This window comes from Bombina bombina, chromosome 4, assembly GCF_027579735.1.
Source record: "Bombina bombina isolate aBomBom1 chromosome 4, aBomBom1.pri, whole genome shotgun sequence".
Classification (NCBI taxonomy): Eukaryota; Metazoa; Chordata; class Amphibia; order Anura; family Bombinatoridae; genus Bombina; species Bombina bombina.
Genome location: NC_069502.1, coordinates 347,732,758 through 347,876,936, shown reverse-complemented (window position 1 = coordinate 347,876,936; position 144,179 = coordinate 347,732,758). Strand labels below are relative to the sequence as shown.

General features: G+C 37.6%; 1 protein-coding gene across 1 annotated transcript; it reads right to left on the bottom strand.

The window, feature by feature from the left end:
- Positions 1-63,951: 63,951 nt before the first annotated feature.
- LOC128657450 (complement C1q and tumor necrosis factor-related protein 9-like) lies at positions 63,952-143,690 on the bottom strand. The gene is made up of 5 exons (XM_053711804.1): positions 143,604-143,690; positions 141,215-141,293; positions 95,919-96,044; positions 72,592-73,182; positions 63,952-64,817 (listed from the first exon to the last, which is right to left on the bottom strand). The coding sequence occupies exons 1-5, from the start codon at positions 143,688-143,690 to the stop codon at positions 63,952-63,954; spliced, it is 1,749 nt and encodes a 582-aa protein (XP_053567779.1).
- Positions 143,691-144,179: the final 489 nt, after the last annotated feature.

The window sequence follows — 144,179 nt, the reverse complement described above, 5'->3', positions numbered from 1 at the left end:
CCTGTGGTAAACTGTACTGTATTACAATCCATATAAACAAGTTTTATTTATGTATATACAGGTTAAACAAGCTTAATTTACAGTGGCTTCAGTATTCCTTAACTCGTGGAACACAGCGCAATCTAAGTGTGACCATATGGCATATAGACATTCCTTATTTATTTGCACGTTTAATACTAAGCGTATACAATTCACAGTGGGTGTGAGAGGCCTCTCTATACGAGTCTTGCTGTTCGGAGTTTCTGTTACTGCTGTAATAAATAAATTGCATATCCTGCACATACCTGCCTTATGGCGAGCTTTAGTGTTAAGCCTATGGGCACACTAACAAGTAATTTGTATAAGCCTCCTCGCTAAGTATTACACTCCTTTGGAGTTTGCGGAAAATCTTATAACAAAAGTATACGATATGTAACTTTTTAATTAATCAATAGCAACCGATACAAAGTTAGTTGCGAGTCATTAGTTGCACTGTAATTTAACGTTTTAATACACGGTAACTCCTGTGGTTTCATTTATACACACGCTTCATTTCAGATATTGGGCTGTACATATGACGGCGGAGATATACCTCTAGTCTTTGGAGCAATGAATATTCTAATTGTGACCCACTGGCACACTAACAAGTAATCTGTATGAGCCTCCTCGCTAAGTATTACACTGGTTTCATTTCTATACATACGCTCCATTTTAGATATTGGGCTGTACATATGACAGTGGAGATATACCTCTAATCTAATCTGTGGAGCAATGAATATTCTAACTGTGACCCATGGTCACACTAACAAGTAATTTGTATAAGCCTCCTCGCTAAGTATTACACTCCTTTGAAGGTTGCTGAAAATTATATAATAAAAGTATACAATATGTAACTTTATAATTAATCAATAGCAACTGATACAAAGCTAGTTGCGAGTCATTGGTTACACTGTAACTTAAAGGGATACAAAACCCAATTTTCTTTCTTTCATTATTCATATAGAGCATGCAATTTTAACAACTTTCTAATTTATTCCTATTATCTATTTTTCTTCGTTCTCTTGCTATCTCTATTTGAAAAAGCAGGAATGGAAGGTTAAGAGCCAGCCCATTTTTGCTTCAGCACCTTGGTAGAGCTTGCTGATTGGTTTGCTACATTTAGTAACCAATCAGCAAGAGCTACCTAGGTGCTAAAATAAAAATGGGCCGCCTCTTAAGCTTACATTCTTGCTTGTTCAAATAAAATAGCATGAGAATGAAGAAAAATTAATAATAGGAGTAAATTAGAAAGTTGCTTAAAATTGCATGCTCTATCTGAATCATGAAAGAAAAAAAATTGGGTTTAGTATCCCTTTAACGTTTGAATACACGGTAATTCCTGTGGTTTTATTTATATACACACGCTCCATTCTAGATATTGGGCTGTACAAAGGACGGCGTAGATATACCGCTAATCTGTGGAGCAACTAATATTTTAATCATGACCCACGGGCACACTATCAAGTAATTTGTATATATAAGTGCAAACTACACGTAACTTACAAGGTATGAATACCTAGCCATACTACTACTGTGGCAGTACTCTACCACAGAGTACATATGGGTAGAATTTATTTTAGTATTCACATAACACTCAGTGAGGTACACACTTTGACTGATTAGTGGCCCCTAACAGGTTGGCCTCAAATTTGCAGGTATGTTAGCCCACAGCAGATTATAACCATACCTTTACCATTAAGGTTTACCACAAATCTTCTTTAGGTTGCAGTTACTATCCATGATATCAATTCAGGATAAGAATTTGTAACTATTCACCATTTTCACTACATTAGTTTGAAAACCACTTTTACTTGCTGCAACTGTTTTTATTGTGTGTAACCCTTTTTAAATAAAACTAATATAGTTGATATATTTTAAAACCTATATACACTAAGCCCATACATTTGAGGGCAGAGTGCTTTTCTGGTTAGTATCCTGTCCAGCTCTCTTGATGGAATTGTTCTTGTATAAGCCTTTTGGAGGAGTCTGCATAAACGCATCAAAGATTAAATCACTTATCATGAAATTCCCTCTTTTTACAACTTTATAACACTTTGCATCAATCTAGACTCTCGCTTTCAGGAGAGACAAGCTGAGAGAGACAGAACTCGGAGAGTCCTTCCCTCCTGTCTTTCTATTCATCCGGTTTCTGCAGTATCTTCTACCCCTTCAACTTCTCCAGCCACCCCAGTAGAGGAACCCATGGATCTTTCCTCCTTCAAACCCTCAGAGCTTGAAAGAAGAAGGAGATTGAGACTATGCTTTTTTTGCAGTTCTAACTCCCCCCAACTAAAGAACTGTGACATTCATCCGGGAAAAGCCAATGCTTAGGGGATAACACTGGGGTATCTTTAAGCATGATCTCTACTAAATCCCCTCACTCCTCTCAGATTCTGGTACCTGTTACCCTCACCTTACTTCAGAATACTGTCCACACTCAAGCCTTCATTGATTCAGGGGCAGCAGGAAACTTTCTGTATCATCGTTTTATGATTCAAGTTGGCTTACCTATTCTGCAGAAGAAACATTGTTTCAAAATAACTACTCTGGATGGCACCCCCCCTTGGTTCAGGGTTGATCCACTTTGAGTCCGCACCCCTGACCCTGACTGTGGAAGTCCTTCATACCGAACAGCTGCAGTTCAAGGTCATTCATTCCCCAGTACAGCCTGTCTTCCTTGCTTCGTATACACAACCCACAGTTCGACTTGGCTGAAGGACCACTGGCCTCCTGGGGTACCTCCTTTTTCCACTCCAGCCTTGCTAAAGTCACTCCTCTGCTCCGCATCCCCATAGCCAGTATACAGACTCCTCCAAACCTTCCCTCAGTATATGCGGACTTGTTTGAGAAAAAAGCAGCCAACGTGCTTCCACCCCACCGTTCTTATGACTGCAAGATCGACCTCTTTCCCAGAGTCCCACTTCCTAAAGGGAGGAATTATCCACTCTCCAAAGCTGAAACCAAATCCATGGAGGAGTACATCCAAGAGAACCTAGCTAAAGGTTTAATTTGCCCTTTCTCCTCTCTTTTTTTTCGTCAGTAAGAAGGATGGTGGGCTCAGAACCTGCATCGACTACAGGGCCTTGAACAATATAAGTATCAAGAATCACTATCCCATTCCTTTGATCATTGAACTGTATGACTCACTCCAAGATGCTCGCTTCTTCACCAAGCTGGACTTACGTGGGGCATACAACCTGATTCGTATCTTCCAAAGCCACAAATGGAAGACCACCTTTAACATAAGATCAGGGCATTACGAATACCTCGTAATGCCCTTTGGGCTGTGTTATGCCCCTGCAGTCTTCCAGGCATTTGTCAACGATGTCTTCCATGACCTCCTCAACCGCACTGTCATCATCTATCTGGACAACATCCTTGTTTTCTCTTCCACTTTGGAAGAACATCATAAACACGTGAGACAGGTACTTCTTCATCTCAGAGAGAATTCTTTGCTAGCCCAGCTAGAAAAATGTGAGTTTGATCAAGTTCAGATCCAATTCCTTGGTTATGTCATCTCGAAGGATGGTTTTGCCATGGATCCTGCTAAACTCACCTCAGTTCTAGAATGGCCTCAAACTACTTCATTAAAGTAATTACAAAAGTTCTTGGGGTTCTCCAATTATTACCGCAAGTTTATAAAGAACTTTTCTCAAACAGTCACTCCAATCCACTGAATTGTCAAAACGGAACAAAGACTGTAAACATTGGCCTCCTGAAGCCATAAATACCTTCTCTTGTCTGAAAAAGGCTTTCGGTTCTTCCCCTGTGCTCCATCATCCTGATCCTGACCTACATTTCACTTTAGAGGTTGATGCCTCCGAGATAGGGGCAGGAGCAGTTCTAACCCAAAGGGATCCTTTGACTTCCAAGTCACACCCTGCAGCCTTTTTCTCTAAATGTTTTACTCCTGTGGAGAGGAATTACGATGTGGGTAATCGTGAACTCTAAGCCATTAAGATGGCTTTGACTGAATGGCTTCATTGGTTAGAGGGCACCACAAATCCCATTCAGATTTTCACTGACCACAAGAATCTGACTTACCTAGAAACTGCTCATTGACTCAGCCTTTTCCCGTTTTAACTTTATGGTCTCTTATCTTCCTGGGACTAAAAACAAGAAGGCGGACGCCCTTTCCCATCAGTTCCCTCACTCAAGTGATTCCTCTGAAGCTCCTATTGAACACATCATACCTCCCTCCTGTGTGGTTGCTTAACTAAATACCAGCCTTCTGCAAAGACTGCAATGTGCCCAGTCCAGTAAACCTCCTGGAGCCCCTGTGGCCCCCGATATCCTCTTTGTGCCTCTGAACCTACGCACCCCTGTGCTATCCTGGGCTCATGATAGTAAACTCTCAGGACATCCTGGTTTGACTAGGACTTTTATGCTTCTTTCCCAACATGTATGGTGGCCTACTATGAAGTCTGATGCTCAGGATTATGTGAAAGCCTGCATAACATGTGCTGCCAACAAAACTCTCCAATCCTTGCCTCCTGGCTTGCTCCAACCATTGTCCATTCCCAAACAACCATGGACAAACATAACTATGGACTTCATTGTAGACCTCTCACCTTCTGACCACCATACTGTTATTTGGGTTGTGATGGATCGGTTCTCCAGACTGGCTCATTTTGTACCCTTAACGAAACTGCCATCGGCCCAGGAATTATTGTCTCTTTTTCTCTTGCATGTGGTACTACTTCATGGCATTCCCATGAATATTGTTTCCTACAGAGGTCCACAATTCATCTCTACCTTTTGGAGTGCCTTTTGCAAATTGATTGGAAGCACTGTTTCCTTGTATTCTGGCTACCATCCTCATACCAATGGACTAACTGAGAGAGTAAACCAGGATCTTGAGGCCTACCTTAGAGACTTTGTCAATTCTCTCCATACCATTTGGTCTGACTTGCTGCCCTTAGCCGAGCTGGCAAGAAACACTCATTGGCACTCTTCTCTACGATGTTCTCCATTCCAAGCCGCAGCAGGGTATCAACCTTGTGTCTTCCCTCTTTCTGCTCAGTCCACTGGAGTTCCTGTTGCAGATCGTCTTGTTACTGAACTCACCACTCATTGGTGATGTATTCACTCTCAGCTACGTTCATCTATCTCTAGATACAAGAAGTTTGCTGATCTTCATAGAGCCTCTGTATGTGCCTTCTCAGTAGGTGAACGTGTTTGGGTCTCTACTCGACATATTCGTCTACGTCAACCCTGTCACAAATTAGGCCTAGGTTTATCGGTCCTTACAAAATCCTGAAGACAGTATCTCCTGTTGCCTACAAAGTGCCTTGCCCAAAACCCTACGCATACACCCAGTCTTCCACATCTCTCTACCCAAGCTTTACATCAGGAATAGATATACCCGACTCAGAACTCCTCCTCCTCCATTCCTGGTCCATGGCGACCCTGAATATGAGGTTGCTAAGATCCTGGACTCCAGATTCAGGCACAGATAACTGCATTATCTTGTACATTGGAAGGGTTATTTTGTGGCAGATTGTTCCTGGGTTCCTGCCCGTGACGTACATGCTCCATCTTTGGTCTCCAGATTCCTTGTTACTCATCCTTTGAAGCCGACTCTGGTTCCCGGAGGGAACCCTTGAGTGGAGGGCTATGTCACTCCATGCCACTCTAGCCGTTGCTAGGGGCACGGCGTCTCCTTCCCTGCTCATTGTCAGGGGCTGTGTCTGGTCAGGATGCGTGCGGTGCTGACATCATCACCTCACGCTCCTCTATCCATGCAGGTCCGGATTCCTGTGGCGCGAATCCTGCACCTATGTAAGTTCTTCAGTAACGATGTATCACTGGCCAAGTATAGGTGTTGCTTTGTGTGCTCCTGGGTGTGATCGATCATTACTGCTATTTGCCTTATCGTTGATGATCCCTGCCTGTCTGACTACTCTGCCTGTTAAAACCCCTGAATTGTTGGATTGATATGCTGCTACTGAACTCTGCTTGCCTGACTACTCTGCCTGTTAACCCCTAAATTGCTGAATTGATATAATGCTGCTGAACTCTGCTTGCCTGACTACTCTGCCTGTTAACCCTTATTGTTCTGGATTGCCTCTCTGCTGCCAAACCCTGCCTGCCTGACCATTCTAGTGGTTTACCCTTGGACTGCTTTACTGTTGCAAAACCCTGCCTGCCTGACCATTCTTGTGGTGCACCCTTGGACTGCTTTACCGTTGCCAAACCCTGCCTGCCTGACCATTCTAGTGGTTTACCTTTGGACTGCTTTGCCGTTGCTGCTGAATACTACCCTGCCTGTGGTGAGTGCTACTTATCTCATCTTACGAACTTTCTCTGCTCTGGGATATTCCCTATCATTACAGCTCGATGCCGGGATACGAAGACTACTAGCCGAGTTTGGTCTGATAGTGTTATATACCTTTTCCACAGCAGTCATTTTGAAATGAAATAGTAGGACAAATACAGGTGTTAGCAATAGCATTAACTAGGGTTCCATTCCATTTAGGTTTACGAGAACCAGGTTACTGCTATTGCTCAAGTGTAAGGGGAGGTCACACTAAATACTTGCCACTTTAGCCTATAGATGCAGTTTTTACTCGGGGGGGGTAATATTGCATACAATATATACTGTATGTACTGTATTTCCTGTTTGTATTCTAATAAAGAGATTGATATATATATATATATATATATATATATAAAATTATATATGTTCATTATACCATTGCTATAACAACTAATCTAATGGTGGCCTAAGACTTTTACATAGTACTGTATATGTCTATATATATATATATATACTGCATATACATATGTATTTATGCATTTATATGTGTATGTATGTATATACAGACATATAAACACATAAAAACATATGTATACATATAAACATATATAAACATATATATATATATATATATGCACTGGAGCTCTTTGCATTTAAATAGAAGAAAACATGTAAATTTATATTTATGCAATATTCATATTTAATAAAGTGTTATACTGTGTATTTACTGTAAATATTACACATCCCAATTTTCTGCACATAGCAGAATATGTTCATTGTATTTAGAAATACAGTAGATATTCCTATATATACCTATATATAACTATATATAATCATCAGATATATGTATAAATATGTATTTATGAATAAATAGTACATATTCTTGTATGTGAAGAACATTGGAATGTGAAATATAAAAATTGTCATGTCATGTTAGCGCACATAAGAATATTTGATCAGGTTTGTGTGCGAGTTGGGTGTTTTTTCAATCTTTTTTTCTCCATTGACTTGACTATAGGGGAATAGGTTTTCATGGGCGTGATATTCTAAGTTCGGCTTTTTGTGCATGTCTGGTTACGCAAGAGCGATAACCTTTTACTTTCAACTTATAATACAAGTGCAACCCAATGCGCGCAATAAGTTTACTTCTAGCGCAATTAGCACTCTAGCAAAAGTGCTAAATAGTGCTCCACTCGTAATCTGGCCCTATGTGTTGTGTATATGTATATATATATATATATATATGAAAAAAAAGTCTTATGTTCTGCGCCAATTTTCTTATGGACAATGATAATATATATTTGCAGGGATAAGAAATCCCCTATATCTAAACACTTACTTTAAAATACCTCAATAGATATGAGGTAAGTAATCACCCGTTAGAAAAGAATCCTTATAGGCATCTGCAGCTCCGTTGTCCTGATTCGTTAGACTGGCAACCTGAAGCTGTATTCACAAAGTGCTGTATATTGAGGCAGCATAAATGATCCTCACTGGAACAGTTGTTGGCTCATAATATGTGAAAGGAGACAAAAGCAAAAACAAGGGTCCCAGAATAGTGAAGTATGTCTTTTTTTAATATCCCCACATAACAGGACCCCCAAAGTTAGCCCACTCACACATAAAAACCTCAATCGATATGAGGTAAGTAAAAGCACATAAACAACAACAGTGACAAAGGATCATATAAACCGGCCTCTGTAACCCAGAATGTTTTCCGCACAGCGTCCCTGACGCGTTTCAAAGTCTCCTTCTTCCTCAGAGGTATAGAAGTACGGTATAACTTACTTGAGTATAACTCCAATATTTAAAACCGGCGTTTTGCTTGTGGATCGTAATACTCGCCTTCTGATTAGGCAAGTGTCTCAACCGGTCATTGGATATTCATTCTATTTTTTTATTGGCCCAAAGCGTCACATGTAATGGACATGTGACTGCATTACGAGTATTACTAAAACATTTAAGGTGGACGGGTTACGCAATGGATGAAAATACAGCACAGAAGTGAAAATAAAAAATATATAAATATATCAGGGTGATTACATAAAATCCTAAAACTAAACTACTATACACAAATAAATACTTATAGTATTAGTGACTGCATAAATACCTAAAAACCAATACAAGTATTATATTAAAAAGCAAGTGTATATATTGTTAAAAACACAGTTATAAAATTGAATGTTAAAATTCCATATACATATACATATTTTAAAAAGAACAGTAAGATATAAAAATATATCATTACAAAATATTAAATAAGATTAAAAGCATACATGTATTAATAAAAAGAATATATGTTAATACATACTAATACATACTAAAATTAGAAATTTATCTATCTCAGAAGAGCAATTAACTCTACAGGGAAATCTAGCTCTAACTGATCCTAAAAGACTTTTTGAGAAATTAGAAAAACTTAGCAAGAAGCAGTTACTTAATTGGCATGATAGCAATAACTTAGAGAGATATAAGAAATATCTTTTAATACCAAAAGGCCTTAAGATGGACAAAACTCCCATATTTGAAGAGTCAGAGATTGAACTACTTACTGAATGGGAAGCGGCTCTTGAAACATGTTCTTTAACTTTTATTGATATTTTAATTAAATATAGAAACAAAAAAGTAGAAACTCTAACTGATCAAATCAAAGATATAAGGGAAAAATTAAACATGTTTAAAGGAGACGTTTACTATAGGGAGTTGGATAATAATAATAAACGTAAAATTGATATATTTGAGAAGTCAGTGGAAATTAAAAAGAGGAATAAATTCCTGAAGGATTATCAGTTTAAGAAGAATCAGGAACCAAGTAAGAACAATAGTGAATCTATGGAACAAGGAGCAGAACTGAATAATGAGGATTTATGGTTAGAAGAGCCAGATCTAAGAACCCAGAAAGCTATTGTTGATGAACAAGAGCTGGATGAATGTATCTATTCCCCAGATTTTGCATCAAATAAGGATTTTAGTAACTTCATCAAATTTAATGAAAAACAGATAAGGATGAAAGTTAATCAACCTTATGAAAATTCAAGAACTACTACTAACAATAGAAATATGAAGGGAGGTAGTAGTAATAATAATCCTGCTAATAGCAATTTTCATAAAATGAAATCCAACAATAGAAATTATTACCAACATCCAAATGCTGGGGCTATACCCAAAAGAGGTAATTATTATACCCATGGTAATGGTAGAAAGCAACAGAGATTAAACAGTTATATCAAAGAAGGAGAGGAATATAGCCAAAAAAGTTTCCAATCTGCAAACAGATTCAAACCTTTATCTCATGATTTAACCCCGGAGGATCAATACTATAAACAATCAAATAAAAATGGTAACCAATATAATCATCATCATTTTTTAGGGGGGAACCAGAGAAAAAACTCATTCCGAACGTCCCCAAAAAAAGGAAGATTAGAAAAAGATTACCCAAAACAAGATTCTCCAGAAATGCCTCAATGGAGAAGGGTGGCACCGAAACAACAAAAAAGAAGGTGGGAAGAAAAGGAAGAGGCTGTAGGTCAGGAAAGAGAATACAACTCCAAAAGAACAAAGTCAATAACATACTGACCAAAGACAAAGAGGAGTTTGTAAAGATCTTTAATCTGTCTGATCGGGTCTTTTCTAATAGGGAATTAGAGATTTTAAAAAAAGGTCTGTCGTTTGTACCCACTAAGGGCCCTAATTCTTTCAATTTATTTATAGACCTTCATAAGTACATCCGAAAATTGACTTTAAAGCGCCATTTTGAGAAATCAAAAAAAGATAGATTAATGCATCTAAATCAATTGGATCCGGTTCAATTAAATGACCAGGATCTAGATGCTATTTTGGCACTAGAGGAATTAGCGGATGCAGGGGTATCAATAGAGGTTAGAAATTTGAACTCTACTCCTGATAGTATTACCACGGATCCACTTGTATATGGAAAACATACAGATTTTAAACCAATCTCTACTTACTTTCCAGTCCAATCTAAGGGAAACTTTATCCCAGTCTTCGCAAATATGGTAGAAGAAGATTTAACAAATCTATGCAAAAATTACAAAATTAAAAAGGATAATCTATCACTCAAAGATAAACAGATTCTTGAAACTCTAAATAAAGATAGGGAAATAGTTATAAGAGAGGCAGACAAGGGAGGCAGTATTGTAATTCAAAATAGGTCGGACTATATGGCTGAAGCGTATAGGCTTCTAAACGATACGGTCACCTATAGAAAGATACAATCTGACCCTACGGAGATATTCCTGAGAGAATATAAATCACTGCTGGATACTGCCAAGTATCATAACGTTCTAAATGAAAACGAGTGATCAAAAATATCCGAAAATGGCAGTATTCTACCATCTGCCTAAGATTCACAAGCATTATACATGTCCACCGGGTAGACCAATCGTCTCTGGTATTGGTTCAATGACCACAAAATTATCCGAATTTGTAGACACTTACCTACAACCACTTGTACCTCTTTTAAAATCATTTCTGAAGGATACGCCCCATACCATTCAAAGAGTTTCGAACATCGATTGGAAACCCGATTTTAAGTGGGTCTCACTCGATGTGAGTGCATTGTATACTAATATCCCACATAATCTGGGTTTAAGGGCTATCAATTTTTGGCTTGATCTAAAAACGACTTTAGAGAATTTCTTCTGGAATCCATTAAATTTATCTTAGAAAGAAATTATTTCTGTTTTAATGAAGAGTTCTTCCTACAGGTCAGCGGAACTGCGATGGGCACAAAATTTGCCCCCAGTTTCGCTAACCTATATATGGGTTTTTGGGAAGAACTACAGATTTGGACAAATAACCCATTCTCTGAAAACATAGTAACATGGATGAGATTTATAGATGATATTTTACTCATCTGGAAAGGTGACAATGAATCTCTCCATGAATTTATAAATCATATTAATTCCAATGATTACAACCTTAAATTTACATATAAGGTAAGTTGTGATGAGATTGAATTTTTAGATCTCATTTTATATCATCAAAACAACAAAGTCCTTAGTAAGCTGTACAAAAAAACAACCGACAGTAATGGCTACCTGCACGCTAAAAGTTGTCATAATCCTAGTTGGATTAAGAATATCCCCTACGGTCAATTTCAGCGTGTCAGGAGAAATTGCAGCAAAATAGAGGACTTTGAAAAAGAAGCACTAATTCTGAGAAATAAATTCAAGTCTAAAGGATACTCTAATAAAACAATTGATTTGGCTTATAATAGAGCAAGAGATCTAAATAGAGAAGTATTACTTTCAGGGGTTAATCAAACTTCACTTTTTGAAGAGTCAGAATCGGCTATAAGATTGGAAAACAAAAAGAAAAAGAATTTTGGAGTAAGTATGATTACAACCTATAGCGAGGGAGCAATAGATATTAAAAATATATTCAAGAAACATTGGCATATTCTGAAAAAAGATAGTCTTCTTGATGAGGTTACAAACAATGGACCAAATGTGATTTTTAGGAAGAATAAAAACTTAAAGGCAATACTAGCTCCAAGCAAATTGAAGAAAACGATTAGCAAGCAAAATTGGCTAGATAAAAGATCTATTGGTTTCTTCAAATGTAATAGGGCAAATTGTATGTCATGTAGCCACCACTACTCAGGAAATAGAGTGACTAAAAAAGTCATCTCTAATTCGAATAACAAAGAAGTGGAGATAAATGCACTTGTAAATTGCAGGTCAGAATTTGTCGTGTATCTACTTCAATGTGGGTGTGGCCTACAATATATAGGCCGCACGACACGCCCCTATAAAAAGCGTTTATTGGAACATATAACTAACATCAAGAATGGTGAAAAATCACACAATCTCTCTGTCCATTATATGTATTATCATAATAAAGATCCCTCTTGTCTAAAAGGTACAATTATTGAATTTGTTACCTCTGTACCTAATGAAGATAGGGAATTGGCCCTAAGAAAACGTGAAACATATTGGATACATACATTGGATACAAAGATACCAAGGGGTCTAAACAAAGACATTGATTTGGCTGCCTTTTTAGTCTAATCTCATGCTACTTTTTAATTTCCACCTTAAATTAACTGCTCCTTGTTCTTAAATAGTAAAATATGTGTATTAACATATATTCTTTTTATTAATACATGTATGCTTTTACTCTTATTTAATATTTTGTAATGATATATTTTTATATCTTACTGTTCTTTTTAAAATATGTATATGTATATGGAATTTTAACATTCAATTTTATAACTGTGTTTTTAACAATATATACACTTGCTTTTTAATATAATACTTGTATTGGTTTTTAGGTATTTATGCAGTCACTAATACTATAAGTATTTATTTGTGTATAGTAGTTTAGTTTTAGGATTTTATGTAATCACCCTGATATATTTATATATTTTTTATTTTCACTTCTGTGCTGTATTTTCATCCATTGCGTGACCCGTCCACCTTAAATGTTTTAGTAATACTCGTAATGCAGTCACATGTCCATTACATGTGACGCTTTGGGCCAATCACGCAATAGAATGAATATCCAATGACCGGTTGAGACACTTGCCCAATCAGAAGGCGAGTATTACGATCCACAAGCAAAACGCCGGTTTTAAATATTGGAGTTATACTCAAGTAAGTTATACCGTACTTCTATCCCTCTGAGGAAGAAGGAGACTTTGAAACGCGTCAGGGACGCTGTGCGGAAAACATTCTGGGTTACAGAGGCCGGTTTATATGATCCTTTGTCACTGTTGTTGTTTATGTGCTTTTACTTACCTCATATCGATTGAGGTTTTTATGTGTGAGTGGGCTAACTTTGGGGGTCCTGTTATGTGGGGATATTAATAAAAGACATACTTCACTATTCTGGGACCCTTGTTTTTGCTTTTGTCTCCTTTCACATATTATGAGCCAACAACTGTTCCAGTGAGGATCATTTATGCTGCCTCAATATACAGCACTTTGTGAATACAGCTTCAGGTTGCCAGTCTAACGAATCAGGACAATGGAGCTGCAGATGCCTATAAGGATTCTTTTCTAAAGGGTGATTACTTACCTCATATCGATTGAGGTATTTTAAAGTAGGTGTTTAGATATAGGGGATTTCTTATCCCTGCAAATATATATTATCATTGTCCATAAGAAAATTGGCGCAGAACATAAGACTTTTTTTCCCTATATTCATCTAGTGAAGACACTGTGGGAGTCTTTACGCAACCATTCAGTTCAGCTGCCTTTCTTCTGAACTTAATTGTTCCATGGACTTGAAAACTTTTGTTTTTATTATAATACTTTAAATTTGCAGCTTATTCTTTTTACCTGTCATTTATTATTATAATTATAATAATAGTAGTAGTATTTATACTATTCTTATATTCATTTTTTTTTTTATATATATACATCAGGGTAGCGCAGTAATCATATCTTTTTTGTTTATATATATATATATATATATATATATATATATATATATATACACACACACACACACATGCAAACATCTTGTCATATACTATCTATATCCCTTTTTAAAACATATTTATCAATATAAATGTTATTTTTTTAATAAAAATATGTATATATGAGTTTAATACTTTATATTATATATATATATTGATTTATCTTTAAATAAGTTCAGCTCTGACTTTGATACATTTATTTATTTATTAATTCACTGTTCTATTATTTCTTATTTATTAATTCAATATCATGTATCACATTAAGTTCTTATAGTCTTTGTATCATCTATCCATTATGCAATTGTGTATTGGTACTTTAAGAGAGAGAAAGGTGTGAATCTGTATTAGCCAATTAGGTTTTGTCTTATCGTTTTAAAAGGACTCACAGATGTTAGTAACTATTAGGCTATGATTACAGCCATGTACGGCCTAAACGCATAAGCCTGTTGCTTACACTTCTCTCCTTTGTGATTGCCCCCCTTGTATATATCTCCTTTTTATATTTGCTGTCAATTTATTAAAAGTTCATTTTTAATGGGGGCGGAGCCTGACCGTGCAGGAGAATGGTTGCACTTGCCTAAACATGTTAATCTGACCAAAAGGCTGTAACAATCACTGATCTGCACCACAATACCGAGGGGAACAGTCAATAGATTGATGACAAGTATCGCCAACAAACGGGAGCTACGGATATCATCATAGGCCTCATCCTGCCTAGAGTAACTAACAGCCGCACCGGAACGCCGCAATAAGCCTAAGAGGTGACTCACACTGTAATCACTACGAAGGTAACACAGGGAGAATACCGCACAGGTCGCCCTGCATACAGTATATATCGAGCTCCACAACATAAGAGACACAGGTCGAATACGGCACCGATAGGCCTTTAACATATGACAGTGGGGAAGTCACAGATCACAAACAGCAGATACCAAGGTACAAATAAGACCGAAAGGCTTTATTCTTGTTTGACATTTGGTCCTGGGGCATATAACAGTATATGAAGTCCTCCCTCAAAAGAGGCTGGAGAATATTACAATTTTATAGATTAGCCTTTACTCGTAGCACATCTTCATTACACCACACAGGCCTCACTTTGCCGTAATACAGCACGAGAGAGCTGGAGGATTACAAAAAAAAAAAAACAATATTAGAGAGTGTAAGGGAAATAAATAAAGACTCCTGAGTGTCTCTAAAGAGGGCTTAAGAAAACTACATTGTAACAGGGATAGCAGAACAAAACTGTGTCATAACTGTTTAATCAACCCTATACATCACATAGCTGGCTTACAATAAAGGACAGTGTGTATGTTGTACTACTTGATAACTTGTACTCCTATAGTGTGACTGGGTTACAGTATGGCACAGAGGAAGACAGGCTCACAGGAGAAAGGTTCTAAAACAAGAAATATGAACCACTATTTAAAGAATATTGAACCACAGATAGAGGATGAGAGTAACGTATCACAACAACCAACAATGGGTGAGCCCACACAAACAACCTCAATGCCTCTTAATATTCCACAATATGTAAAAAAAGAGGACTTGAAAACTCTCTCCTCCAAGGATGATAATAAAGGAAGTGGTTTCAGAAATAAAGAACTTATTCAGTGAACTGCGCAGAGACTTAACAGGAGGTCACACAAAGAGTAGCCATGGTGGAGCAGTCACAATCCACAATACAAGGACAAACTAAATGAAACCACCTCACAAACTCAACATAATAAAAAACATGATTCACAGCCTACTTGAACCGGATAGAGGACCTGGATAATCGCAACTGGCGGAATAACCTCACATAAGGGGTTATTCCAGAGTCGGTTAACCCTAATGCATTACAAGGCTACCTGCAAGATCTCTTCAGGATGCCTAAAGGGCTCGCCTATGGCTCCGGAGGTTGAAATAGAAAGGGCACATAGGGCGCTACGCCCAAAACTGTCAGCCAAAGCCCCTCCAAGGGATGTCATTTTGAGGTTGTTGAACTTTAAAGCTTAAAGAAGAAACTACTAAAATATAACAGAATTAAATATCCTATACAGCATGCTGGAATCCCCATTGCAGGTATTCTCGGGACCTGTAGCCCGGCAATGCTACAAAAGCATAGAGACCTGAAATTCCTTACCTCTGCACTGCAAAATCATAAGATACCATACAGGTGGGGATTTCCCACATGCATCATTGCCTCAAATGGAGAGAAGAACTACCCTGTACAGGACACTGGCCGATCTGGAGGCTTTTTGCGCCCTCTCTAAATATGGCAACCCGAGACCCGAAGACTCATTCTCTCAGAGAGTCGCAGAAGGGGAGAGTTCAACACAGAACTGATAGGCCCAGCTAACACTGATCCATCCATTACTCCTGGACATTAGAATACTACTGTGAGTTTTTCCTTAACATGGTATCATAAGGTTAGTGGGGAGTACCATGTGCCATCAGGTTTATAATGATTTATCTATACCTCTATATAGGAATTGTTCTAACTAATGCAGGTAATTGTGTAGTATCTGTTGACTGTTGAAAGAACTATACTACCCCCACATGATCACTGTAACCTTTTTCCCCTCGGTTCTCCTATATAGAAATGTCTTGATGATGTTTTTCTGTTTGCAGATCCAGTTCCAAAAAGTGTTTGAATTGTTATGTCTGTTCAGACTTACCTTTCTGTTTTTATCTAGGCTGGACTGCTGGCACATTCCCTCCTGAGTGAACTTTCTAAGGAAAGAGCTTGATTTGGTGCGCCCGCCGGGCTATCCAGATTCATCTTATCTTTTTTTTTCTTCTCTCCTTTTTCTCTTTTACTTTTCTTTTTCTTGTTTTTCTTTTTTTTCATTCTTTCTCTCTTACGGCTAGATTTAGAGTTTTGTCGGTAACGAACCGAAAAGCTAACGCCTGCCTTTTTTCTGGCCGCACCATAAAAATAACTCTGGTATAGAGAGTCCACATAAAGGCTGCGTTAGGCTCCAAAAAAGGAGAGTAGAGCATATTTAACGCAGCTTCAACTCTCGATACCAGAGTTGCTTACGGACGCGGCCAGCCTCAAAAAACGGTGCCTCGTGCACGATTCCCCCATAGGAAACAATGGTGCTGTTTGAGCTGAAAAAAAACCTAACACCTGCAAAAAAGCCGCGTTCAGCCTCCTAACGCCAGCCCCATTGTTTGCTATGCGGAAACACTTTCCTACGTCTGCACCTAACACTCTAACATGTACCCCCGAGTCTAAACACCCCTAACCTTACACTTATTAACCACCTAATCTGCTGCCCCGCTATCGCTGGACACCTGCATACTATTATTAACCCCTAATCTGCCGCTCCGTAAACCAGCCGCTTAACCTTACATTATCCCATATGTACCCCTAATCTGCTGTCCTAACATCGCCGACCCCTATATTATATTTATTAACCCCTAATCTGCCCCCCACAATGTCGCTCCACCTGCCTACATTATTAACCCCTAATCTGCCAACGGACCTGAGCGGCTACTATAATAAAGTTTATTAACCCTTAATCCCGCCCTCACTAAACCCTATAATAAATAGTATTAACCCCTAATCTGCCCTCCCTAACATCGCCGACACCTAACTTCCAATTATTTAACCCTAATCTGCCCGACTGGAGCTCACGCTATTCTAATAAATGTATTAACCACTAAAGCTAAGTCTAACCCTAACACCCCCCTAAGTTAAATATAATTTAATCTAACGAAATAAATTAACTCTTATTAAATAAATTATTCCTATTTAAAGCTAATACTTACCTGTAAAATAAACCCTAATATAGCTACAATATAAATTATAATTATATTATAGCTATTTTAGGATTAATATTTATTTTACAGGTAACTTTGTATTTATTTTAACCAGGTACAATAGCTATTAAATAGTTAAGAACTATTTAATAGCTAAAATAGTTAAAATAATTACAAAATTACCTGTAAAATAAATTCTAACTTAAGTTACAATTAAACCTAACACTACACTATCAATAAATTAATTAAATAAATACCCTATAATTATCTACAATTAAACCTAACACTACACTATCAATAATAATAATTAAATACAATACCTACAAAATAACTACAATGAAATAAACTATCTAAAGTACAAAAAATAAAAAAGAACTAAGTTACAAAAAATAAAAAAATATTTACAAATCATAAGAAAAATATTACAACAATTTTAAACTAATTACACCTACTCTAAGCCCCCTAATAAAATAACAAATGCCCCCCAAAATAAAAAATTGCCCTACCCTATTCTAAATTACTAAAGTTCAATAGCTCTTTTACCTTACCAGCCCTGAACAGGGCCCTTTGTGGGGCATGCCCCAAGAGGTTCAGCTCTTTTGCCTGTAAAAAAAAAACATACAATACCCCCCCCCAACATTACAACCCACCACCCACATACCCCTAATCTAACCCAAACCCCCCCTTAAATAAACCTAACACTAAGCCTGAAGATTCTCCTACCTTATCTTCACCATACCAGGTTCACCGATCGATCCAGAAGAGCTCCTCCGATGTCCTGATCCAAGCCCAAGCGGGGGGCTGAAGAGGTCCATGATCCGGCTGAAGTCTTCATCCAAGCGGGGCAGAAGAGGTCTTCCATCCGATTGAGGTCTTCATCCAAGCGGGATCTTCTATGGTCATCCATCCGGAGCGGAGCGGCAGGATCCTGAAGACCTCCGACGCGGAACATCCATCCTGGCCGACGACTGAACGAAGAATGACGGTTCCTTTAAATGACGTCATCCAAGATGGCGTCCCTCGAATTCCGATTGGCTGATAGGATTCTATCAGCCAATCGGAATTAAGGTAGGAATATTCTGATTGGCTGATTCCATCAGCCAATCAGAATCAAGTTCAATCCGATTGGCTGATCCAATCAGCCAATCGGATTGAACTTGATTCTGATTGGCTGATTCCATCAGCCAATCAGAATATTCCTACCTTATTCCGATTGGCTGATAGAATCCTATCAGCCAAACGGAATTCGAGGGACGCCATCTTGGATGACGTCATTTAAAGGAACCGTCATTCGTCGTTCAGTCGTCGGCCAGTATGGATGTTCCGCGTCGGAGGGTCTTCAGGATCCTGCCGCTCCGCTCCGGATGGATGACCATAGAAGATCCCGCTTGGATGAAGACTTCAATCGGATGGAAGACCTCTTCTGCCCCGCTTGGATGAAGACTTCAGCCGGATCATGGACCTCTTCAGCCCCCCGCTTGGGCTTGGATCAGGACATCGGAGGAGCTCTTCTGGATCGATCGGTGAACCTGGTATGGTGAAGATAAGGTAGGAAGATCTTCAGGGGCTTAGTGTTAGGTTTATTTAAGGGGGGTTTGGGTTAGATTAGGGGTATGTGGGTGGTGGGTTGTAATGTTTGGGGGGGGTATTGTATGTTTTTTTTTACAGGCAAAAGAGCTGAACTTCTTGGGGCATGCCCCCGCAAAGGGCCCTGTTTCAGGGCTGGTAAGGTAAAAGAGCTTTGAACTTTAGTAATTTAGAATAGGGTAGGGCATTTTTTTATTTTGGGGGGCTTTGTTATTTTATTAGGGGGCTTAGAGTAGGTGTAATTAGTTTAAAATTGTTGTAATATTTTTCTTATGTTTGTAAATATTTTTTTATTTTTTGTAACTTAGTTCTTTTTATTTTTTATACTTTAGATAGTTTATTTCAGTGTAGTTATTTGTAGGTATTGTATTTAATTTATTTATTGATAGTGTAGTGTTAGGTTTAATTGTAGATAATTATAGGTATTTTATTTAATTAATTTATTGATAGTGTAGTGTTAGGTTTAATTGTAACTTAGGTTAGGATTTATTTTACAGGTAATTTTGTAATTATTTTAACTATTTTAGCTATTAAATAGTTCTTAACTATTTAATAGCTATTGTAACTGGTTAAAATAAATACAAAGTTACCTGTAAAATAAATATTAATCCTAAAATAGCTATAATATAATTATAATTTATATTGTAGCTATATTAGGATTTATTTTACAGGTAAGTATTTAGCTTTAAATAGGAATTATGTATTTAATAAGAGTTAATTTATTTCGTTAGATTTAAATTATATTTAACTTAGGGGGGTGTTAGGGTTAGGGTTAGACTTAGCTTTAGGGGTTAATACATTTATTAGAATAGCGGTGAGCTCCGGTCGGCAGATTAGGGTTAATAATTGAAGTTAGGTGTCGGCGATGTTAGGGAGGGCAGATTAGGGGTTAATACTATTTATTATAGGGTTAGTGAGTCGGATTAGGGGTTAATAACTTTATAATAATAGCGGTGCGGTCCGATCGGCAGATTAGGGGTTAATAAGTGTAGGCAGGTGGAGGCGACGTTGAGGGGGGCAGATTAGGGGTTAATAAATATAGTGGTCGGCGGTGTTAGGGGCAGCAGATTAGGGGTACATAAGTATAATGTAGGTGGCGGCGCTTTGCGGTCGGCAGATTAGAGGTTAATTATTGTAGGTAGCTGCTGCGACGTTGTGGGGGGCAGGTTAGGGGTTAATAAATATAATATAGGGGTCGGCGGTGTTAGGGGCAGCAGATTAGGGGTACATAAGTATAACGTAGGTGGCGGTCGGCAGATTAGGGGTTAAAAAAATTTAATCGAGTGGCGGCGATGTGGGTGGACCTCGGTTTAGGGGTACATAGGTAGTTTATGGGTGTTAGTGTACTTTAGAGTACAGTAGTTAAGAGCTTTATGAACCGGCGTTAGCCCAGAAAGCTCTTAACTACTGACTTTTTTCCTGCGGCTGGAGTTTTGTCGTTAGATGTCTAACGCTCACTTCAGACACGACTCTAAACACCGGAGTTAGAAAAATCCCATTGAAAAGATAGGATACGCAATTTACGTAAGGGGATCTGCGGTATGGAAAAGTCGCGGCTGAAAAGTGAGCGTTAGACCCTTTTTTTAATGACTCCAAATACCGGAGGTAGCCTAAAACCAGCGTTAGGAGCCTCTAACGCTGGTTTTCACGGCTACCGCCCAACTCTAAATCTAGGCCTTAATTAATAACATAGTATAACTTTGGTACTATAAACATTGTTCCCACACGGCTGGCAGACCTGATATAAGTCGAAGCTCGGGGCCCCTGGGGCAAAACCACCCTAGAGGACCTGACCTTATAAAAACCAAAAGGTTACCTCCCCCTCCCTAATCTCCCCTCCTTTTTTTTTTTTTTCTTTCCCTTCCGTTTTGTACTTTCCTTTCCCCTCCGTCTCCCTCTTCATACGCATTTGCTCCTTCCCAAACCCACCTATACAATGATTCCCTTACAGCATAAGCCCAAAAAAACACCCGCTCACATTCCTAACAGTCAATGTGAAGGGTTTGAATAATCCTGACAAGGTCCATAGTCATGCGGGATTTGCAGAGGATGCAGGGAGATGTTATTTTTATACAAGAGTCACATTTTATAAAGAATAAAGAACCCAAATTTCATAACCATAAATACCCCCCGGCCTTCTTCTCATCAGGCCCGCACAAGAAAAATGGAGTGGGCATATTGATACACCACAAAATCCCTTTTCAACCACACACAATAGAAAGAGACAAATAAGGCAGATATGTTATAGTTGTAGGTTTGTTGTATGGCAGACCAATAACAATTGCGAACATCTATGCACCTAACACTGCGCAGCATGTCATTTTTAGAAATATTTCGGGCAAGTTACTCGAGATAGCTAAGGGGATATTACTCCTAGGCGGGGACTTTAATGTCCCACTACACCCAAAACTAGACACTTCTAACGGGATCTCAAGTGTACCCCACCATACATTGAAACACATGAATTCAGTACTCAAAGACCATCTGCCTCTATGATCTCAGAATACTTCAACTTGAATATGACAGAAGATCTGTCTTTACCCATCATTTGGGAAACACACAAAAGTGTAATTAGAGGACATTTCTTATTAAGGGAATAGAAATGGGAGGCAGGGAAAATAAACTAGCCATGTATGCGGACGCCTTGCTGCTTACTATCACTGACATAGAAACAACAATACCGGCTCTGCTGAAATAGAAAGGGCACATAGGGCGCTACGCCCAAAACTGTCAGCCAAAGCCCCTCCAAGGGATGTCATTTTGAGGTTGTTGAACTTTAAAGCTAAAGAAGAAATACTCAAAAATAACAGAAATAAATATCCTATACAGCATGCTGGAATCCCATTGCAGGTATTCTCGGACCTTAGCCCGGCAATGCTACAAAAGCATAGAGACCTGAAATTCCTTACCTCTGCACTGCAAAATCATAAGATACCATACAGGTGGGGATTTCCCACATGCATCATTGCCTCAAATGGAGAGAAGACTACCCTGTACAGGACACTGGCCGATCTGGAGGCTTTTTTGCGCCTCTCTAAATATGGCAACCCCGAGACCCGAAGACTCATCTCTTCAGAGAGTCGCAGAAGGGGAGAGTTCAACACAGAACTGATAGGCCCAGCTAACACTGATCCATCCATTACTCCTGGACATTAGAATACTACTGTGAGTTTTTCCTTAACATGGTATCATAAGGTTAGTGGGAGTACCATGTGCCATCCAGGTTTATAATGATTTATCTATACCTATATAGGAATTGTTCTAACTAATGCAGGTAATTGTGTAGTATCTGTTGACTGTTGAAAGAACTATACTACCCCCACACTGATCACTGTAACCTTTTTCCCCTCGGTTCTCATATATAGAAATGTTTGATGATGTTTTTCTGTTTGCAGATCCAGTTCCAAAAAGTGTTTGAATTGTTATGTCTGTTCAGCCTTACCTTTCTGTTTTTATCTAGGCTGACTGCTGGCACATTCCCTCCTGAGTGAACTTTCTAAGGAAAGAGCTTGATTTGGTGCGCCCGCCGGCTATCCAGATTCATCTTATCTTTTTTTTTTCTTCTCTCCTTTTTCTCTTTTACTTTTCTTTTTCTTGTTTTTTCTTTTTTTCATTCTTTCTCTCTTACGGCTAGATTTAGAGTTTTGTCGGTAACGACCCGAAAAGCTAACGCCTGCTTTTTTCTGGCCGCACCATAAAAATAACTCTGGTATTGAGAGTCCACATAAAGGCTGCGTTAGGCTCCAAAAAAGGAGCGTAGAGCATATTTAACGCAGCTTCAACTCTCGATACCAGAGTTGCTTACGGACGCGGCCAGCCTCAAAAACGTGCTCGTGCACGATTCCCCCATAGGAAACAATGGTGCTGTTTGAGCTGAAAAAAAACCTAACACCTGCAAAAAAGCCGCGTTCAGCTCCTAACGCAGCCCCATTGTTTGCTATGCGGAAACACTTCCTACGTCTGCACCTAACACTCTAACATGTACCCCGAGTCTAAACACCCCTAACCTTACACTTATTAACCCCTAATCTGCCGCCCCGCTATCGCTGACACCTGCATACTATTATTAACCCCTAATCTGCCGCTCCGTAAACAGCCGCTACTTACATTATCCCTATGTACCCCTAATCTGCTGTCCTAACATCGCCGACCCCTATATTATATTTATTAACCCCTAATCTGCCCCCCACAATGTCGCCTCCACCTGCCTACATTTATTAACCCCTAATCTGCCAACCGGACCTGAGCGCTACTATAATAAAGTTATTAACCCCTAATCCGCCTCACTAACCCTATAATAAATAGTATTAACCCCTAATCTGCCCTCCCTAACATCGCCGACACCTAACTTCAATTATTAACCCCTAATCTGCCGACTGGAGCTCACCGCTATTCTAATAAATGTATTAACCCCTAAAGCTAAGTCTAACCCTAACACCCCCCTAAGTTAAATATAATTTAAATCTAACGAAATAAATTAACTCTTATTAAATAAATTATTCCTATTTAAAGCTAAATACTTACCTGTAAAATAAACCCTAATATAGCTACAATATAAATTATAATTATATTATAGCTATTTTAGGATTAATATTTATTTTACAGGTAACTTTGTATTTATTTTAACCAGGTACAATAGCTATTAAATAGTTAAGAACTATTTAATAGCTAAAATAGTTAAAATAATTACAAAATTACCTGTAAAATAAATTCTAACTTAAGTTACAATTAACCTAACACTACACTATCAATAAATTAATTAAATAAAATACCTATAATTATCTACAATTAAACCTAACACTACACTATCAATAAATAAATTAAATACAATACCTACAAATAACTACAATGAAATAAACTATCTAAAGTACAAAAAATAAAAAAGAACTAAGTTACAAAAAATAAAAAAATATTTACAAACATAAGAAAAATATTACAACAATTTTAAACTAATTACACCTACTCTAAGCCCCCTAATAAAATAACAAAGCCCCCCAAAATAAAAAAATGCCCTACCCTATTCTAAATTACTAAAGTTCAAAGCTCTTTTACCTTACCAGCCCTGAACAGGGCCCTTTGTGGGGCATGCCCCAAGAGGTTCAGCTCTTTTGCCTGTAAAAAAAAAACATACAATACCCCCCCCCAACATTACAACCCACCACCCACATACCCCTAATCTAACCCAAACCCCCCTTAAATAAACCTAACACTAAGCCCTGAAGATCTTCCTACCTTATCTTCACCATACCAGGTTCACCGATCGATCCAGAAGAGCTCCTCCGATGTCCTGATCCAAGCCCAAGCGGGGGGCTGAAGAGGTCCATGATCCGGCTGAAGTCTTCATCCAAGCGGGGCAGAAGAGGTCTTCCATCCGATTGAAGTCTTCATCCAAGCGGGATCTTCTATGGTCATCCATCCGGAGCGGAGCGGCAGGATCCTGAAGACCTCCGACGTGGAACATCCATCCTGGCCGACGACTGAACGAAGAATGACGGTTCCTTTAAATGACGTCATCCAAGATGGCGTCCCTTGAATTCCGATTGGCTGATAGGATTCTATCAGCCAATCGGAAATAAGGTAGGAATATTCTGATTGGCTGATTCCATCAGCCAATCAGAATCAAGTTCAATCCGATTGGCTGATCCAATCAGCCAATCAGATTGAACTTGATTCTGATTGGCTGATTCCATCAGCCAATCAGAATATTCCTACCTTAATTCCGATTGGCTGATAGAATCCTATCAGCCAATCGGAATTCGAGGGACACCATCTTGGATGACGTCATTTAAAGGAACCGTCATTCGTCGTTCAGTCGTCGGCCAGTATGGATGTTCCGCGTCGGAGGTCTTCAGGATCCTGCCGCTCCGCTCCGGATGGATGACCATAGAAGATCCCGCTTGGATGAAGACTTCAATCGGATGGAAGACCTCTTCTGCCCCGCTTGGATGAAGACTTCAGCCGGATCATGGACCTCTTCAGCCCCCCGCTTGGGCTTGGATCAGGACATCGGAGGAGCTCTTCTAGATCGATCGGTGAACCTGGTATGGTGAAGATAAGGTAGGAAGATCTTCAGGGGCTTAGTGTTAGGTTTATTTAAGGGGGGTTTGGGTTAGATTAGGGGTATGTGGGTGGTGGGTTGTAATGTTGGGGGGGGGTATTGTATGTTTTTTTTTTACAGGCAAAAGAGCTGAACTTCTTGGGGCATGCCCCGCAAAGGGCCCTGTTCAGGGCTGGTAAGGTAAAAGAGCTTTGAACTTTAGTAATTTAGAATAGGGTAGGGCATTTTTTTATTTTGGGGGGCTTTGTTATTTTATTAGGGGGCTTAGAGTAGGTGTAATTAGTTTATACTTTAGATAGTTTATTTCAGTGTAGTTATTTGTAGGTATTGTATTTAATTTATTTATTGATAGTGTAGTGTTAGGTTTAATTGTAGATAATTATAGGTATTTTATTTAATTAATTTATTGATAGTGTAGTGTTAGGTTTAATTGTAACTTAGGTTAGGATTTATTTTACAGGTAATTTTGTAATTATTTTAACTATTTTAGCTATTAAATAGTTCTTAACTATTTAATAGCTATTGTAACTGGTTAAAATAAATACAAAGTTACCTGTAAAATAAATATTAATCCTAAAATAGCTATAATATAATTATAATTTATATTGTAGCTATATTAGGATTTATTTTACAGGTAAGTATTTAGCTTTAAATAGGAATAATGTATTTAATAAGAGTTAATTTATTTCGTTAGATTTAAATTATATTTAACTTAGGGGGGTGTTAGGGTTAGGGTTAGACTTAGCTTTAGGGGTTAATACATTTATTAGAATAGCGGTGAGCTCCGGTCGGCAGATTAGGGGTTAATAATTGAAGTTAGGTGTCGGCGATGTTAGGGAGGGCAGATTAGGGGTTAATACTATTTATTATAGGGTTAGTGAGTCGGATTAGGGGTTAATAACTTTATAATAATAGCGGTGCGGTCCGATCGGCAGATTAGGGGTTAATAAGTGTAGGCAGGTGGAGGCGACGTTGAGGGGGGCAGATTAGGGGTTAATAAATATAATATAGTGGTCGGCGGTGTTAGGGGCAGCAGATTAGGGGTACATAAGTATAATGTAGGTGGCGGCGCTTTGCGGTCGGCAGATTAGAGGTTAATTATTGTAGGTAGCTGGCTGCGACGTTGTGGGGGGCAGGTTAGGGGTTAATAAATATAATATAGGGGTCGGCGGTGTTAGGGGCAGCAGATTAGGGGTACATAAGTATAACGTAGGTGGCGGTCGGCAGATTAGGGGTTAAAAAAAATTAATCGAGTGGCGGCGATGTGGGGGGACCTCGGTTTAGGGGTACATAGGTAGTTTATGGGTGTTAGTGTACTTTAGAGTACAGTAGTTAAGAGCTTTATGAACCGGCGTTAGCCCAGAAAGCTCTTAACTACTGACTTTTTTCCTGCGGCTGGAGTTTTGTCGTTAGATGTCTAACGCTCACTTCAGACACGAATCTAAACACCGGAGTTAGAAAAATCCCATTGAAAAGATAGGATACGCAATTTACGTAAGGGGATCTGCGGTATGGAAAAGTCGCGGCTGAAAAGTGAGCGTTAGACCCTTTTTTTAATGACTCCAAATACCGGAGGTAGCCTAAAACCAGCGTTAGGAGCCTCTAACGCTGGTTTTCACGGCTACCGCCCAACTCTAAATCTAGGCCTTAATTAATAACATAGTATAACTTTGGTACTATAAACATTGTTCCCACACGGCTGGCAGACCTGATATAAGTCGAAGCTCGGGGCCCCTGGGGCAAAACCACCCTAGAGGACCTGACCTTATAAAAACCAAAAGGTTACCTCCCCCTCCCTAATCTCCCCTCCTTTTTTTTTTTTTTCTTTCCCTTCCGTTTTGTACTTTCCTTTCCCCTCCGTCTCCCTCTTCATACGCATTTGCTCCTTCCCAAACCCACCTATACAATGATTCCCTTACAGCATAAGCCCAAAAAACACCCGCTCACATTCCTAACAGTCAATGTGAAGGGTTTGAATAATCCTGACAAGGTCCATAGTCATGCGGGATTTGCAGAGGATGCAGGGAGATGTTATTTTTATACAAGAGTCACATTTTATAAAGAATAAAGAACCCAAATTTCATAACCATAAATACCCCCCGGCCTTCTTCTCATCAGGCCCGCACAAGAAAAATGGAGTGGGCATATTGATACACCACAAAATCCCTTTTCAACCACACACAATAGAAAGAGACAAATAAGGCAGATATGTTATAGTTGTAGGTTTGTTGTATGGCAGACCAATAACAATTGCGAACATCTATGCACCTAACACTGCGCAGCATGTCATTTTTAGAAATATTTCGGGCAAGTTACTCGAGATAGCTAAGGGGATATTACTCCTAGGCGGGGACTTTAATGTCCCACTACACCCAAAACTAGACACTTCTAACGGGATCTCAAGTGTACCCCACCATACATTGAAACACATGAATTCAGTACTCAAAGACCATCTGCCTCTATGATCTCAGAATACTTCAACTTGAATATGACAGAAGATCTGTCTTTACCCATCATTTGGGAAACACACAAAAGTGTAATTAGAGGACATTTCTTATTAAGGGGATAGAAATGGGAGGCAGGGAAAATAAACTAGCCATGTATGCGGACGCCTTGCTGCTTACTATCACTGACATAGAAACAACAATACCGGCTCTGCTGGAAGAATTTCAAAAATATGGGAAAGTCCCACTTTCAACTTAACAATACTAAGTCAGAGCTCCTAAGCATCTCCTTGTTACCTACCACCTTAGCCTGGCTTAGAATACAGAGCCCCTTTATACTAAAGGACACATTTTTAAAATACTTGGGCATTTTTATAGCTGCCAAGATGACAGACATGTTTAATGCAAACTACGTAGCCCTTAAAATAGTGATTTCGGCTGATCGTTCCTTCTGGAGACATAAATTGATCTCCTGGCTGGGAAGAATACATGTAATTAAAATGAATGTCCTCCCACAAATACTATACTTATTTCAGACTGCCCCAATCCCTCTTCTTTCCACGTTCCTCCCATCCTTGCAGAGACTAATTGAGGAATATATATGGCAGGGATTAAGACCAAGAGTGAACAAGAGAACCATGTATCTACCTAGGGAGGAGGGAGGATTAGGGTTACCCAATCTCATGTTATATCGAAGGGCCATTCTCCTCCAAAGAGTTGTGGAATGGTGCCAGGATAGCGACCAAAAAAGCTGGATACATTTGGATAAAAGTGCTCTGTATACCAGGGACCTCGCCTCCCTCCTATGGAGACAAAAAATACACAGATTGACAGATACTACACACTTCCCCTTGTTGACAGAACTGTTTAATGAGTGGGTTAGGACAATGCAGATTGACCCCCACATTTCAACCATATACTCCCCGCTAACGCTGCTTTATGGAAATCCTGATCTCCCTCTACAAACTAAAACAACACCAATACAGACCTCTTTGTCCAACAACCATGTAGGGACCTACATAATAGATGGGAGGGTAAAAACACGAGAGAAGATGGTAAGAGACTTTTCTGATTTTCCTGGATTGTTTATCTGCAAATATGTCATTACATTGCCACACACAAGCACAAACAACAACTGTTAAGAAATCTCACACCATTTGAACAGTTATGTATCAAACGCTCGATAACCAGACATTTGATCTCTCTGATATACACTCTCCTTCTTATCCCCAAAGACTGCACACTACCGGTCTTTACTAGAGTATGGCATAAGGAATTGGGGACAGAATTTACAATAGAAGATTGGCATAGGATGTTCCGAGCCATTAAGAGTACTTTGGTTTCGGCTCAAATACAAGAGTCCCAATACAAACACATGAGTCGATGGTACCTCACACCCGCACGTCTCAAGAAAATATACCCAAACACGTCCGCCAGATGTTGGAGGGGATGTGGTGAACTGGGTTCAATGGTTCATATTGGGTGGGATCGCCCATTATTAGACAGCTACTGGTCCTCAGTTTGGGCGTAGATGCGGGAAATCTTAGATATAGAGATTCCAAAAACACCTGAAACTCTGCTCTTCCACCTACTCATTAAGCTACGAGATCCAATTAAAAAATCCCTCCTGTTTCTGATGTTGGCGGGCACAAAAAAATTGGTCCTGCTGCATTGAAAATGGCACAGATTCCTACATTGGCAGACTGGAAACAAAAAGTACTGAAACTCCTAATGCTGGAAAGATATCACTACATTAAAATATCTAAACTAGGCGATTATGAACTTATGCTCCAGATGTGGAGGAAGAGCTAGATGTTGAGATAAGTTGTCCTGGATGAGTTGAGACTCTGTGTGTGGGGACCGATGAGGGATCTGCCGCTTACACCTGCCCCTCTTATGTGCCCCTCCCACTTCCTCCCTGCACTTTCCCTCTCCCCCCTCCCCCCCCCCTTTTTTTTCTTCTCCCCTTCCTTCTAATTGTGTGTGAATAAATGACAATTGGCAAACTGTATCCATGCCATCACCTTATTATTATACCATATACTAATGTTATGTTATACTATTGCTTCATCCTCTATCTTAGAGGAAATGTGTGAATTTTTTATCACGCTTATATTACTGTTGTTCTTTATTGAGATATTTGTTACCAAGAAATTAATGTACTACGACAGGACAATACGAAAAATGTCTTGAAAAATGTAGAGCTATTAAGCACGAGCAAAGACAGTTGAGTATAAGGAGGTGGTTAGTCCTCCTCTAAAAAGGTTACTTTCTCAGACAGTGAAGTTGAGTCTGATGATACGGTCAATTCTAGTGGTGAGGACCAGGGTGCTGCCATGTCTCTTAATAGTAATCCTCCAGTACAGGTTACAAGTATATTGGTTACCCAAGCACCTAGTGTTAGACCTAAGACCAAATATCTAGCCCCACCAGTAGCAACTATACCTAATACTGAGGATACCATGACATTAGACAGAAGTGTTATTGATCAGGTTTTCCCCAGGACAGAAACCCACCCAAGGGAGGGGTCCAGTATTACAACAAACACAGGACAGATACTTACTGAGGGAAAACAGGGGCCATACCAAGTACAGACCCACCCAGTGATTAATCTCTCTAGTGTTACTTTGACTCCAACACAATATAAAGTTCTGGGATTGGGGCTCACTTTTTCACCAACCTTGAATTTCAATTTGTTTCAGACAGTTATTGATGTCAATAGACTTATAAGAGGTATTACTTTGCAAAAACATTTTTCAGGGTCACCTATTGTATCAGATAATATGCTTAAATCTTAGGCCTTGGTTACTTATTCAAATGTTTGTGATTTTAACTTCTCCGAACACTGTCACCTTATGTCTCTTGAAACTCTGGCACAGGAGAGTAATTCCCCACTTACCACCAATTGTATGTTTCCAAAGTTCAAGAGAAAATCTGAATTTTATCCTATGCAGAGTAGGGGTCCCATTATTGAAACATTTTTCAAGAGGGTGGAAAAGGATCTTAAGAGTCTGAAATATACACAAGACAACACTCACTTTAATCTTACTTTAAAGGAAAGAGAGACACTCAATGAGTTACGGTCAAACACCCAGTTGGTCATTAAGGCTGCGGACAAGGGAGGGTCAGTTGTAGTTATGAACAGGGCTGATTATGTGAAGGAAGCCCATCGTCAATTTGACAATTGTACTAACTACACCACCTTCTCTTGTGACCCTACCATTAGATTTCAGAAGGAGTTGAAGAACCTGGTAGATGATGGATTAGAAAGGAGATTTTTGGATTCAGAGACTGCTCAGTTTCTTATTATTGAGTTTCCGCATGTCCCCCTCTTCCATCATCTTCCTAAGGTTCATAAGATGCTACAGAATGTGGTAGGTCGCCCAATTGTTAGTGGGATTAACTTGATTATGGAGAATCTTTCATGTTGGTTAGACTGCATTCTCCAACCTCTTGTCAGTTCTTTACCCAGCTACATCCATGACACTAAACATTTTCTGAGCATTTTGAGTAAGATCACATGGACACCTACATCTAGCTGGTTAATGGTTGATGTAGTGGCTCTATACACATTGATACCACACGATGCTGGTTTAAGAGCCATTGAGTATTTCCTAAAACATCATACTGATTATAGTACCTCTTTTCGGAAATATGTCAATAGGATTACTCTTTTCTTACTGACTCACAACTATTTTCGCTTTGAGGATAATTTCTATCTCCAGAGATGTGGGACCGCTATGGGGGCTAAATTTGCCCCCTCCTATGCCAACCTTTTTTTGGGTTGGTGGGAGCGGTCCCACATCTTTGGAGATATGAATCCTTATAGGTCTCACATTTTTCTTTTCCAAAGCTACATTGATGACCTTTTGATTGTATGGGGTGGCTCTTTTGATCAGGCCCAAGCATTTATTTGCTATTTAAATGATAATCAGATTGGCTTGCGTTTTACTTTTGAATTTCAAAAGGAATGTATTCATTTTTTAGATGTTCAGTTAAGAGCTACTGTGGATGGCTCTATACCAGGGTTTAACGCAAGCCAATCACTGGTAACACTCTTCTTCATGCTTCCAGTTGCCATCCCTCTCATGTTCCCTATGCCGTGGCTAAAGGCCAGTTTGTCAGACTTAGGCGGAATTGCTCTGTGCAAGATGAGTATGCACAGGAAGCCAAGGAACTAAGCACTAGATTACGAGCTAGAGGCTATCAGATCCAAGTGATCAATAGAGCTAGAGGGGAAGTGGACAAACTGGATAGGAGTTCCCTTTTGGTGGACAGGAAGCCTGTCAATAAAGATTGTCATAGAGGGGTCACTTTCGTGACTGAATATAGTGCCCAGTACAATGATATCTGCAAAATTGTCAGAAAACATTTCTCTCTGCTATCAGCAGATGACAAGTTGCAGAATACTGTTATACATGGTCTTAGATGTTCTTATCGTAAATGTAAGACCATTGGTAATTATGTGTCACCAACTAAACTGATTGATACTACTCCTGGTAATAGCTCCTGGCTCCTACATAATGGCATGTTTAGATGTGGACACAGAAAATGTAAGCGGTGTGATCATACCCAGATTTCTGACACTTTCACTTCTATTACTACCAGTGAGTCTTTTTGAATTTATGGCTGTCACAATTGCACTAGCACTTTTGTCATATATTTGATTACATGTGAACTTTGCCATCTTCAATATATAGGGCTCACTACTAGGGAAGTATCCTCCAGAATTAGGGAACATTTTTCCACGATCAATTTGGGCAAATTTACCACTCGAATTGTACAACATTTTGTGCACAAACATCAGAAAGATCTCAGTTATTTTAAATGTTGTGTAATTGACAGGGTCCCTGCTTCAAAATCAGGAGTTAACAGACTGAACCTTCTAAACAAACGTGAAATGTTCTGGGTTTTCAAATTAAACACCCAGTACCCTCAGGGTTTAAACTCAAATTATGATCTTATTAACTATTGGGAATAAATTATATCAGAGATTTTTTTTATTTTTTTATTTTATATACTTCACTACAGTGGAATTATTTAACATCATATTTTGAATGAGATAATTATTATTAATTCTATTTAATATATTGATTTATCTTTAAATAAGTTGAGCTCTAACTTTGATACATTTATTTAATTATTTATTAATTTACTGTTCTATTATTTCTTATTTATTAATTCAATATCATATATCACATCAAGTTCTTATAGTCTTTGTATCGTCTATTCATTATGCCATTGTGAATCTGAGAGAAAGGTGTGAATCTGTATTAGCCAATTAGGTTTTGTCTTATCGTTTTAAAAGGACTCTCAGATGTTAGTAACTATTAGGCTATGATTACGGCCATGTACGGCCGATACGCGTAAGCCTGTTGCTTACACTTCTCTCCTTTGTGATTGTCCCCGTTGTATATATCTCCTTTTTATATTTGCTGTCAATTTATTAAAAGTTAATTTTTAACATATCCTTGGGGGTCCTTTGCTTTTCTGTTGCTGTACCCGCCCTACGCTTCAAGGATTACCTCCGTGTACCTGCATTGGATTCCGGACCCTCCCCCCTCTCTGTGACGATCCTCTCTCAGCTGCGTATGGTAGCAAGGCAAGTCTTCAGGTGTTTTCAGTATTCTGCTTTTCAGCAGTTCACCGCAGCGTCCTTTTGACCGAATTGGGATTTGAGCCAAGTTGTCAAAATTACAGGCCCGGAATAGGGTAAGAGGTGACGGTTAAATCCTCCCCTGTCCGGAGCAACGCTGTTTTTTTTGCCTTGTAAGAGTTGTATATGTGCACATCGTATTTGGGGAAGTAGTGCTTGGTCACTGTATTTCAGGCAGTTTCACAGTCTGTTAACCCACTCTCCAGCGTTTTTAACTCTTTTGTTCTCCATATACAAATATATAGACATATATAAATATATATATACACACACACACATATTTAGACATGTATATAGATGATAGATAGATAGATAGATAGATAGATAGATAGATAGATATAGAACAGTTACACTCATAATTACACTGCCTGATAAAAATAATTTGATAAAAATATTGCATAAAAAAGTTATAAGGGCTCAGGTACAAAGGGCTTTAACATAGAGACACATACATGATACACATGTCTAAATTTGTATGTACTTGTATTTGTATGTATATATATATATATATATATATATATATAATATATATATATATATATATATAATATATATATATATATATATATATATATATATATATATATATATATATATATATATATATATATATATATATATATATATATATATATATATATACACATATATTCACACATCCCAATGCTGCTCTTCAAATAAGGGAATATGTTCTATGTATTTATAAATAGATATTCATATATATATATCATATATATATATATATATATATATATATATATATATATGTATAGATACCTGTATATAAACAGGTATATATAGAAATATGTATTTATGAATAAATAGAACATATTCTTCTATGTGAAGAACATTGGAATGTGAAATATTACATTTTATGTTGGGTTAACGCACTTGAGAATATGCGATCGGGTTTGCATGCGAGTAAGGGCGTTAGGTTTTTTCCACTATGGAAGAATACTTTAACTCAGTTGCGATATTCTGACTTCGGCTTTTTGCACACGTCGAGTTAGAGCTTTTGCAAAAATGTTTTACTTTCAACTTGTAATATGCATGCTATCCGACACACGCAAAAAGCCTCCATCTACTGCTCCACTCGTAAATTTAGCCCTTACTTTGCATTGCATTTAGGATTGTGTAACGTTTACAAATTAGGGTCATAGTTTGTATATTTATGTGTTTATTTAACAAATTACATGGCATTTTTTATTTCTTCTATTTTAAATAAAACTAACAGCTTCAGTTTCCCGGAGAGACTACTTTTTATGGGCCCAATGAGCAAAGATTGTCTAGTTTGGAGATAAATTATAGCGCAGACTTCACTGAATTCTATAAGAAAAGGGGCGGGACCTGGAAGTCTCCAAGAAATGTGAGATGCCTTCCATAGAAAGTAATGAGACTCTCTGTCATACAAAATTTCACAGGTGAGAGTGAAGTTAACAGAAGAACACCTGGGACTGAAATAACTAAAATTTAACTTGCTTTAATCCTAGTTTAGTATATATTTATTTTTGCCCTTTAAATAAGTGTACTGTTCATTTTAAACTAGTTTCACCTGCATACAGCTGGCCTGTATACCCTGGGAACTCCCCTGTTCAGCCCAGGGAAATCCCCTGCCCCTCCCCCTTTGTGGAGCTGTTTTATTTAATAATAGAGCAAATACAAAGTGTAATTTGTAAAAGATACATATAATTTTTTAAACTATGATCCTAATTTGTTAAAGTAATATATACTTTCAAAACTTGATTAGAATTTGTAAAATCACTGCTGCATCTAAATCTAAATGATTTAAATACAAAAGAGAAAATTCAAATCTTAAATGTAATAATACTGAAAGGACCCAGTCTGAAATGTAAAGTAATATAAAATAAAATGCATAAAGTGTAAGTGTAACAAAACTGTCATGTCATGCAGAGCTATATTGCACTGTGATTGTTTTCACATACAGGGAAACAAAGAATACCCTTTAAATAAGTATAGCAAAGCTTAGCATTTGCCTGTTTAGAATCTTGTGAGAGATCTTGCAGTGCTGGGGGATCGTTTTATATCATCTCATCTGAGGGGAGAAAGCTTTATGGGAGGCATCTCTCATCTCTCTGGGATTTATAGGTTCAGCCTGTGTAAGGTCTGCACTATAATTTCAAATGAGCAGTAGATTTTTTTTTAACAAATTTCAAATAACTTCCATTTCCCTCCCCCCCCCCCCCCCCTGTATGATGTGACAACCATCAGCTAATCACAAACTCATATACGTATATACTATGAACTCTTGCACATACTTGGTGGGAGCTGGTGTCTCAGAAAGTGTGTATATAAAAATACTGAGCACATTTTAATAATGAAAACAATTTAATTTGCTTTGTTTTTTTAAATTGCATGCTGTATCTGAATCATGAAAGTTTATTTGTGACTTTAGTGTCCCTTTAAGTAATATGTTCAGAGGGTCTCAATTTTATATCTTCTCAAAATCTTAGGCCTAGATTTAGAGTTTGGCGGTAGCCGTGAAAACCAGCGTTAGAGGCTCCTAACGCTGGTTTTAGGCTACCGCCGGTATTTGGAGTCACTCAAAATAGGGTCTAACGCTCACTTTTCAGCCGCGACTTTTCCATACCGCAGATCCCCTTACGTCAATTGCGTATCCTATCTTTTCAATGGGATCTTCCTAACTCCGGTATTTAGAGTCGTGTCTGAAGTGAGCGTTAGACATCTAACGACAAAACTCCAGCCGCAGGAAAAAAGCAGGAGTTAAGAGCTTTCTGGGCTAACGCCGGTTCATAAAGCTTTTAACTACTGTACCCTAAAGTACACTAACACCCATAAACTACCTATGTACCCCTAAACCGAGGTCCCCCCACATCGCCGCAACTCGATTACATTTTTTTAACCCCTAATCTGCCGACCGCCACCTACGTTATACTTATGTACCCCTAATCTGCTGCCCCTAACACCGCCGACCCCTGTATTATATTTATTAACCCCGAACCTGCCCCCCACAACGTCGCCGCCAGCGACGTACAATAATTAACCCCTAATCTGCCGACCGCAAAGCGCCGCCACCTACGTTATCCTTATGTACCCCTAATCTGCTGCCCCTAACACCGCTGACCCCTATATTATATTTATTAACCCCTAATCTGCCCCCCTCAACGTCGCCGACACCTGCCTACACTTATTAACCCCTAATCTGCCGAGCGGACCTGAGCGCTACTATAATAAAGTTATTAACCCCTAATCCGCCTCACTAACCCTATCATAAATAGTATTAACCCCTAATCTGCCCTCCCTAACATCGCCGACACCTAACTTCAATTATTAACCCCTAATCTGACGACCGGAGCTCACCGCTACTATAATAAATGGATTAACCCCTAAAGCTAAGTCTAACCCTAACACTAACACCCCCCCTAACTTAAATATAATTTACATCTAACGAAATTAATTAACTCTTATCAAATAAATTATTCCTATTTAAAGATAAATACTTACCTGTAAAAAAAATCCTAATATAGCTACAATATAAATTATAATTACATTGTAGCTATTTTAGGATTAATATTTATTTTACAGGCAACTTTGTAATTATTTTAACCAGGTACAATAGCTATTAAATAGTTAAGAACTATTTAATAGTTACCTAGTTAAAATAATAACAAAATTACCTGTAAAATAAATCCTAACCTAAGTTATAATTAAACCTAACACTACCCTATCAATAAATTAATTAAATAAAATACCTACAATTACCTACAATTAACCTAACACTACACTATCAATAAATAAATTAAATACAATTCCTACAAATAACTACAATTACATAAACTAACTAAAGTACAAAAAATAAAAAAGAACTAAGTTACAAAAAATTAAAAAATATTTACAAACATAAGAAAAATATTACAACAATTTTAAACTAATTACACCTACTCTAAGCCCCCTAATAAAATAACAAAGACCCCCAAAATAAAAAAATGCCCTACCCTATTCTAAATTAATAGAGTTAAAAGCTCTTTTACCTTACCAGCCCTGAACAGGGCCCTTTGCGGGGCATGCCCCAAGAAAATCAGCTCTTTTGCCTGTAAAAAAAAACATACAATACCCCCCCCCAACATTACAACCCACCACCCACATACCCCTAATCTAACCCAAACCCCCCTTAAATAAACCTAACACTAAGCCCCTGAAGATCTTCCTACCTTGTCTTCACCTCAACTGGTATCACCGATCCGATCAGCCAATAGAATGCAAGCTCAATCTGATTGGCTGATTGGATCAGCCAATCGGATTGAACTTGATTCTGATTGGCTGATTCCATCAGCCAATCAGAATATTCCTACCTTAATTCCGATTGGCTGATAGAATCCTATCAGCCAATCGGAATTCGAGGGACGCCATCTTGGATGACGTCCCTTAAAGGAACCATCATTCGTCGGGAGACGCCGGAAGAAGAGGATGGATCCGCGTCGGCTGCTTCAAGATGGACCCGCTCCGCACCGGATGGAAGAAGATCGAAGATGCCGCTTGGATGAAGATGTTTGCCGGTCCGGATGTCCTCTTCTTGCCGGATAGGAGGAAGACTTTGGAGCCTCTTCTGGACCTCTTCAGCACCGGATGCCAGGACGGATCGGTGATACCAGTTGAGGTGAAGACAAGGTAGGAAGATCTTCAGGGGCTTAGTGTTAGGTTTATTTAAGGGGGGTTTGGGTTAGATTAGGGGTATGTGGGTGGTGGGTTGTAATGTTGGGGGGGGGTATTGTATGTTTTTTTTTACAGGCAAAAGAGCTGATTTTCTTGGGGCATGCCCCGCAAAGGGCCCTGTTCAGGGCTGGTAAGGTAAAAGAGCTTTTAACTCTATTAATTTAGAATAGGGTAGGGCATTTTTTTTATTTTGGGGGTCTTTGTTATTTTATTAGGGGGCTTAGAGTAGGTGTAATTAGTTTAAAATTGTTGTAATATTTTTCTTATCTTTGTAAATATTTTTTTATTTTTTGTAACTTAGTTCTTTTTTATTTTTTGTACTTTAGTTAGTTTATGTAATTGTAGTTATTTGTAGGAATTGTATTTAATTTATTTATTGATAGTGTAGTGTTAGGTTTAATTGTAGCTTAGGTTAGGATTTATTTTACAGGTAATTTTGTTATTATTTTAACTAGGTAACTATTAAATAGTTCTTAACTATTTAATAGCTATTGTACCTGGTTAAAATAATTACAAAGTTGCCTGTAAAATAAATATTAATCCTAAAATAGCTACAATGTAATTATAATTTATATTGTAGCTATATTAGGATTTATTTTACAGGTAAGTATTTAGCTTTAAATTGGAATAATTTATTTAATAAGAGTTAATTAATTTCGTTAGATTTAAATTATATTTAATTTAGGGGGGTGTTAGTATTAGGGTTAGACTTAGCTTTAGGGGTTAATACATTTATTAGAATAGCGGCGAGATTCGGTCGGCAGATTAGGGGTTAATAAGTGAAGTTAGGTGTCGGCGATGTTAGGGAGGGCAGATTAGGGGTTAATACTATTTATGATAGGGTTAGTGAGGCGGATTAGGGGTTAATAACTTTATTATAGTAGCGCTCAGGTCCGCTCGGCAGATTAGGGGTTAATAAGTGTAGGCAGGTGTCAGCGACGTTGAGGGGGGCAGATTAGGGGTTAATAAATATAATATAGGGGTCGGCGGTGTTAGGGGCAGCAGATTAGGGGTATATAGGGATAATGTAAGTTGCGGCGGTTTACGGAGCGGAAGATTAGGGGTTAATAATATAATGCAGGGGTCAGCGATAGCGGGGGCGGCAGATTAGGGGTTAATAAGTGTAAGGGTAGGGGTGTTTAGACTCGGGGTACATGTTAGAGTGTTAGGTGCAGACGTAGGAAGTGTTTCCCCATAGGAAACAATGGGGCTGCGTTAGGAGCTGAACGCGGCTTTTTTGCAGGTGTTAGGTTTTTTTTCAGCTCAAACAGCCCCATTGTTTCCTATGGGAGAATTGTGCACGAGCACGTTTTTGAGGCTGGCCGCGTCCGTAAGCAACTCTGGTATCGAGAGTTGCATTTGCGGTAAAAATGCTCTACGCTCCTTTTTTGGAGCCTAACGCAGCATTTTTTTGGACTCTCGATACCAGAGTTAATTTTATGATGCGGCCAGAAAAAAGCCAGCGTAGCGTTAACAACCCATCTACCGCCAAACTCCAAATCTAGGCCTTATTAATTAATGGATTCCAATATTTTGAACAGTACCTGTTGCAGACACAGTGCCACCAGAATTTAAAACGACATAAAACAAGTTGGGATAGAGACAAAATAATATAATATGTACTTTAATTACTTAAAATGTATACTGCAGTACCTCGCCATTAACCCTTTCATTTTAGTTTCTGAATTGTAAAGCTCTAACTCCCCCCACACAATTCCTTTTATGGCTGTATCTATATTTATTGTTCATATGGTAAAATGCAAAAGGGAATAGGGATTATCTGCTGGAGCATGCCTAGAATATGTGAACTCAGTTGAAATACAATGCCTGTGTCTAAACAATGATAAGAGGCGTGAAGTTAGCTGCTCCACGCAATTTAGCTATGTAATTAATTTTGCTAATTTTTTAAAATTATTTTAAAATACTTGCCAGCAGCAATTTTTAAACATATTTTATATGCAAACTATTTTAAATTAATTAGCCCTTTTAGGATATTCACAGATCTCCACCTGTTTTATGGCACTTTAATGAGAAAACATTTCTCCCCACACACAATTCCCAGGGTGCTAGGATAAATTATTTTTCAATCCTTAGGTGTCATGTCCCAGCAAGTTAGAACTTTGATACTTGTCTCTAGGATATAACTAGATAAAGATTATTTAACAGCATGACTGAAAATAGACTACCAATTTTATGGTGTGAATTAAACATTTGAGATTGTAATATATGTTGCCCCTTTTCTTGTAATTTAACTTAACAATTTTAAGTTGGAAATGCACACTGTAGTTTTCACAAACCTAAGACTGCTACATATGGTAAAACAAATTAATATTTGCTATAAAAATATGACAGTGACAAGCTGTTTTTACTAGACTACTTTAGTAAGAAGAACGGTGGTCTGCGGAAGTTTGTCCATAGAAAAATAATTGAAGCCTACATAACTTCATCTCAAAGCTTTCACACTGGGCAAGTATGTTAATTCACAAAGACTAACACCTAGATTACGAGTTTTGCGCTAAACAGGGTGCGAAACTAACGCCAAAAAAGTTGCGTTATTTCACTCTCCATAGCTCTGCCATTACGAGTTACTGAAAGCCTCCTTGTGCGTGCGATATGGTGGCGTTAAGCTCTATACCGCACAAAAGCCAAGGGCCGATTTGACGTACTCGTGAATGCTTTCCCCTATTGACATCAATGGGAAGACATATAGAATGGAAAAGAAGGCGCCACCATAGTGTACGATCAATGGATACAGACAAGCTTCAGATGCGCATGAAAAACTGGTACTTACAAGCTCCTTGACACTTGAGAAGTTTCACAAACGCCTTCTGGAACTTTATGAGTCGTCCAGCTAACTCCTACCACCGTCCTTGTTGACCCATTCTATGGGGTATTCAGATGGATGCCGGATAACTTGCTCTCCCGATAACAATCTGCTTACTCAAGATACAATCTTTAGTTGGAGATAGCCAAACCCGGTCGGCTCTTGTGTGCAGTTAGGACCGTGTAGTGCCGTAAACAGCAAACTCCAAAATATATGTACAAAACTGCTACAATTTAATAAAATAAAGTTCGTGGATCCAACGTCTTATAAAACTTGACTTTATTTTATAATATAACACAACGTTTCTCGGTCTTGAATGACCGTTTCATCAGGACACATCACATCAGGACAACATTCACTTTTATATCATTACCATTGACTTTTATTTCCACATTTGTGAAAGAGTATATTTTATATGTATCTATATGGTTAATAATTTTTAGCACTGTATTTGTTGGCGCACTGTTCATTTATAATTATTTTTGTTGATCAATGGGAAGACACCTGATGTGCGGAATGAAAAATCTCCGTAACGCAACCCTATTGATGTCTATGGGGTAAAAAAGTTACATTTAAACACCCTAACATAAATTCCAAGTCTAAACACCTCTAATCCGCCACCCCCGACATCGCCGACACCTAAATAAAGTTATTAGCCCCTAATCCACCACTCCCCGACATCGCCGCCACTAAATAAAATGATTAACCCCTAAACCTGCGGCCTCCCATATCGCGGCTACTCAATAAATCTAATAACCCCTAAACCTCTGGTCTCCCACATCACCGATACTAAATAAACCTATTAACCCCTAAACCTCCGGCCCCCCACATCGCCAATACTTAATAAACCTATTAACCCCTAAACCTCTGGCCCCCCACATCGTCGGCGCTACTAAATAAACTCATTAACCCGTAAACCTTCGGCCCCCCACATCGCCGCTACTAAATAAACCTATTAACCCTTAAACCTCCGGCCCCCCACATTGCCGCTACTAAATAAACCTATTAACCCCTAATCCTCTGGCCCCCCACATCGCCGCTACTAAATAAACCTATTAACCCCTAAACCTCTGGCCCCCCACATCGCTGCTACTAAATAAACCTATTAACCCTAAACCTCTGGCCCCCCACATCACCACTACTAAATAAACCTATTAACCCCTAATCCTCTGGCCCCCCACATTGCCGCCACTAAATAAACCTATTAACCTCTAAACCTCTGGCCCCCCACATCGCTGCTACTAAATAAACCTATTAACCCTAAACCTCTGGCCCCCCACATCACCACTACTAAATAAACCTATTATTAACCCCTAGACCACCAGACCCCCCACATTGCAAAACACTAAATTAAACTATTAACCCCTAAACCTAACACCCCCTAACTTAAAATGAAAATTTCAATATAACTTTCTTAAAATAAATAAAAACTTGCCTGTGAAATAAAAATAAACTATAAATAAACCTAACATTACTATTCTAATAAAATAAAAAAACTACCAATTAAAAACCTAAATTACAAATTCAAAAAACCTACTACGAAAAAAATAAAAAAATCTAAAATTACAAAAAATAATAAATAATAAATTACGAAAAATAAAAACCACTAAGCTTACAAAAAATAATAAACTAAATTATCAAAAATACAAACAATAACACCTAATCTAATAGCCCTATAAAAATAAAAAAGTCCCCCCAAAATAAAAACACCCGCTAACCTACAATAAACTACAAATAGCGCTTAAAAGGGTCTTTTGTAGGGCATTGCGCAAAGTTAAACAGTTCTTTTACCTGTAAAAAAATACAAAGCCCCCCAATAGTAAAACCCAGCACCCAACCAACCCCCCAAATGAAAAAAACCTAACTCTAAAAAATCCTAAACTACCCATTGCCCCTAAAGGGGCGTTTGTATGGGCATTGCCCTTAAAAGGGAATTCAGCTCTTTTTCACTGCCCTTAAAAAGGAATTCAGCTCTTTTCCAAGTACCCAAAAAAAATTACACTAACCCCAGAATATCTACTCACGGTTCCTGAAGTCCGGACATTCATCTTCATCCAGGTGGCGACGCTTTCATCCATCTCGGGGACGTCTTCTATCTTCTTCCCGGCGGCATGGAGAAGAGCTATCCTGGAAGTGGATGCCTTCCTGTGTGGAGCATCCTCTTCCTACGGTCACCGCCGTACACCGAACCTTCAATGCAAGGTAGCCGTTCCAAAATGGCGCACCTTGTATTCCTATAGGCTGATTTGATTCTTCAAATTCAAATCAGCCAATAGGATGAGAGCTTCTGAAATCCTATTGGCTGGTCAAAACAGCCAATAGGATGAGAGCTACTGAAATCCTATTGGCTGTTTAGGGGTTAATAGGTTTATTTAGTGGTGGCGATGTTAATAACTTTATTATAATGTCGGCAATATCGGGGAGCGGCAGTTTAGGGGTTAATATATTTAAATAGTGTTGGCGATGTGGGTGGGCGGCAGATTAGCGGTTAATAGGTTTATTCAATAGTCGCAATGTGGGTGGGCGGCAGATTAGGGTTTAATAAGTTTAATATAGTGTTTGTGATACGGGAGGGCGGCGGTTTAGGGGTTAATAGGTAGTTTATATGCGTTAGTGTACTTTGTAACAGTTTAGTTATGAGTTTTGTGAAACATTTTTGTTTTGCAAAATCCATTACTGCTCTAAGATAGTGGTATGGATAGTGTTGGTATAGGCTGTAACGCAAGCTTTTTAGCCGGAACGCACAACCTGTAATACCGGCGCTATGAGAATCCCACAAAAAAAACGTATTTTTTTGAGTGCGGGATGGACGTTGCGTCACAGGCTAAAATGCTTTCGGTATAGCTATACCACCGCGACTTGTAATATGCGTTCCATTTTTCCAGCGTTAAAAGTCGTACAGCAATACTTGTAATCTTGCCGCTTATTATGAGAAGGTGTTTTATGTCCCTTTAATTCAGTTTTCACTGTTTCTTATATGTAGTAAAAGCTTATTTATTATGGAGTGAGTCCTTTTTAGAATAGTTTTAGACATTCAAAGATGTTCAAAGGGTGTGAGAGAGATTTGTTTTAATGGCCAGTATGAAAAGGAAAGTTGATAGTGAAACCACATTATAAATAAATATCTATCCCTAATATCTGTTACTTCCTACTTAGTTTTAGGTTTTCCCTGAGACAATACAATTTTTACCTAGTACAAGCAGAGTGGATTGATCTGTGGACAGTATGTGATAATAACTGCCACTTTTCATAAAAGGGATTTCTTAAAAAGGTAAATAGAGTTAAAACTAATGAAGAGTTGAATCTCAAGATATGAAGAATTTCTATGGAAACAAAGAAATATGGCATACACTCGATGGTTCAAAATAATATTATCCCTAGCAACAGTGTGTGGCATTGTTTGTTCCAACAGAAAAAAATTACGACAATTTAGAGTTTTAGACCACCTGACCTTGGAATGTCAGACTTCCCAGGTAGGAGATGATATAGTATTTAGCTAACCTAATAGGAGACACTATATTTAGTATAACACTTCAATTATTATACTAATAAAGTTTTGTTTTTTTAATTATAACTTATAATGTACCTTGATCAATCACAATTCAAAACACCTTGTATGTTTGTGAAACAAACAAGTAACAAAAAAAATGTTTTCTGCAATTGTCTCCAGTTTTAGAATCTAGCTACTGAATTCCTTATAGATTAATGATATGGTATGGCTTGCTCTCAACAGCATACATTCCCTTGCTGAGGATCTCGGTATACCTATGTGTACATAGCATCTCTTTTCATTCTTCATAATCTGATACAAATATTCAATATTGTGTTCAAGAAAAATGAGTCATTTGTGAAATCATCTGCCATTCCTGTAACTCCTTGCGCAAACTGTCCTATCCAATTTCATTTTTTATTTGATACACTTTGGGTCATGCATCATACATGATTCATTTTGTTTTATTAAGAATGTCTAAAATAGAAAAAATAATATCTGATACATGTCCTGAGTGCAGAATATAGAAATAAGATGAGAATCATGTTGTTGCTACCTCTCATTGGACTGAAAACATATACGAAAACTTGTACAAGTAATGTGTAGCAAATATAGAGACCATTCTGGAACACTTTCCAGTCACATGACAGTCAAGATCATAGCTCTGTTTCATTTACTAAAATTGAACCAGTTTTATGTCAGTGATGTAAAGTTGAAGTGTTGCACATTGTAGAGTCAGAGTATTATGTTTCAATGAATTTTGTCTGGCTTGAATGACTTCTCTCAATTAAAGGTGCAAAGTGTTTTTATCGTTTCTATCTCCCTTCACGTTTTCTACTCTAGTCACATATTTCTATATAAACATTTACAAAGATACTTTTTGTTTTGTAGTTGCTTGTTTTTATTGTGATTTTTGTAATAAAAAATGTTTACATTTCTTAAGAAAAAATAAGCTTCAAAATTATGATATCTAAAGTCTAAATGATAACTACTGCAGTTTTATTTGAAAAAAATAAACTAGGAAATTATGTTTGAAATAAGAAGAATATTTAAATAAAAATATAAGCATGTGACTAATTAACTTAAGTTTGGGTACGTGAAAGTTAAGCTTACCTCAGTCTTATATACGCGTGTTGATGTTGATTATAGGGTGATCGTGGCTCATATTTTGCTTTTTCTATTTTATTTCTAAAAAAAAAAAAAAAAAAAAAAAAAGGTGGCAACATCTGCAATTATTGCTCAGATCAATTATTTTTATCCTGTTGTTTTCACCTCACTGAAATTAGCTATAGGGTTCAATGATAAATGCAGGCAGCGTATTGCAGCAGATGCCGGACTTTGTTCAAGTCTTGCCCACAGTATAAAGCAGAAAGATAGCAGCAGCATACTCACCTCTTATTGACAAATGCATACTGTAAACCCAAACATGTTTGACATCTGTCAGCAACTGGCTATGATCGGAAGGGTGCAGAATGCACCTGTGTTTGTAAATATAAGAGAATTTGTGTTGTTCGGGTTATCGGGTTAAGTGCCATTATTATGCCGGACAGTGAAATAAAAAAAAGACAATTTACTTCTTTCTCTTTGTATCCTTTATAGAAGCATAGCTACTTTTTCATGAATACCTAGGTAGGCTCAGAAGTAAGTACATCTTGAGCAGTATATGGCAGTGGTGATTACAACAAAATTGCATATTATTACTAAAAACATTGTTGCAAAAACCCCTGCTCATGTAGTGCTCAAGAGTTTCTGAGTCTTTCTAGATATGCTCTCATAGAAAGGAGCTAAGATTCATCAAAGGACACAGAGAGAAAGAGATACATTTGACATCATAAGTAAACTGGAAAGTTCTTACCATTGAATGGTCTTTCTGAATTATGAAACTTTAAATTTACTTCTATAACCCTTTATGATTTTTAGGTAGAAAGACAGACTTATGGAGTGTATTAAATTAAACTTTAACCTATTAAGCAATATATACTGTTAAACAAGTAAGAAGAAAATGCATATATTACTACTCCAGTTCGTGTTAATGAATTACTAATGTCTGCATGCATGAGATGAAAGTTTGCTTAGATATAGCGTAAGCCTGAGATGTTACTCATCTTTTTTTTACATAATATTCAGATTACATGCCTTGTGACTTAGTTGATAGAGTTCACAGAAGTCTTCACCTCATGTACTTCTCCCATAAAAATGTGGTGTCATGTAGTGTGGGCTGTGCTCAGGCCTGAGACCTGGATTCTAGTTGTCCAGTTTTGCTCCAGCTATAACCCTAATGTTTCTCAGGTTGTATGTTCTCTGTTATTTTGAGCAGTTTTTGTAATATGAGTAAAGCAATAATTTTTTTCAATAGATGTTCCAACATGAAGCCAGGTTCAGTTATTTAATGTCTGTATTACTATTATAGTTTGATTGATGCTGTTCCTAACTTTCTTGTGAATAAGGATAAGAAACCTTGGGGAAGGTCTTAGGACTTTTAAGTGTCATTTTTCTGGTTTCAGTTATAATCTAGATCTCCTTATCTTATTTATTCCCTTGTTATAAGTTTGTAAGAGTGTTAGTAAAAGTAATGAGTTGATCCTAGAAAGGCAGGAAGAAAGAGAGGCACCTCATAGGGTAATATAGTATGGTCAGTCACTACGAAGCCAAACAAAGGTAGACCAAGCCCCAGAAGAAAATTACTCACAAGCAGAGCGGCACAACCGGAGTGCTTCACTACACAGCATGGGACCAAACAGTCGCCCTAAAGACTCTAAGCGGGATCTCTCACACGCCAGCCTTGGGTCACGTGAAGCAAAACGCCAATCACCACCACGGGAATTCCTCAACAGGTGATCGGAGCACAGGTGTTCGTGAGTATATCAGCAGATGATGCAAGGTCAAATAACAGTGACCAAACAATGGTGGAGGGCAAATTAGACAAGAGCAAGTAATATTAATAATAAAAAGTGGGTTTATTAAACACACTGCAAATCCAGAAACGCATTTCTCAGCAAATACAATGCCGTTTCATCAGGCTGTAAAAAAACATAAAAATGACTTGCTCTATATGTGTGATACAAACACCAATCAGAGACCAGTATCTCAACACTCCCCTGGAATGTCATCAACAGCCAGTGGTGTCACTACTTTATTGAAATTCAAAGAAATACAATGTAGAGATGCATATATTTTTTTATTAGAGGGGCAAGCATTTGTGAACATTAGTGGGACTGGGGAATTTGTAGACACAATTTTTTTGAGCCAGCGCTGCAATTTCCACAAATAGTTTTCCCGGCTGCTTTTGCTTGTTTGTACTTTGCTACTCCACTGCCCAATTTCACTATGAATGTTGTGGACGTGCCGTGGGGCTTGCAAAGTTGTGCTGCTAGCCTAAACCTGCCTATCTGTGCTCACTGCTCAGTGGCGTGTGGAGCAGTGGAGTCACTCACTGCTGTGCTGTCTCTCTAATCAGGAACTGGGAAATCATGAGGGGATGCCTGGCACCTGTCCGCATGACTGTCTGACACTGTCTCTAAAGCGAAGGAGACACGTATGATGCCCGCCAGACCTGTACGGTTACGGTACACTAAGTTCAAACTGAAGAGGTAGGAGGGGAGGGCAGGCGGGGGTCTGGGGGTGGGCAGAGAGCAGAGGTGCTTGGCCATAAGAAGCGGTAGACACGCGGCCTGGGTTTGTGCACTGACAGACTTGGAACAGAGTCAGAGAGCAGAATTTTCATAGTTTGAGCGCCCAAACCTTTTCTTTAGTGATTTATTTTTAGAGTGCTCTGTTTATCTTTCATGTGATGCTCTGTTGAGCAAGGGAGCATCTCTAGGCATGAGCTTTTTAATTAATGCAGTGCAGTTTACATATTTTTTATGTGTGTGTGTCTGAGTGTTTTTGTGTGTGTGTGTCTGAGTGTTTTTGTGTGTGTTTGTCTGAGTGTTTTTATGTGTGTGTGTGTGTATCTGAGTGCTTTTGTGTGTGTGTCTGAGTTTTTCTGTGTGTGTGCCTGAGTGTTTTTGTGTGTGTGTCTGAGTGTTTTTGTGCGTGTGTCTGAGTGTTTTTGTGTGTGTGTCTGAGTGTGTTTCCAAGTGTATGTGTGTACATCTGAGTGTGTTTTTAAGTGTGTCTGAGTGTTTGTATGTGTGTGTGCCTGTGTTTTTGTGTTTGTGTGTGTCTGCTTTCTGGGGGAAGGGGGGGGATGACACCATAATGTACCGCACCGGGTGACATCAACCCTAGTGACGCAACTGTCAACAGCAGTGACTATTGGTAGATCTCTAAAAGATGGAGTAGTGACAAGTCTGACACTGGTAATGACAGAGTAGGTACATTGGATATATGCCCTACTAAAATTAGAAATACAGTGCAATATGCACTAAAAACACAGTAGTAAAAAATAATAAATGAAATATTTATGTTTTATCAGAATAAAACACATCAAATGTCAGACATGACATGTCATACATAATAGACTGGGCATCTAACTTGTTGCATTTAAACAAAAAGAAAAAAGTTACATTCTAGCACTAAACATTAATGAGAGGGCAAACTTATTGTAGATAATTGTGGCTATCATTACAATGCTATTTTGATCATATCAGTTCCGCTAGTCACTGTAAATGATATGTCAAAAATACATGCCCATCAAATGATTAGATACACCTAACTGATAAAATCATACATCATCATGATACGGTATAGAAAGATCCCCTGTTAGGAATCTCCCATATATCTCGGTGGACCATCAGAATGAGGGCCCATTGAATGACTCAGCAGAAGACCAGCTGACTGTCATACCGGCACACAAAGGATTCATAAAAGGGGAACATAAGCTAGAACAGCCTCCCATGGCACAGGACAACACCCCTATAACCTAACATTAGATGCTAAAGGAGATAGACCGTAGACATTAAGATATCCCAGATGAGTGAACCATTGAATTAATAGAACACGGGGTACAGGGTGTCAATATATAGTGTGTGAATGCCTAGTGTGAGACAGAAAGGGAATAGAGGATCCACTGGGCTAAAAGGAGAATTTACTGGAATGCAGCCAAATCGATGTTAAGATTCAAACTGGCTGGGTGAATACTTTTAAGCACATGGATTCAATAAGTCTCCCTCTGTCTCAGCCTATAGAACCGATTGTAGAGATGAGATTTGGGGATAAACTCAATGGGAGTAATAGAAAAGCAATTTGTATTGCCATTGTGTCTTAGATTGCAATGCCTGGGGACACTATGGTTCTTACAATTGTTTTTCATGTTCCGTTGGTGCTCAGACCATCTAATACTAAGTCTCCTACAGGTTACCCAAAATGGGATCTTTAGTAAGGATCCCCCAATGCTTTGTAATAATATTTTTTATTTTATAGTGATTACTATTAAATTGAATAATGAAAAGTGGACATTTGTCAGTGAGGTCTTGTACTGTCTTTCCTTTGTCCATGGGAGTCATGAAGTAACCATGCCTGTCATCTAGTTTAGCTCTCATGTAGCCACTGTCAACAATGTGCATGAGATATTTCTTTTCGATAAACCTTTCCTTCAGAATTGAGCTTTGTGTCTCATAGTCTGCTAGTATGCTGCAATTGCGGCGTACACGCTTAAATTGACTGTAAGGGACATTTTGTTTCCATGGAAGATAATGGTTGCTAGTAAAATCCAAATAACTGTTACAATCCATTGTCTTTAAGTGAGTGGTACTAGCAACCTTACCATTCTTAAAGTTTCAGATCGAGAAATACCACAGTAGAGGTATTGTACTTGTAAAAGTAAGCCCCTGTCATTCATATTTAAATGTTCAACGAAGAGATTGGCCGACATAATGTCACCTCTCCAAACAAAAAGCAGATCATCTATATAATGGCCATAAAGCACCAGGTTCACCCTATATTTAGTGTCATAAATATAATTTTGTTCAAATGACCCCATAAGCAAATTGGCATAACTAGGGGCAAACCTGGTGCCCATGGCCATCCCCTTAACCTGTAAAAAGAATTTGTCCTGAAATAAGAAGTAATTATGTCCCAAAATAAAATATATAAGTGATAACAAAAATTCACATTGCTTAATAGGAAGTAAAAAATCTTGTTCAAGATATTGTGATACTGCTTTAAGACCCAAATCATGCGATATATTTGAGTAGAGGGTCTGTACATCGCAAGTAATCCATATAAGGTCTGGAGTGATATCCAAACTTAATTGCTTCTTATTTCAGAACAAATTCTTTTTACAGGTACGGCCTGCAAGGACAAAAGGATACATTGCAGGGACCTTGTAGACTAATGGGAGGTCTATTGACACCAAGGCATTAGTCAGTAATTGGATACTGCACTATTCTGTGTGTATAAAATATATTAAGAATATATTTGATAGGTATAATACTACTTTGAAGATTATTTATCTTGGCATCATGGCTCTCTAAATAAGTCTTTTTGGTATGTATGTACAATTTACATTTACTTCTACACATACCTAATATCTAGTGGACCTATCAGGTTATAAACTGCTCTTTTACAGTAACCTTGTAGTTACAGCGTTATAAAATGTTTTATTTGAAACATAGTATTCCTCTTTTTCAAATGAGTGCACTCAAGATTGCTGGATATTATGTTTGTCAGAGGTACAGTTTTTAATGGGCAAATTAGTTATCACAATAAAGATAGACTCTATTGAACTGTTAGTAAAAGCATGAGGCCCTCATTTGTTTTTATTTGTGTGTGTGTGTGTTTTCCCAGTGAGAGATATGGGAAAGTGTTGTATGATGTGTTAAGAAATTTCTATCAGTACACTGATCATATAAGATATAAGCGTTATGCCATCACTTGTTTAAAAGGGGAGACTCTACACTTCAGCTTTTGGCAGAGAGTGAGCCACAGTTATATTTAACCTCTTCTTAACTATATGTAGATGTATAATGATGGTTAATATATAACTATTTTTACATTGACTACATGTTAACTTAAGGACCATTGTCTCAAGTCTCATATTTATCCCAGTTTACAAAGTACCATGTTTTTTATTAACAAACTCATCAATAAGATTTCTTTTTGATACTACGCGTGGGTAAAAATGACATTTTTTGAAGACAAAACCCTTTAAGTTGTATTTGCTTACTTTAAAATATGAGCTCTTCAGGTATTTTTTCAGGATTTTTGGCACATTTTTTAGCAAGGTAAAAGGCAACTTAGAATTATAATTTATTAATATATAAATATATATATATATATATATATATATATATATATATATATATATATATATATATATATATATATATAGGAACAAACGTTTGCACTCACAGGTCTTTTTTAACTTTTTAATGTGGAACGTTTTCGGGGTATTACAACCCCTTCATCAGCATGTTGGTTGTAATACCCCGAAAACGTTCCACATTAAAAAGTTAAAAAAGACCTGTGAGTGCAAACGTTTGTTCCTGCATACTGCCTTATCTTTGCACCCAGGCTGTCGACATTTGGTGGGTTAAACTGGAATATGTTTAATATATATATATATATATATATATATATATATTCTTACAAATATAATAACAATCCTTCAACAGATTTTTTTTAATCTCAGACTTCAGCCCTGGTGTATGAGACAATTAACTTCATTTAAATGCACTAATCCAACCAGTGTAAATAATCAATGTTACAGTAGTGAACATGGTTTGATAAACTCCTGCCAGAAACTGTCTCCAAAGAAAACAAGTAGCAAGTTCAGAAGAGTTTCTGTTTCTAAGAATAAGACTTGGCAAGTGCAGTTTATGTATTCTATTCCCATGACTTTTCTTTTCAGTTGTGACTTTTTTTTTTTAGAGCACCTCAATGCCCAAGAACAATATATGTCATTGTAAATGTTCTGCAATTCAACCAATTACCAGGGTTATGGCTTGTGGGACTTAATAGTGAAGAATATGAGCTCAGTTGCAAGCCACAGCAGATCTTTTACCAGGGGATAGATTCATGTCAGCAGAAAATAGAATATATGTGCTCAATTGAAAACCCAGATGTAAAACAAAGTCTATAAGATTCCTTCTTTGTGTACTTTGAAAATATAACGTGCTGGGCTTTCCAAGATATAAAAAGTGAATTAATGTTAAAAAAAAAATGTATTATTCCTTAAAATATTGTCTATTATAAAAATTAAACATCTATATAACCAATATATGTATTATTTATCTATTTTCCTGGAGTAACTAATTCACTAAACTTTTTTTAGTTTCCAAAGTTTTTGATGTGGGGGCATTGTTTGCCGTTTTGTAAATAATTTTTTTTGAGTGTATGTTTAAAAAGTCTTATAGTTAAATAAAATTCACTATCATAAAACAAAAAGAATTATTTAAAATGCTGCAGAATTCACCATATTATTTTTGTATTAATACTAAATTTAATACTTTTTAATAGGTAAAGGGAATAATTATTTGTGTGTGGGTGTTCATAGGTGCTTATACATGTGTGTGTATATTACATTTTTTTTTTCAGTTGTGATGTATCTATAGTTTATAAACTAATGAAATATCTCAACAAATATAAGTAAATAATAATTTTGATAGTACATTTATATTTTGATTGAACCAACATAAGAAGACTGCATCTCTATCCATTAATGTGAAAAGAGGTAAGTTCAAGGTTAACTGAGTGCTATGCTGCACAAAGACCTTTTTTTTTTTTTTTAAATCAGCAGTGAACTGTAGGTCCCCCTGGCAATAAAAGTGGAAAACTGATCAATCTTGTTGTTGCTATTGCCCTGGAGAATAAAGTTGAGTGGAACATTCATTAGTGACTTGGCTAATGCTTGCTGCTGCAGAACAGATATTGAGGAAACGTTTCAGGACCAGTGGGGAAACATAAACGAATTGCACTCTGATCAGTGTAGCTTAGCCCTTTTAGCACTACCAAAATCAGCTTATAAAAGGTGTAAGTTGTAAGTTAACATCTTTGTAGTATTATTTTTCTGTGTGACTCAATTGATGAATTATTATTAAAGATAAAGTAATATAGTAGTCTATGTCAAGACCAGGAAACAGAGCAGGTCCATATGACCTTCTCTGATGGTCCCTGAATTTGAAAGAGCAAATGGGGTGAGGGGAAAGGTAAGATAAATAGAGGTAGAGAAATTAAATATGGAAGAAAGATGGATAACTCATTTATATTACTTTTCACATACGTAAATGTGGTTCTTCTGATTTATTTTACAATATCCTCATATGTACAATATAAAAAGAAATAATGATGTAAAGTGGTTTGCATGACACATTTAGCCCTCTATAATTAGCTACCCAGTGCACCTTATCAAAATGATAAAAGATAATACCATTAAAGGGACAGTAAACACCTTGTAATTACAAGATATGTATGTTGTCTTGCTATAGAATAAAATATTGGTCAAGTCTAAATATGTTTAAAACAAATTCAACACCTGTTTTCAGCAATTATTTTTCAACAGCCAAACTTCTCCCACCACATGTATCTGTTAAAGGGATATGAAACTCAATTTGTTTCTTTCATGATTCAGATAGAGCATGCAATTTTAAGCAACTTTCTAATTTACTCCTATTATCATTTTTTCTTTGTTCTTTTGGTATCTGTTGGTGAAAAGCAGGGACTTAAGGTCAGAAGCATGCATGTGTCTGTAGCCACCAATCAGCAAGCGCTATCCAGGGTTCTGAACCAAAAATGTCCCAGCTCCTAAGCTTACATTCCTGCTTTTTCAAAATAAAGATACCAAAGGAACAAAGAAAAATTGATAATAGGATTAAATTAGAAAGTAGCTTACAATTACATGTTCTATCTGAATCATGAAAGAAAAGATTTGGGTTTGATTTCCCTTTAAAGCCAATTAGAGAAAGATATGTAGCAGGGAAAACATTTTAAAGTCTACAGTGTACTTTTTTGGTTCTTAGAATGAAAAAAACCCACAATTACAGACCTAAATTACATGAAACATTTGCAAAATAAATAATGTATTGAAAAGTTGTTTTACTATGTATAACAAAACATTTTATATTAAAATCACAAGATGTTCAATGTTTTTTTAAGGTGGCCATTTCACATTCTTATTATTATACTTACTTTAGACATCCATGCCATTCATGATTATTTATTCTACTTAATAAATCTTTTTTTTAATATGTTCAAGGTGATGTGATAATGTAGTCTAGGCTACATGATAAAAAAAATGTCCTTTTCATTTCTTTCTTTTCAGTTTTAAAAAGTTCACCTTTTTTTTCTAATATTAGCAGAAAATGAAATAAAACCTTTCTTTTATGTTTCCAAGACTCCATTTTACGTTCCAGGTCTAATTGGATTCAATCCCTATTTGAACAGAGTGTTCAGTCTTTCTAGTCACGGATTGTTTTTTGTAAAACAAGGATATCTCAATTGCAGCACCAGTTCTCTTTCCTGCCAATTACTTTTTTGCAACTGTCACTGCAAGACTATTGTGCACCAACGTAATGCTAATCAGTCTATAACAACCATTTCCCACATGCTTTATATTTTCATTATGAAGAAAGCTAAAGATATCTGAGGAACTTATTATCTCTTACCTTATGCCTTTACTTTTTATCATGAATAGAGTCCTTGAAAGGCACATTGGAACATCCATTATGGCCCTTACTAAGCAGCAATCTATTTAATTGCAATCGTCATTATTGTTACAGCCAATGGGATAGGCCATAGCGGCACGACAGCTGTGATTGGATAAGTCTTTTAAAAGAAATAAGAATTAAGAGGAAATCCGAGAAAATGCTAATGTTTTGGCTCACTTTCTGCTTTGTCTATGCTGCCTCTCTTAATAACACAGACAATGTACAAGGGAAATAGAGACATGATTTTAAGCTGAATGCACTTGAAATAGACAGCAACTGGCATGAATTGTGTGATGTGAGTCTTTTATGAAGCCACTGCAGTCATTTAAGTGTAACAGTGATGTGAACGTAACCTTTATTTATTTTAATAATATAAGAAGAAAATATTACTTAATGAGATAACATTTATTGTGTGGTTCTACAAAAAAACAAAAGAAAAATAAGACTGTATTCATGTATTTATTTCTTTACTATTATTTTAGTGCCTAAGGGAATTTTTATGCTTATTGGATTTTCATTTCTCTGTATTTTTATGTTTGCTTGATAAAAGAAAAAAAGAGAGAGAGAAAAAAAGCAACTGAAAATGTAATCACACATTTTATGATACCCTGTAAAAAATACATAATTGTTTGTTAGAAGACCACCAATCTAAAGCTTTTTGTTGTTTTATGTTTTTTGTATCCTATAATGTGAATCTGCAATAGAGTTATTCTTAGCTCCAATCGTATTTCACAAGGATAACCCTCTAAGTATTATTTAGTTATACAGCCCCTCTCATAACAACTCAATGCACATCCTTGGCATGCACTGCAGTATGCAGTTTTAGTTCCTAGACAGAAGTGCAGGGGCTGCTGTAGCGATCTACAAGGGGCTCCATGTACTAAGCAGCGTTAGCTGATTTTAAGCCCTTGCCGGGCAGGTTCGCACATCTGAGCCTGCTTCCCACAATGTAAGAAGTACATTCTCCACCACCTGTGAGGATGGAAATCACCCAGAACACACTTGCTCGGGTGATTGATAGACTGTCCAGTCCAGTCTTTTTTTCCATTCACAGCGTCAGATAGTGGAGTGAGATGTGAGAGACACACAGGACTTGGACTAAGTTGTAATCACGCCGTTTCCGCTAGGCTAACCGGCTGCTGCCTCCTGCTTAAGTTTTAAAAACATACAAGTCAAGCCACGCTGCCGAGGGCCCCCCCCCCCCCCACGCAAAAAATAAATAAATTATAAGGCAAAAAAAAAAGTCATAATAATTTTTTTTAATAGAGAAAAAAAGCCAGCTACTATGATGCATGGGGCGGGCCCCTTTTAGAAGTCGGGCACTCGGGCCAGGGCCGATTTGCCCGACTTGTCAGTCCGCCCCTGGATAGACCCTTCTCTTGAGTGATTGGTCCTGCTAGAGAAAGTGTCAGCATTAAACACTCAAGCAAGTGTGTAATATTACATACAGGCAGCAGATGTACAGGGTCCACTTACTATGCCCTGTGAAGCCATGCAGACAGGTTCTCAAGTTGAGAACCTTGTCCACAAAGCCCTTAGTACTTGGGGCACCATACGTTTAGATTAAAATGATGAATGGAGATATTTTTGTTTAAACATGAAATTTATTATTTGATTTCACTATGCAGTGTGCATAAGGAAAATACAATTCTGGCTGCAACTAGTAAGGTGTAATGAAACAACTTTGCAATATCTTTTCAATATTTATTTTCCCACGTTTCATTTAATTTAGCTCTGAAATTTGAGCAATTTCTAATTCTCATAACTTAAAATTCACCCTGCTAACCGTGCTACACAACTGTAAATTAAATACATTTTCTTGGTATTCTCTGTTGAACTTTAGCTCCTAGCCATGATACCTAGGTAGGCATGTGCACGTGCCTTGAACATGTATGGTAGCAATATTTGCAATAATTTACATGTATTGCTCATTGTGTGCTCTCACAATTGTGTTTTTTTTTTAATTTTCATATCCCTTTTAATACCATTGCCCTCAGCCCAGAGCTAACGCTATTAATCTTGGTGGGGTGTTTAAAAGATCAGATTGCACTATTCATCACAAGATCAACAGGAAACTAACGGCTAGATTGCGAGTTTTGCGTTATGAGTAAAAAATCAGCGTTAAGGCGCATAACGCTGCTTTTTCACTACCGCTGCTATTACGAGTCTTGTAGGTACAGCTGTCCCGCGCACTTTTTTGGCCATACCGCAAATTAACTTACGCAATTTTCGTAAAGTCTTTTTTCAATGGGACTTCCATTGCGCCGATATTACAAGGTTTTTTTTTTTTAGGCCAAAAAGTGAGCGGTACAGCCTATCTCGCAAGATTCGTAACGAATTCTAAAGTCAGTAGTTATGAGTTTTACACTGCAAAGCTGTAGCATAAAACTTAGAACTAAAGTGTTAAAAAGTACACTAACACCTATAAACTACCTATTAACTCCTAAACCGAGGCCCTCCCGCATCGCAAACACTAAAATAAAAATATTAACCCCTAATCTGCCGCTCCGGACATCGCCGCCACTATAATAAACACATCATCCCCTAAACCGCCGCACTTCCACATCACAAACATTAGTTAAATATTATTAACCCCTAATCTGCCGCCCCAAACATCGCCGCCACCTATCTACATTTATTAACCCCTAATCTGCCGCCCCCAACGTCGCAGCCACTATACTAAAGTTATTAACCCCTAGACCTAAGTCTAACCCTAACCCTAACACTCACTAACTTAAATATAATTAAAATAAATCTAAAGAAAACCTACTATTAATAACTAAATAATTCCTATTTAAAACTAAATACCTGTAAAATAAACCCTAAGCTATCTACAATATAACTAATAGTTACATTTTATCTAGCTTAGGGTTTATTTTTATTTTACAGGCAAGTTTGTATTTATTTTAACTAGGTAGAATAGTTACTAAATAGTTATTAACTATTTACTAACTACCTAATTAAAATAAATACAAATTTACCTGTAAAATAAAACCTAACCTGTCTTACACTAACACCTAACCTTACACTACAATTAAATAAATTACCTAAATTAAATACAATTACCTAAATTAAATACAAATACCTAAATTACAAAAAAACAAACACTAAATTACACAAAATAAAAAACAAATTACAAGATATTTAAACTAATTACACCTAATATAATAGCCCTATTAAAAAAAAAAAACCCCACCCAAAATAAAAAAAACCCTAGCCTAAACTAAACTACCAATAGCCCTTAAAATGGCCTTTTGCATTGCATTGCCCCAAAGAAATCAGCTCTTTTACCTGTAAAAAAAAATAAAAACAACCCCCCCAACAGTAAAACCCACCACCCACACAACCAACCCCCCAAATAAAACCCTAACTAAAAAAACCTACGCTCTCCATTGCCCTGAAAAAGGCATTTGTATGGGCATTGCCCTTAAAAGGGCATTTAGCTCTATTGCTGCCCAAACCCTAATCTAAAACTAAAACCCACCCGATAAACCCTTAAAAAAAACTAACACTAACCCCTGAAGATCTACTTACAGTTTTAAAGAGCTGACATCCATCCTCAAAGAAGCCGGGAGAAGTGGTCCTCCAGACGGGCAGAAGTCTTCATCCAGATGGCATCTTCTATCTTCATCCATCTGGCGTAGAGCGGGTTCATCTTAAAGGCATCCGGCGTGGAGCATCCTCTTCTTCCGACGACTACCCGACGAATGAAGGTTCCTTTAAGTGACGTCATCCAAGATGGGATCCCTTAGATTCCGATTGGCTGATAGAATTCTATCAGCCAATCGGAATTAAGGTTGAAAAACTCCTATTGGCTGATGCAATCAGCCAATAGGATTGAACTTCAATCCTATTGGCTGATCCAATCAGCCAATAGGATTGAGCTTGCATTCTATTGACTGATTGGAACAGCCAATAGAATGCGAGCTCAATCCTATTGGCTGATTGGATCAACCAATAGGATTGAAGTTCAATCCTATTGGCTGATTGGATCAGCCAATAGGATTTTTTCAACCTTAATTCTAATTGGCTGATAGAATTATATCAGCCAATCGGAATCTAAGGGACGCCATCTTGGATGACGTCACTTAAAGGAACCTTCATTCGTCGGAAGTCGTCGGAAGAAGAGGATGCTCCGCGCCGGATGTCTTGAAGATGGACCCGCTCCACGCCGGATGGATGAAGATAGAAGATGCTGTCTGGATGAAGACTTCTGCCCGTCTGGAGGACCACTTCTCCCGACTTCGATGAAGAATTCTCCCGGCTTCGTTGAGGGCTTCTTGCTGCTTCGCTGAGGACTTCTCCCGGCTTCATTGAGAATGGATGTCGGCTCTTCAAAACTGTAAGTAGATCTTCAGGGGTTAGTGTTAGGTTTTTTAAGGGTTTATTGGGTGGGTTTTAGTTTTAGATTAGGGTTTGGGCAGCAATAGAACTAAATGCTTTTTTTGAAAAACATGTTAGAGGGAGAGGGGACTTAGCGTCTCTCTCCAGTGTTTGTTTTTTAACTGCAGTCACAGCTTTCTAGTTGTTTAAAAAATCCTAATGCTTAGGCTGCCGATACAACATTTGTTAAACTGGTATTTAATTTAACGGTTATGTTCAAAAACTTTTTGCTAATAGTGATCAAAGTGTTGACGGCTTGCCTACCTATAGTTGGTGATCGCTCTATTAATCTATATAGCGATTTTTGCTGGTCCCACTCAATGTGGCGTCCTCAGTACCTAATTGTATTATAATATTGTGGCAGCTATTTGGTTAATCTAACAGCCTATATCTAAGATACATTAACTTGCATTAATGAATGGATAACGGTACAATAGCCTCTCACCTACAGTGACTTTAATGTCATATAACTCAGTATATCACCATTGTGAGTTGGCTATTTAGAAACATGCTTACTTATAAGTGCTGATTATGTATATGGGCTGCAAATTATTGTGAGTGTACAACTCTCCGGTTATATAAAAAAACAGATATACTGCAGATACACAATAGTATTCTGACAGTTCTTGTGAGGATTAGAAATCTAACATTATTATTAAACCTCCGGTTCTAATACTTGTTGGTAAAACGGACGTATTCTGTATGAAAAAGTGAAACACACTGACCCACATACAAACCAACTCATTAATAAACATCAGTATATTTTAATACGTTTTTGGTAACAATGATATGTAAACAATAGTGTACACTTTTGACCGTTGGTCACAATTTTATGGCTTAACTAACTAACATATGTGAGAGTCATATACACACACAGATACAGCTCCCCACAAGGAGGTGGTGTTTTATTTCAAACAATCGTTTTTGCCTGCAGGTAACCCTAATATGAAGGGACATTTCTGTCTATACCATCATAGCAGTGGATTAACTACACTAACATATAACCGCTAACATCCATTCCCTATTCTGCCATAAGCTATCCGGATCCCGGGGGCACATTCGGTCCATAAGTAACACAAGATAATTTATCATGTTACTCTGACTTGCTATTAGGTGCAATCCTTAGGTTATACCAAATACCAAATAACTACTATTCTATTATTCCAACTTAATTGGGTGATTGGGTATTTGCTCATCCAATCCCATTAGTTGAGGGGTTCAGAGGGACATTCATATATTACCCACAGTTGATACTAATCTAACTGATATATTGTGGATACCCTGAATTGTCCACTAGGACCCTTTATTGCCTAATAGGACCCCTTTAGCTGATATTATTAGTTTTTACCATAGAACCTTATGTGTAGGTGTTATTTTGACCTATTGTACTAACGACACCTTAGCCCCATTCCGGTACTTATAATTTCCACTATCTATGGTACAAGTGAGGCTCACAGCCCCTTTTTGACTGGGGGTTAATGAATTATCGGCTTTCCAACTGATACATTTTTTAACTACTACAACTAGAAATGCTGCCTCTGTGTTTTTAACCTTTTAGGGCTTTGGTGTTTCCCTGCTTTTTACAATTTATTAATAAAAGTTACGTTTTATACGACTCTAACCAGACATTTATTCCTATACAATTTCTTTTTGCTACTACTGCAGGTAATTAAACAAAGGTTGTTGAGTGCTATTCATGTACATCCTTTTTTCAGTCTTGTACTGAATTATTTTTGCATAGCAATTCTGTAAAATGTACAGCACCCGCCCTGGGATTATTTTTTGAATACTTAACCCTTATTTAGGGTTCCACTTAATAGTAAGCAAACTATAGGGCTACAACCTTAGTAGTGCCATCATTATTTCTTTTCAGTTCTTCTTAACAGAACTAAATGCTCTTTTAAGGGCAATGCCCATACAAATGCCCTTTTCATTGCAATGGGGAGCTTAGATTTTTTTAGTTAGGGTTTTAATTGGGGGGGTTGGTTGTGTGGGTGGTGGGTTTTACTGTTGGGGGGGTTGTTTGTATTTTTTTTTACAGGTAAAAGAGCAGATTTCTTTGGGGCAATTCCCCGCAAAAGGCCCTTTTAATGGCTATTGGTAGTTTAGTTTAGGCTAGAGTTGTTTTTTATTTTGGGGAGGCTTTTTTTTATTTTGATAGGGCTATTATATTAGGTGTAATTAGTTTAAATATCTTGTAATTTGTTTTTTATTTTGTGTATTTTAGTGTTTTGTTTTTTTGTAATTTAGGTATTTGTATTTAATTTAGGTAATTGTATTTAATTTAGGTAATTTATTTAATTGTAGTGTAAGGTTAGGTGTTAGTGTAAGACAGGTTAGGTTTTATTTTGCAGGTAAATTTGTATTTATTTTAGCTAGGTAGTTAGTAAATAGTTAATAACTATTTAGTAACTATTCTACCTAGTTAAAATAAATACAAACTTGCCTGTAAAATAAAAATAACCCTAAGCTATATACAATGTAACTATTAGTTATATGGTAGCTAGCTTAGGGTTTATTTTACAGGTACGTATTTAGTTTTAAATATGAATTATTTAGTTATTAATAGTAGATTTTATTTATATTTATTTGAATTATATTTAATTTAGGGGGTGTTAGGGTTAGGGTTAGACTTAGGTTTAGGGGTTAATAAATATAGAATAATGGCGGCGACGTTGGGGGTGGCAGATTTGGGGTTAATAAATGTAGGTAGGTGGTGGCGATGTTAGGGACAGCAGATTATGGGTTAATAATATTTAACTAGTGTTTGCGAGGCGGGAGTTCGGTGGTTTAGGGGTTAATATGTTTATTATAGTGGCAGCGATGTCCGGAGCGGCAGATTAGGGGTTAATAAATATAATGTAGGTGTCGGCGGTGTCGGGGCGGCAGATTAGGGGTTAATAAGTGTAAGATTAGGGGTGTTTAGACTCGGGGTTCATGTTAGGGTGTTAGGTGTAAACATAAATTTTCTTTCCCCATAGGAATCAATGGGGCTGCATTACGGAGCTTTACGCTGCTTTATTGCAGGTGTTAGGGTTTTTTTCAGCCAGCTCTCCCCATTGATGTCTATGGGGAAATCGTGACTTAAGCAGCGCTAATATTGGAGTGCGGTATGGAGCTCAATTTTGCTCTATGCTCACTTCTTGTCTTTTAACGTCAGGTTTATAAAAACCTGTAATACCAGCACTGTAGGTAAGTGAGCGGTGACAATAACGTGCAAGTTAGCACTGCACCCCTCTTAACGCAAAACTCGTAATCTAGCCGATAAATAGTTGTGGTTCATTGGGCTGAACAGGGATGAAGAGTGTATGCAGCAGTTGTAGGTGCAGCAAAGTGTTAAAGGGATATGAAACCCAAAAATGTTCTCTTGTGATTCAGACAGAGCATACAATTTTAAAAGTTTCCAATTTATTTCTATTATCAACTTTGCTTCATTCCCATGATATTCTTTGTTAAAGAGATACCTAGGTAGGTGTCTGGAGCGCTAAATGGCAGTTGATAGTGCTGCCATTTAGTGCTCTTGAAAATGGAATACATTCTGGCAAAACTGCTGCAACATAGTGCTCCAGACACTTGCATGCTCCTGAGCTTACGTCACTGCTTTTCAACAAAAGATACCAAGAGAATGAATAAATATTTATAATATAAGTAAATTATAAAGTTGTTTAAAATGACAAACTCTATCTGAATCATGCTATCGGCATTCAGCGATGTCAGCAGATCATGTCCGCCCGACATACGATAAATGGGCCCCTATGAAAACTAAGCTACCTCTCAGCATCAGGGCCTGATAATCAGCAGTTTGTTTTAGACTCCATCCATCTATGGACACTACCTGAGACTATAAACTGTAGCAAGAGTTAGTGTCTGACAAGAACCATATTTATAAAGCACAAAGACTCATTTGAGGGGAATAAAACATGCAGTATATTTTATTCATCATACTTTATGTGTACATAATCATATTGATGCCATCTGCCAGTGTACTTTTAAAATGTATATTTTTAACCATGCTAATGAATCTGAAATAAATCTACCATACAACCATTAGAATGGGATTTTCTTTTGCTTGCTGTGAAATGATCAGCAGCATATTGCTTATAGCTTTGCTGTTTTTAAACAGTGCAGTTCATATGTATTCAGGGAGTTACTGATTGTAATAAAGCAAATATCAATAACTTCAGAACTGTAGATGCTGTAAGTGTGAGTTACATAAAGACAGTAGGGTACATTAAAAAGTAATTGCATGCACTGTATGACATTCTAAGATGATAGAGTAAAGTATTTTTTATGTAATAGCGTTTGACATGAAAGGTCACTAGAACGAACTACAAACATCTACTAATGCTTAAACAAAATTGATTTTAAAGCTATTAGGCAATAAACCATACTTAATTATATGAAAATAAAATATTGGATAAGGTCTTGGAATTATTTTGACTTTAAACAATAGGAAAAAATATAAAATACAAAAACAGCAGAATTTGTTTGACGCATTTAAGCAAAATCTATATCTCCAATTACACTTTTGTATACAAAAAGCCTGATCCCTATTGGTCAAATAAGGAAGTGCCCTTTTTAAAACACCAACGGCACACTGATCTTAAAGAGGCAGCCTCCTTATAATAACTTTCCCATTCAAAACGTACTCTGCAATACAGTAATTAAAATAATGTACAAGTAAATACAACATATATATTTCCTTTCATTGTTAAAATGCTATATTATGCAAATTATGATTATAATCAGGTATACATTTTTATTTAGTCTGTAATGGAATATAACAAAAAGCCTGAAAATACAGAGTCTGTGGTTTCATCAGACATCAAACCGCCACTTAAAACCTGAAGCCAGATTTCATCATCTTCATTAAGGTGCAAAAGAATCGATCCAGAAGCTTGACAAATGTTATGTTCAAATTCCCTGGCTTGTGCTTGCAGAGTTAATTCACCATTGTGAAACAGGCCAACCTTAAGAGATGTATGTGATGTGCTTATTTGATATGTGAAAAAGTAAATACCATCAACAGCAGCAACAAATACACCAGATTCAACATTGAACGGTTTATTTTCATTCACAAAAACATTTTCAAATCTTATTCGGGATCCTGGTGGCAGTGGGTTTCTTTGACGTTGAAGGCCTGTTGAAAATGCTATATTTTCATGCTCATTGCAAGTTCCTCTTTGCCCTTTTTCTCCTTTTATTCCTGGCATCCCTCTGACTCCATGGTATCCTGAAGGCCCTGGACTTCCAGGTTTTCCTGGATCACCTTTTGCCCCAACAGGTCCTTGCGGTCCCATAGATCCTTTTGGTCCCATTTCTCCAGTGTCCCCCTTTGCACCGTCCATACCTTTGGATCCCTTTTCCCCGGTATTTCCTGTCAATCCAGTCTCCCCCCTCCCCCCTTGCTCACCTTTCACCCCTTTTAGTCCTATGGGGCCACTAATGCCAGGTATACCTCTGTTTCCTTTCTCTCCCTTTGCACAAGAATTACATGTGTTACCAGGTTCACCTTTTGGCCCAACAATACCCATTTCTCCTGGGTCACCTTTGCCCCCCTTTTCTCCTTTACTTCCTTCCTGTCCAGCTTCTCCCTTAGCACCTCTCTTGCCGACTAACCCAGGTGTACCTAAAACAAGAGAGCATCAGTTATAATCTTAACATCCAATTTGTATGGAGATCATGAACTTAACATTAAAGGGACAGTCTACACAAAAAAAAATATTGTTTAAAAATATAGATAATGCCCTTTACTACCCATTCCCCAGCTTTGCACACCAACATTGTTAGATTAATATACTGTATAACATTTCAACCTCTAAATTTCTGCCTGTTTCAAAGGCTCTATAGACAGCCTCTTAATCACATGTTTTTGTATTTGCTTTTCACAACAGGAGACTGTTAGTTCATGTGGGCCATATAGATAGCAATGTGTTCATGCCCGGGGAGTTATTTAAGAGTTAGCACAGCTCAATACTAAATGCAAGTCAATAGATAATAAATACAAAGTCATGTGATCAGCTGTCAGAAGATGCTTAGATAGAAGGTAATCACAGACGTAAAAAGTATATTAAGCCTTTCATGACAGGGTCAATTTGTCTACAACGGAACAACGTTCCAATGTAGACAAATTGAAATCCAGCAATCGTGCACGCGATTGCGAGATTTAAATTATGGGATCGGGTCAGGGGGGCATCCCTATGACGCTAGGCACGCCCTCCAGACCGCGATCAGATACAGGAAGCGCCGTTGGCTTCAGGACAGCCAAACGGCTAGGACATTTTATTCCGTCCTAACGGTGCTATAGCCCAGCGTGGTTAGGTCGGAATAAAACACCATAACGGCTTTAAAAGGTTAATATAACTGTGTTGGTTGAACAAAACTGGATAATGGGTAATAAATGGATTATCTATCTTTTAAAACAATAAAAATTATTAGAGTGTCCCTCTAGTTAGCTGCAACAGTGATATAATTAACACTTGACTTATTTTATTTTTTACGTATCTCCTTTGCATTGATCAAAATAATACCATATATTTATATATATATATATATATATATATATACTGTGTATATATATATATATATATATATATGTACTGTGTGTATGTATATATATATATATATATATATATATATATATGTATATATATACTGTATATATATATATATATATATATATATATATATATAAAAATATCTCCTCTGCGTACAACACATATGGACTTTATATACATTATATATATATATATATATATATATATATATATATATATATATATAAAATTATATGTTATTATTGTACGCAGAGGAGATATTTTTATATATATATATATATATATATATATATATATAATGTATATAAAGTCCATATGTGTTTAGCACAAGTTTACAATGCTGGGTGCGGTGCATAACAAGTGTATCAATAGATTCCAAAGTATAGCCAGCACTCTCTGGTCCAGCACTCTCCGTTGTTATTGAAAACATGTACCTTTAATATCCACTGTGACGTTTCGGGGTTTCACCCCCGTCTTCAGACCATTACATCAACAATAATATTACATATGATACTTATATAGCATACTCACCACCTAAGTGATGCTATTACCTCTATCTCCCGTATGTGAATTTGAGCATGGCGGCTGTTTGGCACGGTGCATGCGTCACAAATAGGCCCCGCCCGTTGCCTAGCAACATGCCGCAACAATACATATGCTATAAAAACAATATGTACATACGATCGATCAATTAGAGTAACGACTCCTACTTTACCCAACGGTAACTAGGCTAATCGCAAGCAAGATCATAGCACCTAAAAGTTGATAAACCATATAACTCACATATATATTTAAGGCTGTATGCATTATCCAAGCACTTTTTACATAACTAAGTATGACTAGCTATGACTCACTCTTATTACTAATTGTCTATTATAAAGAGCTATATACACTGGTAACTAATATCCAAGCTAAACCTAAGCCAACTAAGATTTAAATTAAAATTGAAACATTTATACAATACCACGTAGTTAGTGGTGCATATAATTCTATGCTTGATGTAATATTTCTTCTTGTGTCTGGGGTGGTGGAAGAATTTACCCGCTATTATACCATTACATGTAGTAACATCCTGGTTTCACATTTCCTAACCACAACTTTGTTTCATAACAGTGTACTGGGTCTGTTTTCTGTAGAATGTCTAGGCTGTTTACATCACTTACTAATCACAATATATAAAATAGGTATGGTAGAATATCACCTTTTTTCATTAAAGCCTCTAGGTAACATTCGGGCTGTTTTATTGTAAAATGTATGTAGCAACCAAATACTATGGTATAGAAGCTTAGCATAAGGCATACACGCATGCACCACGCCAGCCAAACAGCCGCTGTGCTCAAATTCACATACGGGAGATAGAGGTAATAGGATCACTTAGGTGGTGAGTATGCTATATAATTATCATATGTAATATTATTGTTGTTGTAATGGTCTGAAGACGGGGGTGAAACCCTGAAACTTCACAGTGGATATTAAAGGAACTTGTTTTCAATAACACCGGAGAGTTCTGGCTATACTTTGGATTATATATATATATAAATATATATATATATATATATATATATAAATATATATATCCTATATAATAAAAGGCCAGGTATGTTTGTCTGATGCAGTCATGCACAGTAGAGACGGCGTGAGACAAGCCGGAGACAAATATAGCTCACCTTACCCCCTTAACGACCAGCGCCGATGCGCAGTAGAGACTGCGCGAGACAAGAGCGAGACAAACATACCTGGCCTTAACCGCTTAACGACCACCCTGTACGGCGCTGGTTGTTAAGCCCTTAAAGGTACATAAAACAAGTTAGGATACAGACAAAATATAATAATATGTACTTTAATTACTTTACATTCACATTTATACTACAGTTCCTCTCCATTAACCCTTTCTTTTTAGTTTCTGAATTGTAAAGCTCTAACTTCCCCACACACATTTCCTTCTATGGCTGTATCTATATCTATTGTTTGGTAGAATGCAAAAGTGCATAGGGGTTATCTGCTGGAGCATGCCTAGAAGCTGTGAACTCAGTTAAAATAAAATCCCTGTGTCTAAACACTGATAAGGGTGGGTGGAGTTGGCTGCTCCAGGCAGCTTAGCTATGTAATTCATTTCCCTATTTTTGAAAATAAAAAAAAAAGCAATTAAAAAAAAAAAAAATTAAGCAAACTATTTTTAATTATTTAGCCCTTTTAGGATATGTGCAGATCTCAACCTGTTTTTTGTCCCTTTAAGGACCCTGTACGACATTGCTGTCCTGGGCCTCTCTCTGCCGCAATCTCGCTAAAAGTAGGGAGATTGCGCTATTTCTGCACTGCCCCACGTGTTGGACAGTGCAGAAATAGTCTTGCAGAGGTACTGAAGCAGAGAGGGACACTCTCTGGATGAGTGAGATGGGGATCCAAGTGGATGGGGGGATCAGAGGGAAGGGAAAGTTTCTTGGAGGAAGTGTGGGTAAATGAGGGAGTGGGAAGGGAGTTGAGCAGCTACACTACAGAAAAAATGTTTTATGTTTTTTTTAATATTAAAATAAGTTAAAAGTACCAAAGATGACAGAAATTATTTAGAAGGGGAAGGGTAGAGAGTTTTTTGGGAGGGATCAGGGAGATGGGAAGGTAAGGGGGTAATCCTACACTACGGAAATTAATAACAATAAAAAAAAGGAATAAAACTGCATACTGGCAGACTGTCTGCCAGTACTTAAAGGGTTACTAACTTTTGCATTTTGGACACAAAACGTAACCCACATTTCAACAGATACCTATAAAAAAATCAATTACTAACCTGTTTTCAAACAAACAAAGCTGAATAACAGCATAAAAAGACGTTTTATTATATGATCGTGATGTCACCTAATCCAGCCCTCCAATATGGGCAGTTCTTTCCCAAAAGCACTAACCTATCGTAGCTCGTTTTTATGCATTTAATTAACAGCCAAATACGGCGTTTTGCGCATGCGCACTTTAATCTCCAAAAAATTGCATGCGTGATGCCAAAATCGCCCATATTTCAATATAAATAACGCTTGCGCATTGCTTAGCTCAATCCATTAAATTGATTATCAAGCCATTTTATGTGTAAACGAACTGTAGTATGCTTCAATGCCTTATCATTATATCAATAAATTGATTGTTATTTTCGGTACCTATATGAATATCAACATTTACAATAATTAATTTATTTATAACGATCATTCTAATCATCTTTTAATTGTTCTAGCAATCTAGTGTATTAAAAATAGTATTTTAAAAAAACTAAAAAGCATTTAATATAAAAAAAAATATATTAGAAATATCAGATTGTTTATACTGTATATATTGGGTTTTATTAATAAATTTAATTAATGGAGCAGGGAGAGGGTGTAGTCCTATTTTTTAATCTCTACACAAATGGTTATTTATAAAATTATTCACCTTATTCAAAGGATTGTTGGTGCAGACCCTCAAATTAACATTTTAAACTTTTAAAAAGAGAGATAAGTGAAAGGGTATGATTAAACCTCTTTCCAAAAAAGTAAGGGAAATCAGCACACTTTTTTACACCATAAGTTCTTTTATTATCCATAAAAATGCATCTCCCAGACACAAGTGAATTCCCACGTGAAATTGTGAAATATATATACATATAAGTGCATCTAAGTGCTTATTAAATTATTTACTTCAACACATTACATATAAATGCAACGTTAATATGTCCCTTTAAGACCTTATAGCAAATTTGAATAGGCACATATCGTTTATTGCTCATATTAGATTGTTAAAGTGCGGTGCATCTTGGATGTCTATACTTCTGATGATCCACGGATCCGGTAAGAGGAGTAAGCTAGCTGGTGTAGTTTGACTTAAAAAGCGGTTATGTACCGCGGTCGCTGATTGCACTTTGTAAGCCTGCAAGCAAGATCTATAAACAGCCCTTTTAAAGCAAAATGCTAGAGTGTGTTAAACAGCTCTGATTGATGGTAGAGCATTTAAGGGAGCTGTGAAGTTGGCTCAATACAGTTTGAATATAACTGCTTTGTTTTGTAAAAAATACAGGATGGACAATCCCAATGGTTTTTGTACTTAGTTCTTTGTTTGGATGATGAACTAACCTTGCCTGGAAAATTTGAGGTTGACAATCCAATATGAGCAATGGACAATATTTGCCTATTTAAATATGCTATAAGGTCTTAAAGGGACATATTAAGTGTTGCATTTATATGTAATGTGTTGAAATAAATGGTTTAATAAGCACTTAGATGCACTTATATGTATAGATTTATTGGTTCCAATTTCACGTGGGAATTCACTTGTGTCTGGGAGATGCATTTATATGGATAATAAAATAACATGGTTTAATGCAAAAAGAGTGCTGATTTCCCTTACTTTTTGGAAAGAGGTTTAATCATACCCCTTTCACTTATCTCTCTTTTATTCATAAATATTATTACTCACTTGATTTTTAATTGCTTGTTAATGCTAGGAAGATTCTATTATGTTTAATATATTTGCTCGTTAATTATATGTAGATTCTATTTTATTGTTATTTGCCCGTTAATTCTAGGGAGATTCTATTTTATAAAGTTAATTGCTCTGTAATTCTAGGGAGATTCTATTATTTAAATTGAATTGCTTGTTAATTTTAGGGAGATTCTATTGTTTAAAGTTAATTGCTCATTCATTCTAGGGAGATTCTATTGTTTAAAGTTAATTGCTCATTAATTCTAGGGAGATTTTATTTTATAAAGTTAATTGCTCGTTTATTCTAGTGAGATGATCTAAGTGCATGCACGCAAGCAAGGAACTTACCTTGACTGTGCAGCAAACGCTTCTGATCCGCGATCGATAGAACGGGTCTCTACTGCATACAGTACTGATATGCAGAGAGTGACGTAATGGATGACGTTGTGGTATCTTGTGCATGCGCAATAAGAATAACGGTCGCCATCTTCCAACCTGGGTTGTCAGCCCGAATTGGACAACGAGAATGATGAAAACGGCGTTAGTTTGGAAAGGGTTAAAACTTAGGAGCCAAATATCTTCTAAACGGCAAGTAATTGAAACAGATAGGGCATTATAAAAATATTGATTTTATGATTTTCTTTTCAACTGCGATTTGTTTTCTTGTGCCTTTAGTGTTCCTTTAAGATGGGGGGGGGAGCAAGGGAAGAGCTGTTTAAAAAGGATCCGGTAGAGATTAGGGGGTGGGAAGTTTCAGGTGGTAGGGTAATCTCTACACTAAAGCTAAAAGTGCGAACTCTGGTGACAGCACAGCTTCTTGTGAGTGCCACTGAGCACCCAGGGCTGAGCATGTTGCAGGGTCATAGGATTTGTACCCGGTCCGGTCTAGGAGTGCAGTCCCCTTCCGTGTTTTGTATATTACTGGGGTGATTACATACGCCTGTGCACCCGTTCCTTGTTCCCAGTTGTTTGGATTTGAGAGCTTGCATTGTGTGGCTGCTTTAGGGTCCCAGGTTTTGGAAAGGACCTTGATGTGGTACCTGGGCTTGTCCCATTTGGCCAGATGCGGTAACTAACCTTTAAATTTTTGCTTTTAAATCTTAGCTGTGAGCTTGCTAGTGAGTGCAGGGTTTTCTCTGTGTGTTGTATTAATTTGTTTTGTAATTTCCCCTATGGTTCTTGCACCCAGACCTGTCTGGGGTTAACTGCCTGTGACTCTGGTGACAGCACAGCTTCTTGTGAGTGCCACTGAGCACCCAGTGCTGAGCATGTTGCAGGGTCATGGGATGTGTACCCGATCCGGTCTAGGAGTGCAGTCCCCTTCCGTGTTTATATATATATATATATATATATATATATATATATATATATATATATATATATATATATATATTAGAGATGTGCATTAGTTTCATGAAATGAATATCCAAATTAATTTACCAATGAAATTTAAATTTATGGGGTTAATACTTACCTTTTGCATGCTGGTGATTCACGGTAACCAGGTTCTCTTCTTCAAAGGATCCCGGCTGTGATAACAGGAGGCTTAGCGTGGCAGCTCTAATCAAGAAGGTCCTTTAGTGCAGGTTCTTGGAACCGGCCATGCTTAGACTCCTATTAGCGCAACCCAGGGTTCTGTGAAGAAGAGGAGCAGGTTAGCGCAGCTCTCCAGTGTGCAAAAGGTAAGTATAAAAGTTAAAGCTACGGGTAAACTTTTTCACCTGTAGTTTTTGAACATTTACATTCATTTAACGAAAACAAATGTAAATGTTTAATGGATTTCCAGTATTTGTTTTGTTTTAAACTAAACAAAAACCAAATAGTGCAGCCAACAAATATTTGGGGAAATAACTAACACTAATATTTTTGAAAAGTTAGATATTGCAGTTTGTAAATTAAACTGACATGAAATAAATTTTCAGTGCATGTAAAAAGTACATGTAATAAAAAATAAAATGTTTACAACTGAAAAATGTATGTTTTGTTTTGGGAGCTAACTGCATATCACTGTCAATCAATATGTGAGCTATGGTGTGTTTATCAGCCAGTGAGTATAATCATACACTCAGTTTAATAAAACAAACACTTTTTTTAAATATTAAAGTATAGCTAACTTATTTACATGATAGAATTTGTTTTATGTTAATGTACTTTTTAAGTAACTAAACTTATGAATGGATCTGCTTTTTACTAATTCACACACACACACACACACACACATATATATATATATATATATATATATATATATATATATATATATATATATATATATATATATATTAGCATTGGCAATGCAACTTTCTTCGTTAAATCCTTATGACTGTGAGTTCCAGTAAATGTTATTTCTCAAATGGTAATCAGTGGTGGTATATAGTATATAGTAGCTCTGCTAGTTAGAATTACCTGGGTCCCCTCTTTCACCTCTGTCTCCCTTTTGTCCTTGAGGTCCTGGAATATTACAGTAGCACTGATAGCCAGCTGTACTATTTTCATTTGGTATTTTTAGGAAAGAAACAGGCAGATCCTCATACGGATGGGCATTGTTAGTTTCTAGCGATGAGATTAAAGTGTCATTGTTTCCTTTCTCTTCAGGAGCACTGTCTACTACAGGAGAAGCATTCTCACTGCTTGTAATGTTGAATACATCTACAATAATTGGCTGTAAGGGATCAATACTAGTTGCAGTTAGCTCCTGGAGTTCAATTTTATTTTCCACTCCATTTGTCACATTGTTTAAAACAGGGGTTACTGTGGATGTTACAGAAGTCTGGGAATTTTCTTGGGTCCCACCATCTGTGACTAGATCAGTTTCAGCCGTCCCGAGGTCCAGGTCAAGAAGAACAGTGAATGTTTGTTTGGGATCTTCAGTTTCAGACCCATTGAGTGCAGTCATTGTCAACGCTGGACTAGATGTCAAGCTTAAGATAGCTGAGATTTTCTGAGTTCCCCACACACTGCATAGCAGTAATTTTATCAGTAGTGTTGTTAACATATCTGCAATTTAGAAAACAGAAAATAATGTTTATATTAGACACTTTTGCTTTATATAGAGATAATTGGACAACTTTGAACTTTACAAAACTGTATCACTAGATAATAAACACTTTAAATTGCAGTATCTGTGATACCAAGTAACTAAACACCTTTAGCTCATTTTAAATCCACACTTGTTTAGAAACGTTTTACAAAATCATCAAGTAATAAAAACAACAAATATTTAATTGTGTCTATTGGCCTGCAATAAGAGGTATGGTGGAAAAATCTGTTTGATTCTATATTGGTGTTAAAGGGACAGTCTACTATAGAATTGTTATTGTTTTAAAAGATAGATAATCCCTTTATTACACATTCCCCAGTATTGCATAACTAACACAGTTATATTAATACACGTTTTACCTCTGTGATTACCTTGTATCTAAGCATCTTCTGACAGCCCCGTGATCACATGACTTGTTTATTATCTATTGACATGCATTTAGTACTGAGTTGTGCTAAATCTTAAATAACTCCTTGGGCGTGAACACAATGTTATCTATATGGCCCACATGAACTAGCAATCTCCTGTTGTGAAAAGCCAATAAAAAAGCATGTGATTAAGAGGCTGCCTATAGTGGCTTATAAACAGGCAGACATTTAGTGGTTTAAATGTGGTTGTGCAGAGCTGGGGAATGGGTAGTAAAGGCAGGTAGTAAAGGCATTATCTATCTTATTAAACAATAACAATTTTAGTGTAGACTGTTCCTTTAACATTTTTTTCATAAGCAAGTACTCCTGTGTACTTTAAAGGACCACTAAATACAGCAGAATCAAATAACTGACAAATGCAAGATAAAAAGACAATGCAACAGCACTTACTTTGAATTTGAAATGAGCAGTAGAATTTTTTAGGGAAATTTCAAAGTTCATCCAATTTTCCCTTCTCTTATATCATGTGACAGCCATCAGCCAATCACAAAATGCATATACGTATATACTGTGCACATTTGCACATGCTCAGTAGGAGCAGTAGACTCAGATAGTTTGGTTTAAATAAAAATGTGTATGTTTTAAAAATGAAAGTATATTAGAAAGTATTTTTAATTTCAAGCTTTATCTGAGTCATGAAACTTTAATTTTAACTTTAGTGTCCCTTTAAACATGTGTGTTATATACATTTTGTGTTAGATTACAAGTGGCACGCAAATAATTGCACAAGGGTTTTCATGATCATTTGTGCTCCTGTTAAATTGTGCTGATATTACAAGTTGAGCAAGATTCACTCTAGAATCATTTATGTGATTTCAGAGCTGTGGTTAAATAGTGAAAATAAAAAGTATAATAAAACACATAAAAAATACATTACAAAGTACACTTACACTTATCTTATAATAACAATGTCTAATAAAGATTATTACAAAAAACATTCTAAATAAAAGTTATGAGCTCAAAGTTATGAGATCTTGGGTGTTTTAACATAGACATACTGTACATACATATACAGTACATGTCTTAATATGTACAGTATATCACAAAAAAGTGAGCACACCCCTCACATTTTTGTAAATATTTTATTATATCTTTTCATGTGTCATAACTGAAGGAATGGCACTTTGCTACAATGTGAAGTAGTGAGTGTACAGCCTGTATAACAGTGTAAATTTGCTGTCCCCTCAAAATAACTCAACACACAGCCATTAATGTCTAAACCATTGGCAACAAAAGTGAGTACACCCCTAAGTGGAAATGTCCAAATTGGGCCCAATTAGCAATTTTCCCTCCCCGGTGTCATGTGACTCATTAGTGTTACTAGGTCTCAGGTGTGAATGGGGAGCAGGTGTGTTAAATTTGGTGTGTTCGCTCTCACACTCTCTCATACTGGTCACTAAGAGTTCAACATGGCATCTCATGGCAAAGAACTCTCTGAGGATCTGAAAAAAAGAATTGTTGCTCTACATAAAGATGGCCTAGGCTTTAAGAAGATTGCCAAACCCTGAAACTGAGCTACAGCATGGTGGGCAAGACCATACAGCGGTTTCACAGGACAGGTTCCACTCAGAACAGGCCTTGCCATGGTCGACAAAAGAAGTTGAGTGCACGTGTTCAGTGTCATATCCAGAGATTGTCTTTGGGAAATAGACGTATGAGTGCTGCCAGCATTGCTGCAGAGGTTGAAGGGGTGGGGGTCATTCTGTCAGTGCTCAGACCATACACCGCACACTGCATCAAATTGGTCTGCATGATTGTCATCCCAGAAGGAAACCTCTTCTAAAAATGATGCACAAGAAAGCCTGCAAACAGTTTGCTGAAGACAAGAAGACTAAGGACATGGATTACTGGAACCATGTCCTGTGGTCCAATGAGACCAAGATAAACTTATTTGGTTCAGATGGTGTCAAGCGTGTGTGGCGGTAACCAGGTGAGGAGTACAAAGACAAGTGTGTCTTGCCTAAAATCAAGCATGGTGGTGGGAGTGTAATGGTCTGGGCCTGCATGAGTGCTGCCGGCACTGGGGAGCTACAGTTAATTGAAAGATCCATGAATGCCGACATGTACTGTGACATACTGAAGCAGAGCATGATCCCCTCCCTTCGGAGACTGGGTCGCAGGGCAGTATTCCAGCATGATAACAACCCCAAATACACCTCCACAATGACCATTGCCTTGCTAAAGAAGCTGAAGGTAAAGGTGATGGACTGGCCAAGCATGTCTCTAGACCTAAACCCTATTGAGCATCTGTGGGGCATCCTCAAATGGAAGGTGGGGAAGCGCAAGGTCTCTAACATCCACAAGCTCTGTGATGGCGTCATGGATGAGTGGAAGAGGACTCCAGTGGCAACTTGTGAAGCTCTGGTGAACTCTATGCCCAAGAGGGTTAAGGCAGTCCTGGAAAATAATGGTGGCCACACAAAATATTGACACTTTGGGCCCAATTTGGACATTTCCACTTAGGGGTATACTCACTTTTATTGCCAACGGTTTAGACAATAATGGCTGTGTGTTGAGTTATTTTGAGGGGACAGCAAATTTACACTGTTATACAGGCTGTACATTACCTACTTTACATTGTAGCAAAGTGTAATTTCTACAGTGTTGTCACATGAAAAGATATAATAAAATATTTACAAAAATATGAGGGGTGTACTCACTTTTGTGAGATATTGTATATGTATATATATATATATATATATATATATGTATATATATATATATATATATATATATATATATATCTATGTGCACTTCTCTCTCTGTGTGTATTTAGTCTCCCTATGGGAAAAAGGGGCAACCAGATGTGGACCCCTTGCTCAATGTGCTTAGAGGAATACTGCTACACGTCACTAACGAGGCCCAATGAATGCCGAAACGATCATCAGGTGTTGCTGTGTTCCTTGTTCAGAGAGGAATTACCTGGTATTTCGGTGCTGGACTGACGGTAATAGACGGGATCAGCCTTATATAGTACAGGAAAGTTCTACGTTGTGAAAAGCATTACTGGGCTAAAAGAAGTTGCACCCAGGTGGTAAATTGCCATAGAACAGGCTAACAATGGTATTGAGCTGGTTGTTCGTTCCTGTGAGTGCACTTCTCTCTCTGTGTGTATTTAGTCTCCCTATGGGAAAAAGGGGCAACCAGATGTGGACTCCTTGCTCAGTGTGCTTAGAGGAATACTGCTACACCTCACTGATGAGGACCAATGAAGGCCGAAACGTTCGTCTTGGGTTGCTGTGTTCCTTGTTCAGAGAGGAATTGCCTGGTATTTCGGTGCTGGACTTACCGTAATAGGCGGGATCAGATTGATATACTACAGGAAAGTTCTACTCTGTGAAAAGCATTACTGGACTAAAAGAAGTTGCACACAGGTGGTAAATTGCCATAGAACAGGCTAACAATGGTATTGAGCTGGTTGTTCATTCCTGTGAGTGCACTTCTCTCTCTCTCTCTCTCTCTCTCTCTATATATATATATATATATATATATATATATATATATATTATATATTTATATTATATATTTGTATGTATGTGTGTGTACAAATGTATGTATGTATTTATATGTGTATTGTTGTATATGTGTGTTTTTTCCAACTTTTTTTCACTATTGACTCCTATGGGGAAATATGTAAACGTGCATGAGATATTCTAAGTTCGGATTTTTGCTCTAGTCGGGTTACTGCTAGAGCAAAAACAGTTTATTTTCAATTTGTAATACCAGCGCAACCCCACTAGTGCAAAAATTTTAATTCTAGCGGAGTTATCGCTATAGAGGATTTGCAAAATACCACTCCACTTGTAATCTGGCCCTTTGTGTATTAACCTTTAGTCATCCTTACAGCTAGCATTAAATAAATTCAGCTTAGCAGTAAATAAATTATAGTCTATGGCGCTAGCAATAACAGATAAACAGAGAATTATTGAGGTCATAGGTGACAAATGATTTTACGTGGCACTTAACATGTTTTGTTTGCGCAACTCTCACTGTGCATTTAAAAAAAGGCAATAATTAAGATGGGTTGGGCAAAAATGAAGTATATAAGAGAAACATTGTAGAGAATAGTCATTCATAAAAAAGGCGTGTGTGTCGTATTGACAGGAATGAGTGAGAAATCAATAGTGACAAAAGAAAAAGAAAACATAAAAAGACCTGCCTAATAAAGGAAATATATGGGGCTTTTTTTGGGGGGGTAACAAAAAGCAAGCTGTTTGATAAATCTACCCCTAAGTGCTCTGTGAATGGTTATACTTCAGCTGCTTTCCAGCTGCAAGTTGAAAAACAAAACAAACAAAAAAAAAATTAACCAAACAGCATCAGCAGTGCTGAGGTCATGCTTTCCTTTGTAATCTCGTGAGATTTAAAAGTAAACTTCCTTAAATTGAATAGGAAAATAACATGACTGTGCCTGCACATGACTGATACACACTCCCTTGCAAGTCTTGGGACTAGCATCCTGATTGACTGCTTAAAGTATCTTTACAGTGTTGTGTGACTACTTAGGAAATCTTGATGTAAAATATCTTTTTTACATAGATGTTCAAGTGATATTTTCTAGTCAGCTTTTTAAAGCTATGCTGCATTACTTTCAAGGGCTTCAACATTTAGGTATTATGTCCCTTTAACTTTGAACTTTAATAGCTTTTGTTGATTATTTTTATATTTCACATTTTTACTTTTTAATATCAACAAATTTAAAAAAATACATTGACTGAAAGGTGTTATAAACAGTTAATAGTTTTGCAAATCAAACTAGCATATTATACTTCTCGGTTTTGGGATATGGTTAAATAGGAAAGGGGGGGGGGAGTGGGCTGCACTACCTTAAAATGCTGTGCGCCTATTTGTGGTCCCAGTGAGGCCTGCCAGTACCTGCACTTTTGCCTTAAATATAACTTTTGTAAACATTCCAACTGTACACTTAAGTATTGAAAACCGGACACACATTTTAACCTTGTAAAAGTGATTTTGTTGTTAGCAACTGGAATGTGATCCAGCATTTTAACTATTGTTTTTATCTGCTGTTAAAAGGTTTTGTTTAATGGTTTGGCATGCGTACTGGAGGACACAGTATGTAGTATTTATACTGGGAGATGAAAAGAAGAAAACTGAGGATAACAACCTTTTATTATTGCACTAACATGTCCTTGAAAGACATAATCCAAACTGGATGAAACTATAGCAGTTTGGTACTCCATAGAGATAGCTTACAACATATGTGTTCCTTTCACATTTATTTGATATATGCAGCTAAAGGCCATTTATTAAAGAAATGAGGACTAAAATGCTAATCTAATGTATAAGGTAATACTTTATTGTGTCACGTAAGCCATTCAAACACTATTCAGATCTTGATACCAATTTTATATTACAATTTGCTATAACAAAGGCGCATGACATATTAGTAATTGCACTGTTAAATAATTAGCCCACATTGCTTTCATCTATTATTCATATACTATTACATTCATTTTCCCTCATTACTTTTAAATCTTCAAATAATTTGCAACCTGTTCAAACATACATTACCTGAAGGAAGAAAATAGATGAGGTTTCCAACCGGACTTCACATCTTTCTGAAATTGTTCTTTGAATTGAGTGGCATTAAATATGCCACAGCGAACAAAGCACATTTGTATTTTGTAGTACAATGGACTCCGCTCAACATGGCTCATGTAAATAAATATAATAACAATACTTAAGAAAATCTCTGACATTAGCATCTATAGTCCTACTGTAACCCATCTGATCTTTCCTGCTTTATTTGCTGATCTGTAATTACAATTGATATTTATATAACTATTAATATTGTTCCATTAGTACTGAAAATGTCCCTTGTTCTATAGAAGGAAAAGCATATAATTTCCCAGGAAACACTAAAAGGCAATCTGCAAGCTATTAATGATATAGTGATATTAAATGTCTACATGTTTCAAAGCCTTCCACATTCTAAAGCATTAGTCTTTAGTTACCTATAATATACCAGTTTAAATGTATTTCCAAGGCTGATCTTTGAAACAAAACAGGTCTTTGGTTGTTCATAATCTTTCATTTTAATTTAAAATAATATAATAACAATGAAGCAATACCTCAGCTTAACCCTCCTCTCAACATTTGTGTAATACATGCTGCTTTGTACAACCATAAAGGGAAAATGTCTTTTCGACAAGTCAGATAATATATTTTGATAATATGTCTCTCTTCTTTAAAAAGATTAATAAAACAATAGACTTTAAAGAGTAAAAATGTATTTCACAGTTCCATTGTATTCAATCAAAATGAGCTATGAGTACTAAGATAAAACCTTTGTGTCCAATAAGAGTACATTCTTAAACTCCAATGGGTGCACTAGCAGTATGTATGAACATAAGAAATGGAGACATTTCTTTTAAAGAATATAATGTTCTCACCTTAGTAACAATAGCTCAAGTTTATAGTTCACTACTCAAACAGGGTGCTTACTCATATCAGGTCATAAACCATAAACCTATATTGATCATGAGTTACTGATATAAAATATGTTTATGTGTTCTTTACAATCATCTTCCTGTCAACATATACAGTGCTCACAGATATTATGCAATTGTAATTAACATAAAGTTTTAAAAAATATCCTTTGACGTAAGTGATCACACAAAACTGAATTTGACGTGTGACCACACAAAGCTGAATTTCTGTATCTTTTAAAACAAAAGTTATTTAGTCAAATGGCCATTAATACTTCTTGGAACAAAAGGGACATGATTCTTTCATGATTCAGATAAAGCATGTAATTTTAAGCAACTTTCTAATTTACTCCTATTATCAAATTTTCTTCATTCTCTTTGTATCGTTATTTGAAATGCAAGAATGGAAGTTTAGATACTGGACCATTTTTGGTGAACAACCTGGGTTGTTCTTGCTGATTGGTGGATAAATTCATCCACCAATAAACAATTGCTGTCCATTGTTCTGAACCAAAAAAATTAGCTTAGATGCCTTCTTTTTCAAATAAAGATAGCAAGAGAATGAAGAAAAATTGATAATAGGAGTAAATTAGAACGTTGCTTAAAATTGCATGCTCTATCTGAATCACAAAAGAAAAAAATTGGGTTCAGTGTCCCTTTAACTAAATGCTGTTTCTTCAACAAAGGGTACAAAGTGAATAAAGTAAAGAAAATTAGATAATAGTAGTAAATGGGAAAGTTGTTTAAATTAGATGCTCTTTACGAATTACTCACCGGCCACTTTATTAGATGCACCTTGCTAAAACCTGGTTGGACCCCCTTTTGCCTTAAGAACTGCCTTAATTCTTTGTGGCATAGATTCAACAAGGTGTTGGAAACATTCCTCAGACATTTTGGTCCATGTTGACATGATAGCCTCACACAGTTGCTGCAGATTTGTCGGCTGCACATCCATGATGCGAATCTCCCCTTCCACCATATCCCAGAGGTGCTCTATTGGATTGAGATCTGGTGACTGTGGAGGCCATTGGAGTACAGTGAACTCATTGTCATGTTCAAGAAACCAGTTTGAGATTATTTGAGCTTTGTGACATGCTGGAAGTAGACATCAGAAGATGGGTACACTGTAATCATAAAGGGATGTACATGGTCAGCAACTATACTCCGGCAGTCTGTGGCATTTAAACAATGTTCAATTGGTACTAAGGGGCCCAAAGTGTGCCAAGAAAATATCCCCCACACCATTACACCACCAGCCTGAACAGTTAATACAAGGCAGGACGGATCCATGCTTTCATATTGTTTACTCCAAATTTTGACCCTACCATCTGAATGTCGCAGCTGAAATCGAGACTCATCAGACCAGGCAACGTTTTTTCCAACCTTCTATTGTCCAATTTTGGTGAGCCTGTGCGAATTGTAGCCTCAGTTTCCTGTTCTTAGTTGGCAAGAGTGGCACCCGGCGTGGTCTTCTGCTACTGTAGCCTATCTGCTTCCAGGTTTGATGTGTTGTATTTCATCATTTGGATAGTATAGACAATTTTAAACAACTTTCCAATTTACTTTTATTATCAGATTGCTTCATTATCTTGTTATCCTTTGCTGAAGGAACAGTACTGCACTACTGGCAGCTAGCTGAACACATCTAGTTAGCCAATCACAAGAGACAAATGTATGCAGCGACCAATCAACAGCTAGCTCCCACTAGTAAAGGGTTTGTGCGTATTCTTTTTCAACAAGGGATACCAAGGGACGAAACATATTTGAAAATAGAAGTGAATTGTTTTAAATTACATGCTCTATCAGAATCATGCAAGTTTAATTTTTACTTTCCTATCCCTTTAAGGATTAATGGTCTCTAAGGGGTTAAATAGACTTGCAGCCTGTAAGTATATACAGTTAGCATCACTTTTGTTCTTGACAATCCTGTGCTCAGTAAAAACAAATAATTTCAAAAATATATATTGCTTTGTGTTGCTGCTAGCTTGTAGCATTAGCAATAGCTACTAATTTAGTTTTATTTAATGTGGCAGTAAAAGTTAAAAAGGTTCTTACCTTGGTTAGAGTATAAAAACAATTTTGCAGGAGATGTGTTACAGGCCCAGGAAGGGTACAAGTCACTAGATTAACAGTAGCAGTTTACCTGTAGAGGGTTATCAGGAGGGCAGTCAGCAGCAAGGCCAGGATCCAGTACCGAATGAGCAGACAGGAGCAAAACACCACATCATAAGAATGAAGCAGAGGAATAATCCAAAGTTTTGTTCCTAAGATCAGTAGCCGGGTAATCAGTCCTCTACGCACAATACAGGCAAGCAGGAGGCAATAGGCATAATCCAGGATACAAGGTGAGGATTAGGGAAACAGGGAAGAAGATAGAACACCATGACTTCTATAAAGAATTACCAAACACAGAACTGGCATCAGTATTGGTCTATTAAAGCTTTGCCCAGAGGTCTTGGCTCCAAAACACCTGCATGATCATTTCCGATGCAAAGGACACAAATATTGCTACCTTTAGCGCAGGTCTCTGTATGCAGAATTCCAGTAACTTTAAAAGGAACCACAGCTGTGCTATCTTTACCGCAGGACACAACATTCTTATGGCTGGCAACTTCAGTAGCAACTTATGTAGGAGCCACAGCCGTCATAACCACAGCACACTCTTCCTTAGCCACAGTGCTAACCTTGGTGCTGCAAATCCTCCCAGTAGAACAAGCTAAGAGAAAGATAGCGCAAGCAAAACTAGCAGCCATGCGAAAGCTGATTTTTTTTAACACATCTGGAGCTGCACTAAGGATCCTGGCAGACAGTAAAAAGCTTGATATTTTAATTTAAAATGTTTAGTTGGGTGTAGTAAAACAAGTTTACAGTACACTTTCATTATTTATTTTGTCTCCTTCTGATACAATTTAGCTCTGCATATTGTGGATTTTCTGAGAACAGGAAAAGCACACTGCAGAAGTACCAAGGCTAACCCTGCTACATACATGTATCTAATTGGCTTTACCAGATAACAACTAAAAAGTGATGGATTTTATAACATAATGACCTTAGTTAACTTTTTTGTCTGCAGACTGAAGCCCAGTTTGGCTTCTCCAAACAGGGCAAGTGTTGGGTGGAGATTAGCTATTGAAAAATAATTGCATTAAACAAGATGTTAAGTTGTTTTAAAAATGTTTACATTTGACAACATAAATGTAATCCCCTGGGGTATACTGTCCTGTCTTCTGTGCTGAAGATCCAACTGCCTGTCTTCTGTGCTGAAGACGTCCTCATAGGAAATAAGAGGTCAGAGAATTTCTATTAACAAATTAATGATGTTGAGAAAATTAGGTTAAACCAAATGATTCCATAAACTTATCTTTGAAAGAACTGTAGATATTTTTTTTCCATGATGAACAATAAACAATAAACAATTCAAAGCAATTCAAAATCAAGGATATGGATGGAACAGTTGTCCTTTCCTTTTCCCACCACTCAATTAAAAAAAAAAAAAAAAAAACTTTTATTATTCAAATTTAGCATTCAATTTTAAACAACTTTCTAATTTACTTCTAGTATTGAATTTGCTTTGTCCACTTTGTATCCTTTGTTGAAGGGCAAGCTCATAAGAGTAGCAGTGTCGTCAGGGTGGCACTACCACCCCAGCATAATGACTGTCCACTTCCAACAAAGACTTCCCACCATTACTCTGCCCAGGCACTGAGTAAGCTTCAACCGACCCTACCAGCGGCACCACCCACCCCACCTGCGGGACGCCCAGTCTGCCCATGACATGTCTGGTCCCGCCTGCAATACACCCATTGTCTACCTCCTGCTGAGGTCCCACACCCCTAAATCACTGGTGGGCCTCCTGGAAGTTCCCCCACAAAAAATAAATTTCAGGGGACCTTATTGCATTAAAAAGAAGCCCTGGAGGAGCATATACGCCAGAGGGGCATGTGACCCCTACCTAGGGACCAATGGTGCTGGGTGGGTGGGTGGAGACCCTGGTGTGAGTATAAGAGTAGGCGGAGTGGTCCAAAAGAGCTCCAAATTCTCCTACAAGGTCCGTGGGGAAGAAGCTCCCTCCCGCCCTGTAGATAGAGGAAGACATGTCGCAGCAAGTGGGGCGGAGTGCTTGTCTGGTGGGATAGCAGTAAGGGGTACCTCCTGGAATGCCAGGGGAGAATATTATGGATAATGGACTTATGGGACTGCTATGGGCAAGCTCTGTTGGTGGGTTTGTGTATTGACTGAGGATTTGATTATTTATAATTGGTTATGTGTTAAAAAAATAATAAAAAGCTGCGGCCTTTGTACCCCAATTATGGTGTTGTGTATTTATTCCAAATAGTTCCCAGTGGAAGGGTCAACTTATGAGCATGCACATGTCTTTAGCATTCTATTGCAGCAGTATTTGCAACTATGTATAACATTGCAATAAACATAATTTATAATAAACACTGCTGCCAGGTGGCTAAAGACACATGCATCCTCCTGAGCTCACCTAGGATTACTATTTGACATAGGATACCAAGAGAACTGAGCAAAATTGATAAAACAAGAACATTGTAAACGTTCTATTCTCTATATAATTTTTAGTTTACTGTCACTTTAAGCTGCTCACCTATCCCATCCTCCCACAGTCGAACCCTTACAAACACAGATCCAGGTGCTCCCCAGTGCTTAACCATAAGCCCTCAATAACTTTGCCACACATACGTCGCCAGGGTTTCTCCAAATCTTACACATACCTTCCAGATATTCTCTTTACTCATTTAATTTTCCTACATCATATGATTATCCTGAGGTAATCCCCTACACCTTGTCTTTGGATAGATCCAAAACTTAAATTAGGGAAAAAATCCCAGCCAAGGAGTCTTAGAATTAAATTTAATGACAAATGCAAAAAAAGAAAAGAAAGGGAAAACACAAAAGATGAGAGCTTATTCATATACAAACATACCCCATTCACTAAACATATCCATACTCCAAACAATCCTAATCATAAAATACAGAGTTATACTCAAAAAAGAAAAGTGAGGATAATAAATCTGAACAGGAAAACACTCCCCGGGCATCCCCAGGGAGTGAAGACACACTCCACCTGTCACTCAAAAATAGATGTTAGTATGGCTTTAAATGTAGCCAAAGATCATTGTGCACAATATTTCACAATTTAACAATGTCCTCATATGACATCAATTTCTATCCAGAAAATAAAAAATCCATGTGATGATATTTGTATCCAAACTGAAAAAGAAAAAAGAAACTTTCTTGTGTAAAGTTCAAATGAAGATACAAACTAAAATGTCCTTTCATGTGTCAGAGCTGAGAACGGAAATAAAAGTTCTTGATACAATGTGTAAAAATGGTCTGAGAGATAGTAAATTTTGTCAGCCCTTGGACCCAGATCCTGTGGGTATAAAACGTTATAGGCTCAGTCCGTGAAATTGATGCACATTAAGACGTCCTTTAAATGTTTGTGAAGAAGGCACTTTACAAAGTAACAATTCAACCCATATAATATACGGCTTTAAACCTCAATGTTGTAACCACCAATATGTGTTGCCGGTTGCCGTGCTTTCTTATGGACCAACTGTTCTCAAACATAGTTCATATTAGCTTCAAAATCAAAATAAACCTCTTTAACTTAAAGGGACAGTCAAGTCCAAAAAAAACTTTCATGATTCAGATAGGGCATGTAATTTTAAACAACTTTCCAATTTAATTTTATCACCAATTTTGCTTTGTTCTCTTGGTATTCTTAGTTGGAAGCTAAACCTAGGAGATTCATATGCTAATTTCGTAGACCTTGAAGGCCGCCTCTAATCACCACTAGAGGGCATTACTCATGTGTATTATATAGATAACATTGAGCTCACGCACGTGTATTTACCAAGGAGTTAGCTCTGATTGGCTAAAATGCAAGCCTGTCAAAATAACTAATATAAGGGGGCAGTCTGTAGAGGCTTAGATACAAGGTAATTACAGAGGTAAAACATATATTATTATAACTGTGTTGGTTATGCAAAACTGGGTATATATATATATATATATATATATATATATATTTCGCTCCCTCTCTCCCCTCTCTTCCTTATATTCACTAAATCCTTACCCCTTCACCAAGATGACTACTCCAATGCTGTTTAAATCAGTCAATAGGATTTTAACAGCTCTCATTCCTATTGGCTGATTGCATGAAGAGGACCTCTGCATCGGACCGATGGACCTCTGTCTGGATCTCCGACTCTGCGCATCAACTGCTCCGCCTCCGCAGGAATAAAGAAGATGCCGGTCCCGCGATGGATGAAGATGGAGCCGCCTGGATGAAGATGCTTCTCTGCTGGGATGAAGACCTTTTGCCGGACTTCAGCAACTGTACTGATGTTGGGGTTAGTGTTAGTTTTTTTTTGGGGGGGGGGTGTTTTTTTTTTTAGATTAGGCTTTTTTTGGTTTTAATGGGCCGAAAAAGAGTTGAATGCACTTCAAGGACAATGCCCATACAAATGCCTTTTTCAGGGCAATGGGTAGATTAGTTTTTTTTTGTTAGGTTTTTTTTTATTTTCTGGGTTTCGGGGGTGGGGTTTTGTAATGTTAGGGGGTGTTTGTTTTTATTGGTTTGCAAAAGAGCGTTTAACTTTAGGGCAATGAACTACAAAAGGCACGAGGAATACTTTTTATTATTTTGGATAATTTTGTTTGTTATTTTTTGTAACGGTAGTTGTAGTTTTTATGTTGTAATTTTAGTGTTTATTAGTGTTTATTATTTTTTGTAATTGTAGTTTTAATTTTTTAGTAATCTTAGTTTTTTTTTATTTTCAGTAATGTTAGGTTTTATTAGTTTAAGTTATTTTTATTTCACAGGTAAGTTTGTATTTATTTTAACTATGTAGTTAGTAAATAGTTATATTGTAGCTAGCTTAGGTTTTATTTTTATTTCACAGATACATTTGCATTTATTTTTAAATAGGTAGTTAGTTAAAGGGACACTAAACACCTGTCTTCTAAGAATCCCTAAAACCTACTTTTTCTTATTAATAAAAATAAAATAATCACTGCTGACTATTTTATATGCTCCTCTTACCCCAAACTGTTGAAAGATATTGTTTTAAAGTGCAACACTGATCCACTGCTTGATCCACAAGCTTAGTGATCGTTTAGCAATGATCGCCTCTTTCAATGCAGACAATTATTGCTAAATGATCACTAAGCTTGTACAACTGTCAAATAGTATAAAAATACCAAACATCACAAAACAAAATCAAGGTGAAATAAATGTGATGACTCAAAAAGAATCATAAAGGCAACATAAATAAAACGTGAAAAAAATATATATTGATAATAATAAATAAAAGGTTCATATAAGGATATGCGTATTCTTGCTGGGACTCTTCTGTTTCTTTGTATCCTTAGAGTTTCTCAGAGAAAAGAGAAAGAAATTGCAACATAGTGTGATTCTGTAACAATATCCAGAATATATATCAAACTTGCGGCCAAATGCCTACTCACATGAATTAGAGCTTATGACCAAGCTCAGGGAAATGCGCACACCCACTTACTGGTGGGTAAACAGTACTCTCATGGCAATATAGTATAAAAGAATTTATTAAAATACAATAAAAGCGTCACAAATGCTTAACACAACACCTATCACAGAGGTTAATAGAGCAGTAAATACTGGTCATTGCTCACAAAAGCAAACTCCACTGAAGGATGCAAGCGGATTCGGGCAGCAGAAACTTAACCGCTGAACCGTCCAACCTGACCACAGATGGGAGTAGCTCCTCCTAGCGGTGTACGAGCAAGTGTATAGACGCACAAGAGAGTTAAAAGTTCCAGTTCCGACCATCGTTTCGCTCTGTAAGGTTTTTCAAGGAAATGATGTGCGCATGTCCGTATAGTCTTATATACCAATACTTGAACTTAAAACGGATATCCGGAATTTTCTGTTACCATTTTGGAAAAGGGCATAGATGTTCTACAGTCCTTGGGTCCAGTTACTGTGTATAAAGTTCATATATGCTTATATCCATTAAGGAAAAACATTTATATATCTACAATGAGTTACAATTATTTCCCAAACACGTTTTTACATACTATCAATGCGTTGTGGTAATTAAGAATGCTTTAATTAACATTGTTTCTTACTAGCAGAATTATCTATTATTAGAACAATAATTCTGTTGTTTTGCATATCACATTCCTCATCACATAAAGAACATGATTACAATATACTCCTATCTTGTATACACTGTTTATGGGGATTTATCTCAGCTACTCTGAATTAATGTGCGCTACTATTTTCAGTTTGTCTTGTGAATACCCTCTGTTAATACATTTTGTTAGCCGAGCCTATATTCTCATGAGTACTTTATCGGTATATACATCTACAGTTTTGAACTTTATTATTAAATATGCAAGGAGAAACCACTTAAGAAGGCTAAGTTTTGATAGATGTAACCAATTACGTCTCATATTCTGAATATCTCATATTTTTAATGTTTGATATGAAAACCACTTGTGAAGGTTAAACACTGATATATACAGCTAATTTTATTTGAGATAACAGAAGTTGTTAGTCATTATACTTCCATGATGTTATATACAGCTAATTTTATTTGAGATAACAGTAGTTGTTAGTCATTATACTTCCATGATGTTCACTTAAGATGTCACATAATATTCTATTCTATCATAATTCCATTTCAGATGGAGCATAATCTTCCATTACATCATAATATCATAAAAAATGGTGTAACTCAAAATCTTTATTCAGACCATTGGGTATGAAGCTATCCATAACGTGTATCCACTTCATTTCTAAGAGTCCCAAGCTATAGAATTAACACATTTGATACTTATATAGGAATACAGAAGTTCATACGTAATTTATGCATTAAAAAGTATTTTGCAAATAGCCCTATTGTGAGAAATAATTCCCTGGAACCAAACACATATAGACATGTAGAACTAAGTAGCAGATCCACATTTAACCCTACCCAATACAAATCAGCTCCTATGGAGACTTTTACAGAGCTGGTCCATAGGGATATAAAAAATCTAAAAATGGATTACAAATCAAATCTGACTAGGGAAGAACAAATAGCACTAAATGAATTGAAAAATGATGGTAGAATCACAATTAAGCCCGCGGACAAGGTACAGTTGTAATGGATAAAGAAAAATATGATAAAGAATGCCTTAGACAACTAAATGACATTAACACTTACAAAAAACTAAGCTCTAATCCGATATTTGAATACAAAAAAAAGATTAGAGAAATATTTAAATAATGGGCTTAAAGAGAAAATTCTAAATAAAAAAGAATATTCCTATATATATATAATCAATTTCCCAAAACTCCTACTTTTTATGTACTCCCAAAGATCCATAAGGATTTATATAATCCCCCAGGGAGACCAATCGTGTCAGGTGTTAATTCCCTAACTAGTAATCTTTTAGCCTATATAGACCAACATTTACAGAGGTATGTGAGAAGCACTAAATCATATTTAAAAGACACTATGAGTATATTAAACCATTTGGAAAGTGTTGAATGGAATCAGGATTGGTGGTTAGTCACGAGCGATGTCACATTGCTCTATACCATAATAAATAAGGAACTTGGTATTGCATCAGTTAAGAATATTCTAAAAGAGGATGTAACTCTGGACATTAAACAACTTGAGTTTATTCTGGAAGGTATTAAAATTATATTGGAAACTAATTATTTTTGCTTTAATAAGGAATATTATCTTCAAATAAGTGGTACGGCGATGGGCACCAGATTTGTGCCCAGTTATGCCAACCTCTATATGGCAAACTGGGAGAATAATTACATCTACAATTCTCCCTGGGCGCAATATCTGGTGTCCTATCACCGCTATATAGATGACCTGTTCCTTATCTGGTCAGGCAGTGAAAGTCAGTTATTAGAATTTATGGAACATCTAAAAAATAATGAATTCCAGGTGTCTCTGACTTGGAATTACGGTAAAAATAAAGTGGAATTCCTATATTTGGAAATATATATAGAAAATAACATACTGAAATCAAGAAATCATTTTAAAAGCATTGATGTGAACAATTACATCAGTCTAAACAGTTGTCACCAAAGACATTGGTTAAAAAATGTCCCTAAAGGCCAATTTGTCTGACTGAGATGAAATTGTAAGGAGGAAGCTTATTATCAAACTCAGTCTAAAGTTCTAAAAAGACGTTTTTTAGAAAAGAATTACTCAAGTAGTTTTCTTGATGAGAAGATAGAGGAAGTTAGAAACTTAGACAGAGCTGAACTATTAAAATATAAAATTAAAAATAAACATGAGAGTAATATAGAGAACAACAAGACAGCTAATAGGCTAATCTTTCAACACAGTACACAAAGTCATGAATTAAGAAATATTATCCAGAAACATTGGGGAATTCTTGCCAGAGATTCGGGACTAACCGAATTTCTGGGGGATGGTCCAAATGTTATGTTTAAGAAGGTACCAAATCTAAAATTACAACTATCATATGGAAATAAAGATAGAAATAAACAAAACATAACACCATCTAAGAACTGGTTACCCCCTTTACAAGCAGGATTTAGAAGATGCCAATTCTGTAATGCATGCCAAAGGATGAAAAAGGCACCAAAAATATGCAGCAAATTTCAATCAGCAGATAATAAGAAAAACTATGAGATAAACCAATTCATTACTTGCAACAGCAAGAATGTGGTATATTTGTTACGCTGCTCGTGCAATCTGATCTATATAGGTCGTACCTCCAGACTTCTGAAAACAAGACTTAATGAACACATCTATAATATTGAAAAGGGTTATCAGAACCACACAGTATCTGCACATTTTGACAGAGTACATAAAAGAAAGATTAGTGACCTGGAATTTCTAGGGATAAGGAAAATAGAACAAAGCTGGAGGGGTGGAGATATACAGAACCAATTGGGACGCTTAGAAATGAAGTGGATACACGTTATGGATAGCTTCATACCCAATGGTCTGAATAAAGATTTTGAGTTACACCATTTTTTATGATATTATGATGTAATGGAAGATTATGCTCCATCTGAAATGGAATTATGATAGAATAGAATATTATGTGACATCTTAAGTGAACATCATGGAAGTATAATGACTAACAACTACTGTTATCTCAAATAAAATTAGCTGTATATAACATCATGGAAGTATAATGACTAACAACTACTGTTATCTCAAATAAAATTAGCTGTATATATCAGTGTTTAACCTTCACAAGTGGTTTTCATATCAAACATTAAAAATATGAGATATTCAGAATATGAGACGTAATTGGTTACATCTATCAAAACTTAGCCTTCTTAAGTGGTTTCTCCTTGCATATTTAATAATAAAGTTCAAAACTGTAGATGTATATACCGATAAAGTACTCATGAGAATATAGGCTCGGCTAACAAAATGTATTAACAGAGGGTATTCACAAGACAAACTGAAAATAGTAGCGCACATTAATTCAGAGTAGCTGAGATAAATCCCCATAAACAGTGTATACAAGATAGGAGTATATTGTAGTCATGTTCTTTATGTGATGAGGAATGTGATATGCAAAACAACAGAATTATTGTTCTAATAATAGATAATTCTGCTAGTAAGAAACAATGTTAATTAAAGCATTCTTAATTACCACAACGCATTGATAGTATGTAAAAACGTGTTTGGGAAATAATTGTAACTCATTGTAGATATATAAATGTTTTTCCTTAATGGATATAAGCATATATGAACTTTATACACAGTAACTGGACCCAAGGACTGTAGAACATCTATGCCCTTTTCCAAAATGGTAACAGAAAATTCCGGATATCCGTTTTAAGTTCAAGTATTGGTATATAAGACTATACAGACATGCGCACATCATTTCCTTGAAAAACCTTACAGAGCGAAACGATGGTTGGAACTGGAACTTTTAACTCTCTTGTGCGTCTATACACTTGCTCGTACACCGCTAGGAGGAGCTACTCCCATCTGTGGTCAGGTTGGACGGTTCAGCGGTTAAGTTTCTGCTGCCCGAATCCGCTTGCATCCTTCAGTGGAGTTTGCTTTTGTGAGCAATGACCAGTATTTACTGCTCTATTAACCTCTGTGATAGGTGTTGTGTTAAGCATTTGTGACGCTTTTATTGTATTTTAATAAATTCTTTTATACTATATTGCCATGAGAGTACTGTTTACCCACCAGTAAGTGGGTGTGCGCATTTCCCTGAGCTTGGTCATAAGCTCTAATTCATGTGAGTAGGCATTTGGCCGCAAGTTTGATATATATTCTGGATATTGTTACAGAATCACACTATGTTGCAATTTCTTTCTCTTTTCTCTGAGAAACTCTAAGGATACAAAGAAACAGAAGAGTCCCAGCAAGAATACCCATATCCTTATATGAACCTTTTATTTATTATTATCAATATATATTTTTTTCACGTTTTATTTATGTTGCCTTTATGATTCTTTTTGAGTCATCACATTTATTTCACCTTGTACAACTGTCAGCCCTTAGTGATTTATATAAACAGGAGAAGTCTTGAAAAGCAGAAATCTTCTGCACCAAGAGTATATGCAGCGTCACAGCCTCCTCCTCCCTCTTCCCCCACGGAGGTTACAACAAAAAAATTACACAGATAATAGTGCCTGCAGAAAACAGCTTTTCTTAAAACATACAACTTCTGGGCAGTTTGAAGTTTTAACTGTGGGGGGGAGTTAGAAATAGAAACACAAATACACAGTACTTAATAAGCATTTTATTTAAGTTAAGACTCATATGATGTGTATATACATACATGGCTAAATCTAATGCATTTATCCTCTAATAAATATGTTTATTCAGTCACAGCAGCTCACACAGATGTAATCCTCTAAGTATACTGTATGTAATATAGCTGTGTGTGTCTTTGACTGCATCATGAGCATGTGACTTCTGTGCCCCTGCCTGCAGCGTGCATTACAATATGGCAGCTTACATAAGAGAATCAATTAGTGGATCAGTGCTGTACTTTAAAACAATATCCTTCAACAGTTTGGGGTAAGAGGAGCATATAAAATAGTCAGCAGTGATTATTTTATTTTTATTAATAAGAAAAAGTAGGCTTTAGGGATTCTTAGAAGACAGGTGTTAAATCAGGTGTTAAATGTCCCTTTAATAATTTTAACTTTAATTTAGGTTTATTTTAATTATGTTAAAGTTAGAGGACGTGTTAGGTTTAGGGGTTAATAGTTTAATTTAGGTTGTTGCAATGTGGGGGCCGGTGGTTTAGGGGTGAATAGGTTTAGTTAGTGTTGCCGATGTTTGAGAACGGCGGTTTAGGGGTTAATAGGTTTATTTAGTGTTTCAGTTAGTGTTGTGATGTCGGGGAACTGCGATTTAGGGGTTAATAGGTTTAGTTAGTGTTGACAATGTTTTGGAATGGTGGTTTAGGGGTTTATAGGTTTAGTTAGTGTTGGCGATGTTTGGGAACGGTGGTTTAGGGGTTAATAGGTTTAGTTTAGTTTCATTACATACCAAAATTAAAAGATAACGGCAAAAAACACTTACTATTCTAAATGCTAAATAGTGCTAAATCACTAATCCCCAGAAATTGGAGATCTGACAAAACTCCCACAATTGAGGACTGAAAGAGACAGGTTAACTGGCTCCTTCAGATGGAACTTTACCGATATATGTGGGAAAACATTAGCTAAAATATTGGCTAAGGTTCTCAACAAATTTCTCCCCTATCTAATCTCCCTAGATCAGGTGGGCTTTGTCCCTGGCCGAGAAGCATGTGATAACACTATTAAAGTGGTTCAACTGATTTCATTTGCACAGAACAATAATATTCCCATGTTCATAATCGCAACAGACGCCAAAAAGGCATTTGATAGAGTCAGTTGGGATTTTCTCAAAGCCACTTTGTCCCACATGCAATTTGGTAACAAATTAATCAACAAAGTCTTCTCACTTGACTCCCAACCATCCACCCAAGTTAAAGTTAACTGTCTTTTGTCACACTCATTTCACATTCGCAACAGAATAATTCAGGGATGTCCCTTATCCCCTCTTTTTTTTGCGCTATTAATCGAGGTTCTAGCCCAAAAATGAAGAAATAACAATAGAATATCTGGAATACGAATTGGTCACCCCGAACTCAAACTAGCCTTGTATCCTGATGATATTCTCCTTACCTTATCATCCCCTTCTTTATCACTACCAGCTACTCTCACAGAGTTTTCACCTAAACCTGAATAAATTTGAGGTGTTGAATATTTCCGTCCCAAAAGACGAACTCCACAAAGCACTTGTGGGTTGCCCCCTCTCAGTGCAACCCAACAAATTGAAGTTTCTGGGGATATATCTCACCTAAGCACCCTCTAAACTCTTTTAAGTAAATTATAAACCCCTCCTAAATACTTTCACTAATTACATATCAACATGGAAAAATAAACATTTTTCATGGCTAGGGTGCATAGGTGTTATAAAAATGAATGTGTTGCCCAGAATACTCTACTACCTTCAAACACTCCCTATCCCCTTACATCATACATACCTCCAACGATTACAATCGGCAATTCATAGATTTATATGGAGAGATTCCAAACCAAGAGTTAGTAAGCGCAGTCTCTATTTAACTAAGGAAAGGGGGGTTTGGGAATGCCAAACTTAGAACTTTACAAAAAGGCCATAGCTTTAAAACTGCAAGCAGAGCTGTGTGCAAACTCTGCAGATAAAACCTGGGTACAATTAAATTAAGACATTCTCAAAGTAGATAACATTGGAATGTTGGGATGGATAACCCCTTCAATTAGCTCTCATTATGAGAGAACCTACTTGTTCTTTGAAAACCTCTATCAACAATGGCACAAGATACAGAGTACGCACTTGCACATCTCCTCAGCTCACTCACCATTAACTCCATATATAGCCAATCCAGAAGTACCACTTTCCAAAACAAAACCAAAATATCAGCCAAATGTACACCTGAATCAAATGGTTATACACAAATTAGTCTCAGGTAACAAATTAAAATCTTTCACCAATGTAACAGAATTGGATAACTCCCTAGACTGGTACTCTTGCGCCCAAATCAAACATTTCATTGAAACTCACCCAATGAAAAAACACCTTATCAGACCACTAACCCCCTACAAGAATCTATGCCTCATGAAACAACCCCCTAAGCACATAATATCTCTGATCTATCGCTTACTTTTAAATTCAGATGTCCACTCGCTCCCCTCTTACATCCACAAATGTATTACGGAATTAGAGACCCCATTAACAGAAAAGAAATGGAGTAGGGTTTTCCTCAACCACTCAAGAGCATCAGTTTCCTCTAGAGTGCAGGAAATGAATTACAAATTCCTGGCCAGATAGTATCACTCACCACAAAGGCTCAAACACATGTTCAAATGCACGGACGGGGAAATGCTGGAGAGGATGCGGGGAGGAGGGATCACTATTACATATCTGGTGGGGGTGCGAGAGATTGGGTACCTTCTGACTGGAGGTATTAAAAATAATGGAAACTAAACTAGGGGTATGGGAGGGAGAGTACCAGCTATACTTGTATGTGTGAGAGAGAGCTAGAGGGTGTGTGAATAAGGGGGGGGGGGGAGGGTACCAGCTACAGTTTATTAAAAATAAATATTGCAGAAATATGATTTTACACGTTTTCGGTTTCAGCTACTTGACTGCAAAGGGCATCAATGAACTATATATATAGCCCTAACACTACTCACCAATGAGGGTGAAACGTGTGTCGCAAAAATCAATCTGTGAGAGGGTTGCAGCTGAGCCCTCTAACAACACTCACCGGATACACAGTAAGTGGTCGAGAAATAGGCACACTCACGGTGGGATACTTCACAAGATATCCAGACTACAGGATCTACAGAGGCTGCAAGCATGGCATTTCCTGAAGGGGCACAGAGGTGAGCCGCTGAGGAAAACAACAGTCAAGGTAGGCGCATAAATAAAAACTGCGATATGAATATAGAATGTATGGGAAAAATGTCCTTTTACCCGGCGAGGTAGGCGTCCTCATTACGTTTAGCCGTAATACCTTGGGGTATCATGAACCGCTCCCTGTATTAACACATCTACCTGTGATGAACTTTTGTAGCGCTCTATCAGTATATAGCCCTGTTTATCGGTTTGTTTAATCCTGTGAGTGATGAGCCTTTTTTTCTCACACTTTGGAAAGAACATTTGAATAACACCCTATAAGTTTTGGATGCCTGACTAAACAGATAATGTTATCCATATGTTGAACTTAAATCTTGGAAATATTTGGGATGGGACTATTGAAATTTAAGTCTCAGTATCTGATGGACTTTCAGGTTGACCTTAAAAATCCATAAGTGGGCCCACGTTTGCATATACATTATTATTCTGTGTATTCTTGGGGGCAATTAAAGTATCATTTAGTGTACAAGTATGATTATCATTTAGTATATAAGTATGATCTATTTGTAGAGTGTGATACAATTACTAGTATTCTTTGTCTGTTATATTTGGTAACTTCTTTAGGAGCTCTGTTTTTACCTGATGTAACTAGTTAGTAAGAGAGTAACCTGATACGCTGGTGCCGGACAAAGGGAACTTTATGTGGGTTCATTGTCAAGCCCACATGCCTTCTTTCTTTATGGAATAATTTAAATATAATATCCCCCCATGCACAGTATGCCCTGATAGAGAATTAGACAAATCATGACATTCAAATGAGTGGGGTTTGGATCAATAGAGTGGTGTAATTAAAACTATGTAATTATATATATATATATATGTGTGTGTGCGACTGTAAAGATGTAAAGACACATATACACATATAAATACATAAATACATATGTACACACATATAAACATATATATACTGTATATACATACATATATACTGTATATATACTGTACATATACTGTATATATATACTTACATACATATACATTTTTAGACATGTTTATGTATATATCTCTATGTTAAAGCCCTTTGCCTGTCTTTTTTTTTCTAACACTAAGAGCTAGATTTAATAAGAAGCGGATGCTGCTTAATCCACCCGAAATTTATGGCTCATCGGAAACAAAAGATAAGACGCAGCGGGCATAACTCCGCTGCTCCTTAACTTGTCCGCCACCTTTTAGGTGGACTGCAATCATCACGATCCGATACGATCGGGATGATTGATACCCCCTGCTATCTGCCGATTGCCACGAATGTGCAGGGGGGGCATTGCACAAGCATTTCATAAGAAATGTATTTTTAAAGTGTTTTGTGACACTTTTTTGTTTTGCTAAACAGTTAACCAGAGCTCTGAGCTCTGAGAAAAATTTGCATTCATTCTTAACATATAATATTTTACATATTATAAAAGCAGGAAAAAATATATTCTTCTGAATATAACACCAATTAATAACATATAGGTATTTATAATTTTAAAGGCAATGTTAATACAAAATAGCCTTTAAAATTATGAATAGCTACAAATAATTGATAAAAATAATAATACAAAATTACTAACAGTGCAGAATGATTGTTCTAGCTGTAAAACACAAATCAGCTATAACCTGTTTAACAAGGCCAGCTACTCTGTAAACCTTCATTAAACCCCATATTTAAGTCCACACCTTAAGCAATAGCAATAGCAATATAAACAGGTGTTCATCGAAATAGCTGCCCAGGATTAGCATATTAAATGTGAAATATTTTGTAAAACATCAGTGGTAAATAAGAATGGTCATATACAGTATCTGCTAAGTTATACACAAACCAAACATGTATATAATTTTTTTAATTCCATGGTTAGCACAGTCTATACATTTGCAATATCACAGACCTGCAAAAATATGGTAGATTAAACTTCTACACATGGGCAATTTATGTCTATAAATATATATCTATAAAATTATTTTCTAGAAATACATACCTTAATGAATATATAATTCCACACAATGTTTACTAAAGGGTGGGATAGAAAGTATGGTTGAGACAGCACCTAATGTGAGTACATGAGTGAGTGGGTGCATATAGCGTTTGTATAAGGATGGAAGTGCATAAGGGTGAGAGAGTGCCTGCTGAATTTGTATGTGAAGGAGCATGCCCAATTAAATATGGACCTAAAGGTGGGAGAACATCTGTGATTGTATGCATAATGGAGGGAGAGTACCATGTGTGGGAGAGAGTTTGATGGTGTGTGCAGAAGGGCGGTAGAGTACCATCTATGTTTGTATTTGTGAGAGAGAGCTTGCTGGTGTCTATAAGGGAGGGAGAGTACCAGCTATAATTGTATTTGTGAGAGAGACCTAGAGGGTGTGTGAAAAAGGGGGAGGAGAGTGCCAGCTAAAATTGTATGCATGTGAAAGTGATAGAGGGTGTGTGAATAAGGGAGGGAGAGTACCAGCTAAAATTGTATGTGTGAGAGAGGGCTAGAGGGTGTGTGAATAAGGGAGGGAGAGTACCAGCTATAATTGTATGTTTGAGATAGAGCTAGAGGGTGTGTGCATAAGGGAGGGAGAGTACCAGCTATAATTGTATGTGTGAGAGAGCTTGAGGGTGTATAAATAAGGGAGGGAGGGTACCAGCTATAATTTTTCACTGGGAAAAGGAATCAAAAAACAAAGGTGCATCCTAGTGTGGTATTGGTACTGATGAGAAGCCTGATGAAACAGAGAGCAGTCTGAGAAACGCGTAGCTATCTGTCGGCTAGATTACGAGTTTTGTGTTATGAGGGGTGCGGTACTAACTTGCACGTTATTGTCACCGCTCACTTACCTACAGCGCTGGTATTACAGGTTTTCAGAAAACCGGCGTTATTAGGCAAGAATTGAGCGTAGAGCAAAATTGTCTCCATACTGCACTCCAATACCACCGCTGCTTAAGTCAGCGGTGAGCTGGTTTTACGTGCTTGTGCATGATTTCCCCATAGACATAGACCCCTAATCTGCCGCCCCCGACATCGCTGACACCTACATTATACTTATTAACCCCTAACCTGCCACCCCCGACATCGCCGACACCTACATTATACTTATTAACCCCTAATCTGCTGCCCCAACATCGCCGACACCTACATTATACTTATTAACCCCTAATCTCCCGCATCCAATCTCGACGCAACCTACCTACACTTATTAACCCCTAATCTGCTGCTCCAGACATCGCCGCCACTATAATAAACATATTAACAGCTAAACCGCCGCACTCCCACATCACAAACACTAGTTAAATATTATTAACCCCTAATCTGCCGCCCCTAACATCGCCACAACCTACATTAAAGTTATTAACCCCTAATCTGGCGCCCCCAACGTCACCACCACTATACTAAAGTTATTAAACCCTAAACCTAAGTCTAACCCTAACCCTAACACCCCCTAACTTAAATATAATTAAAATAAATCTAAATTAAACCTACTATTAATAACTAAATTATTCCTATTTACAACTAAATACTTACCTGTAAAATAAACCCTAAGCTAGCTATGATATAACTAATAGTTACATTGTAGCTATCTTAGGGTTTATTTTTATTTTACAGCTAAGTTTGTATTTATTTTAACTAGGTAGACTAGTTAGTAAATAGTTATTAACTATTTACTAACTACCTAGCTAAAATAAATACAAATTTACCTGTAAAAGAAAACCTAACCTGAGTTACACTAACACCTAACCTTAAACTACCATTAAATAAATTACCTAAATAAAATACAATTACTTAAATTACAAAAACAAACAAACACTAAATTACACAAAATAAAAAAAGAAATTATCAGATATTTAAACTAATTACACCTAATCTAATAGCTCTATCAAAATAAAAAAAAAAAAACAAAATTAAAAAAAAACCTAGCCTATAATAAACTACCAATAGCCCTTAAAAGGGCCTTTTGCGGGGCATTGCCCCAAAGAAATCAGCTCTTATACCTGTACAAAAAATACAAACACCCCACCAACAGTAAAACCCACCACCCACACAACCAAACCCCCCAAATAAAAACCTAATTAAAAAAATCTAAGCTCCCCATTGCCCTGAAAAGGGCATTTGGAAGGCATTGCCCTTAAATGGGCATTTAGCTCTTTTTCAGTTGCCCAAAACCTAATCTAAAACTAAAACCCACTAAATAAACCCTTAAAAAAACCTAACACTAACCCCTGAAGATCCACTTACAGTTTTGAAGAGCCGACATCCATTCTCAACGAAGCCAGGAGAAGTCCTCAGCGAAGTGGCAAGAAGTCCTCAACGAACCCGGGAGAAGTCTACATCCAAGCCGGCAGAAGTGGTCCTCCAGACGGGCAGAAGTCTTCATTCAGACGGCATCTTCTATCTTCATCCATTTGGCGCGGAGCGGGTCCATCTTCAAGACATCCGGCGCGGAGCATCCTCTTCTTCTGACAACTAAAGACAAATGAAGGTTCCTTTAAATTACATCATCCAAGATGGTGTCCCTTTAATTCCGATTGGCTGATAGAATTTAGTCAGTAGGATTGAGCTTGTATTCTATTGGCTGTTCCAATCAGCCAATAGAATGCGAGCTCAATCCTGTTGGCTAATTGCATCAGCCAATAGGATTTTTTCACCTTTATTTCCGATTGGCTGATAGAATTCAATCAGCCAATCGGAATTCAAGGGACGCCATGTTGGATGATGTCACTTAAAGAAACATTCTTTCGGGAAGAAGACTTCGTTTGAAGAGGATGCTCCGTGCTGGATGTCTTGAAGATGGACCCGCTCCGTGCTGGATAAATGAAGATAGAAGATGCCGTCTGGATGAAGACTTTTGCTCGTCTGGAGGACCACTTCTGCCGGCTTGGATGAAGACTTCTCCTGGTTTCGTTGAGGACTTCTTGCCGCTTCGCTGAGGACTTCTCCCGGCTTCGTTGAGGATGGATGTCGGCTCTTCAAAACTGTAAGTGGATCTTCAGGGGTTAGTGTTAGGTTTTAGGTAATTGTATTTAATTTAGGTAATTTAGTTAATTGTAGTGTAAGGTTAGGTGTTAGTGTAACTCAGGTTAGGTTTTATTTTACAGGTTAATTTTTATTTATTTTAGCTAGGTAGTTAGTAAATAGTTAATACCTATTTAGTAACTATTCTACCTAGTTAAAATAAATACAAACTTAGCTGTAAAATAAAAATAAACCCTAAGCTAGATACAATGTAACTATTAGTTATATTGTAGCTAGCTTAGGGTTTATTTTACAGGTAAGTATTTAGTTTTAAATAGGAATTATTTAGTTATTAATAGTAGGTTTTATTTGGATTTATTTTAATTATATTTAAGTTAGGGGGTGTTAGGGATAGACTTAGGTTTAGGGGTTAATATCTTTAGTATAGTGGCAGCGACATTGGGGGCGGCAGATTAGGGGTTAATAACTGTAATGTAGGTTGCGGCGATGTTAGGGTAGGCAGATTAGGGGTTAATCATATTTAACTAGTGTTTGTGATGCGGGAGAGCGGCGGTTTAGGGGTTAATATGTTTATTATAGTGGTGGGAATGTCCGGAGCGGCAGATTAGGGGTTAATAATTTTATTATAGTGTTTGCAATGTGGGAGGGCCTCGGTTTAAGGGTTAATAGGTAGTTTATGGGTGTTAGTTTACTTTTTAACACTTTAGTTATGAGTTTTATGCTACAGCTTTGTAGCGTAAAACTCATAACTACTGACTTTAGAATGCGTTACGAATCTTGCGGGATAGGCTATACCGCTCACTTTTTGGCCTCCCAGAAAAAGCTTGTAATATTGGTGCTATGGAAGTCCCATTGAAAAAAGACTTTAGCAAATTTTCGTAAGTTAATTTGCTTTAAGGCCAAAAAAGTTTGCGGTACAGCTGTACCTACAAGACTCGTAATAGCAGCGGTAGTGAAAAATTATAACCCATAACGCTGCTTTTTTACTCATAACGCAAAATTCGTAATCTAGCCATGTGTTTTTTAATTATCAGTGTCATTTGGGTGATTTATGTCAAGGTATTTGAAATATTATTAAATAATATATAGAAGTATATTTGTCTTTATTTGGTAAGTCTGTGGATGTGCACACTGTTTGTAGAACAAAGGATTGTTTCTGGGAGATCTCACACACTCAATATGCTAAATTATGCAATTGTATAATTTAGCAAGGAACTGAAAATTAACACAGTTTCAGAAACCATCTGTATGATTGCCTGGGAACCAATGTTAAATGACAGCATTCTGATACCTAGAACAGGATACATGCCCATATATGGGTTTCCTCCAAGGGAGATGCCGATCCGTCTGAAGAGATGTGAAAAATGCAAGCATTTTTCAAAAGGGACTGGTAATTAGCACAAGTTTGTGGAATGGCTCATACTGTGTGGCTGATAACACTGGAATATACAAGATGTTAAACATTGCGTCTGGGTTAGGATAACATAGAGAAAGCACATGGCTTACATTATGATTTCAAAGCAACTGTACTTAGATTTTAAATAAAAATAAATACATTTTTGCAAAGGGAACAACACTAGTTTCATATGTGTTTGGAAAAATTCAAATAACCCAGATGTGTATATATATGGGACTGAGACATTTGATATTTAATGAATGATTGCTATGTTGAGTAATGACTACATCAAATACATATGAATGCTTGGATCATTTCTAATAATTATTTCTATTTGTATTGCAGACAACCATTGGTCATGGGCATCAATCTATGCACTTAGAAAGAGATGGAATGCCTGCATGAAATGAAATAAGTCATATCATATGAATGTGCAATAAATGTTTATAAAGTTTTAAATACATCTCTTAAAATATAGTGAGATGAAGATATGGAAGTTACTTTGATGTGATATGACTATGAAATATAAATGTTCTGTTAGGCTAAATGAAATATAAATTATTTTAATATAATGTTAGATGTATTTGATGTTTCATATCAAAATGATCAGAAAATTCATAAAACCCCACCCTATCTAAAACAAATATTATGAACAATTGCTATAAAAAGTTATGGTCTAATTAAATAATCATTTTATAAAAGTAATTAAGTTGTTTAAAAATGTTTAGAAATTTTAAAGGTGAATTTGTTTTGTTTGTATGCCTGCTGCCACCTAGTGTTATGATGCGAAATTGCAGCCATGAGATGATTGGTTGTTGCCAGGATGCATTTCCTTGACAACACATTTACCAAATAAACCAATCCATGTTCAGTTGCAAAGAACCAATCCAAGACAAGGCCGTGGGCGTTTCCAATATTCACCAATGACTGATAATAATCAAAAACGGGGAGGGGTGAAAGCAGATGATTTAAACCCCAGCATAGAGACTGATCAGAAGGTGGTTGTTGGCTGACTCCTGAAGGAATAACTATGGCAGTTATTATTAAAGCACACACCTACTATTGGACTCCATATGCATTATCCCCAAATTTTGAATTTCTGAGGTGAAATTGGATCTGTTAAGAAACATTGGAAACTGGATTGCTGTTTTTTTGGTGAAGTATATTGTATTTTAAATTGGTAGTCACAGCCTACATATTGTTTAATTCTGTAACTGATTTGTTAAGTAACTCATCTGTGCAAGTTCTGATATTGTAAGTTAATTTTGTAGTAGGATAAATTTCAGTTAAATAGCAGAATATATATATTATCCTATTGTTTAAGAGCACAGTTTAGAATTGTATTGCTTGGATGTTAAAGGCTATTTATAAATAAGGTTGGTTTTAAAAGTAAGCATGTATGAACTTTGCATAGCATATTTAAATAGTTTTCAAGCGCATATAATATTATTTCATATTCCTTTTATTGCAAATATATTTCAAAAATGTTCATGGATATTAACTAAATAAAAGAGTTCAGGTATTTATATTAATTTTATTGTTTCTAGTAGATGCATGTTGATTAAGGGTTTCTATTTTTAAGGAAAATTATTGTTTGTATTTTGTCATAACCCTGCCATAAGCTGATATATTATTTGGATAGCACTACTAAGATTTTCATAAATATACTGACATAATAATTGGAGGCACTGTTTGAGATTTAATAATATTCATCATATTTGTTATAATATATTTGTAGTAAATAGAAATCATTATAAAAGAGAGAAAAAGTTTCATATTTCAATATTAATATTTTGAAGATATAATTTTTGAAAGGTTGAAATATTGATTTTCATATTTCAAGATTGATATTAATATCTTGAAATATTATTAAAGATTAATTTTTGAAAAATTAATAAAAATATAAATTTTTCAAATTTAAAAATTAATCAAAAATATAAAATTTTCATATTTCAAAATATTAATTTTTCATGTTTCAAAATTAATACTATATATTTTTTTTTTAATATAATTTTTTTTTTCTCTCTTTTTATTGGCAAAAATTGTATTAGCGTTTTAATTTAACTGAATACTAAACCAATATAATAATGTCTGTAGCCAGAAGTGACTCATTTAATTCTATACATAGCGATGAAATTGGTCCCATTACAATACCCATTACTAAAGGTCAGGTCCTTAAGAAAGATATCTTAAGTTACATTAAAGGGAAGTTAAATTTTGCTGGTAAATTAAATGATTTTGTGGATATGCTTGAAACTAGAGCTAAAAATATTACCGTTAATAATATTATGTGGAATGAAGAGAATGAATTCTTCCAGGAATTATTAATGATTAATCAATGCAAAACTCCCAAAAAGCGAGAGGAACTAATACTAAAATCTTGGCCCCTCTTAATATGCATTATTGACGAAATGTCGTTTTGTGTCACAGACAAACGATTGCAATTACAGGAGCTAGAAAATAGTATTCGTTCCTCACGCAGACGCGAAGAGGATTTAAAAATAGCCAAAAATAAAATGGATGAATTTGCCCAAAACCTAACCGCCTTAGATAAACATAACATGGACTTACTCGCACAGATACAAGATTTAAATAAACAGCTTGCGCAAAGCTAGAGAGAATTAAGCGATTTAAAAAGGTCATATCGCCATAATGAAAACCCTTATATTAACAGTGAGAATAATACAGATAATGCTAACTCCTTTAGCGAATGCGTCAGGGACGAGGTACAAAAATATATGGAACAGTATAGACAAATGACCCCTAATGGGTCAGAAATAGATTTCCCAAATAGACAATCCCCTCATGATGTAAATCCAGAGGACTGCTGTAGCACAGCTGGTGCAGGGGAGGGAAACTCTAACAGAGAAGCCCAAAGTAAGTCTGATAAAGTCTATGATTCCCATAAAATAATCACCTTCGTACAACGCGCAGTACCTATATTCTCCAATAAGGGAACAACATCTGTAATTGATCATTTAGAAGCTTTTGAAAATGCGTTAGCTATAATGAATGTTACAAGTGAGAAATTGAAAATTGAATTTCTGCCTTGGGTATTTGACAGTAAGCATCACAAATTCTTTGCTTCACTAAAGGATATGAATATTCATTCCTGGAGTGGGATAAAATGACAATACAGAAAAGAATTCGGGCAATATCGCACTAAAACTGCCGCGAAAATAGTGGTATATTGTTTAAAGTGTTGTGCGAATAAGAGTCCAATCGAATTCCTTTCTGTATTGAAAAATGCATACAGTATGGCTGAAGATAATCCCAGATTTGATGGCTCAGAATTTGTAAATTTATTTTTTGAAGCACTGCCTACACCGATCAAAATTAACTTAGCTAGAGATTTTGATGAGGACTGCTCATTGGAATGGCTAATCAAAGAGAGTACAAAATTATACTCTATTCAGCAATCCAGTGAACAGGGGGTGAAAAAGGAGTCAAAACACAAAATTGTAGCAGAAAATAGGGTGTCACGTAACCCCCTCAATTTGGAGTCTAAAAAGAAAACTTATGCGGAGGTGGCCAGTCAAAACAGACCATCTCCACAGAGGTTTAATTCTGCCCCTCCCCCTACACAGGTTGAGGCGCAGGGAGACTATAACCAAAGTGGGGGACATAATCAGGTGAATAATTACTCACAAAGAGAATACTCACCAAATAATTGGTATCCGCGCAAGGGTAGATACAATAGACAGCGAAGATATTCTCAGGGTAACCAGACACCCCAGGTATATAATGCTCCCCAAAATACTAATGCTGAACAAGCTGAACCCCAGGGGCAACCACGCCAGAATAGAAATAGTGGCCCTGATTCTGAGGGAACCCAATGGTCCAGGAATCATTATTATGGGGCACCAAGAGATAGGCCCAGGGTAGAGGTAACTTGTACAATCAGGTAGATATGCTGTTTACCCAGTTAAATCGGTTGAGTGAACAAATCGCTAATATGAGTCAAAAATCTACGGCTCAGCAACCGAACAATACTTTTTTAGGGGTACAGCCAGTGGTCAGCAGTGGACCACAGGCACAGTCATAAAAACTGCAGTATCACCTAAGGGGGAGGGGAGAGATATACAAAATGTAGTAATAATGATGCTAATCATGTTCTTTCCCCACAGACCTGAAACGGACAATTTAGCTGCGATGACAGGCAACCTCATCCGGGAAAAACTAACAAACCTCTTCCTTTGCAGCACTCTCTTAACCTTGTTTCCACAGATGCAGTACGCAAGAATCCAGCTGGTCCTGTCATAGAGGAGACCGGTAGGTATGAAGCTTCTTCTGCATCGGAAAGCATGGCAAACTCAGGTAACACGTGGCGAAGCCCACAAATGTATGATAACGCCAACGTTATGTGTGAAATGGTAGAAACTGCAGGAAGATATTATGTATTAGTTGAGCTGCAAGATTCAGTCTCCAACCCTATCAGGGGATTAATTGACACTGGGTCACAGGCAACTATCTTATCCCACAGGTACTACACACAGCTAAATGAGCTAACACCCCACAAACCTAAAATAAAAGAATTTGACGGTTCTCTAATAGGTGTTGGGGGTGACTCCCTAAAAGTTTACGGTACTGCCTGGTTAAAATTTAAATTGGGGAACAGGGTCATAAGACACTCTGTCATTATAGTGGATCTGCCAACTGATCGTTTAATTATTGGTAGTGATCTCCTGAAGCGATTAAGCACCATAATTGATTGCATAAATAATGTAATTTGGTCACAAGTTAAACGGCCTATCAATTATGAAAAATCTGGTATATTTTGCACCCGACATAGCTGTCACGTGGTGGAAGAGAAACCAGATGCTGTGGAGATTCATTTCAGGAATAACTCTGTACCTGAAATCACTATTCTACAAATAGATGATCAGACTCCTTTTAGTGGCTCTGATGATAATACTTTTAAAATATCGCCTGGAAAGATAGCGAATATTTCCCTAGATGGCGATGCATTAACCATATCACTCCACAAGGGGGATCATAAAATCCCTAAGGGGGGAGGCCACGCTCAATACCTCACAGGGATTGAGAGAGTTAAAGAGGATCTATTTATCCTTATACAAGTACATGACCTTGGTAAAACCAAGTATGCTAAAATAAACTTAAAACAGGAAGCTGGCTATATAAGCAAAGGTTTATTAGCGCAAATAGCTGAACCTAAAGTGATTAAATATCTTTCTCCCCAAGACCACTGTGTCAACGGCCTGGATGACAGGTCTGAAAGCTATAACATCACAGCTAAGTGCTTATTATCTAACTCTATTGGTAATAAGTCAGTGAAGCACCTGTTTTTAGTTTTAAATACTCCCCATAATCAAATATACATTGGCAATGATATCTTACATAGATATGCCATACAAATAGATTTGATTAATTCTTGCCTCTGGAGCAGATTAAAGGGGGACCCTGAAGTATTTCAGGATGAAAATGCAGCCCTGAAATCAAATCAGCAATTGCCATATGCTGTGAATATGCAGGTATATAGCGATGTTATAATTCCTGCTGGGGCTGATAAATTTCTTTTACCCTTACAGGTAAAGAGAGGTCAGAAATTAAAAACTTCTGGAACCCTAATTTGCCTCTCCCATAGAATACAAAATCTGGGTGTCACAGTAACCTACACTCCTATGGTAAATATTGGAACTGTTCCAATACATATTATTGTGCATAACATGACCCCACAGGATATAACATTATCCAAGGGAACTACCATAGGATATGCACTGGAATCAAGTTATTACACTTTTGAATTCCAGAATAATGTAATTGGGCTAATACCTGAAGGGTACTTAACTGAAGAACAATTAATAGAACAATCCTTTGCATCTATGCCAGAGGTTCTATTTAATATTCAGTCAATTTATCCCTTCAGCTCAGAGGAAGGCATCTGTAAAATTGAAGAAGCCTCTCTAGTGTTTGATCAGCCAATCAAACAGCAAGATTACCCCAATTCCCAGAGTCATGGGAGCAATGTAAACTATAATCAAGAGGATCTCACATCTAGATTGGAAGAAGCCTATGAAATAGGACAGCCTGAAATCTTTCCAGGATTTCAGCAAATAGTCGAAGAGCAAATATCCTTAGCTAATGGCTGTTCCAGCAATGATGAACGCCAACAGCTGCGAGAACTCCTGATGGAGTACAAGGATATTTTTGCTAAGAATTCTTATGACTGTGGTACTACAGACTTGCACATTGCAAGGATACAAACAGATCCTAATGCACCACCTGTCTTTGTTAAACAATACAGACTTCCTTTAGCCTCATATGATTCTCTCACAGAAATCATAAGGAACTTGGAAGAAAGGGGTATCATACGACAGGTGCACAGCTCTTATAATAATCCTATTCTAGGTGTCCTTAAGCCCAATGGACAATGGCATTTGTGTGCTGACTTAAGACAGCTAAACACACGAGTATACATGACTGGCTGGCCTGTACCATACATTGACCAGTGCCTAGCACAAATGCAGGGATACAAAATATTCACTGCCATTGATTGTGCACAGGGATACTGGACCATAAAGGTACATGAAGAGGACCAATATAAGCTGGCATTCTCTTTCCAAAAGGTCCAATATGCATTCAAGAGACTTCCATTTGGGTACATAAATTCTGGACATGAATTTGCTGTATTCATGCATAAGGCTATGCCTGACGCACTGGAAAGGGGGACCTTATCTTATGTTGATGATGTTTTAATCAAAATCACAGACTTTGAAAAACACATTGCAGAGCTTAAACACGTCCTCAGCCAACTTAAAAGGGCAGGTGTCAAATTATCCCTACAAAAAGCTCAATGGTGCCGCACTCGTGTAAACTTCTTGGGACATGAAGTTACCTCTGAAGGATTAAATCCCCAGAAGAAAAAGGTGGAAGCTATAGTGAATTCTAAAAACCCAACTAACTTAAAGGAATTGAGATCATTCCTGGGTATGACAAATTATTCTCGCAAATTCATTGATAATTATGCGGAATTAGCTAAACCACTACTACTTCTTCTAAAGAAAGATGTGAAATGGCACTGGAGTTTAGTCTCAAGAAACAGCCATAAGAGAGCTGAAGAGAAAACTCACTCAAGCACCTTGCTTAGCTTACCCTGAAGGTGGTAAACCTTTCTTCTTAGAGACAGGTTACACAGATATAAGCATGAGTGCTGTTTTATACCAAAAGCATGATAATTTGAACAAAGCCATTGCTTATGCGAGCAAAAATCTATCCCCAGTAGAAATAAAATTTAGCGATTGCGAAAAAGCCCTCTTATCTACTGTATGGGCTCTACAAAATTTCCGCAGCTATATACAGGGCGAGAAAATTATTGTAGATACAGCCCACCAGCCTTTGCTATATTTGCAAAGTGAAAGAATAAGATATGGGAATTTGTCAAATAGCCGCAAAACAGCGTGGACTCTTTCCTTACAAGGCTGGCCCTTAGAAATTCGCTACAAGCAGAATAAAAAGAATCCAGTCGCACAAGGGCTTGCTGAGCTCCACGACTGTACTGCTAGAGATCCTGGGGAAGAATTATCAGAAGATGATTTTCTGGAGGAACAATTGCTTTCCCCATATAAAATGTACAATGAGGACCATTGTCAAACATTACCTTGGGTATATGTTGATGGTTGTTCTTACCATGCCACTATTGATAATGAGCGCAGATTAGTTGCTGGCATTGGTATAACTTGGACAAATGGAGCCTCAAATATATCTGTAGGTTTCAACATTGGACCAAGATCCAGTCAAGTTGCAGAACTAACTGCTGTTCTAAAAACCATTGAAATGGCTATTGAACATGGTATTCATGAATTTATGATCATAACTGACTCAAATTATGTGCGTGACAATTTTGTTGAATACCTGCCAACTTGGAAAAGAAATGGCATGCAGAAAAGTAATAACAAACCAGTCAAGCATGGCAAGCTGTTCTGCGAGATTGATAATCTGGTGGTATCCAATGATTTAACCATACACTGGAAAAAGACCAAGGGTCATTCCAGAGTTCTAGGTCTGGATAAGGAAGGCAATGACCTTGCGGATTCATTAGCCAAACATGGAGCCATAACTGGAGAACTCCTTAATATTGACCACTTAATGGGTGCAATTCAGGTAGAATCCATTACCAGAAACCAGGCAAAACAACAGAGTGAGCCTAACTTGGTACAATGGAGTCAGGATTCTCCTAGTGAGGACCTGATCACTAGTCAAAAAGAAGACCCCATTGTAGGCATCTTCTATAAACACATAGAAGATCCTGAAAGCAACCCCATCTCAAAAGATGATTGTATTGGCAAAGAAGATCTGAAACTCTTAATAAAATCTAGATCACAATTCAAGTTAAAGGATGGTCTGTTAATTAGAACCTCCAAAACTGGCATCCAGCAGTGGGTAGTACCCACCAAGTTCAGAGGTCTAATGCTTCAACATGCCCATGATGCTCCCACATCTGGTCATCGTGGTGCCAAACTCACATATGAAATATTACGTGACTACACTTTTTGGCCACACATGTTGAAAGATGTTCAAACTTACTGTCAAGGGTGTTTAATCTGCCCACAGTTCCAACCCACTGCACCAACGCATAGAGTGCCATTGCAGAAAAGAGGGATGGTAATGCCATGGTCAGATATACAAATTGATTTTATTGGTCCAGTAACAAGATCATCAAGAGGTAACAAATACATGTTAACCGTGACATGCCTGTTCACTAAATGGGTAGAGTGCATTAGTGCACCTAACAATAGTGCGGAAACATGTGCAGCGTTGCTCATCATATATTTTCCAGATTTGGTTTGCCCCAAAGAATCGAGTCAGATCGGGGGGCCCACTTCACTAGCGAAGTGATGACCAAAATGTGGAAGATACAAGGGGTTAAAAGAAAGCTCTATATTGCTTATAGAGCTGCCTCAAGTGGTGGTGTAGAGCGTTAAAATACTCAAAAAGTTTGTGAGTGAAACAGGTAAAGACTGGGATGTAAAACTACCTCTGGTCTTAATGGCATTAAGAGCAACTCCAAGTAGTGCTACCAAAATGTCACCTTTTGAACTGATGACTGGTAGAAGAATGGTTCTACCTCAGCATCTACTGTACCGTACATCAGACCAAAACTTGATAAACGCTGCCAATACACATCAATATGTGGAAAACCTAAGAAAGCACCTGCAATATGCCTTTGCATTTGCTCAAAGGAATTTAGAAAGAGCCGCAACTGCCACCAAAACCTATTATGATCTCAAAACGTCCAAAAAGGAATATGAAATAAATGATAAAGTTTATCTTTATAACTTTGGAAGAGATCAGGTTAGGGAGAAGAAATTTCTTCCCTCATGGAAAGGTCCTTTTGTCATTACTGACAAAATATCTCCAGTGGCCTATAAAATACGGATCCCCAAAAATGAAAGTTTCATAGATAAATGGGTCCATATCAATCAATTGCGAGCGTGTCATCCAAGATCCCAACTACAAGTCATAGAGGGAGAATGAAGTGTCATATCCCCAAATGAACTAAAGACATACTGTAGTTCAAAGATGCCTAGCTGATAAACATGAAGGCTCAAAATTGACAGACTACCTACATAGAAGACTGTCTATGATGTTTACGGCCAATATCCTCACCGAGTACCACTGACTTTGATCCAATTCAAATACATGTGTCCTACATATATTTGAATTTGAAAGGGGGATTTATGTCAAGGTATTTGAAATATTATTAAATAATATATAGAAGTATATTTGTCTTTATTTGGTAAGTCTGTGGATGTGCACACTGTTTGTAGAAAAAAGGATTGTTTCTGGGAGATCTCACACACTCAATATGCTAAATTATGCAATTGTATAATTTAGCAAGGAACTGAAAATTAACACAGTTTCAGAAACCATCTGTATAATTGCCTGGGAACCAATGTTAAATGACAGCATTCTGATACCTAGAACAGGATACATGCCCATATATGGGTTTCCTCCAAGGGAGATGCCGATCCGTCTGAAGAGATGTGAAAAATGCAAGCATTTTTCAAAAGGGACTGGTAATTAGCACAAGTTTGTGGAATGGCTCATACTGTGTGGCTGATAACACTGGAATATACAAGATGTTAAACATTGCGTCTGGGTTAGGATAACATAGAGAAAGCACATGGCTTACATTATGATTTCAAAGCAACTGTACTTAGATTTTAAATAAAAATAAATACATTTTTGCAAAGGGAACAACACTAGTTTCATATGTGTTTGGAAAAATTCAAATAACCCAGATATGTACATATATGGGACTGAGACATTTGATATTAAATGAATGATTGCTATGTTGAGTAATGACTACATCAAATACATATGAATGCTTGGATCATTTCTAATAATTATTTCTATTTGTATTGCAGACAACCATTGGTCATGGGCATCAATCTATGCACTTAGAAAGAGATGGAATGCCTGCATGAAATGAAATAAGTCATATCATATGAATGTGCAATAAATGTTTATAAAGTTTTAAATACATCTCTTAAAATATAGTGAGATGAAGATATGGAAGTTACTTTGATGTGATATGACTATGAAATATAAATGTTCTGTTAGGCTAAATGAAATATAAATTATTTTAATATAATGTTAGATGTATTTGATGTTTCATATCAAAATGATCAGAAAATTCATAAAACCCCACCCTATCTAAAACAAATATTATGAACAATTGCTATAAAAAGTTATGGTCGGATTAAATAATCATTTTATAAAAGTAATTAAGTTGTTTAAAAATGTTTAGAAATTTTAAAGGTGAATTTGTTTTGTTTGTATGCCTGCTGCCACCTAGTGTTATGATGCGAAATTGCAGCCATGAGATGATTGGTTGTTGCCAGAATGCATTTCCTTGACAACACATTTACCAAATAAACCAATCCATGTTCAGTTGCAAAGAACCAATCCAAGACAAGGCCGTGGGCGTTTCCAATATTCACCAATGACTGATAATAATCAAAAACGGGGAGGGGTGAAAGCAGATGATTTAAACCCCAGCATAGAGACTGATCAGAAGGTGGTTGTTGGCTGACTCCTGAAGGAATAACTACGGCAGTTATTATTAAAGCACACACCTACTATTGGACTCCATATGCATTATCCCCAAATTTTGAATTTCTGAGGTGAAATTGGATCTGTTAAGAAACATTGGAAACTGGATTGCTGTTTATTTGATGAAGTATATTGTATTTTAAATTGGTAGTCACAGCCTACATATTGTTTAATTCTGTAACTGATTTGTTAAGTAACTCATCTGTGCAAGTTCTGATATTGTAAGTTAATTTTGTATTAGGATAAATTGCAGTTAAATAGCAGAATATATATATTATCCTATTGTTTAAGAGCACAGTTTAGAATTGTATTGCTTGGATGTTAAAGGCTATTTATAAATAAGGTTGGTTTTAAAAGTAAGCGTGTATGAACTTTGCATAGCATATTTAAATAGTTTTCAAGCGCATATAATATTATTTCATATTCCTTTTATTGCAAATATATTTCAAAAATGTTCATGGATATTAACTAAATAAAAGAGTTCAGGTATTTATATTAATTTTATTGTTTCTAGTAGATGCATGTTGATTAAGGGTTTCTATTTTTAAGGAAAATTATTGTTTGTATTTTGTCATAACCCTGCCATAAGCTGATATATTATTTGGATAGCACTACTAAGATTTTCATAAACATACTGACATATCTGTGTTTGCTATATACCATTAAATTGGGGAATTTTAACCTTTTCTGAGAGTCTGTGCTTATTCGATCCATTGAGGACACCCGAGAGACCGGTATACACGCTGTGCCAGTGAGCTGGGACATTGCAAGTTCCCAGTCTGCTTGATTTAGCACAATAGGGTGCTGCTCCACTTGTGAGTATCTTTATGGCATTCACATTATCCATTTGTACCAACTATCTCACACTAGGAGGCGCTTTTGTTTTGTGATTCCTTTTCACAGTGAACGTTTGTATCCAGACCATTGACCTGGCAAAGTGCTGAGTCCACATTGGGTGCAACCAACAGATCATACATCATCTGAATAATACAGGAGGAATATCAACATCTAAAGGACATATGCACCTTTGCATCCACTTAAGAACTGACTCCTGGAACAGATAAGATTAAATAAGAGCATTTGTGCTTTTACATATATTTTATTACTTTTACTTTTGCATATCTATTATGTATGGTTTACTACATTCAATATTAGTATACTACCTTAATTGTTCTTTAGTCTTTGGGGTGTATATGTTTTTATATATATATCTATCATTATACTCATTCGAGTTGATAGGTCACATCATAGACATTCATTATCTGTATTTGCGCCCCTAGAATTGCCACTTAGTTTGTGTGACAGGGCACCAGCTATAATTGTATGTGTGAGAGAGAGGGTATCAGCTATAACTGTAAGTGGGAGAGAGAGCTAGAGGGTGTGTGAATAAGGGAGGGAGGGTACCAGCTATAATTGTATCTGTGAGAGAGAGCTAGAGGGTGTGTGAATAAAGGAGGGAGGGTACCAGCTATAATTGTATGTGTGAGAGAGAGCTAGAGGGTGTGTGAATAAGGGAGGGAGGGTACCAGCTATAATTGTGAGAGAGAGCTAGAGGGTGTGTGAATAAGGGAGGGAGGGTAACAGTTATAATTGTATGTGTGAGAGAGAGCTAGAGGATGTGTGAATAAAGGAGGGAGGGTACCAGCTATAATTGTATGTGTGAGAGAAAGCTAGAGGGTGTGTGAATAAAGGAGGGAGGGTACCAGCTATAATTGTATCTGTGAGAGAGAGCTAGAGGGTGTGTGAATAAAGGAGGGAGGGTACCAGCTATAATTGTATCTGTGAGAGAGAGCTAGAGGGTGTGTGAATAAAGGAGGGAGGGTACCAGCTATAATTGTATGTGTGTGAGCGAGCTAGAGGGTGTGTGAATAAGGGGGAGGGTACCAGCTATAATTGTATGTGTGAGAGAGAGCTAGAGGGTGTGTGAATAAGGGATTGAGAGTACCAACTATAATTGTATGTGTTAGAGAGAGCTAGAGGATGTGTGAATAAGGGGGGAGGGTACCAGCTATAATTGTATGTGTGAGAGAGAGCTAGAGGGTGTGTGAATAAGGGGGAGGGTACCAACTATAATTGTATGTGTGAGAGAGAGATAGAGGGTGTGTGAATAAGGGAGGGAGAGTACCAACTATAATTGTATGTGTGACAGAGAGCTAGAGGGTGTGTGAATAAGGAGGGAGGGTACCAGCTATAATTGTTTGTGTGAGAGAGAGCTAGAAGGTTGTGAATAAGGGTGGGAGAGTACCAGCTATAATTGTATGTGTGAGAGAGAGCTAGAGGGTTGTGAATAAGGGAGGGAGGGCATCAGCTATAATTGTATGTGGGAGAGAGAGCTAAAGGGTATGTGAATAAGGGAGGGAGAGTACCAGCTATAATTGTATGTGTGAGAGAGAGCTAGAGGGTGTGTGAATAAGGGAGGGAGAGTACCAGCTAAATTGTATGTGTGTGAGAGAGCTTGAGGGTATATAAATAAGGGAGGGTACCAGCTATAATTGTATGTGGGAGAGAGCTAGAGGATGTGTGAATAATGGAGGGAGAGTACCAGCTATAATTGTATGTGTGAGAGAGAGCTAGAGGGTGTGTGAATAAGGGAGGGAGAGTATGAGCTATAATTGTATGTGTGAGAGAGAGCTAGAGGGTGTGTGTTTAAGGGAGGGAGAGTACCAGCTATAATTGTATGTGTGAGAGAGAGCTAGAAGGTGTGTGAATAATGGAGGGAGAGTACCAACTATAATTGTATGTGTGAGAGAGAGCTAGAGGGTGGGTGAATAAGGGAGGGAGAGTACCATCTATAATTGTATGTGTGAGAGAGAGCTATAGGGTGTGTGCATAAGGGAGGGAGAGTACCAGCTATAATTGTATTTGTGAGAGAGAGCTAGAGGGTGTGTAAATAATGGAGAGAGAGTACCAGCTATAATTGTATGTGTGAGAGAGAGCTAGACGTTGTGTGAATAAGGGAGGGAGGGTACCAGCTATAATTGTATCTGTGAGAGAGAGCTAGAGGGTGTGTGAATAATGGAGGGAGAGTACCAGCTATAATTGTATGTGAGAGAGAGCTAGAGGGTGTGTGAATAAGGGAGGGAGAGTACAAGCTATAATTGTATGTGTGAGAGAGAGCTAGAGGGTGCGTGAATAAGGGAGGGAGAGTACAGCTATAATTGTATGTGTGAGAGAGAGCTAGAGGGTGTGTGAATAAGGGAGGGAGGGTACAGCTATAATTGTATGTGTGAGAGAGCTAGAGGGTGCGTGAATAGGGGAGGGAGAGTACAGCTATAATTGTATGTGTGAGAGAGAGGGTGTGTGCATAAGGAGAAAAAAGCACACCAGGTAGTCGATCACAATCTTTCAGATTTCAGGCAATATGGGAAGTGCATTTTTGGATTTGGCAGCTGCAAACAGGTTTTCAATAGAAAGTTCCTGAAAATGTGTCTTTTGCTGTCAGGATGGAAAGTTTGAATTCAACTGAAATATACATATATAATGGCCATTTCACACCTCTTAACTTTTCAGTGCTGTCCTTTTGAATTTACCCCTTTGTAGTAGGTAAAATACTCATTTACATGTGTGAGGTTAACCTATTGTAATCTTAATCCATCCTGATGACTGCTAAACAACATGAATGCCATTTGTATATAGGCATGATGGGTATACTAAGCATGCTTACTCAATGATTATTTTAACACTTTTACTATGTTAAAAGTATTGGGGGGGGGGGGTATATATTTCTAATTATTGATTTTAAAAGCATAATTTTCTGATTTGGCAAGATATAGATCTGAAATCAGTGAATGGATTTTCAAAAGAAACTGCAACTTTGTGACCAGGGCTTTTTAAACAGGTATGCACATTTGTGACTGTAGCTGAAAAAATTGAAAAACGCACTGCTGTGAATGTGTTTCGACTGGCTTCCTAAGTGGGAGGAGTGGATGCAGGCGCGCAAAAGTGGTGTGTGTGATCTATGCTACTCGACCTGCCTCCACCACCTACTGCGATCGTTCTCCATCGGAATCCTCGCTAAGCCACCTCGGCTCAGTCGCTGGAGCCACAGCCTGTTCCCCCTCTTTTGTGGAGGTTACTGCTCCCTTGCTGCTTGGTGGGCCAGGCACAAACGATCCATACCCACATTGCAAACCGCCAGGAGGCGGACCAGTAACAGCAGAAGCTTTCTGCAGAGATCCAGAGGAGATGCTCCAAGGACCCCAGGGCGGCCTGGGCTGGGGAGGAGTGGGTAATACCGCCCCTCTCCAAAACGGGCTACCCAGGATAGGAGATTTTTCTCACTACCAACCCCACGTTTTCGGTAACTGAAGGGTTGAGCGGAGGCCAGACAGTACAAGAAACGGGCTACCTGGGATAGGAGATTATCCCCACTACCAACCCCAGGTTTTGGGTGACTGAAGAGCCGAGCGAAGACCAGATAGCACAAGAGGGCGGATAAGGATCTTCAGACATACCTACTATTTGCTGGTCCATAAGCAAGCAACAAGGGTCATTCTTTTACAGATAAGTACTTATTTCTATTTATCTCCTAATTACACATTGTACTTCAGAACTTTAATACGACTACCTGGATAAACAACTTTAATAGGAAGGAATATAAATGTTCATAGGCTCTGATAATACCAATAAGAGCTCCACAAGTGAGCCTATATATATATTCTTTCTCTTTTTAAATGTGAGCAAAGGATTCGGAACCTCTTACAGTGACTCTCTCTGAGGGCTTTTTGTTATATATTTTCGTTCTGCTAAGGAATACCCCTTCTTGATATATCACATCATCAGACTCTGCTCAGTTTTATAGCTATCATATTATAGCTATATGAGCAAGTAGGAGTGGGCCTGAATAAGCAGACAAAGGGGACTACTAAGTTTTACTGGACTCTATGCTATTAACTTATTCCTTTTAGGTCTATACAACGGATATGAGAGAAAGTGTAACACATCATATCACATATATACTATATAATTACAAGATTGTAGTATTAACTGACCACTGTATTACAACGTTATGCTGATGTCTTTTGGTTTTTCAGGATTTGTTCTTTAGGTCATATAAAGGTAGCTGCCATAGAAGTATATTATTTTTTAACTTCATAATATAGTGTTGCTGATTTAACACAACATATAGATATATTAGCGGTAATGCCCCCTGAGAATCAATTATAAAGAAAAATTACTGTATTATTCATAGGGATGGCAGAGTTGTAGATTTCTGAGCTGGTTGTCAACAAGTCCAACTGTAGATTTATATGCCCCATGTTTTACATATCTTACCTGAAGGAAATGTATAAGTCATATAACAACTGTTTATAAAGGTTTGAAATTATATCTTCCTCTATTAACAAGGTATTTGACTGGTATAAATACATATCTAATTGAAGGTAATTTTGCTGGATACAGTGATATACTAGTTGATTCAAAAAGTATAACAAGCCTATTAGGTTAACAAATATAGTAAGAGGGAGGTGTTGTTCTTTTCTTTGGGGGTAGACTGTATTTGGTCAAGTTCTATGCTAATTTGAAAAACTATCCTGTCTTAGAGCTCTCCTAAAGGGTTAAAAACCACCTTATTCTGTGAAAGGGCAGAGTATCAGGGAATACGTAAGATAAGTAAACAGATATTTTAAAGAATATTAGAAACTGTCAGTAAGCATCTATGACTCCAATTTATTTGGTTTAACTTATATTGAGCCACTTATAGACATCTTAAACCATATTAAAGTCTCCTGCATAAGTGCACTACTTAAGGTATAAACACAGCAACATAGCAAGTTCTGCAAGGAGCCAAAAGGAAGAGAAAAGTAAGCAGAATAAAGGAAAGAGGGAAGGAAATGAAGGAAGAAAAGGGGCAATGAGAAAGAAAATAAGGGAAATATGTATTTTAGGTTAAGGCATATTCTCAGCCAAAAAGCAAGAAGCAAGGAACAGGCAAAGCATCAGAGAACAAAGGATAACGTATTACAATTTCATTTTGGTCACTTAATTTCACGTACTCACTGCACATTCCCTCTTTACAAGGCAGATAGAGCCATTTTATATAAACACAGTGTATGTTATCTCACCCCTAGGAGTATTCTCCCCCAATATTATTTTTTTTTTTGTAAACTACCACACCAAGGACTGCACCTGTCACATTTTTCCTGCATAAGTTTCCTTTGTTTCTCAATATTAGTAAATGGACAGATTTCTGATCGGCAGAAAAATTAATTCTGAGAATATGCCTCCTAAACAACTAAAAGATAGAAAACCCCTGTAATAGTATTGGCACAACAGAAATAGAACAAGTTGATAAGAGCTCTAGTATAGGCAAACAAATTGACATAGAGAGGCCTATTTATGAAATGTCTGTCGGACCTGATCCGACAGTGCGGATCAGGTCCAACAGACATCGCTGAATGCGGAGAGCAATACGTTCTCCGTATTCAGCATTGCACCAGCAGCTCTTGTGAGCTGCTGGTGCAACGCCGCCCCCTGCAGACTCGAGGCCAATCGGCCACCAGCAGGGGGGTTTCAATCAACCCGATCGTACTTGATCGGGTTGAATTGTGGCAATCCCTGTCCTCCTGCTCAGAGCAGGCAGACAGGGTTATGGAGCCCCAGAAACATGGGGCGTCAAGTTCCATTCGGAGCTTGATAGATAGGCCTCATTGAGTCTGGTTAAACAAATGTCTGACATATTTCTACCACATTTTGACAATATAAGAAAAGAGATAGTATGCATGTCTAATGAAATTAAACAATTTTCAAACAGACTTTCTGAGATTGAAAATAGAATTTCCGATATTGACGATCTTCAATTTAGTCAACATTCTTCCCTAGACTCACAAGTTAAATTAATCCAGACCCTACAAATGCAAATAGATGACTTAGAAGATAGGTCTCGTAGGAATAATTTAAAATTTGTAGGAATCCCAGAATCTCATGAATTAGCTGATATTATGGAGTTAATATCCCTTTTAGTACCTAAGGCATTGGGGTTCCCGCCAGATCAGCTTCCATTAATTATTGAAAGAGTTCATAGAGTAGTAGTAAACTAAAAGAGGGTTCTTCTATCTTAAAAAGGCCAATTATAGCAAGATTCTTGAACTTTCGGGATAAACATAAGATCCTCACCTTATAAAGCAAAACTAATCCATTTGAATTTAATAATAAGTGGATCCTGATTTTTCAGAATTTCTCTGCAGAAACCCTAAATAAAAGAAGGGAGATTGCGCCCCCCCCCCCCCTTTGCACACAAATGATTGAGGCTGGAATAAAAGGCAACTATGATTAAACTAAACCAAACTAAAAAAAATCATAATTCCAAGACAATATTTATAGATAATTCTGAAGAAGCTAAACAATATATAAAAAATGCTAAGCTACAACAAAACTTTGAAATGCAATAAGATCTGTCGTATTCTAGAGGTAAACAGGTTGTTTTATTATCTCTTTAATATGTTTTTTGGTTGAAAAGGCACATTTGTGAACTTTCTACCCTTTTTTTTTTATCTTACTCCTTTCCCTCCCCCCATACCATGTATTATTTGCAATATAGCTCACCCTCCTATCCCTTTGGAGGGCTTAGAGAAGAGAGCAAGAAAAAGGTTCTGAGCGTAGATGAAAAATTCTGTTAAAATCCTCTCTTGGAATGTGGGGGGGATATCCTCCCCTATCAAAAGAAAGAGAATAGTACAGCACCTTAAAAAATTTGCCCCAGACATAGCGCTTTTACAAGAGACACATTTAAATGAGCCAGAAGCAGATAAAATGAAGATGGGATGGATCGGGGAAGTGATAGCAGTTCCGGCAATAGGAAGGAAAAGGGGGGTGGCATGTGTATTTAATAATAATAGAATATCCGATAAAATCTCAGCTGCTAGATAAAGAAGGAAGATTTTTAATTATAAAACTGTCCCTGTAAGGACTCAATTTTACTATCTGCAATGAATACGCCCCTAATGAATACTGTCCAGCATTTTGGGAGAACTTGTTCACTAAACTTATTGATTCTGTAGACTCGCAATTCATAGTAGGAGGTAATTTTTTTATAGTATGTTTAACCCTTATCTTGACCATTTTAAAACTTCTAAGGCCGACAGATATAGAAGAGAAGCTAATTAACTAAGCTTAAGGCTTAGGTAATTTTGCTAAAGGCCTTAAATTAAAAGATGCCTGGAGACTCCAGCACACAGGTGAGAGAGCCTACACATGTGAGTCTAAGACCCACAAAAAATCTCGAGAATTGACATGTTATTGATAAGTGAATCCCTCCTGGGTGCCGAGGTTTCAACAGACATCGCCAATATTCTGATATCAGATCAAGCAATCATTTTGTTATCCCTTAGTCAACTAAATTTTAAACAGAATAGAAAGGTAGGTTTCTACTTCCCCTCATTCCTCTTCTCAAATATTAAATTTAGAAATTGGATGCAATCTAAATGGAGAGAATTTGTTCATTTTAACAAAAATTATTTGCCAAAAACAGAAATTTTCTGGGAGACAGCTAAAGCCTTCTTTAGAGGACAAATTAAGGCCTATATTATAATAAGAAAGAAGGCTCTAGGTAAAAGGGATACCCAACTGGCCAATCAGCTTAAAAACAAATATACAAGATACCTAGAAAACCCCAATAAGAAAATTGGACAGAATATCAAAAAGTGAAGTCAGAGAGAGAAGCTTTTTTAAACCAACAATTAATACAAAGTGATATTAATAACAATGCTAGATTTAATAGGCTCTCCCCGAAAGTGGCCAAATCACTAGCTAATCTAGTCAAAACCAGGAGAAAAAAATAATTATATTGGAGCTATCAAAGTTAACGGTAAAAGATATACGTCCCCTAAAGATATATTATCTCAGTTTCACGCCTTTTTTCAATCAATATATTCTGCTGATAAAATTGATCAAGAGGCAAAGACTAGCTTTTGGAATAATATTATTATCCCCAAGATTAGCGCGGACCAGCTTAAACTATTAAATAATGAGATAACGAATGAAGAAATTATGCAAGTTACAAAGAATTCTCCAAATGGTAAAGCCCTCGGTCCAGACCAAATCCCAATCGAATTTTATAAAATGTTACAGGAGGATGTCACCTATATACTTACAAGTTTATACAATAGTTATTTCATCAATAATGCTAAACCATCGAGATATTTTATGGCAGCGAATATTACACTAATTCATAAAAAAGATAAAGATGCGGAATTAATGGATGCATATTGTTCAATCTCTTTACTCAATGTCAATTACAAAATTGCAGCAAGTATCATGGCAAATAGGCTTAAGGGAATTATATGGGAAATAATACATGAAGACCAGACTGGATTTATCCCGAGTAGGACTGCACAGAAAAACATCACAACCGCTATGTTCTTAATAGAACAGATGTAAGCCAGCTAAAAAGATACGCTGTATAAATATTCGGATTTTGCCCTGTTGACGGTCGATGCCGAAAATGCATTCAACTGTATTTCATGGGATCATCTTTTTACGGCCTTGAATAGCTTTGGGATAGTAGGGAATTTCACCAATCATATTAAATTAATTTACTATGATCCAATCTCCTACATATATATATATATATGAATGATATAACCTCTCCTGGTCTAATTCTGCAGAAAGGAACCAGACAGGGCTGTCCGTTATCCCCATTACTCTTTAACATTGCACTGGAACCTCTGGCAATATTCAGCAGGGATAGATTAGAAGGGATCTTATTGTGCGACAAGAAAATCTCCTGATCTATGTATGCAGATGATATTCTCTTCTATATAAGCAATTCCAGGAGAAATATACCTCTTATTCTTGATTTAATTGGAGAATTTAGCAAATTCTCAGGTTATAAAATCAATCTAAACAAGTCAGAAATTTTGTGGATCATTAAAAAAAAGAATAGTATGCTTTCAAATCCCTTTAGACAAGCACCTGGCAAAATTAAATATCTTGGAATAACCCTATCTAAGAACCCTGGCGAATGGTATACTATGAACTTTGCACCAGTCTGGCAGAAATGTCTAGGTTGTTTAAAAAATTGGGCCAAACTACCACTATCGCCATCTGCAAAAGTTTCTCTCATTAAAATGATGCTTTTCCCCAAAATTCTCTTCCTTATGCAAAATATTCCGGTCTTTATCCTAGCTAAAGATCTTTAAAAATCTAACTCTCAATGTGTTCACTTGATCTGGGGTAAAGGGAAACCTGTATTGCGCTTAAGAAATTAACACACTTGAGAGTGGACAGGGGGGGGGGGCTTGCTCTTCCAAATTTAAAATAGTACAATTGGACCTGTATAGCCAAAAATGCGATAGACTGGCTAACAGGTGGTGCAGGATATATAACTATCAAAGTGAGGAGGCTGCAATCTCTCCCTTATCTCTTAGGGCCTTACTGCATCACCCCCTCATGAAGCATTCTGAAAAAAATAATTTTAAATATACTGTACATAATATAACTTCAGCCTGGAAGAAAATATGTCAAAACTTTCAGATAGACTATAAAATATCACAATATTTACCTATGAGGGGAAATCCACAATTCACAAGCGGCATAGAAACATATGCCTTTTATGATATGAAGGGGTTAACCCAAGTTTGTCAAATAATTGATATGAGGACTAATTCTGTTAAAACTTTGATTCCCTAGCCAAAGAGTATAATTTGAAGAAAACACAATTGTTTGCTTACTTACAAATACGACATTTCATTGATACCAATAAAATGACAGCATACAACCTAAACAATTTGGGGAATATAGACTCAATCATTAACATCTACCGGTCTGGGAAACATTCAATTTCTCTTTTATATAAAAGTATAATCTCTTTAGAAGCCAAAGAGAAAATATTAGACTTATATGGGAAATGGCGTATGGATATTAGGAATTTATATTTTGATCACTTCAAAAAGAGCTTTACACTGATTTTAGAGTATACTCGAGCATTTTCATTCAGAGAATCACATATCAAATTACTAAATAGAGCATACCTAACACCTCTATTAATGTTTAAATGGAAGAAACAAAAAATGATTAAGTGTTCAAGATGTAGCTCTTTTGAAGTTGATTTGATACGTGCCTTTTATTTCTGTCCTAAGATTCAGTATTTTTGGTGTAAAGTAGAATACTGGCTTAATAAATTTATACCAACCAAAATTAAATTTAAGTTAGAACAAGTTATTTTTTTATTTATGAGAAAGAGATTCAGAATAAGCATCTAGTTAACACAGCCATACTAGTTGCGAGACAGATGATTTTAAGTAGCTGGAAGAATAAAAAACACCTAGTATAGCAGCTTTTGTTAAGAATATGCTGTTTCAACTAGCAATAGACATAAAAGACCCCATGATTTTCCTAGATACAAAATTGCGAGCATTCTTGACAAAATGGGAAAAGGTTATAATGTCATATCCATGTGACACGCAAAGCCAGACTTTATCCTTGCTACAGGATTCTCTCCTATTCCAACAGTTAATTTTGTCAGATAGATACCGACATCTTAGAAGGATGGTTAAGTTAAATACCTAAAGTTAGGGGCATGGGGGAGTGAGGGGGGGTAGTCTTTCCTCCTTTTTTCTTTTTCTTTTTCTCTTGTTAAGTGTAGTCAGTCCACGGGTCATCCATTACTTATGGGATTATATCTCTTCCCCAACAGGAAGTTGCAAGAGGATCACCCAAGCAGAGCTGCTATATAGCTCCTCCCCTCACATGTCATATCCAGTCATTCTCTTGCAACCTAACTAAAGATAGGTCATTGTGAGAGGTCTGTGGTGTTTTTAAACTTAGTTTATTTCTTCAATCAAAAGTTTGTTATTTTAAATGGCACCGGAGTGTGCTGTTTGTTTCTCAGGCAGCATTAGAAGAAGAATCTGCCTGAGTTTTCTATGATCTTAGCAAACGTAACTAAGATTCAATGGCTGTTCTCACACATTCTGAGGAGTGAGGTAACTTCAGAAAAGGGGAATAGCATGCAGGGCCCCCCTGCAAATGAGGTATGTGCAGTAAATTATTTTTCTGAGGAATGGAATTGACTGAGAAAATACTGCTGATACCAATGTAATGTAAGTTCAGCCTTAAATGCAGTGATAGCGACTGGTATTAGGCTGATGAGTGTGTGTACACTGAATGTATTTTTCTAGGGAATGGAATTGACTCAGAAAATACTGTTAATACTGAAGTAATGTATGAGCCTTAACTGCAGTAAAAGCGACTGGTAGCAGGCTTATTAATAACACTTCATAACTTTTAAAATGTATGTTCAAAACGTTTACTGGCATGTTAATCGTTTTTTGTGAGGTACTTGGTGATAAAACTTATTGGGGCATGATTTTTACCACATGGCTATCTTTGTTTTCTGCATAGAAACAGTTAACTGAGCTTCCCCACTGTTGTAATATGAGTGGGAGGGGCCTATTTTAGCGCTTTTTTGCGCAGTAAAAATTCAGTCACAATCTTCCTACTTCATCCTCCATGATCCAGGACGTCTCTAGAGAGCTCAGGGGTCTTCAAAATTCATTTTGAGGGAGGTAATCAGTCACAGCAGACCTGTGACAGTGTGTTTTGACTGTGATAAAAACGTTAATTATTAAATTGTTATCCGTTTTTGGGTATTAAGGGGTTAATCATCCATTTGCTGGTGGGTGCAATCCTTTGCTAACTTAATTCATTTACTGTGAAAATTTGGTTGCTATAACTAATTTGGTTCATTGTTATTTCAACTGTGACAGCTTTTTGTGCTTCTTAAAGGCACAGTAGCGTTTTTATATTGCTTGTAAATTTATTTGAAAAGTATTTTCCAAGCTTGCTAGTCTCATTGCTAGTCTGTTTAAACATGTCTGACACAGATGAGTCTGTTTGTTCCCTGTGTATGAAGGCCAATGTGGAGCCCCATAGAAATTTGTGTACTAAATGCATTGATGTCACTTTAAATAAAAGTCAGGCTTTATTACATGCAAAGAAATTATCACCAGACAACGAGGGGGAAGTTATGCCGACTAACTCTCCTCACGTGTCAGTACCTTCGCCTCCCGCTCAGGAGGTGCGTGATTTTGTGGTGCCAAGTACATCAGGGAGGCCCTTACAAATCACTTTGCAAGACATGGCTACTGTTATGACAGAAGTATTATCTAAATTGCCAGAATTAAGAGGCAAGCGTGATAGCTCTGGGTTAAGGACAGAGCGCGCGGATGATGTGAGAGCCATGTCCGATACTGCATCACAGTTTGCAGAACATGAAGACGGAGAGCTTCATTCTGTGGGTGATGGATCTGATCCAGGGAGACTGGATTCAGAGATTTCTAATTTTAAATTTAATCTTGAGAACCTCCGCATATTGCTAGGGGAGGTATTAGCGGCTCTGAATGATTGTAACACGGTTGCAATTCCAGAAAAATTATGTAGGTTGGATAGATACTATGCGGTACCGGTGTGTACTGACGTGTTTCCTATACCTAAAAGGCTTACATAGATTATTAGCAAGGAGTGGGATAGACCCGGTGTGCCTTTTTCCCCTCCTCCTATATTTAGGAAAATGTTTCCTATAGACGCCACCACACAAGACTTATGGCAGACGGTCCCTAAGGTGGAGGGAGCAGTTTCTACTTTAGCTAAGCGTACCACTATCCCGGTGGAGGATAGTTGTGCCTTTTCAGATCCAATGGATAAAAAATTAGAAGGTTACCTTAAGAAAATGTTTGTTCAACAAGGTTTTATCTTACAGCCCCTTGCATGCATTGCGCCTGTCACTGCTGCGGCGGCATTCTGGTTTGAGTCTCTGGAAGAGGCCATTCGCACAGCTCCATTGGATGAAATTATGAACAAGCTTAAAGCACTTAAGCTAGCTAACGCATTTGTTTCTGATGCCGTCGTACATTTAACCAAACTTACGGCTAAGAACTCCGGATTCGCCATCCAGGCGCGCAGAGCACTATGGCTTAAATCCTGGTCAGCTGATGTGACTTCTAAATCTAAATTGCTTAATATTCCTTTCAAAGGGCAGACCTTATTCGGGCCCGGCTTGAAAGAAATTATCGCTGACATTACGGGAGGTAAGGGCCATGCTCTGCCTCAGGACAGGGCCAAATCAAAGGCCAAACAGTCTAATTTTCGTGCCTTTCGTAACTTCAAGGCAGGAGCAGCATCAACTTCCTCCGCTCCAAAACAGGAAGGAGCTGTTGCTCGTTACAGACAGGGCTGGAAAACTAACCAGTCCTGGAACAAGGGCAAGCAGGCCAAGAAACCTGCTGCTGCCCCTAAGACAGCATGAAGAGAGGGCCCCCTATCCGGAAACGGATCTAGTAGGGGGCAGACTTTCTCTCTTCTCCCAGGCTTGGGCAAGAGATGTCCAGGATCCCTGGGCGTTGGAGATCATATCTCAGGGATATCTTCTGGACTTCAAAGCTTCTCCTCCACAAGGGAGATTTCATCTTTCAAGGTTATCAGCAAACCAAATAAAGAAAGAGGCGTTTCTACGCTGTGTACAAGACCTCTTACTAATGGGGGTGATCCACCCAGTTCCGCGGACGGAACACGGGCAAGGATTCTATTCAAATCTATTTGTGGTTCCCAAGAAAGAGGGAACCTTCAGACCAATCTTGGACTTAAAAATCCTAAACAAATTCCTAAGAGTTCCATCATTCAAAATGGAAACTATTCAAACCATCCTACCCATGATCCAAGAGGGTCAGTACATGACCACAGTGGACTTAAAGGATGCCTACCTTCACATACCGATTCACAAGGATCATTATCGGTACCTAAGATTTGCCTTCCTAGACAGGCATTACCAGTTTGTAGCTCTTCCCTTCGGATTAGCTACGGCTCCAAGAATCTTTACAAAGGTTCTGGGCTCTCTTCTGGCGGTACTAAGACCGCGAGGCATAGCGGTGGCCCCGTACCTAGACGACATTCTGATACAAGCGTCAAGTTTTCAAACTGCCAAGTCTCATACAGAGATAGTTCTGGCATTTCTGAGGTCGCATGGGTGGAAGGTGAACGTGGAAAAGAGTTCTCTATTACCACTTACAAGGGTTCCCTTCCTAGGGACTCTTATAGATTCTGTAGAGATGAAAATTTACCTGACGGAGGCCAGGTTATCAAAACTTCTAAATGCTTGCCGTGTCCTTCATTCCATTCCACACCCATCAGTAGCTCAGTGCATGGAAGTAATCGGCTTAATGGTAGCGGCAATGGACATAGTACCATTTGCGCGCCTGCATCTCAGACCGCTGCAATTGTGCATGCTAAGTCAGTGGAATGGGGATTACTCAGATTTGTCCCCTCTGCTAAATCTGGATCAAGAGACCAGAGATTCTCTTCTATGGTGGCTTTCTCGGCCCCATCTGTCCAAGGGGATGACCTTTCGCAGGCCAGATTGGACGATTGTAACAACAGACGCCAGCCTTCTAGGTTGGGGCGCAGTCTGGAATTCCCTGAAGGCTCAGGGATTATGGACTCAGGAGGAGAAACTCCTCCCAATAAATATTCTGGAGTTAAGAGCAATATTCAATGCTCTTCTAGCTTGGCCTCAGTTAGCAACTCTGAGGTTCATCAGATTTCAGTCGGACAACATCACGACTGTGGCTTACATCAACCATCAAGGGGGAACCAGAAGTTCCCTAGCGATGTTGGAAGTCTCAAAGATAATTCGCTGGGCAGAGTCTCACTCTTGCCACCTGTCAGCGATCTACATCCCAGGCGTGGAGAACTGGGAGGTGGATTTTCTAAGTCGCCAGACTTTTCATCCGGGGGAGTGGGAACTTCATCCGGAGGTCTTCGCTCAACTGATTCATCGTTGGGGCAAACCAGATCTGGATCTCATGGCGTCTCGCCAGAACGGCAAGCTTCCTTGTTACGGATCCAGGTCCAGGGACCCGGGAGCAGTGCTGATAGATGCTCTGACAGCCCCTTGGGTCTTCAACATGGCTTATGTGTTTCCACCATTTCCGATGCTTCCTCGACTGATTGCCAAGATCAAACAGGAGAGTGCATCGGTGATTCTGATAGCGCCTGCGTGGCCACGCAGGACCTGGTATGCAGACCTAGTGGACATGTCGTCCTGTCTACCATGGTCTCTGCCTCTGAGGCAGGACCTTCTGATTCAGGGTCCTTTCAACCATCCAAATCTAATTTCTCTGAGGCTGACTGCATGGAGATTGAACGCTTGATTCTATCAAAGCGTGGCTTCTCGGAGTCGGTTATTGATACCTTAATATAGGCTAGGAAACCTGTTACCAGAAGAATTTACCATAAGATATGGCGTAAATATTTATATTGGTGCGAATCCAAGAGTTACTCATGGAGTAAGGTTAGGATTCCTAGGATATTGTCTTTTCTACAAGAGGGTTTAGAAAAGGGCTTATCTGCTAGTTCATTAAAGGGACAGATTTCTGCTCTGTCTATTCTTCTACACAAACGTCTGGCAGAAGTTCCAGACGTTCAGGCTTTTTGTCAGGCTTTGGCTAGGGTTAAGCCTGTGTTTAAGACTGTTGCTCCGCCGTGGAGCTTAAACTTAGTTCTTAACGTTCTTCAAGGCGTTCCATTTGAACCCCTTCATTCCATTGATATCAAGCTGTTATCTTGGAAAGTTCTGTTTTTGGTGGCTATTTCCTCGGCTCGAAGAGTGTCTGAGTTATCTGCCTTACATTGTGAGCCTCCTTATCTGATTTTTCATTCAGACAAGGTAGTTCTGTGTACTAAACCTGGGTTCTTACCTAAGGTAGTTTCTAACAGGAATATCAATCAAGAGATTGTTGTTCCATCATTGTGTCCTAACCCTTCTTCTAAGAAGGAACGACTTTTGCATAATCTGGACATAGTCCGTGCCCTGAAGTTCTATTTGCAGGCAACTAAAGATTTTCATCAAACTTCTTCCCTGTTTGTCGTTTACTCTGGACAGAGGAGAGGTCAAAAGGCTTCGGCTACCTCTCTCTCTTTTTGGCTTCGTAGCATAATACGTTTAGCCTATGAGACTGCTGGACAGCAGCCTCCTGAAAGAATTACAGCTCATTCTACTAGAGCTGTGGCTTCCACCTGGGCCTTTAAAAATGAGGCCTCTGTTGAACAGATTTGCAAGGCTGCAACTTGGTCTTCACTTCACACTTTTTCAAAATTTTACAAATTTGACACTTTTGCTTCTTCGGAGGCTATTTTTGGGAGAAAGGTTTTTCAGGCAGTGGTTCCTTCCATTTAAAGTTCCTGCCTTGTCCCTCCCTTCATCCGTGTACTTTAGCTTTGGTATTGGTATCCCATAAGTAATGGATGACCCGTGGACTGACTACACTTAACAAGAGAAAACATAATTTATGCTTACCTGATAAATTTATTTCTCTTGTAGTGTAGTCAGTCCACGGCCCGCCCTGTCTTTTAAGGCAGATCTAAATTTTAATTAAACTCCAGTCACCACTGCACCCTATGGTTTCTCCTTTCTCGTCTGGTTTCGGTCGAATGACTGGATATGACATGTGAGGGGAGGAGCTATATAGCAGCTCTGCTTGGGTGATCCTCTTGCAACTTCCTATTGGGGAAGAGATATAATCCCATAAGTAATGGATGACACGTGGACTGACTACACTACAAGAGAAATAAATTTATCAGGTAAGCATAAATTATGTTTTTTCTGACTGTTATTTTGCATGTCTAAGGAAGGGGGTACATGTTTTTATTGTCTGATTATGTATTACCCAACTATGCATGGCCTTAGGTATTTACTATGCGCTACCCTGATATATGTTTTTTCTCCATTATAAATATTTGAAGCATTTACATATTCTATAAGTTTCCTTAATTTCGGGCTCTCAGGGTATCTCTCCTCCCCAATAGGAGAAGATAACAGCAATGGTATGTCATAGTTGGATTTTGTTAGTTTTGTTATATTTATTTAAAAGACGAACATTACCCTATTTCCAGTGATTTGTATTAAGGCTATTTATTGATTCTATGGCAGAGCTCTATTCGGTTTCTTTATTCACAGTATAATGGTAAAGATGTCATTATTTTGTTATTTAATTGTACAATAATTTGTTTGGATTGTCATAGAATATCCTTCCCTGTGTGGCGCTCAAGCATTTTATTTGTTTGATCATTTACTCTGCAGGACAAATAAAAAAAAATTATTCAAAAAAAAAAAAAGAAAAAAGAAAAAAAAAAAGAATGTGTTTTGACTTGCAATTACAAACCTGTGATCCTATTTGAAACCCCGGTCATATAACCACGATCCAAAACTAAAAGTGACTATCACAAAATTGCAAGTGTGAATTAGAAACAAACATTAACAGTAAGTGGTTCCTAATCTCACTTTGCCTGAAGATTGCTTTCAAGATAGAGGTGCATAAAGGTGTGAGAATGCCTAGCTAGAGTTGTTGGAACTAATTCTTATTTATTTTTAAATATAACATTTAAGCCACTCCTATGGACTTTTGCAATGATTATATTGTGCAACTCAGAGTGCGTACCCCATTCTGATGACCTCTAGGTGATAAAAACTATCATGGGATAGTGTGAGGGAGTGAGCTAGCATGTTCACTGTGATGAGAGTAGGAATTGACGTCACCAGATTGGGGGCGGGGCTTAGGTCCGTTTGTCTGTGTCGCAGTTAGTTAGTGAGATCAATGCTACCAGATGTATGTTTCCATGCTCTACAATAAAATAGAGTTGTACCATCTTTGCTGTGTCCTGTTAATCTGCTCAACTTCCTGAAAAGGGTGTGGTATGGGGTTAATGGACTTACATATCCATAGAAGTTCAGATTTCTTATAATTTATTTTATACCCGGAAAAAGAACTGAAAAGGTTAAAGAAATCTAATGCCCTGGGTACCGACACTGCTATATTACTCATATAGAGAAGTAAGTCATCCGTAAACAAAGACAATACTACCTTTTGCCTGCCTATAAGGATACCTTGTAGTTCTTGCCTAAGGAGAATCGCTAACGGCTCCAACGCTATGTTAAAAAGTAGTGGTGAAAGCGGGCAGCCTTGTTGCGTACCCCTTTGTAGTGGGAACCTCTCTGTGGTTTCTCCGTTCACTATAATCGCAGAAACTGGTGCCCGGTATAGCTGACTAATGAACTGATGAATTACTCCCGTAAAACCGAACCTCTCCAAGGATGTAAAAACGTGGTCCCATATAATGGAGTCAAACGCCTTTTCGGCATCCACCGTCAGAATGGCGAGGTCTGGCCCGACATAGGGGCTCCTATCGAAGATGCCAGAGACTTCTAATCAACGTTCAGGCAGATAGTGTATCTGGTTGTGGCAGATACACTATCCAGGCTCCCACTGGCTGCTGCTGAAGAGTGTTCAACGGAATTGGATGTGAAAATGTATGTAGATTCAGTTCTGGCCTCCAAGTCCATCTCTTCAGGGAAGCTAGAACAAATAAAGAAAGAGACATATTTAGATACAGACCTTCAAGAAGTTATAAAGTACATAAAAGAAGGTTGGCCCGAGAGTCGGGCAGCCTGGATGTCTTTAAGTACTTACCAGTCAGAAAGTTTGCAGCTCACGGAGCTGGATGGGATAATACTGTTCCAGGACCGCATTGTTATTCCTGTCAGTATGAGGCAGGAGATGTTAAACAGGATTCACGATGGCCACTTAGGCATTACAAAGTGCAGAGAAAGGGCAGCTACAGCTGTATGGTGGCCTGGGATCAGTTTCGACATTGCAAGCCATGTGTCTAAATGTGCCTTTTGCCGGGAATGCCATCCTACACAGAGAAGGGAGCCCTTGATTTCTACTCCGCTGCCTGCAGGCTCGTGGCAGAAAATAGCTGCTGATTTGTGCGAACTGCACAGGAAAAAGTTCCTAGTTGTGATCAACTACTATTCCAGGTATTTGGAAATTGCACCTTTGAATGAAATCACAAGTCAAGCCGATATCACTCGTCTCAAGAGCTTGTTTGCCCGGTGGGGCATACCAATGGAGTTTGTGAGTGATAACGGAATGCAGTTCGCTTCCACAGAGTTCAGTTCTTTCAGCAGGGAATATGATTTTATACATTCCACATCAAGTCCACATTCCCTGCTGGCCAATGGAATGGCTGAAAGGGCAGTTCAAGCAACAAAATTTATTTTGAAGCAATCTGAGCCGTACCTGGCCCTCTTGTCCTATAGGGCGACTCCCATTCAAGCCACGGGGTTTAGCCCGGCACAGCTGATGCTAGGACACCAGATTCTCACCACCTTACCCTCTGTGGGTGTCTTCCAGTCAACTAGCTCTATTCCTCGGGACAAAGTCCTTAGGAGGGATGAAGAGGCAAAAAGGGGCTATCTATTCTTCTACGACAGGAGACTTTCTGTGAGGCCCTTGCAGGAGCTGAAGGCGGGGCAAAGTGTCAGAATTAAACTGGATGATGAGAAGAAATGGAAGGTGACTCCTACGGTAATTGGACGCTCTCCAGAACCAAGGTCTTATGTAGTCCTTACTGATGGAGGGACAGTCACACGTCGAAATAGAAAACATCTTCAGCCTGTACCTGAGAGTTTGGAACTGGATGTCTCAGTACCACTGCCGGTGGGATCCCCTGTTTTAAGAGGGGTGCCTTCCCCTCAGCAAGATCACAGCGGGGATATGTCTTTGCCTCCAGCAGACTCTCAATCACCTTCTTCTGTATCAGAGGACAGTTCATGTAGAGTTACATCAAGCGGAAGAGTGGTGAAACTTCCGGCCCGATATCGGGATTAACTTTAGTTAGAACAGTGACCGGAAGTATGGGCAGAGTAATCCATTGGTCACTGTGGACTAGGGTAGTCTACCCCAATGTTCAAGTCAGGATGTAATTCATGTTTATATTTTCTGTAACTTGTTATGTGTTCTATACTATACAAAACTGTTGTTGTATACCTTGTTATTTGTTATATTCAAATGAAAAAAAAATATATGCTTTGTCCTTTGAAAAGGGGGAAGATGTGATGAGAGTAGAAAGTGACGTCACCAGATTGGGGACGGGGCTTACGTAATTTTGTCTGTGTCGCAGTTAGTTAGTGAGATCAATGCTACCAGATGTATGTTTCCATGCTCTACAATAAAATAGAGTTGTACCATCTTTGCTGTGTCCTGCATGTTTCCTGCATCTCATGACATTCACCATTACCACCTACCCTGAGGAGCACTTGCAATCTACGGAGGTATCTGTAAAACATGATTCCCAGGATTCATGTGGTACAACAAATTAAACCCCAAACTCAACCCCAGGCCTGTTAATCAGAAATGGAAGATATTAGAAAGAATGCTTCTGGATACACTCACTCTGCAATGTGTGAGCACCTTTGGGAGTGGTACATACATGAAGATTTTTTTTATACATGCCTGTTTCTCACCACTAATCAGCCCCTTTGAAAACTCTTAAGTATACTAAGAGGGTAATATTATAAATATAAATATATATGGGGGGATTTAGTTAAATGTTTTTAGCTAAATGTTAATCAATTTTATCAATAAATATATTAATAAAAAATATGTAGGAGGTTAACTAAGTTGAAGAGTATGCAAACTTTGTCTCAATACTCCACTGCCAAACTAATAATATGAGAGGTAAGGGGTTAACCGAATGTAATATTAAAACTTAACTTTTACTAATTCTAAATAAAAAGTGAAAACACACACATAAAAATAAGTTAAAAAACATATACACATATCTGCTCCCTGTGTGTTTAATATCTTATGTATGTATTATAAGAAAACTGGATTAACACAGTATCTTTAATAAGCATATAGAGGGTAGTTAATCTATTGATTCACAGCAAGATTACAAGTTTTTCGCTATACCGGGTGCGTAAATAAAGCAAAAAAAATAGTGTTATCGCACTTTCCATAGCGCTGCCATTACGAGTTACTGAAAAACCTTCTCTTGTTATGCGTTAAGATCCATACCGCATAAAACCCAAGGCCTGACTTTACGTGCTCATGCACGCTTTCCCTCACAGACATCAATGTAGAGAGAGTGTTAGAAAAAAAACACCTGCGATCGCAGAATGGCAAATCGCCGTAACTCAACCCCATTGATGTCAATGGGGAAAAAAAATTACGTTAAAACCTAACACCCTAACATAAACCCCTAGTCTAAATATCCCTAATCTGCCACCCCCCTCCGAAAATCGCCAACACTAAATAGTTATTAACCTCTAATCTGCCACTCCCCCACACTAAATAAAATGAATAACCCCTAATCCACGGCCCCCCGACATCGCCAACACCAAATAAACCTATTAACCCCTAAACCGCCAGTCCCCCATATTGTGACTATTAAATAAACCTATTAACCCCTAATCCGCCGTCCACCCACATCTCAAACACCTATATAAACCTATTAACCCTTAAACCACCAACCCCCACATTGCCAACACTACAATAAAGTATTAACCCCTAAACCGCCAGCCCCCCACATCGCAACTAATAAACTAAACTTATTAACTTCTAAACCGCCAGCCCCCACATCGTAAATAACACTAAATTGAACTATTAACCTCTAAACCTAACACCCCCATAACTTTAAATTAAAAGTTACAAGATAACTATCTTAAAATAAATAAAAACTGTAGTTATATTGTACTTTTAATTAAAAGTTATGGGGGTGTTAGGCTTAGGGGTTAATAGTTTAATTTAGTGTTTTGCGATGTGGGGGTGGCGGTTTAGGGGTTAATAGGTTTTAGTTTATTAGTTGAGATGTGGGGGGCTGGCAGTTTAGGGGTTAATACTTTATTATAGTGTTGGCGATGTGGGGGGCTGGCGGTTTAGGGGTTAATAGGTTTATATAGTGTTAAATAAATGTGATGCAAAATAATGAAATACAGAAAGTTCATATAAGGATATGTATAATCTTCTTTAAAATCTCCGGTCCTCCGATGTTTCTTATTTCATCCTCATAAAAAGGAAACAAAAATGTACCACATAGTGTAACTCTGTAACACTATTCAGAAGATAGAGAACACTTGTATACAAATGGTTACTCACATGGGTTGGAGCTATAGCCAAGCTCAGAGGAATGCGCACACCCACTTTATACTGGTGGGTAAACAGTTACTCTCACAGAATAATAGAATAAAAAAGATTTATTAAAACATATATATAAAAGCGTCACAAGAACTGCATATACACCATACACAGGAGAATAAAGCAACAAAATGTCTATTATTGCTCTAATGAGCAAAGCCCAAAGCTGTAAGTCAGTGGATAGGAAAGCAGAAGCTAAACCACAATACCATCCACTTTGTGACCAGTGTAGGTTGCTCCTCCCTCAGGTGTGCGGATAATTGAACAGAAGCAGTGGAGAGATAATGTATCCAACATTATATAGTGTAGGTGATGTGGGTGGAAGGCGGATAAGGGGTTAATATGTTTATTTAATAGTTGTGATGTGGGTAGGCGTCGGATTAGGGGTTAATAGGTTTATTATAGTATCTGCGATGCGGGAGGGTGGCGGTTTAGGGGTTAATAGGTAGTTTATGGATGTTAGTGTACTTTGTAACATTTTAGTTCTGAATTTTGTGAAACATTTTTGTTTCGCAAAATCCATAACTACTGGTCTCAGATCGCGGTATGGATCAGGGCGGTATAGGCTGTAACGCAAGCATTTTAGCCGGATTGCACAACCTGTAATACAGTGCAATGGAAAATCCCGCACTCAAACGTCATTTTTTGAATTGATCATTGCATTACAGGCTGAAATGCTTGCGGTATAGCTATACTGTCGCGACTTGTAATACGGGAGATCTGTCATTGCATGCGCAATGGCCAATTTTTCAGCGGTATAGCCATACCGCACCATACCACAAAACTTGTAATCTAGCTGTTAGTGTGCTATGACCAAAAGGGTCCCTATCCTTTGTAAAAGCAGTGACGAAACGCGCGTCAGGCATTTGCACTTCTCCTTGTTATTGTTAAAATATAGCTCTTATTTAACTACTTGCTGTAATACTATATTACACAGTGCCAGATTCTAATTTGTTTGTGGAAAGCCAAGTTTATAGTAGTTTAAGCATGGGAATATTTAGTATGCTCCAATAATCACATAGGAGTACTACAATAGTATTGTTTAAGCCCGTGGGGCTGTCTATGAGATAGGGACCCTTTTAGTCATAGCACACTAAATCAATGGATTAACTACCCTCTATATGCTTATTAAAGATACTGTGTCAATCTGGTTTTCTTATAGTACATACATGAGATATTAAACACATAGGGAGCAGATTTGTGTATATGTTTTTAAACTTATTTTATTGCGTGGATCTTCACTTTTGAGAATTAGTAAAAGTTAAGTTTTTATATTACATTCGGTTAACCACTTACCTCTCATTTTATGGGTGCCAATACATCCCCCCCCCCCCTTTATGGTTTCTAAGTGTCAGGGAGAGGTGAACATCTTAGAAATGCAACATAATTTAACATGCTTAGCCATGGAAATCTACTTCCAGGTGAAATTTAAAATAAATATCTGCTACTCTTATCCCTTATAATGTTCAGAGACTACAGCAGTTTATCCTTCCATAATTATATTAAACACCAAACTAGAGAACTGGTAGATTTTATACACAGGTGATATGTGTTCACAAATATGCTGTCTAACCAAATGATCTTACCAAGAGATTATCCTCCCATTTAGATGTTAATGATCTCATTTTTGTATGACCTATTTTTAAGTAAATGGTTTTCATAAGCATGAAAAAACATATACTTTATTATTGTTCTGATATTAATAACTTATCTTTAGGGATTATACAAGCAAATTAAGATTGTAATATTACATGGTCAGTGAGTCAGTCTGTCATTCAGTCTGACGTGGTCTGGCTTGGCCAATACTATCTATAAATCAAACTTTTGAAATCAATATCCTTGCTTGTAAATAAAACTCAAATTTAATATCTCAGATCACTCCAAATGCCAACATATCCATAAAAGCAATTTCCCCTTAAAGGGACAGTCAACACCCGATTTTGTGTTGTTTAAAAAGATAGATAATCCCTTTATTACCCATTCCCTAGTTTTGCATAACCAACACTGTAATAATACACTTTCTTTTTTTTTAAATAATCTTTTATTAAGGATTATTAAAAAAAACATGAAACAAAAATAAACATTTTGACCACTTACAGACTTCTAAAATCGCAATGACGTTACACAACAATGTATTGTCAACACAGAAAGTGAAAATGTAACATAAAAATTCAGTCAAATTTAGCTGAACGGAATCCTTATTTTATATATATTTATATAACATAATATAAGTAGCTATTATTAAGGCCACTACTGGGCCAACTGAACCAGAAAGAAATCTTGATAGCTACAATTATGACCTGTATTGTTTCACATGTAACATAACTAAGGTTCCATAAAGGCTGTATACAAAAACAAGTGATATCGTTGGGATTACTCTTCTACATAGCAAAATAAGTATACAATCCAACTATCTAATTGATCCATTGAGATTAGAGGTCTTGTATTTTATTGCAGAGTGAATGAGATGGGGGGGGTTTCAGCTGATAAGCACCGCTATGCAAATATAGTGATCGTATATTACTATATTATAATATACTAGAGGGATTAGTAGTTTAAAGATATACTCCAGTCCTCTTAGAATATGTTAATGAGAGTAGGGGTTGCAACTGGGAATTGATAACGGAGAGGCATATTTGAGTAGGATTTACCATGTGAGGGCTAAGAAAAAGTAGATGGAAGGGGCTGTTTGGGAACAGGGATGAGATGTATGTGGTATGAGATGTCTAATGAGGTCTCTAACACTAGCTAAGCTGTATAGGTCAGGGTAAGGGGGAGATGAATTGTAACATGTTGCATTAGTGGGGGACTAATTTCCTGATAAAACAACTTGGTTGTCTCAAAGCCTGTGAAAGCATAATAGCAAAGACTTCTTCTGACGTGGTAGCAAGATCGGGAATCATGTTATTTTCATTATATTTATGTTAATTAATATATGTAAAATAAGGTTTTATGTTTCAGGGAAAAACACTCCTTTGAACAACATTGAGGTAACTAGAAATCTGACATATTACAAGACAGAGCAATGACAATCTGATCTGTAGTATAATAAGTGTCTCAAGTGAGATTCATATACATAAAAAGGTGCCAGCAGGAGCTCTTCAACTCCAGTCAATTGAGTGGAGGGATAGTTACCCACATATTACTTACTACGGGAAGATCTCCTGTTATATGTGAAATTGTAGGTGTAGGGGACTCAATAAAGCTGAAATTATAACTAGGCGTAATATACTACATAGTCCCATATTTGTTAGTTGTCATATCTAGCTGTGAGGTATTGTAGTGTCTATGAAATAAGTACTGGATAAAGTTAATCTCTCAGTAGCTGGACGAGAGAGACCAGGGCTCTCTGTGGAACAATGCTGTTCATCCAATGCCAATTGCTTTGCAGAGATGAGGGTATGGATGTTCAAACCACAAAGCTCTCCTCTTAGATGCTAACAGATCCAGTGGAGACGATAAATGAGTGAAGAGAACGCATATGGGAACACAAGCAACTCATTCACAAGTTAAACCACGGTAGATCTCTGGAAACAGACTCTAGATTGTAGCAGAAACAGGTCTAACCGGAACCTCCTCTTGACCGGCCGCATCTCCAAGGGGTCCGATATAGGCTTGGCACTGTCAGGAAAGACGCCACAGTTGGGGTGCATACAGGCCCAGATGCTTGGCTGAAACAGGATCTTCTCGGGATCTCTAGGGGGCCTATCTAAGCAATTAGCCCCATCTGGATCAAAATGATGATTGCTGTTAGCAACTGCTGCGGGCGGTTTCAGCGTAGTAGTTAGGTCCCAGTCTGAGCTTAGTATCATGCGCTCCTCCTCATCGCTAATTACCTCTGATTTCAGTTCCGCTCTGAGGGAGGTTAAGTGGTCTTCGATCTTAAGGGCAAGTAGTTGTAAGAGTGCCTCTATATCCCCCTCTATGGCAGATTAGTGCAATCGTTCTTGCTTTCCGTTTCTTGATCGTTAATGTTACTCCTCCTAGCGACACATAGGTGTTCCTCTGAAGCAATGTTGGAAAAAATAAGTCCAGAATGCAAGCCCTCTACCCAAGCAAGCGTGGGACCGGTAGGGGGGGAGATGGTGAATTAGTTGTATAGGCTGCAGCCTGCTATCTTAGTCGTTTAGGATCTCCATGTTAGGGAAAATACATGAAAGTAGCGTCACTTGATTACAAACCCTTTCTTTAGTAGAAATGTTGAAGATATTGTAGAGATGAGGTCAAATTGTTTTAATTTAACGGAAGAGTAACCAAAAGACATGTCTGGACATGGCTCAATAATACACTGTTTATCTCTGTGATTGCCTTGTATCTAAGCCTCTTCTTTTGATAGACTTGTATTTTAGCCAATCAGTGCTTACTCCTAGTTAACTTCACGTGCGTGAGCTCAATGTTATCTATATGACACACATGAACTAACACCCTCTAGTGGTGAAAAACTGTCAAAATACATGCACATAAGTGTCAGCCTTTAAGGTCTAAGAAACTAGCATACAAGTTTAGCTTTCAACTAAGAATAACAAGAGAACAAAGCAAAATTGGTGATAAAAGTAAATTGGAAAGTTGTTTAAAATGATATGCCCTATTTGAATCATGAAAGTTTATTTTGGACTTGAATGTCCTTTTAAAAAACATTCTGAACTATGTGGAAGCCAAACATAGAAACAAATATGAAGTTATATACCCTCACTTACTTGCAGATTAAACCTTAGTAGGTAATTGTATCTATTAAGAATGATTTAGTCTAATATATTGCACTTTTTCTCACAATTAAATTCAGATGTTGCAATCCACAGCTCTTTAGTATTTTCTGATGATCTTGATGGATGAAATGTGAAGTTGTTAATCTACAAGATTTACAGAAGAGTTGCACAATTTCATATCTGACTCATGTTTACAGTGTTGCAATGCTTATCCGCAGCCTGATCCTGAGTATCCTATGTACAGTGTGTCACTATCTTATAATGTGTCTTGATAGATTTACTAATGTATATTTAAACAAGTATTTAAAGGAACATAACACTTAAAACTGAATTGAGTGCCTTTCATTTGTATAATACATCATTATTAGTAAAAATGCTTCTAGTAAAAACTATCACAGATTTAGCAAAAGTTGTTACTGTTTATTGGAGCACAGAGCATATATAAGTATGTTCATTGCCTCCACATTTAAAAAGAGAGCTGGCAGTGGCTTGTATTCCATTAGCAATGCAAATTGAGTCTTTCTGGACAAAGTTAATGTAATAAATTATAACAATATTACATTTTCTTTTGCTAATTCAATTATGTTACAAATCTATATCAATACAAATTTTAAATACATGCATGTGCATTTCAATATTGAGTGTTGTGCCCTTTTAAGCATTAAATAATTAGTTTTCTGAAGAAATCTATTAAGTAAAACAATTACTACTATGGTTTATGCACAAAGAAAAGTAATCTCCAGCTGTGATGAATAAAACGACCTTTATTGTGCATACAGGGTCCAATTAAGCAACGTTTCGGGCTAACACTAAGCCGTTTTTCAAGCTACTATGGTTTATCACCAGTGAATATGATTACATTTGTGTGGGATGTATTGTGAGCAAAAATTGTTAACTATTTTTAATGTACTTAATACATTATTATCATACCATTGATTTTAAACACACAATACATTTGATGTAATAAATATAGCCAAATATTTAGCATATGTTGTATCATACACTTTTGAGTGAGTAGTGCTTGTGATATGTGTGTGCGTGTGAGTGCAATGGGGCCTATTTATATATGTGCGGACAGACATGATCCGCTATAGCAAACCATGTCCGCCGCACATTGATAAACTCTGTCGGCATTTATCATTGTACCTGCAGTTCTTGTAAACTGCTGGTGCAATACCGCCCCCTGCAGATTTGCAGCCAATCGGCCGCTAGCAGGGGTGTCAATCAGCCCGATCATACATGATCGGGCAGATTGCTATATGTCGTCTCAGAGGTGACGTATGAGTTTAGGAGCAGTGTTCTTAAGACCGCTGCTTCTTAACTCCTGTTTCCGGAACAGGGGGCATTCGGCCCTTGTTAAATAGACCCCACAATGTGTATTTGTTTCTTCGTGTGTAGTATGTGTGTGTTTGCTGTGTGAGTCTGACTTCTACTTACATATACTGTACTTGCTACAGGAAACCTTTGCAGATATTCACTTCTGTCCAGACTACAGCAGTACTGTACAGACCAACTACAACTCCCATAAGCCTCTACTGCCAAGTCCCTACTGAGCATGCCATTATTTATTTTTTCAGCTGTTTGCTTCTACTGAATATGCTCAAAATACATAATAAGCAGCATTAATATTTTTATCTCAGCAATTCGCCAAATAAAAGTAAATACTAAACAATGAACTCAATCTCCTATTACGTTGCATAATGATTTGTCAAAACATTAAAGGGACAGTCTACTCCAGAATTGTTATTGTATAAAAACATAGATAAACCCTTTATTATCCATTCCCCAGTTTTGCATAACCAACACGGTTATATTACTATACTTTTTACCTCTGTGATTACCTTGTATCTAAGCCTCTGCAGATTGCCCCCTTATCTCAGTTCTTTTGACAGACTTGTATTGTATTTTAAAAATTCAGTGCAGACTCATAAATAAATCCACGGGAGTGAGCAGAATGTTATCTATATGGCACACATGAACCAGCACTGTCTAGCTGTAAAAACTGTAAAAATGCACTGAGATAAGATGCAGCAATCAAGAGCTTAGAAATTAGCATATAAGACTACATAGGTTAAGCTTTCATCAAAGAATACCAAGAGAACAAAGTAAATTTGATGATAAAAGTAAATTGGAAAGTTGTTTAAAATTGCATGCCCGGACTTCCGGTGGGCGGGCGCAGCGAGTGGAAGCAGAGAACGGAGCTCCGCTGTTCTCGGCTCCTTAACTTGGGTAAAAGCCTAAGGTGCGCCCTTAAACAGAGCTGGATTCCTTGGCAGGGGTACCCAAACCTGCCCGGACACTTGACAGCAAGGGATCGGACATCGGATCCCCCCGCCGCAGAAGTAGCAAGACAGAGGTGGCAGAAGCCAGTTGCGGCCGCAGCTAAGCTGACACGCAGAGACCGCAAGGTAAAAAAGAGACTCACACACTTTCTAAGAACCTGGCGACAAATACCTGCACCTCGCCTAGAGCCAAGATACTTAGGGAGCAACTTGTAAGTCCAGGAGGGAGAGCAAATTCAAAGGCGGGAAAAGCCGCCATCTTGCCCTTGCTGTGCACTAAACAAAATAAAGCAGGCTGCAGCGCATCTGGTGCACAATATAGAAGTGACTCTATTAATGCCTGCAGGCTAAACAGTTATTACAGGCACAATTGGAGGGGGGACTTTGTACTTCTCATTGCAGCGAGTGGCCATTAACCCCTTGGGTGTTCACTTAACAGCAGAGAGCACCATTTAAACAACAGAGGGACAAAAACAAGCCGAGGGTCCAAAACACACAAGAGAACTGAAGTGTGATCTTGGAAAAAAGGGCCACACAAACTCACAAGCCAAACACCTGCTTATGGACACATGCCCTAAATGGCCTGAGGGTCACTGAAGGGCCCCCTTTTCTTTACCTGCCCCCCTCCCCCTCCCCCCCTCTCTCTGAAAGCGCAGGTTCTCTAAACTGGGGGAGGCTTATCATTCATATCATTCTGTGCTGTTAGCCCAGGAAAAGAGACAAGACACAACCTGGGGAGAGACAACCC

Coding starts and splice junctions, on each gene's coding strand:
- LOC128657450 (XM_053711804.1), bottom strand. CDS start 143,690: ATGGCGGCTTTTCCCGCCTTTGAATTTGCTCTCCCTCCTGGACTTACA. Junction 96,045..141,214: donor TGCAACATCTGAATTTAATT/GTGAGAAAAAGT, acceptor TGTTTTCCTCAG/CGGCTCACCTCTGTGCCCCT. Junction 64,818..72,591: donor AGGTGAAAGAGGGGACCCAG/GTAATTCTAACT, acceptor CTCTTGTTTTAG/GTACACCTGGGTTAGTCGGC.